General features: G+C 44.9%; 4 protein-coding genes, 1 long non-coding RNA gene and 1 pseudogene across 8 annotated transcripts; 2 read left to right on the plus strand and 4 right to left on the minus strand.

Moving 5' to 3' along the window:
* Positions 1 to 6684: 6684 nt before the first annotated feature.
* Positions 6685 to 8588, minus strand: LOC119159949 (TNF receptor-associated factor 5). The gene has a single exon (XM_037412737.2). It carries the CDS (start codon positions 8301 to 8303, stop codon positions 7026 to 7028), a length of 1278 nt encoding a protein of 425 aa, XP_037268634.1. The 5' UTR covers positions 8304 to 8588; the 3' UTR covers positions 6685 to 7025.
* A 644-nt stretch (positions 8589 to 9232) lies between these two features.
* On the plus strand, positions 9233 to 64023 carry LOC119171479 (tumor protein p63-regulated gene 1-like protein). 4 transcript variants are annotated; one of them, XM_075890284.1, is made up of 7 exons: positions 9233 to 9493; positions 18601 to 18731; positions 30471 to 30562; positions 32095 to 32271; positions 36128 to 36313; positions 43696 to 43759; positions 44130 to 64023. In XM_075890284.1, exons 1-7 carry the CDS (start codon positions 9268 to 9270, stop codon positions 44421 to 44423), a joined length of 1170 nt encoding a protein of 389 aa, XP_075746399.1. In that variant the 5' UTR covers positions 9233 to 9267; the 3' UTR covers positions 44424 to 64023. The 4 variants fall into 4 exon arrangements, with proteins under 4 accessions (XP_075746399.1, XP_037278180.2, XP_075746398.1 ...); XM_075890283.1 differs by lacking the exon at positions 9233 to 9493 and adding an exon at positions 9536 to 10593; XM_037422283.2 differs by lacking the exon at positions 36128 to 36313.
* Positions 13147 to 15734, minus strand: LOC142803940 (uncharacterized). Its single transcript, XR_012894378.1, has 2 exons — positions 15517 to 15734; positions 13147 to 15444 (listed from the first exon to the last, which is right to left on the minus strand). It is a non-coding gene; the product is annotated as an uncharacterized LOC142803940 (long non-coding RNA).
* LOC119171465 (uncharacterized) lies at positions 58784 to 59518 on the minus strand (annotated as a pseudogene).
* Positions 64024 to 66276: 2253 nt separating the features above from the next.
* On the minus strand, positions 66277 to 84692 carry LOC119188170 (endothelin-converting enzyme 2-like). Its single transcript, XM_075888052.1, has 3 exons — positions 84387 to 84692; positions 69702 to 70157; positions 66277 to 67884 (listed from the first exon to the last, which is right to left on the minus strand). The coding sequence occupies exons 1-3, from the start codon at positions 84690 to 84692 to the stop codon at positions 66277 to 66279; spliced, it is 2370 nt and encodes a 789-aa protein (XP_075744167.1).
* A 4135-nt stretch (positions 84693 to 88827) lies between these two features.
* Positions 88828 to 103113, plus strand: LOC119171454 (techylectin-5A). The gene is made up of 6 exons (XM_037422270.2): positions 88828 to 88938; positions 91075 to 91246; positions 93556 to 93698; positions 96904 to 97009; positions 99344 to 99511; positions 101671 to 103113. Exons 2-6 carry the CDS (start codon positions 91096 to 91098, stop codon positions 101964 to 101966), a joined length of 864 nt encoding a protein of 287 aa, XP_037278167.2. The 5' UTR covers positions 88828 to 88938; positions 91075 to 91095; the 3' UTR covers positions 101967 to 103113.
* Positions 103114 to 103836: the final 723 nt, after the last annotated feature.

A 103836-nucleotide genomic window follows, 5' to 3' on the forward strand; every position in this document is an offset into this window, starting at 1 on the left:
AACAGCTCATCGCTAAGATACCAGAAGTAAGACGCTTGTACTCCATGATTGAAGAGGCCTCTGTCTGTGATTGGTGTGTGCTTTTGGGTATGTCAATATCTCACAGCTGTATTTGTTCATAAAGATCTTAGGTATCTGTAACACATAGGAGCGTCCGCAAATGCTCGTATGTGTGGTGGCCTACCTAACCAGCTGGCAGGCTTTGTTTCGGACGTACAAGTCGGGGTCTCAGCAAGAGCTCAAGAGGTCACCCTATTGACAGTGACTGGGGGCCAGCTGGTGAGCTCAGAACCTATCAATGCTTGCGCCAATAACTTGAACTAATATAATGGAACCCACGCACTGTATTAGTCGATGATATGCATATGAAAGGGGAAACAGCAATATGTGTCACAGTGTTCGACGCACGAGCCTAAAAAAAACTCCAAAACCCTGGTGCAAGCTCTGCTTTGGACATGCAAGTCCAGGTAACAGCTAGAGCTCAGGTCGCCCCATTTAACAGCGGCTGAGGACCGACTGGTGGGCTCTCAGAACACATCAGTTCTCGCGCCAATAACACTTCTATTTTGGTGCCCACTTCGGTATCGAGGAGACGTGGTGCACACTTCCACGTAGTTATAAACCATCAGAATAGTTGTTATGCGAGGGATGCAGACAGAAGAAGACTGTGGTGTCATTTCTTTCAGGAGTGAAGCGTAACGAAACGACGCTAAAGAGGTGTGCAACTGTTGTACGCGCAAACATATATGTTCAACAGCCGCATATGTTTTATACAGTTGTTTACAGTCGCGTAACGATGCCAACAGCAACATGGGTATTACCAACACAAAAAGCGGTAATTTAAGCTGATATGTAGCTGTTGTGCATGCGATGATGGTATCCCTGGAGAGTGCTATATATACGTTGACCAACTTCCGTCTATAGGTTGTATTCACGTGACGTCAGCTTGGCGGACGCAGCAGTGAAAAGTGCGCCAGCTGTGCAAGCAAATACGTGACCACCATTTTGAAGGCCACCATACCGGCAGTTGAGTCCGGCAGTTCCAACAGGCATACACAAGGCACTGGGCACGCTGCTCTTGGCTTACTTTATTTGGATTTAGGATGTACGATATTTACCGTTTGTGAAGCTGGTGCAGCCCTGGGCGATGCATGCTCGTCTCCCTTGAACGTGTACGCCGAGAAATACGAAGCCGATGCTACACAGCGATAAACGGCCAAAGTGGCTCTGTGCAGTGTGCGTTGACCCACTCATTCTGACGTGCAAGGAGGGCACATTTGAGACCAGACTTGTTTCGAAGGTCGAACTCTGAGACATAAAGTACTGCTTGGAGAGTATAAAACAAGCTTTGTGACGCACGAACGAGTGAAAGCCAAGAAATCATTGGGTACGTGATTGACTAGTGGGTTTGTCCACGAACCTTCGCTGAAAAGTCGCGTCACTGTGGGCGAAAAGGTAAGATAATATGAAGCTATATTCCATCTGTAAGCGCTAAAGGTGAGTTTACCCATGAATTTCATATTAGTGCCATGTTTTACGAATCTAGTTAAAGCAGCGGGCTTAAGAGTGCTTATGAACTTGCACATAAAAACACGATTGCAAGGGGCAGATTAGATTGTTGTAAAGTGCAGACGAGACTGAAATTTCGACGTGGTTGGCTCACCCAAAGCTTTGGTCAGTTGAATGAAAGTATCAGGAGCAATAAAGTATTCACTAGACCAGAGTTACAAGCGACCTGTGCTTTGATGCAAGTGTACTGAGGCAGGTCACTTTAGCAAGAAATACAAAAACGTGTGATCTCTTGTTTAAGCTCGCCGTGTACCACGCATGTATTAATATGATTAGTCTAACGTTGAGTACTCCGGTGTGTTGGGCTTTTCGCAGACCTCTCTGCCAGAGCATTGAAACTGACTGCATTTGCAGTGTTATTGCGATTTCTTTATTTTTGTGTTTCATTCGCACCTGAATTACTCAAAGCTGCCAGAATCCGAACTCAACTGAGTTTCCATTCGCAGGTAAACCACTCTCAAGCACTTACGTCACAGTATTGTTAAAATCAGCCTGACGAAGACGGCTGAACCATTCGCCATGACGCTTCGCCGCAACCTCCAGTGTACGGCTACGTACATTGACCGCGAATAAAGTTCGGCGAGGAATAAAATTTAACCGTTTTTTTGTTCTCAGGCTCGTCACCTTTCCATTTTGTGCAATGGCTGTGCACAAATACGGCACAATATAACGTGATAATGGATGGTGGGCGCGAAAACCGGCTCAACTTTAGTATGCCCCTGCGTGTGCCCCTGCGTGTGCCCCTGCGTGATACATGACCCTAGTAAGGCGGCCGGAAGTAGCGCCTTTCTCGCATTGCCCGCATGGTGTGCGGATAGCCGAAGCATAGGCTGCAAGTGAAGGAGCACAGGGTTGCTCGGAGGTGAATACCAAGGGACCAACAACTGATTTTTTGCGACCCATTTTTTCCGGCGTGACATGAAGCTTACTCTTCGTAGTGTTCGTAGCTGCAGTGGTCAATCCTAAAAACATGCGGTTAATTGATGAGCATTATTTCTCGATCTGAAAGGATCTGAAAGGTTCTGAACAATGATGAGCCCTTTCATCCAGCAATGCTTAGAAGTGATAGCGATCCCGGTAGCCTTTTTGGAGACGCGTCATTTTTGAGACAAATTGTAGGTAGAAAAAAAGACATCACTTCAAAATCTTAGTGACCCGGAAATGGGATTATTACGTCATGCGAAGGCAGCTCCATTTTAATGTTTACTACTAATGCAAACCTATAGGTACCTTTTTACAGAGTAATATTTTTGCTATAGAAGCAAACAATATTTCGATATAGAAGTAAATAGGAAAATTGTTGACCGCGTACACTAGTTTACGGTCACATGAGAGGGAACATCGAATAATTGAAGTTTCTCCCATCAGGTAGCACCACAGGCTATTTAACAATTTTCAATAAAGAAATAGAAATATAACTCCATTCCTCAAGAGAAAGACAGGGTTGGTTTGAGTCACTATGAGGGACAATCTTTCCATCCGCACAGTCATCTAATTTCATGTTCTGGACAATTGTCGATCTATTTACCTGCATTCTGCAACCACAATTGACGTTTCACCGATAGCATACGCTTGCACACGGCTTTTTCTCGAAATTGTTTCAAGACCTGGCGTGACTCTGGGGTGGAATACTTGACTGCCACGTATAATGATTATTTGGGTTCGATTCCTGCTGGTGCCTTGATATATATATTTTTTTACACTCGTCGGGTCAACGCTGCTGATGCCAGTTTTTTCTTATGCTCTCGAATTTAGGTTACCGATGTCTGTTTTCGCCGTTTCTGAGTACATATGAACACTCAATAAACAGTGACGCACGGCCACATACCACGGCCCATGGTACACGTGTACGTGCCGCACTGGTCGGGAGGATTGGGTTTGGCAATGTACAAGACGGGTTTTTCACGTTTTTCATGTCCTACATTACCCGCCAGGTTCTCTGACGCTCTTACGCTTCAACACTAAATTATGCTCCGATCGAATCCTCTTACGCTCCAATACTAATTTTGGTCAATCTCAAGTTTTAAAAATTTCGGCAGGTCCCCCGTACCAGGAAATTCCACGTTATGCGAAGCAAACGGAGGGAAGGTGACCATGTTGCAATTTTATTTATCGGGTGAAACGTCATGAAATGACGCTAAATATATGTACAAATGTAGCGCCCATAGACATACGTAGAAGAGTTGCAGATGTTTATATAACCAGTTGTTTGCACTTGCGCAACGATATCAACTGGAACATGCCTAGCAACCCCAGAAGCTGGTATGAAGCACTGATGCTCGCGAAAATGCTGGCCCTGGACACTGCTACATAAATTAACTTCAGCGCATGACACCTAATCACGATTGACGTTAACCCGACGTGACGGCTGTATCCAAGGAGCAGATATGCAATGTTTATAAGGTAGGCTTCCCTGCAACCACTATTCACGTTTCACGAATATTAGGGTCTATTTGAAAAGTAGTTGCGAGACCTGGCGTTGCTTTGTGATAAAATGCTTGGCTGCCACGCAGGATGCTTGCGTTGGATTCCTGCTATGACCCTGAAATTTATTATTTGCATTCGTAGGGGGCGGGGGGTGTCAACGCTGACTATGTCAGTTTTTTTTTTACTGACATTTATTCAATGTCTTCGTTGGGTGGACGCTACCGATGTCGGGTATTTCTTACCGCTTACGCGGTAACCAAAATTGCCCATGTGTGTTCACGTCGTTCCTGGGTATAGATACTAAGTGTCAATCACCTGTGGCACATACCCGCACACCAGCGGCACATACCCGCCCGTGGGTATGCGCAACGTTCTGGCGGGAAGGGTTTGACGAGGTACGTGACGGGATTTTGATGTTATTCACGCCTTGAACAGCGCGTCATATTAGTCAAACCATCTCACTCTCCCATGCTAATTTTGGTTCACGCCAAGTTAAGGCGTAAGCATAGATAGATAGATAGATAGATAGATAGATAGATAGATAGATAGATAGATAGATAGATAGATAGATAGATAGATAGATAGATAGACAGACAGACAGACAGACAGACAGACAGACAGACAGACAGACAGACAGACAGACAGACAGATAGATAGATAGATAGACAGATAGACAGACAGACAGATAGATAGATAGATAGATAGATAGATAGATAGATAGATAGATAGATAGATAGATAGATAGATAGATAGATAGATAGATAGATAGATAGATAGATAGATAGATAGATAGATAGATAGACAGACAGATAGATAGATAGATAGATAGATAGATAGATAGATAGATAGATAGATAGATAGATAGATAGATAGATAGATAGATAGATAGATAGATAGATAGATAGATAGATAGATAGATAGATACGTTCAAAGTACCTGCAGTTCATCAATATGGTTGATTGGGTGAGTTGGTGATTCATGACTGTTTTAAAATGAGAGCGCACTACTTAGACACGGACAGAAAGACAGGGACAACGCTTACTGCCAACTGAAAATTTATTCGGAAAACTATGCATTGTATACTTTCAGATGAAACGGCGTCATGGCACATACGATAAGACCAAATCACGGACCAAAATAACAAAACCGATAAAATCTATGTACGTCAGCTCAGCCCTACCAAGGCCTACTGTGCTTTCGAGTGCTTACTTAGCTCCTACGATATCTGCTACTGTCTAAAAATGTTATCTCCTTATCGGACAGAGCTATAGATGGACAGACCGACCTGCAGTTCGCTAAGAAACGCTTGTCATTCAATAAGCGGTGTGGTGTCTTCATATGACATAACACACCAAGTATGTCGAGGCAACAATGACAAAGATAAGTCTAAATATTGAAACGAGAACTAGCCTGTATGAGCCACGTATTGCTGGTCAACCTTTAAGGACCATAACCTCTTAAAAAAAAAAAAACAGCCCTTCGCGAAACGCTCAGCCCAGCCACAGCGAAAGCCGGAAGAGCGGCCTTTGAGAGCCTTTTCTATTCAAAACACAATTTAGGTAACTGCTACAAGCACTCCTGCTGGGTGCTCACTATGCCATAAATAATCATAATTTTTGTGTAATAGCCCGGCATTCACTATGCTATCCTTCGTCATTCTTCGGAGAACCGTGGTATCTGCTACACAATTGGAATGAGTTTTGTGCAATTTTTTATGCAGTGGCTGATGACGAAGAGAGAGAGAGAGAGAGAAACAACTCTATTTATCCCATCTTAAGGGAAAGGAGCTGCGAGAAGGCAAGCGATCCTACTCGCGGTAGGCCTCTTCTGCCACCTCAGCCCACCTCAGGATATCCTCCTGAAGGTCGGGGTTGTAGCTGCGCATGGCAACCTCCCACAGCTCCTGACTACTTATTTGTTTACGAAGGCCCGGGGGAGGGCAGTTATTTCGACATTGCCACATAATGTGGTCAAGGTCCGCTTTCCTTACCGTACAAAACTTACAGGAAGAATTTTGCCTGAAGTGGGTATGCGCCACAGTTGATGTGTGATCAAGAACAAGCTTTTGTAATGGGTTGGGGCATTGGACGACCCACACGTTACGCAATTCGCATTGTATGACGCTTGGTTGCTCCTTTGCTGTTCTGAGACACTTTATTGCTCATACTAAAGCAATTCGTTTCGCGACATCTGCCAGACAGGTTTGCTACGGAGTTTCAGGCACCGGCGTGGCTGTGTGGAAAAGTGCTGGGCTCGCACACGGGGGACGCCGGTCTAATTTCTGCTGTAACAGTTATGTTTTTACTACGAAGTTTCGTGCGATTTTCTTATTTCGTGTGGACTGCGGTGGCAGTGGCGGACAACTGCGGCACCGCACGCAACCCTCGTGATCGCATAGCAGCTTTTTTAGTTGTAGTGATCACTATTACAGTTTTCGCTGTAAAACGGAATGTCATCACTACATTGCACTCAGCAGCTGGACAACTTATATTACGTGGTAGTTTTTGCCACAGAAAACTGCACCACTCACGTAAAAGCCCTTCTCGTAATCTGTTGTCCGTTTAGTTGCTTACGATGTACCTTTATTTTCTTGATCGGTTACCACCTTCCATAAAATCTTACCAATCATCGTTTGGGACACGCAAACATGCTATGCAAATCGTATGCTAGATTTTAACAAACCACGAGACCCTAGTAGAAGACTTTATTTAGACTTGAGAGGCCACATGCAACGACATGCATGTACAAGCCTGGAAAAAAAAAGAAAGCTGTGGTTCAAGAGATTTTTTTCTTTTGTGTTAGAAGTAAAAAAGTCTTGTGTGAAACAGTAGACAGCCAGTCGCGTCGTCCACGGGCATGGTAGCTCCATCACGTGCTCTGGTGGTGTTTTCAAGACTGCTGTCGATGGTTACCGCAAAGCCGCTGTAGTCCAGACGCCCATCAATGTGCCAATGCCCTGCACATTTGTATGGGCATCAGAGGACATACATCGGCAGCAATACAGCTGTCCTTTGGTTCAGAGTGAGGCTTTAAGCTTCGCAGGTGATGAAAGTGATGATGAACGAGTCGTTGACCACGTAGCCGTTTTCCGGGTTCTCAATGTCGTCGAGTGTCATGATGGCCGTGTAGCCGATGCCCTCGTTCTCACCGTCCTTGGGGCGTAGAAAGCAGTGTTCCAGTTCTTTTCCCAGATCCTCGGGCACAATCTCGGCAATCTTGTGGTATGTGTTGTTCTTCTGGTCCACAATTACGAACGTACTGCGCCTCCTGTAAGGCCATTGCAGCGTTGGATCGTAGGGCCCCTTGGTGATGTACACGTACACGCTGAGGCAAATGTTACCCTTTTCGTCCTTCTCTGCAAAGTGTCCACCCAGGTACATCTTGTAGCCCTGAATCCCCACGTAGAAGTCATCGCTGAAGAAGGACTTTGACTTGCCCTCGAGCACCTGCTCCTTGATCTTGGAAAAGTTGTTGACTTGCCAGGCAAACTTGCTGGACCGGAAACGATCCTCTATGCTGTCTATTCGGCCTTTCAGGTAGCTCTGGATCTTCTCTATCTTGGTCACGATCCGCTTGTTCGCAATGGCCGAGTCCTCACGCATCTTCTTCATCTCATTCTTGACAGTGTCCTGAACAGCCCTTACTGTGCTCCGGATCGCCTCGAGCTCAGCAAAGTTCTCCTTGAGCCACTTCACCTCGCGACACACGTCGTCCAGCTTCTCACGCACTTCGCTGATCTGGCAGGCCTCGGCACCCGTGAAGATCAGCGTGCCGTCATCGGCCCGTCCAGCAAAGCCCGCCACGCCGGAGCCCTCGCCGGCCTCTTGCTGCTGCGGAATGGCGCTGGGCTGCTGCTGCAGGCTGCGCGAGCACTCCAGCTTCAGGTGTGCCGCAACATCCTGGTGCTTCATCTCCTTCATGCAGACGGCGCATTGGACGCTTTGGTGACCGCAACCACTCAGATGCTCCTTGAGGCCGTTGAGGGGACCGACGTGGTCACAGCCGTTGGCTTTGTTCGGGCAGGCGACGCGGAAACCTTTCAGAATGTCGGCGGAAGTCGTATCATGGTACACCTGGTCTTGCATGCTACGCTCGTTGTCAAAGGGACAGACGAACGTGTCGTCGTCTTCACGCAGCTTGCCGAAGCACTTTGGGCAGAAGAAGTGCGAGCACTTGGTCAGGTACAACTCCGAGGGCACCGCACCACAGAGCGAGCAGATGCGGTAGATGGGCACCTCCTGCTGGAACTCGATGCTCGTGTATTCCCCCACGAAGGGAAAGCCCGTTAAGAAGCGGCTCGCCGTCATGTTGACGCGTGGTGTACCCGCTGATCTCGAGGTTCGCTCTGAGCGTCGTCAACTGCGCCGGTGGTCCGGAAAGAACGACGAGGTCCGCCTCGCTCTTACCGATGGACACCGAATGCGCCACGTTCCAGCCCCCACGAGCTGGGCGCGCTGCAACGCCGTCTTCATTCTCTTTTCAGAAAACGCTTCGTGATTTCCCTAATCCCGACCGGCACACTTTTTGTGAGTGCCTGTGACAGCGCAGTCACCCGGAACACCAAAAGCTCCAGTTTTACCCCCAAGGGAACGTGAAAATTGCCCTGATCATGGCCAACGCGCCTCGAGCGGGACCAAACACCACATGCGCGACGAAATCATCATCATGAAGTTGTCTATTCATTATGTACGTACGTTCTTTCCTGATGCGTGCAGGCTCAACCATTATTGAAGAGGTTTAATTTGCTAGGAAAACACAATAGAAGTTAACATGATTGAAGCTGGGACCTTGCAGCGTAGAAAACAGAATGGCTTCACTGCAGCAACAAGAAAACAACGCGGCAAAGCACCCTGTTTCGTGCACGACGTACTCTGCCATTTTTCGGAGGCTTATGTGCACTTGCGAATTTCACCATGTATTGATTTTGAAGTAGCGATTTAGCTCAAGAACTTCCTGCAGTTTTCTTTAGAACTACGAGAAAGGACAAAGGCACAATGCTCGTGCTCCCGAAACACAGTCTCCAAAACGAAACCAATGTACTGCGTACTTCACCCTGCCTTGCAGTTCTTAAAACATCAAATGAAAAAAAAACACGTAAACTTTAAAGTTATGAAGAAATTATTCAAGTTGTTTGTCGCAGTGGTTATAGCTGGTGTCAGTAAAAGTTTTGAAAGATTGAAGAAAGGCGCAACTATATTAAAGCAATCCATTGGAAGCCAATCCAATCTGAGATAGGCCAACAACAAGCAATTCAAGGCCCGTCTGCACGCAATGGCTGGACTGGGGTTGCCGAAATTCAGCCGAAATGCAAACACCGTCCTGAGTCCAGGTGATCTGAGCGACGTGGAACGTCTGGAGGACTTCCAGGAAGCGGACTTCAGAGGCATGACGCTCTCGCTGAGTCAAGAAACGACCGACGCCGTATCTCCGATGCAGCCACCGGCAGACCAGCGCGGCGTCGATGTTTCGTGCCTAGGCTCCAGCCGTTGTCGAGCAGGTTAGATTCGATTTATTTGCCCATAGCTCGCAGAATTGAGTGCCAAGCCTAACTCGTAGCGTTCCGCAGCCATTTCGCATATTTCCCATCCTACCACACTTTATTGTGGTTTGGACAGTTAGTGGGATCGCTATGCGCACTAGGCAACTTTCGCTTTCCCTTGTCGCAGTATCTCAGTAGCTTTGAAGCTTGGCTAGGGAAAAGCGCCCGAGTAACGAATCTCTAGAAACTGGCCAGCTAAAACGCGAGCTGCCGTGCAGCGGAGATAGCCGCAGTATCAGTGTTGTGCTTGCCGTTCAAAGCAGCAGCGCGCTTTGGGCTAGAGTTTGGTTGCTACACCACTCAGGCAGATTGCTTGCACTGTCTTCAGTGTTCTTGGTGCGTGGAGATCGTATTAGCACCCGCCGTTGCAGCCTATCGGCACGAGTGTAGCGCCGCTAAACTCAGGGACGTGGGTTCGAGTTCCGTTGTCGGCAGCCGCATGTAGATTGGCGTAAATGCAAAGTGACCACTTTAACGTACAGAGGTACGTTAAAGAACCCCAATGTGTCATGTGAAACCGTAGCCATTTGCAGTTATATATTGTGTTGTTGCCCCGTAAATTCCTGGGATTTAAATTGACAATAATTGATTGCATCGGCTGATCTTTCAGGCACTGCGGCGTGCAACCATTCACATTTGCTTACCGCGCTTGAAGGCCGTCTCGATGAGACTACTCAGTAATGGCGTCCACATTCAGCATACCGTGCCTCGACGTCACGGATAAAGTATCGAGCCAGTGATTGTTTCGCTGATTTAGCGCCGCACCATATCCGCCGCGTCGGCTGCCGGCGCAGCATTTTCCGCAATGCGCACGGCGTCAGCATCTCATGTTTTCCTCGTGCGCTGGACTCCTCTCCATATGCGTGCTTTGAGCAAACGCTGTCAGCGCGCAGGTGGTTTCAAGCAGCCGATTGTCGCTCTGCAAAGAAGCGACCCCCCTCTTCCTTCGCGATGTGTGTCAGCTGCTGTGACCGCTACCTATGTTCTATCAGAGTGTTTGCGGATTCAGTGTCCTACTCAAGTTACAAGAGCTAAATCCAACGAGGAAGCAGTTCAGCGTAAGATATTGAGGCTTGAAGTTATAAAAAACTTACATTAAGGTTTGCATTGAGCATATGGTCCAGTTTGTGCATAGCCCTTAGGGGAAACTGAAGGAGTTCTGAATTCAATCAAACACCATGTTTAGGAAGGATCGAAATTATTGTCCACAATTTCATCATTTTTCCGTAGTTGCAGCAGCAGGAGTTCCAGAACACGTGAAATAAGCGCTCCGAAAGTGTGGGGGTCAAAACATACTTCACCTTCATTTCCTGTGGCCCAGAGCCGCTCATTAGGTGCGTATTGCGTTCGGTTTAGCTGAGTGTCGCTTACACTCAGCCAAGTGCAGATGTAGAGTCTCGAGACAGTTTAGGTACGATAGTACAGGGGACTCCATAGATTTCGTGTTCTTAACAATCGCTTTTTGATGAGACGTGACCAGCTTGGCTGCAAAATGATTCAAATTCTTTATTTCTGCCTTGTAGGGGTACAGACAGTGGAGGCGCAGAAAAAGCTGTCAGAGACAGCTTGACAAAGCCGCGACACCCTTTTGCTTAGCAGCAGCTTCACAGCAATGTTCATTAAACAACAGTATTAACATAGTGTAATGGCAAATAAACAATAATCGACAAATACAAAAGAGACTCTAAAAGATATTATAAAATAGAGTAAAAAAAAAAAAAAAAAAAAAAAACTAAGCTTACATATTAACGTACATGGCACGCAAAGTATTCTTTGACGAACTGAAGAGATCAAAACCACTATGTAAATATGAATTTAGAAGGGAAGGAAGAGTAAATTGCAGGCGTTGTCGACCTAAGTTTATTCTGGGTGTCGGCACAACCCAAGACTCTCCATGCCTTGTCATAAATGTCATTTTTCGTGCATGCAAATCGGCAAGGTATCGTAGATGGTTTATATTTTTTAGAGTTTCGAGTTGAAACCTGACACTCAAACGGAATTTGTACAAGTTCTCGATCTTTATTACATTACTTTGCAAAAAGAGATCTGCACTGGGCGAGTGCCAAGGTACATTATGAACATGACGAAGGAATCTCTTTTGCAGAATGTAGATACGCTGAAGACAGCCAGGAGTAGTCGTGCCCCAGACTAAGTGGCAATAGTTTAAATAAGAGTAAAAAAGGGAATTGTACAATAGTAGTTTTATTGGTTTTGGGAGAACGTATTTGAGCCTGCCTACGATCCCAGTTATTTGAGCCAGTTTCGTTGAAATGTGATCCACATGCTGTTCCCAAGACATGGAGGAGGAAAAAACCACTCCGAGGCACTTAAATTGTTCAACCACATCTATACATCGTGAGTTCAGTTTAATGCCGAAGGAAAAAGGAACTGGTTTATTTTTAGGGCGGAATACGACAGCTTGTGTTTTCTTCTCATTGATACGCATGCACTTGGATTCTGACCATTTTTGTAGCTCACTCATGGTATCATTGCAATCCCGAACAAGGATATCAAGATTATTTCCAGTAAAAAAGATGCTAGTATCATCAGCATAGATGATAAATTTAGCAGTGGTGTTGATATTGCAAATGTCGTTAAGATACATATTAAAAAGCAATGGTCCTAATATACTGCCCTGTGGAACGCCACAGGTAACAGACTTTAGTTCAGATTTTATGTTGTCAATGCAAACAGCCTGTTTTCTATGCGATAGATATGATTTCAGGAGCAACTGCGCCTGTCCACGAATACCATAACATTCTAAGTTTTGCAGGAGTATAGTGTGATTGACAAGATCAAACGCCTTCGAGAAATCTACGAAGATACCAATAACGAAGGCTTTCTTTTCAAACTGTGTTAATATATATTCCTTTTGTTCGAGTAGTGCTAGTTCAGCAGATTTATTTTTACAAAACCCAAATTGATTTGGTGATAGTAGGCTATGTTTATTAATAAAATTATACAACCTAGTATATAACACTTTCTCAAAAACTTTCGAAAATATTGGAAGTATGGATACTGGTCTATAATTACCTAAATCATTGCGATCTCCTTTCTTATATAGAACCGTTACTTTAGCAACTTGCATTTGTTTAGGAAATGTACCGGTATCTAAACATAGGTTAAATATGTCTGCAAGAGTAGGCGCAATGACGGCGGCAACATGTTTCACAGGTCTCACTTGAATGCCATCTATGTCACAGCTATGACTGTTTTTAAGGTTTTGTAACACTGCTATAACTTCTTCTGTTGTAACAGGGCTCAGGAATATTGTATCATTATTAAAAGAATTAATGTATTTATTAGAATCATCGGACGGACTGTTATGGGCGAGAGTTGTAAAAAAGTTGTTGAAAACTTCCGCCAGTTCTACTCCAGATATATCTTTATCATTTAGCTTTAACATACGTAGGGAAGCCTGTGGTTGCTCCCGTCTAAGTAAGAGATTTAATCTTGACCACAGCAAATCATGGCGACCGTTTTTAACTTCAAGTAAGGTAGAGTAGTATTCCGCTCGTGCCTTACGCAATTTTTTTGTTAGCCTATTCCTGTATTTCTTAAATACCTTGAGGTCATCAGCTGAACGCGTATTTAAGAATACTTTGAACAGCTTATCTTTCGTTTTAATTTCTTCGCGTAATTCAATAGTTACCCAAGGTTTGCGCGTTTTGCGTTTTAATCCGCGCACTTTTAGTGGGAAGCAGGAATGATAAAGCTGCTTGAATACGTAGAGAAACTTATCGTAGGCCTCATTTGCATCATTTGAAAGGCCGGTGCCATCCCACTGAACTTGTGTTATTGAGTTGTAAAATAAACTCAGGGTTTGGTTTGTTATACGCTGATATGCAGCTTTTTCTTGCCAGTACTTTACCGCTGGAATCTTATTTATACTTAAGAACACCGGAAGGTGGTCGCTGATTGCGCATGTTATTACACCTGTTGCAGCTATTGGTTGAGATGAGTTCGTAATAAGCAGATCAAGAAGAGACGCACCCTCTGGTGTAACCCTTGTTGGAATTTTTATAAGGTTAACGAATCCGTTCGAAGCCAGAGTTGTGTTAAAATTCATAGCAAAATAATTATCCTTCAACAAATCAATATTAAAATCCCCACCAGCTATTAATGTGTATTTACTGTCCGTTATAAATGAAAGGAAATTATCGTAAAACTGGAAAAACTTGAGCGCATTTCCCTTAGGGGGACGATAGCACACCGAAAACACGAACTGACCAGTACAGACTGATATGATTTCAAAATCATCAGTAATCAGAGAGTACGAGTCCAGCTTATCGCATTCTATATTGTTAGACACCAGCAAAGCAACTCCACCTCCTCGCTGGCTGGAGCGGTTCAGAGAATAAGTTTTATAGTGAGTCATCGTAAAGGTGTCAGAATCATTGGTGCTCCAAGTTTCAGTGAGCATGACCAAAGAAAAAGTAAATGAAAATTCACCGAAAAATTCCTCCAAACACATGGTCTTGTTTTTTACAGAGCGTACATTTAAGTGAATGGCTTTAAACGATGTTGGCTTAGTAGTACATGAAGTAATTTTATTAAGATCACTCGGAAGAAAATAACTCATGTGCTCCATCGTGATTACATTTCAAAAGAAAACAAAGCATTCAACGTGAAGCACTATAGGTGCTCTAAGTCGCTCTTTCCCTTCACATGCACAGCATTCACTCCCTCGCTTTTCCGAACGAGAACTTTTCCGTTGAGATACCAAACAAACTTGTAGCCTTTATCTTTGGCGCATTCTTTCGTTGCTTGGAGCAGTTCTCTATTGCGGCGTGTCAGATTTTCTTGCATGAAAATTGGTGGGTGGCTATCCTTAAGGTTCTTTTTATTCCTGATCCACTGGTCCCTTATCGCTTGCTTTGTAAAGCGGACAATGATGCCTGGCACCTTGCCATGTTTTGCAGGAATTCGATGAACATTCGCAACATCCGATTCCATTAAGTGAGGCACTTGAAGTTTGTCAGCTACGTCATTTAATGTGACCATAAGATTCTCATTTGCTACTTCTCTAATACCATGCAGTTCCAAGTTTAGCTGCCTGCTTCTAAATTCAAGGTCATGCATCTCTTTTTCAAGTTGGGCACAGGTTACTTGATTTAGGTCATCTTTTTTTTCAAGCTCAGACACCTTTTTTTTTATGTCTTTTAAATCGGCTTCTTGATGGCAGAACTTTTGCTCAAATTCATCGAACTTTGTAGATATGAAGGTAAGAGACTCTTCAATGCTTTCAACTTTTTTTGTCAGGGGCATCAGCCGTTCTAACTTCTGGTTAATTGACATGAGGGCAAGCTTAATTTCTGTTTCAGAATCATTACTGTCTTTACTGCACATGTTGCCACCACTAGCACTTCTACACGACGGACACTGCCATGATTTCTTTGCGGCCTCGTTCTTTGCCTTGAACGACTTTTCTGTTAGGCCAGCGCATTTTCCAAAGTGATAACCGTTCTCGCACTTACAACATTCCACAAAGGGCTCGTCAGGAGAGATGAGCAGATTACATGTGTTACAAGAAAGAGACATTGTTTCAAGTGTAGCTATGCAACCACAATACGGTGCCCAGCGGTACACAAGCAAAACCAATAGCAGCAGCAGCGACAGCAGCAGCAGTAGAAATACTATTGCAACTGAATATTATTGAACACAGTAACACTAACCTGCAAAAAGAGCAGTTTTTGAGACGATGTTCACGGCTTGCTGCCGCTGCTGCTAAGTGGTGGGCGGGTCACCGTGCTCCGCTTTTCTTGTGCCGAGCTGGCTAGATGCGCATGTGCAGAGACGACTTGCGGGTGAATCCTCGTCCCAAGGGCAGATCCACGTGAAATTCGCAGAAGCGGTCCGGCGAAACACTTCTTGCACTCCGTTCACTGCGGGTCCGGACGTAGACGACACTGCAAAAAGAGCAGTTTTTGAGACGATGTTCACGGCTTGCTGCCGCTGCTGCTAAGTGGTGGGCGGGTCACCGTGCTCCGCTTTTCTTGTGCCGAGCTGGCTAGATGCGCATGTGCAGAGACGACTTGCGGGTGAATCCTCGTCCCAAGGGCAGATCCACGTGAAATTCGCAGAAGCGGTCCGGCGAAACACTTCTTGCACTCCGTTCACTGCGGGTCCGGACGTAGACGACACTGCAAAAAGAGCAGTTTTTGAGACGATGTTCACGGCTTGCTGCCGCTGCTGCTAAGTAAATGATGGTGAAACAAAGCATATGCTCCTTCACCCTCTGCTCATATTTCCTAAGCAAAGCAAGAAGCGTGTTTCATGTTCCGAGTGCTTCGTGAGCAAGCATTCTTTCTTATCTTCAAACATGGCCTCTGTGATTAATACATGACGTGACGTTTTCGGAACCAATCGAGGAGGCCACGCTTCAGCAGTGCTGCAGTTGCAAATGACGCGGCATACCGAGAATGACGTCATCTCAAGAAGCCCGGTGGCCACAGCCTCTACCTTTTCCTCGGAAAAGGGCTATGTGCATTCCCTTTTGAGAACTCGCATCGCTTCTCGAATTAAGGAGGGATCAAACCCTCTTTACATGCTCCGAAGTAATGTTTTTTAGATAAGTGCTTCAGCTTCCCTTTAACGAATGAACCACTCAACAGGATGAAGGACAAAAGAGAGTTCTCATGTGTGCCCCTTCTGCTTTTTCTCTTTGTCTTTCTGACAGGTTCATTACCTTAGCATGAAAAAAAAAAAAAAATGTCCCATGAAATTGAAGCCAATGTGGAAAGCAATCAGTGATTTTTCGTTGATGTATACCTGTTACTCATGTCGTTCATTTGCCATAGGGGCGTTTGATGGCCATGAATGCACGAATTTCTCTACCAGCCATGGTAGCCTAGTGTCTATGTTCTTGAAAGTGTGAAAATATGGGTGGGATTCCCAGTCATGGCAGTGTCCATATTTCGATGAATTTTAAATGTAACGACATGCCAATTTTTGCAGTTCGTGCAAAAATATGTGTAAAAATTAATCCAGAGCAGTCATGCCTGGAAATCCTATTGTGGTGCTGCTATGTATAATCTCAGATTAACTGATTGATTGCACCCAAATTTGAGTATACGGGCCTACAGCATTTTCACCTCCATTTAAAATACAGCCGCCGCAGCGAGGATTTGATCCTGTGACCTGCGGGTCAGCAGCCAAGCACCTTAGCTACTACGTCCTTGGCGGGGCTGTATATTCTAAGGAATAAATTCTCAAGTGTTCACTTTTTCTGCGTGGGACTTCAAGATGGCCTTCAGACATTTCTCTTACTCTGTCTTTTGTGATTTCCAAGCTCTTAGTTCTTTCTTAGATACACCAAGATAACTAGGTTTTTTGTACTTGTGTTAAATGTCGGGATTTGTTGCACTCATTAAAATTATTTTGTTGTTATGAGTTGACAGAGTCGCGAAGCCATTGAAACTTCAAAGGAAAAATATTAAACAGGCAAACGTTTGGCTTGTTATTGCCCTGCTGACAGAACTGCCATGCCTGCAGCTCCTATAAAATTAGATTTTCTTTTATCTATTTTTTCAAGCCCCACAATGTGCAAAAAGGACGTCCTTACAGCTGTGCCTTTTTAACTCGTATGCGACAGTCGGCTGGTTGCGGCTTTTCATCATCGTGAGCGAATATTTGCAGTTTGATAAACATGTTTCTTTCTTTTTGCTTTAAAACCTGCTTTATTTCTGGTCAGTGCTCCTGTGTTTGCTTCTTTTCGAGGTTTTAGTGTCGATAAGTTTTCAACAAGTTTTAAACTGCAGTTGGATTACTCTGGTTTCTTGTCACAAAAAGCAGGCACTCCTATGTAGTCTGTAAAGGCTGTTGATCAATAGCAAGAAGCCTAGAGCAAGATAGAGGCTTAATTTGATGAAACAAACAGGGAATGCCACTTGAGCCAACATTTACATGACGGGACATATCTTTTCCTTGTCCTTGTCTCAGTAATTTCTCAGTGGTTCATGCGAATGGCTGGCGAAAGCTCTACTCACTTTTGAGCAAGTCGTTCGTCCATCATTCTGATTTTGGGTCTTGATTTGTGGGGTGAGCTGTTCGCATCAAATCTACTTCTCATTGTCACTGTAGTCGGGCATGTCTAGCTTTTTTGTTTTAAAATTGCTCTATGAAATATTTTGTTCTCCAATTGTCCTTGGACATTTGCACTGTTAGTACTTAGTACATTGTGGAAGACCCTTTTGTCGCATCATTAAAACTAAGTCAGTGAATCGTGAAATTGTAATCTCAAGCAGCATTGGGGTCCTTCAGGTAAGTGAATGTCTGTGAGTGCTTAAATACATTGCAGCGGTTTAGCAGTGTACATGTGCAAAATCGAATGCGTCATGATAGTAGAGGAAAACAAGCAATGTAAGTCTCATTAAAAGAAGAGATATTTATTAGGTACTATATACCAGATACAAGAAGTCAATAAGAACATGCATTTCAAAGTGTTGGGCAACATTAATAAAATATGCACTACTGCATGTGTACTGTGCTCACAAATTGAATGCGACATCAAAAACTTTTGTATAAGGACTATTATATCTAATTGATTGTAATAACTGCATCATGTCTCTCATCTGTCATCAAGTCTGGCCGCTAATTGTTTTGTAAGTGTTTCAGCGGTAACAAAACTCATATGAAACTTGCTGAACATGGTGAAAATAAATAAGCATGCAATATTTAGCTCTGGATTGTGTGCTTCCAATCCGTTTGCACTGTACACATTATCTAAATACTTCAGAGCTACGAATGAAATTGATGCAAAGAGTTTGTGTCAACAAAAATCAACTTTCAGTCAAATTAGAGCAAATTTATTGTTCGTTCTGAGATATGCTGGTGTCTTTCCTAGGGCTTTGATGTTCTGTAAGCTTATTTAATGCAAAAACAAAAAGACTGTTAAAAATGTTATGTTGGTACATCTCAAGGCAGGCTACAAATAGTGAAAGTAGGAGTGTGGCAACACAATGCCTTTGTGTTGTGGTGTCTTTCTTTTTGTCCTTGCATCATTATTTAATTGTTTAACCATCTGAGGCACTGTCTGACATGTCTATTCTGATCTCTCTTATCAGACGCAGGCAGCCTGGATGGGAATTCTGGTAGCGCTGCTGAAAATGTATCCACCGCATCGTCGTCGAGCATTGCGCGGCAGTTTTCACGAGAGCTGTCAGAGGAAGAGACCAAGGAATACTTCTCAGTGCGGGTGAGTGCTGCTATAGTATTTGCATCTAAGTACACAGACACGTTAAAGTCTATGGCGAGGATATAATTGTCACAGTTTAGGTTGAAGGCATGCAAAAAGTATTCGTTGTGTGAACGGGTGCAGGTGTGGCAAAGCGAGGCTGTAGTACAGGGTGGGTTGGGGGGGTGTGTTAAATTGCTTCTTTCCAGCAACCTAATTATTTGTGTGTGTGTACACATAAGCACGCATGAGCCTGTACAAAGGGTGATCGAACTCCCCTCCTCCCATCCTGAAAAAACTTCTCTCCTGAACTGTAGGTGTTACAGGCAGGAGAGTCAAGGACAGAGAGAGAGAGAAAAGACTTTATTCGACGCAATGGGCTGGCAATTTGGTCTCAGTGGCTTTAGGTTGCGGCTTGTAGTCTCTGGACACGGACGGCATCCCCGGCCTGCCGGACGGCCCAGAGTTGGTCGTTCAGCTTTGGGCTTTGGAGGGCTGCCTCCCAGCGGCAGTGATGCTGCTGAAGAAGGTCGCCCGCAGCTCCCGTAGCCGGGGCGGCGGCAGGAAGGAGTAAGCTTGAGGCTCCTTGCGATTTGGTATTGACGGCCGCTATAGGCGCATCGCGAGATTGGTAGCGTTTTCACGACTGTCGTCTCCGGCACATTCCCAGAGCATGTGGTTCAGCGTTGCTCTGTGCCCGCACGCTTTACACATATCGGTGTGGTATAGGTTTGGGTGGAGGTGGCGTAGAACGACCGTGCTAGGGTAGGAGTGGGTTTGGAGTAAAGCTTGTTTAATTTCTCGTGCGGTAGCGGGAACCTACGCCTTTCGACACCATAGTGCTGGGTGATGTCACAGAACGTTGTAAGACGATCACCCCATGACCATTCTGAATCTTGTTGCTGCGTGCCTATCAAAGTGTCCTGATCCAGCAGATGCATCACCCCACTCTCGGAGTCAGAGGCGGCGGCCACGTAGTGGGCCGCGGCTCGGCGAGTGAGACCTCGAGCCGGGGTGTGGGCCGCCTCGTTCCCTGCGAGCGGAATAGTGGTGTGTGACGGGGTCCATAGGAAAAAACCGTTGGGGTGTGGGGTTGTGAGCGCGACCTTGAGTCTCCATCTCCGCACATTTGAAGGATGCATGCCGCTTCCCGCGAGATACGGCCGCGCGCGAAACTGCGTACTGCCGCCTGCGAGTTGCTTATCACAATCTCTGCATGCGGCGCTGCGGCGAGGGCTAAGGCTATCGCGGCTTGTTCGGCTGCCTCCGCGTATCCCGTCGTCACCGTGGCACTCGCGAGGCATTTGCCCTGATGGTCAACGAGCTCAGTTGCGAGGGCTCTTCTCTCTTCTCCATATCTCGCGGTGTCTACGTATACCACGTCCGTACTGTTACAAAACTTCTTTTGAAGCTGTCTAGCACGCTCGTTACGTCGTCCGATGCGGTGCGTCGGGTGCATATTCCTAGGAATCGGCGGAACGATAAAGCGGTTGCAGACTGAGGCAGGGACCTCCACCTTTTCTCCTTGCTGAGCGTGATATCTGATGCCCAGCGACTCAAGGATGTGTCGACCCGTCTTTGATTTGGTTAAGCGTTCATATTGTTACGAGTGACTGTATTTATTTACAGATGAGGTGAAAAGGCGTTGTGAAATAGCAGCGTACTTCTGAGACAGGCCAAGAACGCTTCCACCTAACCACACAGTCCAGGCGCCGCTCCACTACTCTTCTTCTTCTTCCGCGCCCCGTAGGCTCGCACATCTTCGTTTCATTTCCCCTGGCGGCAGACGAAGCTCGCTGAGCGAGTTAAATAGGCCTATGATGGTACTGTTTGAGGCGGGCTACGTGAACAACTTGCGTAGTGCGCGAACGCCGGTTATTGGCTGTGACTCGGGCGACAACGTAATTCAAGTCACTGAGACAAGTGACTATCACGAATGGGCCGGAATAGTTTGCTAAAAACTTCCGGTACGATCCTTTTCTACGAACAGGAGTCCACAGCCACACGTGGTCACCAGGAGAAAACTCTACGGGGATATGCTTGGCATCGTAGCGACTCTTGCTGTGTTCTTGCGAAGACAATGTTTGAAGGCGCGCTAGTTGACGTGCTTCTTCAGCGCGACACAACGTCTGAGCGATGGACAGATCTTCCTGATGCGAGAAAGGTAATAGAATGTCCAGGAAACTCTGTAGATTTCGTGCGTAAAGCAGAAAGAAGGGCGAATGTCCAGTCACTTCATGCTTGGCGCTGTTGTAAGCGTAAGTAACAAATGGTAAGACGGCGTCCCAGTTCCTGTGGTCAGCATCACCGTACATCGATAACATATTCGTGAGAGTTTGATTTGTTCTCTCAGTGAGACCGTTAGTTTGCGGATGGTAAGGGGTGGAGTGGCGATAAGAGGAGCCACAGAGGCGCAAAACTTCTTCAACCACATCGGCCATAAATTGTCGTCTACGGTCACTGATGACAACCCGTGGAGCACCGTGACGCAGTATGACCCGTTGTAACAGAAAAGAAGAAACAGCGGCTGCTGTGGCCGATGTCAGTGCGTCCGTTTCTCTATAACGCGTTAAATAATCCACGCACACTATAACATATCGGTGGCCCGATGGGGTCTTAGGAAGGGGTCCGAGCAAGTCAATGCCGACTTTTTCAAAAGGGGATGTCGGTGGAGGGATGGGCTGCAAATAACCTGCCGGGGCAGTGGTGGATGGCTTGTGGCGCTGACATATAGAGCAGCTGGTGACGTACTGTTTTGTGGTCTTCCACATTTTCGGCCAGTAGAACCTCTCACGTTGTCGATGCAGCGTACGTGTGAAACCGAGATGACCGGATGTTATGTCATCGTGCGCAGAACGAAGGACGACCTGGCGCAGGCTTTCCGGCACCACTAGAAGCAACGGGAGGCCATCGGGTGAATAGTTTCTTTTATACAGCAAGCCATTTGAAATATTAAAGTGCTTGTCGACGGAGTTATGTGCAGCTTTGAGCAAAGGTTTCAGAGTAGGGTCGCGCTGCTGTTCACGTTTGAAGCTGCTGGTATCTGGGAAGTCGGACGAGACAGAAACTAAATAGTCATCAATGTCATTGTCGTCAGCATTGGTGTGTACTGAAGGAAGGCGGGATAAGCAGTCGGCATCTGTGTGACATCGTCCGCTCTTATAGGTAACAGAAAAGCTGTACTCTTGGAGACGCAACGCCCAACGAGCCAGCCGGCCAGACGGCTCACGAAGTCCCACAAGCCAGCATAGTGAGTGGTGATCGGTCACTATTGTGAACTCTCGGCCATGTAGATACGATCGGAACTTCTGAATGGCGAAGACGACTGCTAAGCACTCGAGCTCGGTGACGGTGTAGTTCGTCTCTGCTCTGGTCAGTGTCCGACTGGCATATGCTACGACGTGCTGGCGACTGTTGCAGAGTTGGACCAGCACAGAACCAACACCTAGCCCACTAGCATCAGTATGAAGTTCAGTCGAAGCATCAGGATCAAAATGCTTTAGGATGGGTCCTGAAGTCAATAAAAACTTCAGCTGTTGAAATGCAGCCTCACATTTATCATCCCACAAGTACGATGTGTCTTTTATGAAGAAGGGACGTCAGTGGGGAGGCAAGTTGTGTGAAGTTCTTAACAAATTGGCGGAAATATGAGCACAGACCCAGAAAACTTCGCAGGTCCTTCACTGTTTATGGTGGTTGAAAGTTGCGAACCACTGCGGTCTTCTGTGGGTCTGGTCGCACGCCTTCTTTATCCACGAGAAAGCCTAATACGAGGGCTTGACGTTCTCCAAAATGACACTTCTTTGAGTTTAAAACAAGGCCAGCTTCGCGTAAGCATTCAAACACAAGCGACAAGCGGTGGTTATGCTCTTGAAAAGTCTTGCCGTAGATAATCACGTCATCTAAATAGCACATGCAAATTTCCCATTTTAGTCCACGGAGTACTGTATCCATAAATCACTCGAATGTCACTGGAGCATTGCACAAACCAAAGGGCATAACGTTGAACTCAAAGAGACCGTCTGGTGTTACGAAGGCTGTCTTCTCTTTATCTGAGGGATGCATAGGAATTTGCCAATACCCAGAACGCAAGTCAACAGAAGAAAAATAGGAGGCAGAATGCAGGCAGTCCACGGTGTCATCTATACGTGGCAAAGGGTAGACGTCTTTTTTTGTGATGGCATTTAGGCGACGATAGTCTACGCCGAATCTCCATGAATTATTCTTTTTCCTCACTAGAATGACAGGAGCTGCCCATGGACTACACGATTCTTGTATGACGCCCTTCTTTAGCATGTCTTCATCTTGCTCAGCGATGACTTTCCTTTCGGAAGGCGAGACACGATAGGGCTTCTGGCGTATTGGTGGTAATTGGCCTGTATAGATGCAGTGTTCAGTACGTGAAGACGGTGGTGTAACGGTAGAGGTCTCGTCTTGGGCAAAGTCGAAGACTGAGGCGTAGCGTGTGATCACTTCCTGCAGCAGCGACCGTTCAGTTGATGGAAGTGACTTGTTAATCATACGGTCAATGCTGGCAGAATAGTCGCGGTACGAGTTGGCGCGGGGTTTCTTTACATCCACCGACAGTTGGAGTGACCGTATGGTAACAGTACTTTGCTTTTGAAAGCTTGCCAATTTAAGTCCTGCAGGCAGATATATGGGCTGCGCGGAAACGTTCACAGTCCACAAATCGGCACAACCATCGACGATGAGCACGAGGCAACGAGGCACAATAACGTTTTTCTTAAGGGCGTTACTGAAGTTCGGCTCGGCTAAACCATAGTAAGAACCCACACAAGAACGCAAAGAGTTTACACGCACAAACATTGCGGTATGTGGGGCCGAGCAGACGTCTTCATACACGGAAAACACTTCCAAGCAGTCATCAACGGTATCTTTTGTCAATGGAGGCCGCAACACGGGACGAAAAATAATCCCACCACTACCACAATCTAGAGTTGCACCACATTCCCGCAAAAAAACTATACCTAGAATGACGTCATGGGTCGCTCGTGCAAGCACCGTTAGTTCAGCTCGAAACGTTTGATTTCCTATAGAAAGTAAAACAGAACAAACTCCAACCGGGCTCAACGTTTCTCCCCCTACGCCACGGAACGTAGCATTCCGATTCCAAGCAAACATTACTTTCGTCCCTAGGCGATTTTTAAAAGACATGCTCATTATGGAAACGGCAGCACCGGTATCAACTAGTGCAACAGTACTCACATTGTCTACAAAAACACTCACTTTGTTCTCAACCATTACAACACAAGGGGGTCTTGCGGAAGATGATTTTGCGGCCTCGCCCCCATTGGTCGCACCAGTTAGTTTCCCAGTGGTGGTGGTGTCCCCGAGCGGCGACGCGGAGACGGGGATCGCTGTTGGCGTGCGGGTGGTGGGGTAACGCTGCGGTCGGAGCAAGGCGAGTCAGCACGTGCTGCGTGTTGCTGTTGGAGAGAGCCCTGAAATGGTCGAGACTCGCCAGCAGGTACATAGGGCGTGTAAACGTTGAATCGTGGAGCTCGCTGCTGGCGACGGTAGCAGTACCTAGCAATGTGTCCAGGTAGCCTGCAGTTGTAGCAAGCACTGGTGTCGCGCCTAGTCGTCCCCGGCGAAGTAAACCTCGTCGGTTGATAAAAGCCGGGCGATGGTGGTCGAGGAGTAAATAGCTGTGGCGCTGCTTGCCTGCGTTCCTGGTTTCCGAGTGGTCGTTCACTCCTCCCTTCGAACCGATCGGTGTAATTCGGGCGAGGCTCAAAGTAGCTCTGTCGCATCTGAGGTACCAGTGGTTCACGGGGCCATTGGTCGAATGCACACTGATGGCAGACACCAGCAGTGTCCACAGCTTGCAGTTGAGCAAGTTCTTCCTTAACCACTCGTCTTATAAGAGAAGAGATGTCGTCCTGCGGTGGAAGGTTGACACTTGCAATCGTGGGCACATTCTCAAGACATCCAAATTTTGGTAGGACTCTCCTCCTCTTTAGCGCTTCAAACGCTCGGCAGTGTCTCCTTAGGTCGGAAGGTGTGTGTAAGTCTTCCTTAGTGATAAGGAAATTGTACACGTCTTCCGCGATTCCCTTGAGTAGATGACCTACCTTATCTTCGTCACACATGGTCGCACTCACTATTCCTCAAAGCTTCAAGACGGCCTCGATGTAGGTGGTGCATGTTTCGCTAGGTAACTGAGCTCTGTGTGAAAGCGTTTGCTCCGCCTGCTTGACCTTAGCTGTTGAGTCACCAAAACACCTCTTCACCTCGTCCACGAAAATGTCCCATGTGGTCAATGCACTCTCATGGTTGTCTAACCAAAGAGACGCGGTGCCGACAAGAAAAAACACCACGTTCTCGAGCTGCTTAGCAGTGCTCCAGCGGTTGCTGCGACTCACTTTTTGGTAGTGCTTGAGCCAGTCGTCAACGTCGTCATCCGGCCGCCCCGAAAAGGTCCTCGGCTGACGTTCCGGCATGCCGCAGCGATCTTGTCCTGGCGGGTGAGCGTGTTGCTCATCAGCAACGAGGTTGTTATGGCCTGCTCCAGCGTCCTCCATGTCTGGTAGCTGCGGTGGCAAGCCTGCCAAGCGTCTGCTCCATCGCAAAATCGGTAGAGCTGGGTCGTCCAGATCGATGTACCCAGCACCTCCACCAAACTGTTACGAGTGACTGTGTTTATTTACAGATGAGGTGAAAAGGCGTTGTTAAATAGCAGCGTACTTCTGAGACAGACCAAGAACGCTTCCACCCAACCACACAGTCCAGGCGCCGCTCCACTACTCTTCTTCTTCTTCCGCGCCCCGTAGGCTCACGCATCTTCGTTTCAATATTGTGCAATGTCATGGGTCTCAATTGACTTGCCGAGTGAATTGTGAAGTCGTAGCTCTAGAAATCTTTCGGTGCTCGCGTTTATCAGGAGGCCAATAGCTCTCTTAAAAGCCTTTCATATCATGCAGTTGATTTTGTTTTTTTCTGAGCCTATGCACTTGAGGTAAGGGGGCAACGTATGTTATTTGGCTTATCGCGTAGGCCTGCACCAGACGAATCGCGCAGACCGTTACATCTATTCGTGATACGACGCAAGAGTATAATCGCGTCATCTACTGAACGACAGAGTCGGCGCACAGTCTCTCAATTATGGCCTTTTGTCTGTATGTGTAAACCCAGAATTCGAATTCTGTCTACGTGTGGTATGGGAGTGCCGTCTGCCAATAGAACGCGTATTTTGAAGGATTCCCTTTCCTCGCCACGTGTTGTTTTGCGGCCTCTGCTTGTGGGATTGTAGATTAAAAGTTCGGACTTGATTGCTAAGCACCCGAGGCCTGTTCCTTGCAAGTACTCCTGAACTTTGTCTACTCCTGCCTGTAGCGTTCTCTCAACATAACCGTCACAACCTTCTCCGGGAACCTAGAGGATGATGCTGTCCACGTATATACTGTGATACAGTCCAGGTATCTTCATTAATTTTTCTGGTAGCCCCAATAGCAATAAATTAAAAAGAAATGGTGATATTAAAGACAAATGCAAATGGTATTCCTAACGGGGCCCTGCCACAGTTCTTGTGCATGGTCAGGGAACGCTGCCGATCGGTAGTCGAGACTCCCGGGAACATGTGAGCCAAATATTATAGCGCAGAATGCAGCCTAGAATTCACAGTCAGTTCTCAAAAGTCAGCTAAAAATCGCTTTCTCCTCTCTTAAATAATCATGCTAAATACTCGGAGATTACTAGGTCACGTCATCACAGGCCAAGTATCAACCATTGGCTGAATTGAGCAGGGCGCGCTTGGTCATTATTGCGGAAAGCCTCGGCTTGATCACGCGTGCCCGCGCGATCGCGCTGAAAAGTTGCTTATTCAAAGAATAAAAAGTGCTCGAGGATGTGAGGCGCGCATGACCTGCTTTCTTGCCCCGTGCTATTCCTCTCTGCTTAGCTTCCAAGACTTACGTTAGGATACGTTAGGATGAGAGAAGAGATCATGGAATTGCAGTGTGCAACAAATCTTCTTTAACTTTGGTTATACTGGATGGATTCTAAGAAATTTTGCAACCGTGAATTCATGAGGTAATGAGTTCCTTTAGTGAATCCATTCCATGCATACTTGAAGAAGTGTTGCAGGGCCCCTTTAAGGTTTGATGCTACTCTAAAAAAGAGAAAAAAAAAGTTTCTTTACTCTGCAGCCTAGGGCAGTGAAATTTTTGTTGTTTACATAGGTTTTAATGCTGCTTTGAAACATGTGATCAGTTTTATAAAGATATATAGTTTTTGGTTAATGCCATGACAATGTTCAAAATATAGCTTCTTTATAATTACACAGTTTTTTCTGTTTTTTACTTCTGGGATGACTAGCAAAAAATGTATTACAATAAGAAAGCTAAATGTTACATTTATATATTCCTGAATGCTCAATGTATGCAAGAAGCATAATTTCATGTTGCTACACTTATTTTATCCTGAGTTACAAAAGTTAAAACATTAAACGTGAAAGATGAATTCGCTGTCTATTGTTCACCCATATTTTCAAAATTTTTCACAGTGAAGAAACATTGTACCATCGGCTTCTTGCACTCTTTGGAAGCTTAGCTATCAGATAAAAAAAATCCTAATAGAATTGGGGGATTAGAAGGGTTACAACAGCCCCCCCAAAAAAGTGGAGACAGCCCAAAAAAGTGTTCTGAGAAAGATGGAAAAAAAACTAATGACTATGTGAAAAAAGCTTTTTATCTTCTGGATGAGCACAATTACAACTGCCAGTGGCTCAGAAGGCTCCTGGAGAATAATCTGAGTGGGGCTTTCCCCTCTGCCTCCACTTAGCAGCTGCCTGAAAGGCTACTGAAGACCCTCTTTCTCTCTGTATCGACAGTCACGGCATTTCCTGTGAGTGAAGCTAGATAGTTCGGGAAGTAAATATTCTCTCCTGGCAAAACTATACATTCTACAAGCCTGGAATTTTGTGAGACCCTCAGGAAGATGTCCTGAATGCAATACCAACAAAATTGAAAAATCGGTTTTTTCGCTTTCAAGACCCATGTGCCCCCTTAACTGACTTCAGGTTTTAAAGGTGATGATTGCACTCTTCACATGTTAAAGAATATGTCGGAAAAATTTCATCCCGATGTGGCCATGAGAAGTACCAGGCATTCAAGAAGTTGCCAGAAATAGCATTTTGAGAAAAACACATTTTAGAGGTAAAAATGAAAGCCATTCTGTGTATCAAAGCTATGCTTTTTAAAATGGTTTCTTTTATTATAAGAGCTTTAGAAGGATGGTTATTTTGAGTTTGTGGTTCTAGTAAACTTTTGATGTGAAAGGCAACCGCAAGCAGCCAGGCGGTAATATTCAGGGGCTCTAAATGATGAGCGCTTTTTTGGTTTTTAAGTAGCCACTTTGAGATCTTTAAAAGTGATTTTAACCTACTTCGACCTTAACCCCTTAGTTTGGAAGAGCAGAACTTATCCTGCACAAACTGTCACCAAACTGCTTCAGATAAGCAGAACTCATTCTAGCGGAATAGGTACTCCCCTCCAGCACTCAGGCAGACAAGCGTGCAATTACAGCTTACATTGTGTGTCATCCTCTAAAGAGGAGTATTTTCTCGAGGATTTAGTTTTCTCCTGAGGCAGCAGAGTGGTTTTTGTACGGAAAGACAGCGTGCGGTGGCGGTGACCCATGTATAGCTGGCCCATGAACCCAGAAAAAGTGCTATTAATATTCATCATCTTCTTTGAGTGATGATGATTCAAGTACAGATATTTATCTTTTGCCCGGAAGTGAAGACAGCAATGATGGTGAATCGACTAGCTCCCCTAGTGATGATGAAGACTGCTCGGACGCAAACTTTGGGAGAGCTGGCCAGTGAAGCCGCTTTGCGATATTCTGCATTTTGACATTTTTTTCGCAGCCCCGAAGTTTCCTGATTGAAATACCCCAAGGGTGGCCTATGCAAGTGAAGAAAGATGTGGCATCTGTAACTGTTTGGTTTATAAGGTTTTTAAATTTCATTAGCAGCGGATAAATGGTTTCCTATGTATTGTTCAGAAGTAGAGTTTATTTCGTTGATTTGACTAAGTATGTGCTGAAAATATTTTTTCAACATCCAGTAGCTACTTTTTAGACAATTAGATTCGAAATCAGGATTAAAAAAAAAGGAATTTTTCGGTCGGAAATTAGAAAAAAAAGAACAGTGAAGGGGTCACTTACAATCTTGATTGTTTTTGTCATCAAATTAGAGAATCTAAACTCATGAAAGCAAGTAAAAACACAAAGAAATGTTCTTGCAAAACAAAAAAAAATTTTTTTGAGTAGCATCTACCATTAAAGTACTTAAACATTTTACTAATGATAGATCTAAAGAAAGAGAGGTTGACGATTCATAATTTAAAAAAGAATGGCCCGACAGAAAAAGAAAAACAATTTACCACACATGCCAATGTGTTCTTGTGGGAAAGGTCTAGCTTTTTTCTGTTGTGCCATTTTCTTAATGCATCTGTACCAGCTTACCCAACTGTCAGTCCTTCCTACTTATCGTGGACAAGCTAACTTGTGAAATAATTTTTTTTGTTTAACCAATAGTGAATGTGATTTAGAGAAGTATTCTGAGGCTGTTGTAATAAACGGGCCAGGTTTGTGTGCTCCCTTCTTGCCAAGAGCTTCGATAGAACATATATTGCTGATGTACAAGGTTGTGCAAGTCTGCTAAAAGCGCTGAGAGGACTGAAAAACATATAGTACTGTTTGATAGTGACATTGCACGTCATACCCGCACGTCATACAAGTGACAAAAATGAAGAGGCACTCTTTCTTTCGTGTGTGTATGTCGTTTTGGCTGGGCTGTATTTTCTTCACTGCAGCCATCGCGTTTTCCTACAAAACGTTTCCATTTTGCATGTAAAGAAACAAAGTGTGCATCTTTTCTGTTTATCCACTCATTCGGACGGTTTACATGATTAGAGGGGTAGTGCAGTCTTTCCTTCATTTAGCCTTCGCTCATGTCTCTTGTGATGGGCATGTGCTAACCCAATAGTAGAGAGTTTCTGTCGACACCATGTAATGCTTACATATCAGTTCTGCTTTGCCAATCACTCTCACTTCACAAATTGAGCCAGTGTAAGGCACTACTGCTAGTGTTTTAAGGGCAGGGCAAATGGAATGGGTGCTAGTGCAATGCACCACATGTGCTTTTGAATGTAGCAATAATGTGCAGACTGTCCCTGCTTGTCTAAAAATCGCTTGATCTCCTAATGCATGCTGTCACATTTTTGGCCCAGTAAGACAGTTCGGTGCTTTTAAAGTGCTTTTAAAACAACCTTGTGGTGCTATGGCACAAGTAGTAGAACAGCTGATAGAAAAGCATGGATAATCAAAGAAACCTGATGTAAGGTGGAGAACATTGCACTTTGGTGCACCCACATTGAATTTCCTTATTCCTAAAGCTTATCTCGCTAAGTACAAACATTCTTAAATAACTTTGTGAGTATTTTCGCATCCTTTCCAAGTGCCACCTATGCTAGCAAATATTCACCTTGACTGCCATTGTCTACATGACATCATGCACATTGGCTGCGCTACTTCGGGTATAAGATAGAAGGCTCTTTGCATAGCACTTTAAGTTATCAGTATGGAATAGCGCGAACCGGCGCATGCTCTACAGTGATCTGCATGCGCCATGCAGTTCGATTCAACAGACACCTAAGAGGCTATCATATTGCTCTAAAATTTTATGTATTGGAGCACCAATGCGGATTGTGCAAAGCTTTTACAAAATTTATGCAGGAAGGTGCCGTGGAGAAAGCAGCGGAGCAGTGTAGCCCAGTGCTTATGAAACACCTTGACGGCGAGCTCAGGGGTGTCTGGCTGCTAACAGAGTAAGCTGCAACTAAATATAACAAGTTCTTCTGACCAGCTAGTGGATTCTTGCTAACGGGAAAACAGCATTACAAGATAAGGCAAAGCATGTGGCATACATACACATAAGTTAACGTTTTCCAACTTGTTCCTACGTGTTTGGTTCCACATTGTAGTTCTTTTTTTCCCGTGGCCAGTCAACATGTAATTGCCTTTGTTGTCGAAGAAGCATTGCGAGCTTCTCCCAAAGGGCTGTGTCAGTGAAACTTGGCTGTATTGAAATTATCTGAAATCTGGAACTTGCACTTCTGTCTGCAAAAGCTGTAAGTGAGCTCTTCTCATCGAAATGGGGTCTCACTTGCCTCTATGGGAAGTACCCAGAGATGTATCAAACTTAATGACAGGTACACCACTGGACGTATCAATATAAAATCCAGCTAGCGTCAATAGATTTTACAATGGAGCTGTCCAAGCTGTTAAAAACTTGTGCTCAGTTGTGTGTGTAAGTTCCGCAGGCGAGTATGTGGCACAGGAATTGCACAGGCTCGATCACAGAGTACTGCAGATACAAGCGTTAAGCGAAAACTCAGCAAAGTGGAGCGCATGAAACACTTGAGAGAAAGTCGAAATAGGAAGAGAGAAAAGAATGGTTTGAAAGGGGAAAACTGGAAAGAAATAAAGGGAGTAAAAACATAAGACGTTATGAAGACTGAGAAAAGCATAGAAAGAGAGCAAAAGAGATAGAAAGAAAGAGACAATAAAGAGATGCAAAAACAAAGCAAGACTAATATTGGAAGAAAGAAAGGAAAGAAAAAAAAAACATAAGGAAGAAAAAAATAGACAAAAGTGAAAGAAGTAGAAAGAATGAGAGAAAGAGAATTAGAAAGAAATGGATAAAAGGAAAAGAGATACAAGAAGCAGAGAAAAAGAAAAAAAAGGAGAGAAAATAAAATAAATGAATAAAGAGCAACAAGGAAGGCCACCCAGTAGCACTCTTCCACCTGGCTTGGCACCGCTCTGGCAAAGCTGTCATACTTTTTTATTTTCTATTGAAAAGATGCAGTAATTATCAGCTGGGTTATGAGCCAATATGGCTTGTTAATAGCCTATGATTAAATGTCTGGTGCATGCCTACAAGCTAAAAAACACAAGACTCAAGGAGCATACCAGTACCTCTAACATTTACTGAATTATATGCATTTATGCATTTATGACAAAGTACTTACTGAAATGAAAATAATTTACAATTTTTAATTCCTACACTTGCACTGAACAAGAACAAGCTGCAGTTGATAGATCTATGTATACTAAAATTCTCAGCCAGCCCCCCCCCTCCCCCCTGCTCTACGGTGAAGGATTATCCCACAAGATGCGGAGGTTATGTGGCAACCACGTGTGTATTTGTTGGTTGCCTGTAATTAAGCACATTCAGGTCTTTAGAACTCATTGCCTAGCTTATATATTGTCTTCCCAACAAGGAGTTCTGCTGAATTCGTTGCGGCCTGTGGCTGATAAATGGGAGCAGCACTCTGACGGTATGCAAATCATGCAGAATTGATCACTGGGACACAGAGAAGGAGCGGCTGCTCTTCTTGACCGACTACAGCCTGATCGTGCTCAAGTACGACTTCATCACCCTCAAATTGCTTGAGTACCGGCGGCTACACCTCAAGACTTTCGACGTGGTGCAAGTGGGCCTGCTCACGTATCCCAACAAGTCATTGATGCCGTAAGCAGTGCTTTGAACTCTGTTCATGTTTACTTTATGTCGATGTTCAGTGTGCCATTGCAGTCTCGCCACGGTGGTCGAGTGGCTAAGGTACTTGGCTGCTGACCCGCAGGTCGGGGGAGCAAATGCCGGCTGCGGCACCTACATTTCGGATATAGGCGGAAATGTTGTAGGCCCATGTGCTCAGATTTGGGTGCACGTTAAAGAACCCCAGGGGGTTGAAACTTGCGGAGTCATCATCATCATCATCATCATCATTATCATCATCAGTGTGCTACGTCAACTCTACAGTGTGTGGGGCTTGTGTAAAGCAGTTTAATCAGTTGTCAAAATGCCAATGAAATTTATGTAGTCTTCTTTCTCGGCATCGGTTTTCCTCTCTGCTTTTTTCTTCCTTTTCTTCCTACTTCTCCAACTTGCTCAACTTGATGCTGTTCAGGCAGCTGGCTTGGCACTTCCAGAGGGTTGTGGCTGTCGCACTTGACAATGGCTTCCTCAGTCCGTAGTAGGTTGCTGTAAGAACTCTGGCAGCATTTTCTACTGCCATTCCTGACAGGTAACACTAGTGTTCATCCCAGTTGGTGTCACCGAAAATAAATGTTAAAGGCAGGCACATGTTTCAGACTTGAGAGCAGGGACTCGCCTGCGAAGTCTTTTGCTGTGATTTAGTCTTAAAAGTGCTTCTACTGGGACTTGTTGCTATATTATTCTGAAGTGAAACGATATGCTGCATAGATAGAACTGAGACGAATTGCACAAGAACACAAAAGGGACAAACACCTTGCAATAAGACCTTGTTCCTTTTTCGTGTTCTTGTGTCGTTCACCTATGCTCATCCATGCACTGCATTGTTACACTTCAGACTTAGTCTTGTTGTAAGAGGAGTGTGATCATTCACTCCACAAGCACAGTTTGCCCTAGGGGCAAGGTTGGTTATTTGTGAGATAAACGAAAACTGGAGCAGAACTTGCATTTCGCGATGCAACTGCTTTGGACCCAACCATCACTCGGCTGCAATTATGCAATACTTACCCAATTCCAACATACCATTATGGTCAATCAGTCCCACGTAAGCCATTATATCTGCCTTACTGAGTTCCTGAGTCTAATGGGGGGTGCATACTTTTTACCGTTTCCATCTAAAGGTATTGTAGAGTACTCGTGGATTGAAACAGGACAATTTAGGGCTAAGTAACCCTCACTATACCTTCTCTTACACCCTCTTCAGCTTGAGTTCTACTGGCGTAATTTCGACTCGAAAATAGATCAGAGCCAATCGTATCTTTAGAGACCACATTCATCACGACAAGATGTAGCTATCTCAAGTAATTGCACATACCAGTCGGTATGCACCAGAAAACTTGCTGATGAGTTTGAGTCTGTGAGTGCCTTATAGTAATACTGGTTGAAACGATATATCAAATTTTTTAGAATAGCAATTGACATTATGTCGTGATGAATCTGATCTCTGAAGATGTTAACTCTGATCTACAGTTCTGGTTGAAGTGGCATCGACATCATCTGAGCTAAAGCTGATGGAAATGATTGTGCGTTGTTGTTACTAAGCCCCAAATTTTCCGTTTGAAATATTTTGGTACTGTACATTGAAGTGAAACAGATAGCCAATTTTGTAACCAGTCAAAAGTAGCATTAAACTTTGAACGAAACGAATACCAAACTGTATATTAACGTGGAGCATTTCACAGTTCGAGCTGATGTCTCATGTTGTCTTTGTTTACTGATCTGAGTCACTGATGCATTCTAGAGCTTTGTACTGATTACCAAGATACTGTTTTAATTGGTACTTTACATATGAACCATAGGTTGCTTATAAAAGCAACTACAATATGTTAGTTATGGTCTACTCAGTTCATATGCACAGACTAGTGAACAACCTGTCAAACCTTCGAGTCATCATAGCAGTGTATGGTTGCAGGCTCTTGTAGCCAGGTTGTTAGCAGGTTGTTGGCAGGTTTTTGGCAGGCATGATAGCTGTAGCTTTTAGTGCTTTCCAATTATGTCTTTAGTGAGTCTGGTCATTAAGAAGCATTTGTAAAATACCAAGTTCCCCAGCCAGCACTCGTGGCATTTTTCTTTTGCTCGTAGTTGACAAATTGTTCTGTGATGTTGGTTGCATCTATTGCAAATAGCTTATTCTTATGTATTGAAGATATCTTACAGGCCCCAAAAAGAGGGTCTAGGCAAGGGAAACATAAAAAAATATAGTTATACATTGTATATAGCCAGTGGCTCAACCAATGATCTGAAAAAAAATTGCTAGTTATGCAAAAAAAAAAAAACAAGTGTGTGAAAATTCAGCATGCAAACTTGTCATTATACTACAAAAAGGCTGCAGAAATGTAATTATAAGTTATGAGATGACATACATTTATACAAATCATGAAAAAGAAAAGAAAAGCAATTATCAAGGTTACACAGGTAAGGATGAAATGTATGCTGTTGTTAGCATGAGAGCAAATAACTGATTAAAATGTAGCACTGAGAAAATATTCATAACTCAAATGAGGCATGTAAAATTATCATGACAGGAAGCAAATTCAAACTAATAGCTTTAGTTAGATATATCAGGGGTTCTGAAGCTGTCTGGCTTTGGGGAAGCCCAACAACTTTCCAAAGTGCCACTGGGCCCCTTTATGCTTGAAGAAAATTCAAAGCAAAGGAGGAGAGGGGGTCTGGTGATAATTTCTGTCTACTTGTGCTACCACAGTATCAACACTGCCCGCATTTGCCTGTTCTCCTGTCTTCAATATCAAAAGCCATCACTGTTGTTGTGCAGCTCCCTATAATACATGGACTTGCAATTTCTCTCGCTCTGCTCTGCGAGTCGTGTAAATCACCTGTGGACCGACCACAAGATGCATGCTTCAGGCACCACGCAGTGTAAGCACTGTTATCCCACAAACGAAGCACTCGAATTAAGACAGACCTGCTTAATTTCTTGGGAAACAAAAACTGAGGCATGCCAGTTGTGCAGCAACACAGCCGTCAAGTGATACATCATTCATAAAGCTTAAGCCTTAATGCTTGTGCAACCCACAGCTGGCACGAAGCGACGCCTCTTACGCATTACAAAGCGCTTGTTGCATTCTTTAATATTAAAACTAGCATAAAGAATTGTCAAATCGCCTTATATGAAAACCGCCGACGCGTCATGAGAAAAAAAAGAGAAATGAAGGAAGCCAGGTAGGTTAACCAGAGACTCGTCATGAGCTATGAATAGACCACCCAAGGTGCCTGTTATTATCATTGAACTGTTTTAAATGTTCACGAGCATGAATTACTAGCACTCCGCGTCTTCTGTCACCATCAGCCCGTAAATTATGCAAGTTGTATGGTGCTCAAGACGACAACTCTTTGGTGCTGCTACTATATGGGTCTCTCACTACCCATAGACACTGCTGTATGAACATGGTGTGCGATAGCTTTGTTAAATGTAAAACGCCATGCAAATTTGCTTGTCTGAATAAATAAAATAGCTGGTGTGTTGTAAAACAGGAGTAGGTTGCATTTGTTCTGCCCGCTCGTAGAACCTTAAAATGTCCTTCACGAAATTCCTTGGTTCCCCAAAACCTGGTTTATGAACCCATGAGATATATGTTTGCGTTTGCTTCTGGTTGCAACATAGGGTGGCTGCAGAATTTTTTTTCTATTACATTTGTCTACCGCATCACCTGGAAGGTCGTTCTGCAAGTGAATGTCTAAAAGGCCGTATGAGTTAAGGTGTGCCTTTCATATTAAACGTGTCCCTTTACAGCTAAGGTGTCCCTTTACACGTGAAAGAAAGATGATTACGCAATGTCCGTGATGCATACTTATAAACCTGGTCGTCTCATAGGAAGCTCAGTTCCGTGATGGACACGGTTCGTGATCGGCTGGTGTCCCCGAGGCATCGGCTTGCCACTGGCATGGCTGATTCCGCTGCGCCTCCCAGCCAAGATGTGCTTGCAGGCTGCGGCGATTTTGAGGCAGAGGAGGCGACACCGCTCTTTCCTGCTCCTCCTTCTTCTTCTTCATCTAACAGGTCTTCTTCTTCTTTTTCTGTCACTCTTTCTCTCTCAACACTTTGCCTTGCTTGCACACAGTGAAAAGTAGACGCTTGAAAGAGGTTGGACAGACTTTGCAATGTGGCTGCACAGTCGTGTTATGAGGACACAGGATCAGGAAAGCTAAGAACTTTGAAGCAGAATTTATTATACGAAGATTAATTAGAACAGAAAGAAAAAGAAAGAGCCAAGGAGAGTATCAGGGGTCTTATTTGGTCTAATTACGATTTAAGGGTAGAGAAAAAAAGTGGACAAAAATTAGCTCTCCGTGGACAGGGGCCAAACTTGCGGCCTTCGAATAATACGTCTAATGCCCTGCCAACTGAGCTACAGTGGGGGTTATCCACCCATCCACTTTATGGGACATGCATATGCATTTAAACCTGGAAGTGTTTGTCAGCTACACTACTAGCCATGGCTTTCTCATTTTGGGTTGACTTTTTTTGTCTGTCAGTTTGTAATAATAATGTGCCTAACTAAAAAAAAATGAGCTGATAAGAGCCAATAACGTTCCCCTTTTGTTAATTTATTTTACCATTGCTACACCGGCACCTTTGGCCGGGATCAGGGCTGATCCGGATGCTGATAAGGCTAGGCTTGAGCTTTGGAACACCTTCAATGCATAATATTGGTCTGTGTATGTTCAATGTTTGGCATCATTTGCCCTGTTTTATACAATGTTAGTCCACACAAAGCATAGGGTGTTTTAATTTTCACTGCTGATTGAGCAGGTTTTTTTACGACCACCTTTTTGGGGTGTGGGCACTTTGTTGCGCCGGCCGTTCTAGTCGGATGGAGGAGGTGCAATTGCTGAAGGGGCCATGACCGCTCTTTTCGCTGCGGCGTGCACCTGCTTCCCTTGCTCTCTATGCAGGATGGTTTACGGCAGCTTTATGATATCGCTTTATAGAAGCAGCGGGTTAGACGGTTAGTACCTGTCACTATATAATTTTTTGTGTGTGTGCCCGCTCCTGTCATAATGTCTGTACCCAACGTGAGCATATCCATGATCCAGTGTTCAAGAAGAATATTTTGGTGCTCTCAAGTGCAGTATATCAGTAGAAAGTGCGCATGTGAGGAAAGCCACCCAATTTATCGAAAACTGGTTGGTCCCACAAGAACTTTTGTCACTTTTGCGTTCCTTCAGGTTGAATATAGGTTTCATACTATCCAAAAAGCACACCGGAAACAGCAGTTCACTTCAAATGCCATGTCTTGAATGAATCAAAGAGTAAAGTCAGCGCCCAAAAAGTGTAATGAGCACATGACACTACTTGCGGACTAGTCGTTTAGAATGAAATTATTCCTGAATATGGAGTTGCACGACTTATGCCAGATAGCTTCAACTACTGGAAATTCGCTGAAGCTTAGACCAAGCTTTTTGTTGGTGCTCGACTTGCTTGTGTGGCATGCAGCAGTATGGGATGTTTCTGAAAAACTCTGTAAATTACACACTTTGCTTCTTAGTGAATACCTTTTTTTATTGCACCTAGCTCGAATTTTCGCCTACAACCAAAGACATCACTACCAACATTAGAATTTAGGCAGAACGAGCTTTTTATTGCCGTCGCATTAAAAGGACAAGCGGCACCACAAAAGAGAGAGAGGACATTGCGCAACCGATCCCCTAGCTAAATCTCATGCTACAGGCATTGCTCATCACTTCTGTGTTCAAATTCGTTTACATGCAGCCTGCGCTTCAATAACGACTTTGCATTTGCATCACTATCGTATTACGAGATCTTCAGACTGCATACAGACATGCCTGCAACAAAAGATCGCCAATCATCGGCCATGTGAAGCGACTGCACCATTATCACTACCAGAATTTAGTTTTTCAGCTACGTACCTGATGCTGAAGACAGCACTCGATGACAATCAAATGCGTATTTTAAAAAAAGAGAAGAAGTAAGGTTTCCTGTATTGGCACCTGCCGATTCAGGGGGCCATGAGAGGCAGAAGTGTTCAAATAAGAATGAGAAGCATGTACTCAGCACGGTACTATCTGCGTCAAATGAAACCTGAACAGCGCCAAGCCTTCGCAGTAGTACAGTGCGCACCATCTAGTTATCACCATTGACAGGTGCGCACATTTTGTTTGACAGCTCTGCGCATATATGTGTACCTGTCCACGGTGATGAGGTGATGCCGGGCACTGTACCATCGCGAAGGCTCGTTAATGTTTGGGTTTCATTTGACAGTATATGTGTCACAGCATATGAACACAGTACACAATAGGAGCTGCATAAGCAGGGTGCTTAGCTTTATCTCGATCTTGATGCGCTACAGAAAACAATACTGACTGAGTAAAGCTCGATTAAGAATACACAACAACTTACCTTGATTCCAGTCACCATGTGCACAATTTCCAATGTACATTTTTCCAAGCACGTATACCAGAGAACTACTACCACTGTATATACCACGTATGGCATGATGTCATCCGAAGAGAGTGGAGGAAGAGCATCGCATTGCTGTGTAACTTCGTCAGTTACATTTTTCAAGGAGGCGCACATTAAATAGTATGGCTGGAGCAACGCCATCACCTGCGCATGCCAATAATCTAGGCCACTGTGCTTTTTTTCACTTGGAAACAGAGCAATTGTGTGACCTAAAGTCTCTTTCATTTGCAAGCATAAGTAATTGCCTTTCATTACTTGGTAATGTGCCGAAATATGTGAAGACATAAGAATTAAGCTATTGAGCTGACAACTGACCTCAAAGGAAAAGCCACTCTGCGCACAAAGTGATTATACGTAGTGCGCATACGGCATGTGTAGCTACTACTCTCAAGTCTATTAATACCGAAGCTGCATCTTGCATGAAAATGAGTTCACTATAACTGAAATTTTGTTACACAGCTATATTATTAACACCATACTTATTACAAGACTATTTTTAATTTCTTCATTATAATCAATATTTTGTTATATCTGGGTGCGTTATATCGAGGTTTGTGTGTACGTGGTTCCAAGCTAACCAGACCTGATGCACACTCCACCTCTTCATAGTGAACAGTCAGGAAGTATGGTTGACGCATTGTCTACTGCAAAGCATAGAGCATGCATACAACAGCACTAAAGAGCCGCACTGCTGAACAAATAGCTGAAGAGACTTATTGTCATAATGCTGGGGATGATCAGACATAGTGCTGCATTTGTTAACGGCCGCCATTGCACTTTTTTACTTTTTCCAGCACTTATCAGCTCAAGCATAAGCTCGCTCACCAAAGTTAGAATTGGTCAACTAGTATCCGCCCATTCCGAAAAGTCAAGACACTTTGTGTGGTGCATTGCGGCATCGGCCGCACCAAATATTAAGAAGTGCAGTGAACTGTTGTGTGACAGAAAGTGTTCAAAGTGTCTGCTACTCATTACGAATAGCGTGAGTCACTGTGGCTAAGTGGCCAATGAATATATTAAGCTCCAGATCCTCAGAAGTGAAGCAGTGGTTATGGTGCTCTGCTGCTGATGCGAGTTAGATCTTGGCTGTTGCGGCACTCGCTTTTCGATAGAAGCGAAATGGAAAAGATTTATGTACTGCTGAACGTGCATCATGTCACTGCACATTAAAAAACAAGAGGTGGTCAAAATTTTCTGAGCCCTCTACTACAGCATGCCTCATAATCATGTTATGGTTTGGCATGTAAAACCTCATATATTATTATTACATTATGTTCCGCAGAGGCTCGGTTGGGAATTCAATAATGTGTACTACTGCATATAATATAATGCATATAATATTGTTGACATTTTGTGGGACGATGCGCATGTGTGCCTGACGAAGAGGACAAAGGGTGGTCTCCGCTTGTCAAGTCAGCTTGTCGGAAAAACTTCTTTCCCCCTTCACAGGTTCATATAGAGTCCTTCGTAAAATCACTCCTGTGCCATACGAAATTGCCCCTGCTGCCCCATCGCCTTCAACTGCCTTACAGACCACCGATATCGTACATGTGGCACGCTTGAAGCCTTACCACTCTCCCGCTGACGTTGGCATCTAGATGCGCTGAGACGGCGCTTCTGCCGCCGGGGATTATGCTACTATAATGTTGATATTTCGTGGGACGATGCACGTGTGTTCTTGTTGAAGAGGACGAAGGGTGGTCTCCGCTCGTTTCCTGGTGAACTGGTCACGCCATTACTACTGGCTTTAAGTACATCTTATCCACAGCCTCGCCGATACGGCGTGGTGTCTTATCCGTAACAATACTTACTACTATTCGTGTCGAATGAAACTCGAAACAGCGGCAAACTTTCGCGATGGTATAGTGCGCGCCGTCCACTTATCACCAAGGACAGGCGCGTGTATCCTGTTTGGCAGCTCTGCGCATATATGCATGCCTGTTCATTTGATGCGGATTATACATGGTTTGGTGCAACTAAAGTGTTCCAGGCAACACTTTGCACGGGAAAGGAAAAGAGTGATTTTTTCTCAGCCACTCCTCCTTTTTCAGCTTTTCTGAGAGTCCAACTTATGTCACAGACAAGGGTGTGCTCAAGTCAGGAGTTCCTAATCTGCCTCGTCAATATATAGGAAAGTCTCAAATTTTGGATGTTAGAAAATCTTTCACGTGGATGGCTTGGTGGTATAGTTGGTAATTTTTCAGGCTTCCTGCACAAGTTTTAGGTCCAAAATAGCATTAATTAGGCACCCACTTCTGTCACATCTGCCATCTTCATGCCAGAACCGGCGTTTTTCTTAAGTGATTACGTCTGTGGTCATAGCACAGCCTCAAAGGCAGCTTTGCTGCAGTATAAAATGGTGATGGGGTGAAGCATACTGAAAGTCTGAAGCGGTCACTGTCAATTAGATGCTGGCTGTATTTGTCTTTAAAAACTTCAAATAACGAAAATGTAGTGCGAATTGATTGAAATAGCAAACACTGTTGGAAAAATATTCGAAATTTGTGTATTGGCCTACGTCAATGAAAAAATGACCGCAGTTTCTCGAGTGGGAACGAACACTGGTTAGCATGCGGAATATATATGTTGAACTGCGATAAATGTGGTTTGTAATTTGCGACATGCGTGTGTGTTATGAGTGAACACGAGTGAACACGCATGCACATATGCTGCAAAAGAAGATATTTATTGATGAGACGCTTTGGGTATTTTGAGCAAGATGGCTTATTGTCCGTAAAGTGATGGGTGAGTTGGTCTGGTTGCAGCAGTCGAAGGTCAAAATTTGCAAAGATGTGTTCGATGCAGATCCTGCAAACCCTGGTCGGATGATGTTTGCCGTCGTGCGTTGGTCGTTTCAGCGAGTGCCGCGACTCTATGTAGGCGACCACCCAATCGTCCTTGATGATGTCGACGTTGAAGTCGCCAACTATTATGAAGGGTCGTCGTTGTGGTCGTTGTTTCAGGTATTCTTCCACGGCTTCGTCGACGTACTTCTCCACGGCGGCACGCGATAGGTTGGGCGCGAGGTACATCGTCATGACGTTGACTCCGCAGACGCTAGCGACGCAGTGCTCGCCGTCGCCGCGTTGTTGAGCAACGGGCCACAGTTGGAGGTCTTCAACGGAGTTAACGTCGTCACGCTTGACATAAATTCCCACGCCGCTCACAGGTCGTTAGAATCCGTGCGTGCACGCGGCCGGAGCGTATCCCGCAATGTTGACGTCATCGGTGGTGTTCCACGTCTACATGTAATGTAGAGGTGGAATCTCCGCAGGAATCTCCGAGAATACCACGTGTAATCACGTACCACGTGAATCTCCGACATCAGATGTGGAGCAACCGCACAAACCAACTGACGAAGGGCGGTGCGCCCCGACACTCGGTTATTTATAGCGAGTGCGGCCCCGGCTAGCGCATGCGCGCGTTAGCATACAGCTGGCGCACGTAAAACTAAAGGTCGCGCGGCGCACGGAGGGGAGAAGCGAGCGCAGCGCGCGCTGTGTTGAGAGGAGGAAGGGATGCACAGATGGCTTGCGGAGGAGGAAGGGAGGCTGCGGACGGCAACTGTGCATGACTAGCTCCTAGTATAACATACTCCGCATGTAAAAGTGAAATATTTGCTCTTTTAGTGTTGGATTGACAGTTGTGTGCTTAATGTTACATTTACTTATGTAGTGGGGTGGCACTGAATGTACTATATGCGTGCTATTTCACACACTACTTGTCCGAGTTGGGTCACTTGCCTTTTAGTGAGTCTCTTATGCCTTTCTATTTAGATGCACTGGCAGATATGGCTTTGTATTGAGCATTAATGTAATCGCTCTTTAAAGTGCACAGTCTGTATGCGGTTGGTATTCATCGGTCAAAATGATGCAGGTAAACATTGGACCACAGAAAGTTGTAACATAGCATGTGCTAAATATGCGCATTATGCTAGAGGTTGCCCAGTAAGAAAATTCTCAGACTGAGGAGTGAGTAGCAGCACATACCTTTTGCCCTCCGCTGTGCTGCTACTGCTCCTCGCCCTGCCAGGGTTATGAAAATTTTTTATTTTCTTGTGCATGCATCGCACGATGCTCGATGATTTAAGTTGGTAAGTCATTCCTAATTGCAGATTATGTGGTCAAACTTTCTTCAATCCTTTGCTCTCCAAAACATTTTCCCACCGTCCGTTCATTCTGATCCAAAGCTGAATGACTCACAGCTCAAGCAAAAGAGGCTACTTGCTCTTTTAAAGGTGAGGCATAATGTAGTGACAAAGCACGCATGTAAATCAACTGCGATAGATTTTGTCTAGTCGTGCTCGACCACTGGTCGCTGCAGCCATGTTTCATTGTCGGGTATTGCCCGGCACTGGACTGCAAAGAGTTAATGTAGCTTTCTAATAAATTGTTATCACTAATATTGCTTCGTATTTCGGATGAAGCTACAGTACTATATATTTTGAATTTTTGCCATAATCTCTTTTTATTTCGACTGTTCATGGCTGTCATAATTGTTCAAAAAAACATTTGGTGCCTCAAGGTGGGTAACTGAAACAACTATAGAGCTGTTGGTGTAAGCACCCTACAAGCCTTAGTTATGGTATCACTACATGTGGATTACAAATCCTCTGATTCAAAAAATAAATTCAGGGGAAAATAAAGACCTGAAGTGATGACGAAACTGTACGAAATATGAATGTCACTGTAGCCAGCATTTTAACTAGAGGGCTTGCCTCTGTGAAGTTAGCAACTCCTGTCGAAATGTTGCTGTTGAAATGCTCATGTCGAGAGGTGGGCCTCCTGTGGCGTTCTTTGTCCAAGAGCTTTTAACTGCTGGAAGCTGACTGGTTCCGGTTTATGACGGTAAACTATCTCTTCCGCATTCTTTGTATCTCGACCTAATGGTAATAATGTCAATGAGTGTGTAGCTGGACTGATGTGCGAATTAAATTTGTGCCCTTGCTTGCCTTATAGCCCTCGCAACCAGGAAGGTGTTCGTTGCATCTGGGACCAAGGCAGCCAACTGCCTGTCCTCAAGGTGTGTGAGTACCTGCCAACTTTCTGTCACTTTCGTGTAGCAAAGGTTGACAATAATCTAAAAGGCTTCAACGAACAATATTTATGGCACCGGCTTTGTTAAGGGCATTGGAAAGGTCACCATAAAATAACAGCATTCAGTCCTGCTACAGGCAGTCAGTAAATAATTACTCCTTTACCATTTCACGCCTTGTGTACTGGTGCAGGCTGTGCACAAGAGCAAAAAGTGTTGTCTCTGTTTACTAAAGGTTGTGTTTGTGTTCTGTGGTCCAGACAGGTGTCATGACTCTCTGCTTAGAAATGCACTCTCCACACTGTACTTTTGCCTGCGACTGTATGTGTGGCATATTGTATTCCTCTTCGTGGTGCAGGAATGGAACCCGTGGTGTCGCGAGATTCCCTGGGTGACGTTCACGTCGCACCACCTGCGAACCACCTCGATGGGCAGCTCCCACCACGATGTGGGCCTCTTCTCGCGCGCCCTGGCCGAGGCAGTGACGCAGCTGGATGTCCCACAGGCTCCTCCTGCGTCACTGGTGCGCTGCACCCCATGCCGCGTCCTGTATGAGCCCATCGTCGTGTGCAGCTACCTGGGCGTGGCCGCGGCCTTCCACAACACCACCCAGCTGGGCTTTTTCAAGGCGCGCGGAAAGGTCAGCTTCTAAGCTCGGCCCATTTTATCTGCTCGGCCGTTCTCTGCTTTGCCTGCGTGGCCGGCGGAGCAGTGCCATCACATTCGACGGCATGAACGAAGGTGTGGATAATGGCTGCTGAGTGTGTGAATGGAACTTTGTGTGTCAAGCCATCACACCGCATAGGAATCTGAGCATCTGAGTTTGGCCTCCAGTTGAGGGCAGTTTGCCAAACAGCTGTGCAGTGAAAGTGAACTCTGATCACATTCAAGCTGTTGATGGTGAAACAAACTCCATGCTGAGGTTTTCAGAAGGCAAGGAACTCTACAGAAGACAAGGAACAGTTGGTACTACATTAGCAACAGTGTTCTTAAAGAACAAACAATGACAGGACAGCAGAACAGGGGCTGATCGACGCTTTGACCATCAGAGTTTCTTGATTCATTACTGCAAATTGAGAAGTTTACAAGAAGTTATCACTACTGGGATATCAAACAACCCACATTAGGATTGTCAAGATTGTAGGAGCAGGTAGACAAAAATTTAGTAGTGATCTCCAGCGATTCTCTCTGACTTGGTGTCTTGACAACTCGAGGATTTCAAGTGCCCTTCGCAAAAGGAATGGGATCAACCAGTGGGGACCATCGGCAAGAGTTTTATGTGTGTGCTGGACTGTGAAAGGGATGATAGTCGTCTTGCAGTCCCTTTGAATTACCCGTCTACATGGGAAGATGTGGAGATTAGGCTTGTGCGAATAGTGAATTTTAGGTTCAAAGCGAAGTCGAAATGAATAGCGATTTCGGTCGAATAATTTCGAATTGGATTCGTATAGTAAATGCCACATGTTATAAAAGAAAATGGGCATACTTGTAACGACGTAACTTGCACACTATATAAATTTTTAAAACTGAAATGAGGCCTGTGCAAATGGCCTTTTTTTTTTGTTCAAAGAAAGGGTAAATAACTTTAAGTAGTAGCTGGATTTCACTTTTGGTAGAATGCAAGTGATAACCTGTAAAATGTGGATCTTTTTAATATTCACTATACTTGGAGCATATAAGCCGATATAACTAGCTCTTAAATGTAAGGGTGATATATTAATTTAATCTTGAATTAAGGACTTTGCAGCAGTGTGCATTTCCAATTAATAGGTGCTTTCATGGCTTGGCACTTTTTTATTGCAGTGAAACCATCTTTACAAGAAGTTACTTGCAGATTAATATACATTCAAATACATGCTTTCACAGTTCAGCACCCCCTCCCCCCCCCCCACTTCAGTGAAACCACTTTTACTGAGGTTACACATGGAAGATACACCTGTTCGTTTACTTACCATAATACTTTTAAGTTTTTAATAAATTAAATTTAATTTGAAGCAAGTTTGAACACTGAGCTTTATTCGAATATTTCAAGCATTTAAATATTCACACAAGGCTAGTTTGAATACATCCATGTTAAAATCTAAACAGACTGAAGCATATAGATATGTGGAACTTGCTGTGGAATCTGTACGTATCAAGCGTGGTCTAATTGAGGCTAAAGTGGTAGCAATGATTCGATGATGGAAGTTTAGGTGAAAATTTTGTGTGATGGAAATGACTAAAACTGCTCTGCCCACGTCGGCCCGAGTGATTACCTTCAGGTTGTGTTTCTTTTTATTATTGAAAAAGCGGGAACTGCCGTGTACCGTGCACGTGTTATCATTTGCGAAGCCACTTCTCATTTCTCTGATTTCTGAGTTCTCTGATTGACGGTTGAGTGAACCTAATTCGGCTAATGAAAAGTAGCTTGTGTCGTTACAGGCAGGGTTGTGTGAATTGATGCTATGCCAGAGGACTGTGGTACTGTATTTTTGCGCGTATAACCCGCCCCTGCATAAAATTTGCACCGTCACTTTCAGCTCACTGAGAAAGAAAAAAAAAATCCTCGCGTATTGCCCGCACATTTGATATACAGGAAAGGCTGTACAAAAGCTACTGCTCAAGCAAGATAGCACATATGTGGACAGAAAAAGCTTTATTTAGCAAGCAGAATACGCTGTCTGCAAGGCCAGTCACAATTCACTCACCGTCGCTGCTCTCGCTAGAGCTATCACTTGAGCCGCAGTCCTCACTATTATGCACAAGGCCATCTTCAGTTCCATCCATGTTGTTTGTGATGCAGCATTTCTTGAAACGTTTTCACACCATCTCACCTAGAATGGCCTTCCATGCCTCGACAATCCACTTGCAGAATAGGGCAATATCAGGCCTTCGGACTCGTCCTGTCGGCGTCAAGTCGTAGCAGCCTTCGGCCAGCCACTCGGCGTAATAGCGCTTGACATGCGCTTTTAGAGGCGGCAACAGCGACACATTTAGAGGCGGCAACATCGACGTCATTCCACCGGGTATAACAACTAAGTCGGTGCTGTTGCGTGAAAGGCGGTCCTTCACTTCCTCAGTTGTGTGGCCGCGGAACGAGTCAAGAACGAGCATGGACCTCTTTGCGAGCATCGCACCGGGCCTCTTCTCCCATACCGTCTTGATCCAGTCTACGAACAAGTCACTGTTCATCCACGCGTTCTCGTGTGCGCGCGCCATCACACTGGAAGGCAAATGAACCTTTGGTAGAGTTTTCCTTTTCAAGATGACGTACGGTCGCAGTTGCGTGCCGTCGGTGAGGGCACAAAGCAAGACTGTGATGCGCAGTTTTGTGTTACCGCCGGTCAGCACGCTCATCGAACTGCTGCCCATCTTCTTAATCGTTGTGTCCAACGGCATTTCAAAATAAACAGGAATTTCATCAGCATTGCCGATTTGCGAGAAAATGTAATTGTGCTGCTTTCGCAGGCCAATTACATATCTCTGGTACTTGAGCAGCTTCTCCTTATTAGAAGGCAGCAAGCGTTGACATATTGTAGTCCGCCGTCTGATTGAGAGCCCTTGCCGCTTCATAAAGCGGTGCAGCCATCCGCGGCTCGCACGGAACTCGTCAGGTAGGCCTAGGTCCCTCGAAAGTCGCCGCGCTTCCACTTGGGCTGTCTCGGTCGATATGGCGTGACCCCTGCTTCTCACATCTTCGATGAACATTACTAGCTCCGCCTCCAGCTCAGGGTGGGCACCGGTCTTGGGGCCACGAAATGACCTACGGTCGCAGTGCACGGCTTGTAGGCTCTCTTTCTCCTTTCTCCACAGTCGCACGCAGGACTCGTCCACATCGTGCCGTCTTCCCGCTTCGCGATTTCCGAATTCCTCGGCGACGGCGATGATCTTAAGCTTTTACTGTGTCGTGAAGGCCTGCCACCGTACGCTACTCATGGTAACAGAACAGATCGACTTAGGCTTGGCGAACGGGTCGGGATGTGGAGAACTAGCAGTATCAGCGAGGTAAAGAGCGCTCACACTCGGCGACAACTTGACAGCACTACGCCTTCTAGTACACTGAAACAGCACCCTGGAAACAACAGAACAGAAATGCATGCCTGCAACCGCGTCAAAAAGTAGTACATTAATTTACTGATAATATTTCTATAGGCACTATAATATCTCACTTGCCTTGCTGAAATAAATACTGCTTTATTTATTATGGAACTTACTTTATTTATTGTGGAACTTTCTTAGACAGCACCACCTTTTCGGCAAGCCCTTTCCAAAAGTAAACATGGCGTCCGTGACGTAGGGACATGTGGAGGGTCATTGAGCGGCCGTGAACGTCCAAAAAATATACTCGTGGTGTGACAGTGAGATTTCACACTGAACAATTGAATTGTCTCTCCCCAAATGTTTTTCTAAACGCTTCAATGATGCAAGCAAGCGAAACCAAAATTGGCCGCAAGCTGCCGTGCTACTTGCGGAGCAACACGAATTTGCGGAAACCGCCTCTATAGCTTTCGCTACACTGTTAAAGGGCTTCCCAGCATAACACGCATTGCTGTGAAGCGGCACTATAGAAAAAACCCAGCGTATTATCCGCACCTCCAGTTTGCCACTGAAATTTTTGTGTTTTTGTTGCGGGTTATACGTGCGAAAATGCGGTAATTGAAAAAAAACGTATTTCATTATTTGGCATTTTCATTATGGCATTTTCATTATTTGCCATTTCACATTTCTTTTCAAATGGTTGTAGCCTAGATGGAAATAAAAAGTCAATAGAGTGATGTGTGGTACAATCAAGAATCACTCTAGCATCTTTTTATTGCTATCAATGTCAGATCACGATGGAAACAGGGTGCCGCATTGTTCGCGCTTCTTTCAATCCTATTTGTACATTTCACAGGGCATTGCTCGTTCTGGAGAGGACAAAGGCATTCTTAATTGTCCCTTTCAAGTTTCCTATAGTATGCACACTACTAATTGCTGCTCTTTATTGTTTGCTATCAGTAATGTTCCATGTGCAGGCATCATTATACCTCAATTATTTCATATGAGAAGGCTTGGGAAAGAAAACTGACACAAAGAGATTATGGTATTTTTGTTGTGATAAGTAGCTAATGATTAAATTATCTCGGCTGGCAACCTCGTTTGCTCCAGCATGCAATGGTCAGTTACACGAATCAGTGTTCATAGTGCCCAGTAGCAGGTTTGGCTTCAACAGCACCCAGAAAGGCATGTCCAGAACGGCTTAAAAATGAAGAAAGGTGGCCACATGATCGCACAAAGCAAACGTCCAGTGCGAGCGCATGGGCATCTGTTTAGCACTTTTTGTTATGTGTTTCAACGTTTCAATGTTCTCGCCATAATCATCGTATTTTCGTTCAGGGATGATGTAGACTAGGCTGTGAGTGCAGAGTTTCAGAGAGACTAAATGCAGGTGGCTGGCGTTAGTTTAGTATTACTTTCCAGCAAATTGATGGCGATGTTGTCAAGAAATATATTTTACGTACGGTTGCGTAGTTCACTTTTGAAACTTGATGCTCTTCAGTATATTTATGATACATATTTTCTTGACAATGTGCGCGTCCAGGCAAATTGATCACGCAAGTTATGTGGGCTTCAAAATTTTTCATCAGTTCTCCCTTAGGTCACTGACTTATCATGATAGTGGACAGGCACTTCTGCTATGTGTTGCAATGTTGAAAAAGTTTCATGCTCTGAGGCAGTGTAAAGAGCGTCTGCCACATTCTGCCGTGCAGTGGAGCAATGTTGCCGATGACCAATGTTTAATGAGAAGACTGCTGATAGCGTGGTTGGTGTCATTGCCCACTGTCTTGGGTATGTCATGTATGTATAGAAATAGTGTTTCTGTGGGCTTGGTGATTTCCCTCAAAATACATTCAGGATGATGGTGTAGTCACCATAACGTTGTTAATGTGCTTTTCAGCCACTGTCAGCCTAATGACGAGGCTAGCTGCATTTAAGTGTCAGTACACGAGAATAATCTCTCTGCGAGAAGCCATCAATGTTGTGGCAATCTTACTATGTATAGTAGTACTCTAGTCAAAATTTATTTTGTTTCATGCCTGGTAAAACGTTCTTGTGAGCATCTTTCAAAGCAATTTTTTCAAATGTATGTGTACAATGGAAGTCATGATACACTTATCTTTTTTTTTTTTTCCAGCCTCATTGTGGAACCTAATATTTTAGAGACATGTTGTGGTTGAGCATGCCTTGTGTTAAAGTTTTCTTTTCCATTTATGGACAAATGCCTTTAGTGTTAGAAGCGTTTACTTGTTCACAGTTACCATAGCCTGCAAGATCTTGTCATTGTATTCATAGTGCACTTACCTATTTGTAGTTGTCACTCATTATCTAGTCATCTTCCTAAAGCTGTTTGCCTGTGAAACTCGCGTCACAGAAAAAGTATGGCATTTTCACAGTTCACACTATGTTACTGGGCTCGTTTTGTCGTTGCCCTGCTTCCCATATTCAGATTAAGGAGGTTGAGAGATTCTATCCGAGCTAAGCGTGTACGACTTATGGGAGTGCATGGCTCATCAAGTGAAGATCAATTTGTCCCCTATGAATGTGTCTCGTGTCACCTGTGCATTTGCTGTGATTATTGCCGGAAGGTCTGGATGGTGCATGCCTGCCTCAACTATGTCGATGAAAGAACCTTGCATTGCCTTCCAATGGGACTGTTGGTTTTGGTACTGCCGTCGTCTCGAGGCATGCGGCTTGCGTTTTGCTTATGCCGCCGGTATTGAAATGATGTATTGTCGATGCTTTCCTGTGTTTGAGGGTTTGATGTTTCCTATCTTGCAAACTGTAATCGTTCTTTAAATGTTCGTGATACAGTTTACTCTTGACATTCATGCTGTGGTAATGCTCGACCTTCCGCGCAGTATTATGATGCATTTTAGGTGGGTCAGAAATGAGCACTCTTATAAAATATGAGTGCCATATTTAGGCCACAGGCGGGAAGTCTCACTGTTCACTGCAGTAGAATCTTTTTAAATAGGACTTCTTGGAGAGCAAGAGTATACGTGACCGGAGTTCTGTTCACTAAGGAAGGTTTGTAAAGGTTCCTCGCATGCAATCTGCCATGCAGTGATAAAAATTGCTTTATGTGTTAAAGGGACACTAAAGACAACTATTAAGTTGACATTGATTGGTAAAATAGCGGTCCAGAATCCTCGCAGTGTTACTTTTGTGCCAAGGAAAGGCCTATTTTGAAATAAAATCATGTTTTATTGGTCCGCATCGAGTTGGCCCACTTCAAATTACCAGTCTCAAGAAGCGGACTGGCCGGACCTACTCATGTCACTGTTGCCGTGCACAACGTTGCCCGGCTTTACTGCATTAGTTGTAGCAGACGAAAAGCAGCGGGAGCCAGAGCAGCAATATTGGCCATTGATCGATTTCTCGTCATTAACTTCAAGATTGCAGACATTCTTTAGTTCAAGTACGCCCCGCTAGATGGCATCACCGGTCCTGTGCCATCACGCGAAAATTGATTTTTTGAACCACTCGCACAATTTCCCGGAGTAAAGTCCGGCGTTTTTTTTACATGAATCTAAAATAAACGAACAAGCACCATTTTATTAAATCAATTGTTGCGCGTAAGGTTTTTTATTTAATGCAACTGTATCAATTACTAATGATTAATTGTAGGCGTCTGATGTCATCGGAATAATTTTGAAAATGTCCTACTGTGGCGCATGTGTTCTTTTGCATTTATCTTAATTTCTCGGTAAATAGGGCACTGTTGGTGATAATATTGTCGTTTTAGATGTTGTCATACATTGAGATTTCACACTGACGTAAATTGTTATTTGACTTTAGTGTCCCTTTAAACATAAAAAATGGAAATGTATCGGCTAGTTCATCCCATGGTATGGGAATAGTCGGTGGTTATCACAAAGACCGGGCATTTCTAGTTTTTGTTTTTAGGTAAATGCCAATGACAGAAAACAAGTGTTTCTGCTCCAGCCAGTGTCCTAATGATATGCAGTTTGGCAGGGAGTGCCTTGTCTTCATTTGTAGAGGGAGTCATGAGCCATCTTGCCAAGTAATTATGGAATGACCTCCGTATTAGAGTTTAGTATGGCCTGATCAGTTGATTAAGGCAAAATATTTTCAGATATGTCAGAAACCTGCAAAGTTGCAGGGGTTTGTCATGCACTTCAAATGCTTTCTTTTTTATCTTGCCTCGACGAGCATGTTGGATGGGAAGCAGGAAAGAATGTCAGCCAGGGTGGATCAGTGGTTGCAGTGCTAGGCTGCTGACCTGAAGGTTACAGGTTTGATCCTGTCCACAGTGGTCACATTTTGATGGAAACAAAATGGTAGAGGCCCATGCACTGTGTGATGTCAGTGCATGTTAAATCACAGCCGATTGCTTAAATTTTCCAGTGCCCTGCACTATGCCATTCCTCATCATTGTATTGGAGTTCTGGGCCCCAGAAACTATTATATGAGACACTTAAAAAAAAAAACATAGTTTTTTTCGTATTAATAAAGTCCAAAGTCCCGAAAACACCACTCTTACCACAAGTCGACGGTTAATGGAGACGCCACCTTGATTTTCCCGCAAAACGTTGTGACATCATAAATTTTCATAAAGTCTGCTTTGTCTTATGTAGTTCCTGATTGGTGAAAAGGAGATACATAGCCATCTGTGGGGGCCATAGACCTAACATATGAATTTTCAGAAAATCTCATCGAGACAATGTCGCGAGATTACGAAAAACACATTTCGAAATCGGAGACATTATGGGCAGAGAGTTCGGCGCAAAATTTAAAAGTGATACTTCAACCTCAACTCTCTTCTCTAATAATGATTTTATGTTGGAGAAACTTACGACACTAGTGTTCGCTGAATACAGTTTATCAATCTAAACGATGTGATCGTTTAGCTTCAGTATCTCTTTAGGCGAGATGGGATGGCATACAGCAAACAAGTGTTGTCATTGTGTATCATGACTTTGAGCATGTGTGGTAAAACGCAGTCGCTCTCCCCTGTTGTGATTCCTGTTTGCGCTTGCGAGGCTATCGTTTAATATGAGCAGAGCGAAGAGAGCGGTGTTGGCATGTGGCAACTCCCAGTGGGAAAAAGTGCATTGGATCCAAGCGCCACGCTTGATTTATGTCGGCGGCTAGTTCGCAGCACCTTACCAGCTGTTCGATATCAAGCAGCGGGCGCCGGCAGCTAAGAAGTGAGTAAGGACGGGCCTCTGCGTGACGAGTGGGCATCTAAGAAAATGGCAACTTCGTGTTTCGCTAGCAAGCTCTTTTTGCTGGGTACACTCAAACCTCGATATAACAAAGTTGAATATTACATGAAAATAAGCTTGTTATATCCGAAAATTTGTTATAAAGGTATATTCCTTATAAAGGTACTATATCTATTGAGAGACTATTTTTCATTTGCTTTACTATAACGAATATTTCATTATATCTAGGTTCGTTATAATGAGGTTTGAGTGTACGACTGCAAGGTTTGGCCGAGTTGTTTATAGCAATGTCTGCTATTCACAAGATGTGTTTGGTCACCAAGCCCGAGGGATGGTTCATGGCCCTTTGAAATATTGCATCTAGATAAAAGAGAGGTGTCGCAAGACTGGACTTAACTGGTCCCTCTTTTGGGGAAAAGCATGTTAGAGCTTGCCTCTGTTGTTCAATTTACAAAGACTCGTAAAAAGGTTGTGGTGCAGGAAGGAATGGCAAGACAGCGATGTGTGAATTAAAGAAAGCAGAAGCAATTTTCGGATGTTGTTAACACTTAATCATAAATTTCCTGCTGTGTGCAACCCACTGATTTCGTCTGACACGCTCAGATAAATTTTTAACTACAAATTGGCAGAATTTTCCAAGTTCAAAAAGTGCTGCAGAGAGCTTTGAATGTTTAGGCGGGTGTTGTGGTAGACATTTATTGGGCATCCATTTATAATGTTGTACATAGAAGTCTGGGCCGTATAAAATTTCCCTGCCGTTCATGTCACTGTGGCTTTTAATTAGTGGGAATGAGAGGACTTGAGCTAGTAGCACTAAGCTGGCTGTCATTCCAGTGGATGGGGGACATAGCACATGGTTTGATTGTGCACTGTGACGACTTGGGTGGATGCGTGCTGAAGGTTTTCGTTGCAGTGTTCAACAAGTATGTTTCAAGAGCATCGGTCATCACATGCTTTCTGTATTAGCTCCGTTTTGGAGCTGTAATGAGGGTTGTGTAAAATTTCAGGCCTTTTATATCAGGCTCTTAATTATTGCTGGGTAGCATTTTAGTGGCTGTCGTGTATCGTCGTTATTGGAAGGTTGTGGCATAAGCAGCCTGTGTGATTGTCGCTGTGATACCGCAAATGACCAGTACTTGTGAACTTGGCTGGTTGTTGAAGGTTCATTGTTAAAGCACCCAGCAAAGCATTGACATTTAACGAAGTAGACATCAGATAAGCAGACATGGATAAATGCTAATTTAATTGCAGCTGTCAACTTCATTATTTAATGCACAATGTTTATTGCAGAGCTATTCAAAAGCAACAGGAAAAGTGAAAATATAAACAGTACAATATTGCAGTCTTCACAGATATGAACTGAAATACAAGAAACATAAGGCTTAGCTCTAAGCTTATTTATTTTATCATTGGCTGGCTCATCAGAAGGAATGAGAAATGAAACACTGGCACTGATTTTTTTATATAGGTGGACATACAGTGAAAAAACTAACGACATTACAGGGATTAAGGGACACTACACCATCTAAACTGACATACTGTTTCACTTCAGTGTCTCTTCAAGAGCTCCATATATTGGAAGCTGTGGATTGTGTGAGCAAGAATGTTTCTTGGCTGTGGTTTTATAGCTGTTTCCAATCAGCCATCTGTTCTCTGCGGCTTTGATTACTTTGCAGCATGTGGCAATGTTCGGGCATTCATTCTTTAAAGAGTGGGTTATATATATCAGCCTTCAGCAAACCGCCAATTTTTTCTCTCTCTCAGGCTAACCCCAGCATTTCTGTGGCATCGTGCAGTGTATACAAATTCTTGCACTCTTAACTTTGCATAGCCCTGCTGATTTTATTTTCAATAACTTCTTTTGCAATGTATTCTGGGGCTGCATTTGCAAAGGGCGAAATTATTACCTTTCGAGAGTTGGTGCTGTTGTTGTCCTTGACGTTTGTAAAAGGCTGCTCCTAGAAACTGAGAACTTGATGGTTTCATTGATGCTGCACATGCACATTGTCATGTTCGAATAATGGATGCAGCTGGCCCATAGTAATGAAGATGTTCCTTTCTCGACACCAGATGTCAGGTCACTCCTTTCATCAAAGAACACCAAATATCTTGGTTTAAAAGAGTCTATGAGAATTAATGGTACAATGAGTTACTAGACTAGGCTGATCGGTGTTGTTTAACCTTATTGTAAAGCAGGTTACTTCAAAAAACATGGAGATAAAAAGGTGGAATAGAGTCATTGTAACCTTTTTATTGCTTGTGCTTGCTAGTACATACTTATAAGGGGAAAAGCACGCAAACACAGAGGGCAAGAAGGGAGACAAGCAATGAATGCAACTGACAAATGGACTTAGAAATCATTGTGAATGGAACACTAACGCATATTCGAGGAAAAACGGTGCACTGCTGTATATGACCTAGGGTTCATGAGAAAACTTGGAAACAACTGCGATTTAATCTTACCTGGACTGTTGTCTTTGTTATGGCTTATTAACTCTGCATCAGCCAACCCTGCATATGAAAAGCTGGAAAAGGAGGCACTGTTTCCTGCAATAGCACCGGCTTCACTTATTTCAAACACACAAACATCTTCATAATGCTTGTGGACCACGCAAATATCTTTGTGAGACTTTGGTCCCCATTCCTTGTATTGTGTTTTGCCCCGTAACTGTACCACTCATTGCTGCCACAAGGTTTGTGCGTGTGCTCAGATATGGGTGCTTGTTAAAGAACCCCAGGTGGTCGAAACTTTCGGATCCCTCCACTTTGGCGTCTCTCATAATCATATGGTGGTTTTGGGACATTAAACCACACATATCATCATCATCAACAAAGTTTGTGCATGTAAACTCTAAAATGCAGGTCTTTTGCAGCACAGTTAAGATGTGCAGCTACCACCAAAAGGGGGTGCACTGACTGCAGCCAGCTTTTCTTATTAAAGTAGGCTCTGTGAAATAAATCATTTTCCATATCAGCATCGTATATCAGCACCATAATATGCTCTGCAACATTACTTCAATTGTGTTGATTGCTGACAAGCATAGTTTTCATGATATTGTGAGAGCTTAAACCAGCAGAGCTTCATTTCACCCTTGAATGTCCGTCACAAGGTCATATTACTCCTGAGGCGTAACTACGTGTGAGAGGTTGGGCATATCATTTAAAAATCACCGCGTGCAAATGTACCATGAGGGAACTGCAGAAGCTACGACAAATGTGGCTGTTCATCTGTTGTGAGATGATGTACATCTTATTTGCTTACCCTAAAATTTGGAGCAAGCCCCCCTACCGTAACAAGTGCCCCCCCCCCCGTCTCATCTTCGGGAGATGCAAAATATGTGACTGCTCCTCTCCACCCATCACTTTAACTGTTTTTATTCGCCTAACAAGAGCAAACTGAAACAGTGAATCCATGTATATTTAATGAAGCAGTTAATTACAAGCACGGGTGGGCATTCTATTTATTAGGTCTTCCACTGTGATGTTGAATTTTAATGCTCGACTGAGCAGGGCTCTGTCTAAATCAAATCTTAACGAATTATCCTTCACCATGGGGGCAGCGCTTGCTGGAGAAGTTATGGTGTTAATGTTTCCTTTTTTTTTGCAAACACCTATGAGGTATTAAAAATTGAGGACATAGGAAACTATAAATACTGTCATAAATTTGTTCAAATTGCTGTAATTTTTTGTCGTTATTGCTACTTGCCTTATGTGTTTTTAGAAGAATATTATTCTTCAAAGTATAGAATGAAAAGCAAATTAAGCGACATCACAAGAATTTCGGAAACCACGAGCTTATATATTCAACATATCACTTTACTATGCTGTCTATTGCTTTGGTGGTTAATTGAATAAAGTGCCAGATTATAACTGTTATATTCAAGTATGAGCGGCTACATGGTTTTTTCCCCAGCTAAATAGCATGCATAATTGCTGGTGTAATGTTGATCAAGATTCATATGTCAGCTGAAACAGTACATTGCTCCGTTGTATTGTAGCACACATTTCCATTGACATTCCACTATTTCATCAGGACTGGTTAATGTGAAAAAAGATTGCAATATTCCCACTGTCTATGGCACACCAAAGTAATTTAGTTCCTATGTTTGTTCTGATTATGAGCCAAGCTTTATGTATGCTATGCCTATTTTGTTCTTACTAAAGATGCATAGTAATAGAAATGCTGTTGTGTTTTTTCAATTAAACTGTGTGAAGGGTTTTTTTACATTCAACTGTAATTTTGGCAGTGGAATCAATTCAAAGCCATGTTTTTTGTGTTTGAAGATTTGCATGTGGAAGCTATGCAGTCTGACATAATGAACTGTCTTACTTGACTAGTTGCTTACAAAGCTGTAAAAACAATTTGCCTCTAAACCATTTTTGTCAAGCTGCTGTTTGGTCATCTGGCATGCAGAATCTATGAAGTGCCCTTGGTGCAAGGCCAGCAATACACAGCACTACATTATACTTTGTGTGTAATTGTCAATGTGTGCTGCATGTGTCACTTTTGTTTGTTTAATATTCTCAATACACTCAAACCTGGATATAATGGAGTGGACTATAATGAATTATGGGTTATAACGAAATAAGTCACCAATAGCCTTGCCATAGATACAGTGCTACAGATAATTGTTTATAATGGATTGTCTAATGTAACAAAGTATTTTTGTGGCAGATGTATGTTTCTTTCAATCAGGTTTGAGTGTAGTTGCTGAAGTGTTCTTCAAGGAAGTCTGGCCTAATCAAATTTGTGTAGATGTTTCTGCCAAAGTATGTCTGTAGCGGCACATCTGACAGCTTTGTAATAGATCTTTGTAAGGTCGTTTTTTACCTGTTCATTAGTTGATTTCATAGGGGTCTGGTCTTCAGCTTGTTGGTGCAATTTAATTACTGGGTACAGCATGAAAAAAATATGATACGAAAAGAGACATGACAACCATAAAATACCGATGAAGTGCCCCCCCCCTCAACGCAGGGATAATATAGTAATGTTAAGGAGGGGGCTCTTGCTGGGAGCTGCCCTGAAATCAAAGATGGTAGCCGAACGCCCCCTTCTGCAGAAAGTAAATGCAACGCATTGAAACCAAAAAGCTTTATCAGCGGCAATCGTTCTCATTAAATCACTCTCAAAACCATCAAATGATTCTTTGGATTTAGAGCCGAAAACCAAGTCTAGGCATTCGTATTGCTAGTCATCAGGATGCTCGGGTGCCACGGCGCCGATGTCGGGCAGGCAGTCATGCAGCTCGTCATCCCCGAAGCTGTTGAGTGTGTTGTAAATTCCGCACCCCTTAAACGAGCGCACGACTATCTCTGCAGCCACAGCGGCTCAAGCCTCAGACACAAAGTTAAGGGCGTCCTGTCGTGGTGGCTTCCACAGATTGCCTTTCGGTGTTCTCTCATCTTTCCTCGTGAACATCTCCCAAGAACGCTGAAGGTTCGCCTTGAATGGCCTGTTCCAAAAGACGTCAGCTGGCTGCAGTAGGCTTGTGCAGCTCGCAGGCAGATACACAACGTCTCGGTCACGTTCCGCTATTGCGTTTTTCGCTGCCTGAGTCTTGTGGATAGGTGTCTGATTCCGCACAAGTAGCTGCCGCACATCATCGCTGTTAGGCCCCCACACTCTTGCCAGCCACTTCTGCAGTTTGTTTGACGCCGTCCAATTATTTTTCGATGCCGTGACGCGAACAATGGCTAAAAAAAAAAGTCCTGTCAACTAAGGTCGCTGTAGTTGAACACATTTTCCTAATTGTTAATTTCTCTTGTGAAAATGAAAAGAAAAATTCCCAATCCACAAACTTTGTCACTCACCTGGTATACGAAGGCTCATGAACACTTGGGTTGGTATCTTTCCACTTGGTTCCTTAAGAACGATAAAAGCTAGTAGTTTGTGGCCGCTTGTGCATGCTGCCAATGCAACCGCGAAGCCCCTGCGGACGCAGCCAGTATTGCCAATGTGCACGGTGCTCACCCCAACCAGGTTGTTTGTCCTGCTCGCCAGTGAGTCCATTTGGACCATCGTCTGTCTATATTACAAATGTTGGATGGTGTGTAGTCGTGGCGTGCTCGCAGGCTATTAACAGCAGAGCGAAATGCCTTTGCTGCCTCCGAGAAATTTTCCGGCATCTTCTGGCTCTCGTTTGTGGATGGCGCATTGTTGTGCCAAACCGCTGCTTCCCTCTCTAAATATATTGTCTTGACGCAGCAAAATTTTCTAGCTGCAAGCTGTGGGATATTCTGACAGCCTCTTCTGAGAGAAGTCTATTACTAACAGAACGTGCAGTGCTCCTTTTCCGCCCGAGGAACTCGAAAAGAGTGTCGTTTACTTCCTCACTGAACACTGGGCGCTCCGTTGCTCAACTTGCGCCGAAGCTTGGCCATTCTAAAGTTATGTTGCAGTAAGCTCTCAAACTTCTTGTCCCTCTTGCGGACTCTCTTTCTGTCAATACTGAATTGGCGAGCTGTTGCGTGTACATTTCTTCTGGCCTGGCAATGCCATTGAACGACTTCATTTTTTTTTAACTGTGTAAGAATGCATGTCCGAAGTCGCCGGTGTCACGTTCAGAACCTGCAAACGGTAATAATAAAATGGCAAGCGTCGCGCCAATACCAGTGACTGTGGTCAATGTGGTCAGATGACCAATTTTAGGATTGGATTTCGGATTAGGCAAGAGTGTAGTCATTGGCGCGGTTTCGGTTTCAGCAGTTCGCGGTTAGTCGGCAGAGAGTGCCGGGCTGATGTGAGGGGGGGGGGCTTGCTCAATAGAGATCGAAAATAGGAAATCTTAATGGGATATAAGGGGGGCGCTTACACGAGTGGGGGCATTTGATTGGTATTTTACGGTAAGTGCTGATGAATTTGTGGGGTGGGGGGCACTTGCATATCTAGCTCATGGTGTTCATATATCCTTCACAGAAAGCATTTGGCTCTGCACGTCGTCGTATCTGAGTTCTAGTTACTTGACTACGTTATTTTTGTATTTAATGTGAAACTTATCTGATGTACATATGTTCAGTCAAACATTAAAATGAAGCCATATCTGACATGGACAACACATGGTTATGACCAAAAATCTGTTTTAAATGTATATTTGCAACACTGAATTGTTGCCAAGACTCTTCTTCAATAACTTTGGTATAGTTGATAATGCATTTTATGTGAATTTCTTATGTAGAGGTTTCAATGTATCGTATGAATGTAATTCTGTGTCATTGCACCTTTAGATCCTAACATTTCTTTTGTGACTTTAAATCCTTGATGCTTTTCTGGTGTGTGTAGTCTGGTTTCTTGTGTAGCCTGGCCCTTGCTGCCAGTCAGATGAACCAAGCGTTCACAGTCTCAAATTCCACTCAGAAAAATCAAGCAAGAGTCGTCTCAGATCACGGCATCTTTCTGCTATTACAGCCTATCATGTCCATTCCAAATGAGCTTGAGCTAATCATCATTTGAAATCTGTACAGATAGTGCCATTTTGTAATCTCATCTCAAAGCACCCGTAATTTTATCCGTCATCTAAAAGAAAACAAATACTGATAATATATAGCAGGATTTGTTCATTGCAGGATTTGATCAGTTGATTAGATGTGAGCAGGGCAGTCATAGGATTGTTTCTCTTAGGTCGATTTCTGTCAAATGAAAATTTAGTTGGGACATAAAATTAATTCATTCTTTTAAAGTTCTTTTGTTATGTACTCATCTCCTATGCAAACTTGTTTTCTATTGATTATTAGGACGAGTATTAAAACAAAATGCAGCAGTGTAGTTGCATCTGTAATACTAAGTCTGTGACAAAACTTCAGGAGTCAATAATTTTATGTTGAGCACCATGTTTTAATTGTACATCACTTTCAGCTGTCCCACGATATTGCTAATAGCTGAAGGTTAGTTGGATATTTGTTTTATAGAGTCATATTTTGTATTCACTGAGCTCTCAGCAAGCTTCACAGGTGACATAAAGTGCTATTACTGTGATCTATATATATATATATATATATATTGCATCTTCAGAGAAATTTACGCATTTCCAGCATTATATTATGTTCTGTTATATTTTTTAAGGCACACTAACTGAAAGCCACATAGCCGAGATTCTTAATAGCACTCTTGTGAGAGTGATCTTGTCATCACAATATGCAATTTTGAATTTCGTATATGTTGGTGCTGTTGCCTCTTTATGTCGCATGCGTTTGTGCCATCGGCTATTGATGTGAACTTTTAGCTTGTACGAATGCTTTTTAACATTACCCTGTTACCGGAATGCTGAACTGCGTTTACTGGAAACTGGAACATGTGTTGTTCAAAACTTTAGCTCTTCATACATAAAAGTTTGCGTATGTACATAAAGGAATCGTGATGATAACTGCATTTAAACTGTATTTAACATACAGAAGACTGAATCGCTACTGCGGCAAAATCAAAGGAGTTTTTTTGATTGCACACATTATCTTCGTATGCAGGAAAAAAGGGTGATGAAATACAAGGGTACAGCGATGATGGTGACAGCATCTTTGGACACTTTCTGCACATGCAGTCATGAACAACTTTATTAATGCCTAATGTTTTTGAGGTGAAAATGATTTAAAAGGTGACTCATTTGTAATGATGTCGCTACAAGGTTTTCACACCAGATGTAGAATGCACGATGCTTCTGCAAAAACAGTTTTGTGATTGTCTGGTTAATTTTGGCCCTGGTAGATGGCGCTGCCTATCCATCCTGTCGGGGGCTCACACGTTCATCCTTCGATGTTCTAGGCCCCTCTAGCTTTGGTAATCCAGCTGGAACAACGTTATCGTTATAAGCACTCGCACTTCCGCTTACTTTGACTCAGCGGCTCGACTCTCTGCAATGCGGGTAAGCTAGCATGAGTTCCTACGAACGAAAGTGGATTGGTAAGATAGGGCCACAAACGTAGAGCCTACCTGGCGGCTAGTTTATGTTACATAATGGTTTACGTTTCGTAAAGACCCTCGCATGCGCAGTTTCTATTCGTTGTCCGATAACATGGTTACGAAAAGAAGTGTACGTACAAGCTAAAAGGCCCTAAGTGTACGTACAAGCTAAAAAGCCCTAATAACCGTGTCATGGTGCATTCAGACAGTGGGCTCATTATTAATCATTGTGCATCGCAAATGTTTTGTTTCAGATAATTAAGTTTTCAGTAGAAATTTGGGCCATTTCAAATGCTGACCATATCAGTGTATACTTGCATTTTGCTTTGCAGTTTAACATGTGGCACTTGTTTGGAACGGTGGACCGATTTCACAAAAGTGAATGAAGTATAAACTTTTTAAACTACTATTTTTATATGTTGCATTGGCATTGGTCTCCAAAAGATACTCGAACGTGTTTACAATGTCGGATTCAGAATTTTTCCATGTGTCCCACTTTTGTGCTGTTTTTAAAGGTGGCATCTGCTGGTGCTTTATCCAATATCTTGGCCTATGTTGTGTATTTTTGCCTACACACATGGGTTCTTGTCATATCAGTTACTGTTTTTCTTATATTTTATCACTTTAAATTGATGGTACTCTTATGAAGGGCAAGATATTGATGACCATACACTTTTTGAAAGGTATGCTATTCTATTCACAATCATGCGAGACAGGAGCTTCTAGTCATAGAAGGTGCCACAGGGACCACTTGACACTGAATTGCTGAGTAGAGCAATACTTGTCAGGTAATAGTGGCTTTACATATTGTTGGAGGGCTGTTGAGAGGAATAAGTGGATAAGGTGCATTACGTTGGTATGTGACTTGTATAAACCTAGCACCTTTTATGAACCTGTCCCTGAGCAGCACTGTCCTCTGATTCATACATAGCAGGCAATACTATGAAAGCTAAAGTGCATTGGTTACCAAAAATATGTGTATCAAGTGTAACACATGGTACTCAGTTTATGTGACTTAGTTTAACAGTGACTTTACATGCTATTATTATGTAAAGAAATTTGTACTGCTCAGATATTCCTCACTTGATTGTATTATGGAATGATTCATACAGCCAACTAATACATGACCAAATGTCTTGCACGACTTGCATTGTATGCTGGACACGTTCCAGCAATACATGCACTGCATACTGGTATCCCAAAGATGATGAATGACTTGGCATTTGACATTGTATATCAGTTAAGTTTATTCAGATATCTGTGTGACGTGGTACTGTTGGTGTGAAGAGAAAGTTGTGCTTGTCTGTAGGGATTCATATTGAAAGAAGGTAGGGCATGCAGACACATGCAGGAAAAAGAGAGGCGGATTTGGTGCAGTTTTCGTTTTGTCTGTGAATGCATACTTTACGTTCATTTATGGTGATATCCGTAAGAAATGTCATAGATCTGAAAGGCCATGCACTATGTATGGAAAACGTCAATACCTATGAATGGCCGTAGTTGTGGAGCAACTGTAGTGTTCTTTGCTATGTATTTAATAGAGCTCATTTATTGCTGAATGAGTGGGCCTTGGTACTGGTCAGTGGATATATGGTAACTGCCTGAAGGAGCTTCTCTGCAGCAACACTGTGCTCTTGATGTATTTAATGGCCTCATGCCAGAAGTCTGTAGGAGGTGTGGTATCAACACTTTCGCGGTTAATCGCTTTTCCTTCTTTGATTGTTTCTCTTGAACGCACCTGTCAATGTTGTAGTGTAGAGATGAATTTGTTTGCTGTTGTATGTTTGTCTTCCTGCCTTCCATAGTTTCCTCATGCATTCACAGATTACTTGGCTTGCTACGAGAACTCGCTCGTGTTTTAGTGGGGTTTTCTTTTGTGTGCTGTGTTTCTGGCATATGCAGATTCAGGTCAATACCAATGCCTTAATCGCAGTGCCGCGATGGCTGTTCAACTGTGCAACCTTTTATTCCAGTGCCTGCATGGATGAACGCATTTCCCCCGAGTTCCCTGAACAGAGAGCATATCTAATATTATTATCCAAATGATGTTATTTATACCATTGTTTTTTTTTGAAGTGTGGTTACATAAATCTCTAGTTCTTGCCATTATCTATTGTTTTTATTCTGAGAGAAATAAACTTATTTTGAGCGGACCATGTGCTTTCGCTTCATAGTGTACCATTTTTGTGATCGGGCACCCAACTGTACATCTCCTACAAGAAGGTTAGCTGGAGATGCGATGTATAGAACCTTTTTTCCTGTGCTGCTCAGAGGACCAAAGCTTGTGCTCAAGCGCAAGACAGGAAGAAGTCCAGCGTTGGGCTTGCCTGCTTATTTTGATCACACAGAGATACTGCCATTCCCTCAGATTTTCAAGCCGAGGGCTTGTCATTTCTGCAGGTTTCCTTGCTCAGTTTGTTTAGGTGCTTCTAGAAACTACCACAAGTTATCAAATGCGAAGCATTCTTTGGCGAACTACATGTTCTTTCAGCATTTCTGTCTGTCTGTCTGTCCGTCTGTCTGTCTTTCGAGGCGCTTACGTTTGGGTGCTCTCGTGATCACCTTCTTGGCATGAACCAAAATTACCATATGGGATGGCAAGATAGTTTGACGAATACGACACGCTGGTCAAGACATGAGTAATGTCACAACTCTTCGCGTGTTGTCAAACACTTCCGGCTAAGCAGTGGCACACACACAAGGGCGGGTATGTGCTGCTGGTATGTGTCACAGGTGATTGACACTTAGTAGCACCTGAAGAACAATGAGAGCACGCATGGTAATAACGCGTGAGCGTTAAATACCCGACATCGAATCAAAGCATTCTGCGTGGCAATGAAGCTTTCTACCACAGAGCTATGCCAGGTCTCAGAACTACTTTTCAAGTAGACACTAATCTTCGTGAAACGTTAATAGTGGTTGAATTGCTGCCTACCACTTTTATAAACATTACATATGTACACCTTTGATAGAGCCGACACGTTGGGTTGACGTAAATTGTGGTTAGGTGTCATGCGCTGAAGTTGATTTATGTAGCAGTGTCCAGGGTCAGCATCCTCGCAAGCATAAGCACTTCATATCAGCTTCTGTTGTTGCTAATACACATGTTCCAGTTGGAATCGGCGTGCAAGTGCGAACAACTGGTTATATAACACCAGCAACACATATTTAGCGTTATTTCATGTGTTGCTCCATAAAACAAATTGCAACATGGTTACCTTCTCTTCACATGCTTCGCATAACATCAATTCCCAGGTATGTGGGAACTGCACATTTTTTTAGTCTCATAAACATTGCATACGTATTCCTGTGCTTCCTTAAGCTATATTCAAAATGGTTGCTCGGCACTGGAGGAATACGCAAAGGAAAGCTACGTGCTCACGTTACGCGAGAGTTACCCTTGAACGCCAGTATGGTCCACGTTCGGAATGATGTGGAGTGGATACAACTACTGCACGTAACACACGGTCGGTCGGTCTTGTTACGCTTGGCTCAAAGCACAGACGTCAACCTGTGGTAAGATGTATGATTGCCGTACAAAATATCTGGATTTTAATTCTAGCTCGAGCCATGCTTTTAGTTCCTCGCTTCTACCGCGATTTTTCATCCCTCGACAACGCCGCCGCCTACAACAACACATTTTCCGTGACTGGGCCCGTTCGCGCTCTCGTGTTAAGCTTCGATTTCTGAAGTTTGGGCTTATGGAGGCGAAAATGTTGTAGGCCCGTGTGCTCAGATTTGGGTGCACGTTAAAGAACCCCAGGTGGTCGAAATTTCCGGAGCCCTCCACTACGGCGTCTCTTATAATCATATGGTGGTTTTGGGACGTTAAACCCCACATATCGAAGTCTGGGCTTGATTATACGAACAGTGAATCACTTGTAGTGCATGCACTCGTATACATGCAATATGCGCCACGTGTGACGGGCGGAAAGTTTCATGACGTATGCGACATGTAAATCGCGTTACTCATGACACGACCTGCGAATGGTATTTCTTGTACGCTCATGTTTATATGCGTTTTTTTTTATCTACCAAGTCAAGGAGTTTACTACTGGAGCGCCAAGACGTATACAGGCGAATGCAAAGGAGTAGCCAAGTGCCTTAGGATCGCTAAAATATGCTTTGCAGATTGAAAATAATAACAATGCGCTCGACCTTATATCAAAGCAAAATGACTCCGTAAACGCAGCTGCTAGGATGCTTTCGGAGAAAAAAGTGCATCAGAAGTTACGTTTATCGTATACTACTATGATATATGCAACAACGCAATGAACAAACTTGCGAATTAACATCTCATGAATTATCAGTGACTTCCGAATCACGGTTCATTGTTTGCAGCAGTTGGTGACGTTAAAATGCACCCACGTATTGAAAAAATTACGAATAGCGTCCCGCCTGCGTCATTATACCACGAGACACTCTGGTTCAACTTTACTGTATCTGGCCCACGCAGAATGGCATCCAAAGGCACGGGTATAACCGTCCTCGTGCATGGCGAGGTTGCACCAATTTTCGCCATCGACGCGATAGCAGAACCGGCTGCAGTAGCTGACGTAGAAGGTCTGCCTACCCGTCAGCATCTCCAAGGACTGCAGTTGCAAGAACGCCTTGTCACTGCCGACTCCGTTTTCCAGTGCTTTGACGGTGAGCTTGAGGGCGAACAGTTCCTCAATGAAACGCTTCTCGTGCACCGAGCTCGATTCGTCCCAACGACAACTTTTGAGGGGCGACCACCAGAAGCTCTCGGAGAGGTTCTCGTCAATGCCTCGGCCGTGGCCTACGATAGCTTTGACGATGCTGCTGGCCATTTGAAAACCCAGTCCGCTGTACGACATGGAGGGCGAGCCGTGAATGTAGAACGACGGTGGGTAGAAGGCGAACATCCTGACCTGCTGAAAATTGATGGTGTGGAGATAGTGAATGTTTCGGGTTCGCCAAGCGAAACGCGCTGTCATCACTGGGTGAGTACTGCCCGACTTGAGCAGCGTTGCGAGCGCCTTTCGGGTGCGGAGCCAAGCGTCGAAGAAGCTCGCAGAACTGTTGGGGAAGCTCGTGTACAGCCAGTCCAGAAGTCGCCTGTTGGACACCCTCACGGCGCACCGTTCTTTGCACGCGCTCGAAATTTTCGCCACCGCTATCGCCTTAGTCGTTTCGGTGATGACGTCTGATTTCTGGACCAGCCGCACGAACGTGTCGATGGTGTTCTGCATCAATTTTGAGGTCACCTGGATGTCGCCGTGTTCGAAGCGCTTGTCGAAGTTGTGTAGTATCTGCAGCAGGCCGAATGATTCGTGGACGGCGAGAAAACAGAGCGTCTCGTTGAACAAGTAGTTGGATTCGTTGTTTTTGTTTGGCTGAAGGTGATCGAAGGCGGGGTTTACCACCCAAGCGTAAGTGTAGGCAAACATCCACCCAATCACGTTGAGACTCCTTGCCGGGGGAAGTAAGGTGAGAGCTTCCGATAATGCGTTCAAGCGCTGCTCGTCGTAGACGAGCACCTTCGTTTCCAAAGTCAACGACTCGTCGTTCAGGTGACGTTTGAGGAGCGTCAACCAGGACGGTGTGTTCACGCTGGGAGCCATCTCGTCGATGTACTTCACTGTGACGAGCACGTCGTTGTCTCGTTCGTCGCTGCACGCGGCCAGGTGCGACGTCAGCGTCATTTCGTCGCGACGCAGGGCGTCGATCTTCTCTTTGGACATGTCCGCTTCGCTGCTGCCGAGGAATTTCGCAGTCGTTTTGATGAGATGCTCGGTGTCTTCCTCGATCTCCAATACGGAAGCAACCTGCTGCCTTCGCAATTTGATCAAGGGTCCGGGTTCCTGCAACACGAGGCTGGCTGTGTGGAACTTCCTCGTGCTTCTCCTCAAGTCGAAGAGCAGGGCAACCCTCCAGTTGAGCACCAGATCTAGAAGAACGTCCAGCAGGTCGACGTTCTCCGGCGGGTCGTTCGGCCACGGTATCCGTCGGGCCTCCATAAACTCCGCGAAACGAATCGCTTGTGCCTCGATCTGCATAGTTTGAGAACATTTCAACGGGTATTGATCAACGCTTTTAAATCACCTTTTTTTGCTGATTGTCATCTTGCAAATGAGATACTGCGATGAGTGGGCTTTCGACGACTTCAGAAGCGTTTGTTAGAAAATCCTTAATGAGCACGCTTCGCTGTCACTCTTGTCTTAGATTACTTGGCATTATCTGATACACGCACAACTTTCTTAGCACACATCCAGCGAGAATTTAACCGGGATGACCACAACAATATGTACCCAGCTGGTACGTGCCGCGTGTCCATGTATCTCAGTAAATCCTGAATACGTGCAGCGACAAACATTGAGCTTGTTTGAATATCAATGTTACTGGTCTGGTGAATTTCAGTCTAGGAGAAAAAAAGACGAGCAGTGTTCGACCGATAAATCCTACAGCAAAAAGCTTTCTATGGCGCATGTATTGGAGGCAGTGGGTCAGTACAAACATCAAGACAAAAATAAATCGGATGCCGAATGAGCAGACATGTATATGTAAATGGTCAACGAACAGCAAGACTCGAAGTTCCGTCCCTGAAACTTATTCACCTAAACAAACATACTCGTTCTGATTGGCCAGCGTTGGCGCCCCTAATTAAAAGTGCATTTAGTAAATCAATATTGGTCAAGCTGAAAAATTGGCCCATATTGCTTTAGTTCTTACAGTTGGTGCCAAATTTGAAAACAGTATGAACTTTGCTACAGGCAGTTTGACAACTACGTCATCGTTGGCGTCACAACTTTTGGAGATACACAGCTCTGGTATAGCGATACGTATTTACTGTTTCTCTCTTAACAAAAGCAACAATTGCACACTATCACCAACTCGGTAAACACTGGCCGACTGCAACGTCTGTAGCTCACGATATGCGGTTCACAAAATTGCTATGTGGCGCCGGACCTGGCTGGTGCTTGATTCCAAACGTGGCGTTTGGCGTGGTTACTTCTCCTTGAAAGGGCCTCGCTGCGACCAGGAAGGACAACCACAAAGGGAAGAGGGTGCACGATAGAGAGAACACTGAGACAAGATCAAAGGCCGCTTATTTCGAAATGAACGGCAGTGCGGCTGCAGGAGACGCTTGCGGCGTTGAACAAGCCTGTGGGCTTTGACAAGGGCGGTGGAGCTTCCCGGGACCTGCCCCTAATATCCTGCCTCTCGGTTTTGTTATCACAGCCCGACTCCGTGCACGAGGCCTTCGCCTATCGTAGCTGCGCCTGCGCGTGCAACATTCCATCTGCAACAATGCCGTGTTCCTCGATAGTTTGTCGTGATGATTGGTAGTGTCTCGCGTGTGTCAGCCGTCTAGAATGAGAGGCTGAACGTGAAGCTTTCTAATGATGATGCGCGGAGAACAGAATACTTTTTGGCCTCCCGAAACACGTCTCATCGAGTTGTTCGTCACTGAACACGTAACTTTTGTCTTGTTGTTTCGTGCATGTCGACGTAAATAAGTAATTATTGTAGAATTGCCTTGAAACCCAAGTATCTTTATTTCGCCAACTTCCGCACTTCAATTTTACTCAAGTCAAAGTCTCAGACGCGCAATGAAATGGAGTCCAGTTTCAGCGTAACCGCGGTGCCGCAACAGCACAAAGTGGCACATGGCTGCTCCAGTATTATTTAATAAAGGTGGTGGAACATCGCTGCACGCTAATTCCCTAGAACGCAGGTCATTCTGCACGATTCGAGAGTACCCAATACGAATAAGTACACATGGCGCGCACGACCTAAGCGTTTTTTGCTGTCGACGGATGTGACTATAATGAATAGTCACTATGGAATAGTGGCACGGCACGTGTACCTCGGAAGACTGGGAAGTTCTCTGCAGGCACGTCGTGTACGCAGACAGGGCCTTCGTGTTGGCGTGCGACTCCTGGTGGTTGCAGTTGCCGGCCGTGCGGTACTTCTGCGAGTCGTAGGCCATGATCTCGCTGTAGATACGCGCTGACCACCTCTCCTCGTCCAGCCGCGTTGCCCTGGGGCCGCCGCCGCAGACGAAGGCGTGCAGGCTGTGGCACGGATCGGCCGCGGTGTTCATGTGGGCGCGCAGCTCGCTGGCGTGCATCATGCAGTCGTCGGTGCCGCACACGTCGACGGCGCGTCGCGCCACGATGGCGGCCTTGATGTCGCGCAAGAAGAACAACACCACGAAGCTGGTGAGCACCACCAGCGAGAGCAGCACGGCGCCGTAGAAGAAGACGCATGAGGAGTGCTTGCGGCTGTGGTAGATCAGGGAGGAGATACGGTGAGAATGATCCTGCGGGTGAAAAACGGGAAACACATGGTGGGAACGTACGTGAGGTGCCATGAATTCCATAAGTGCACTCTGTGGACTACATAGCCCAACAGGGAGACGGGGTCAGGAGTGGAGGTCTCCCTTCTGTCTCGAGCTATATAAGGACGTACGCCACGCAGGGAAGACGAACACATGACAAGTGGTGAACTGTAGAACAGCCGAGTCAGTAGTGCAGCTCAGTACTGCGGGTGGGTGAGTTTTTGCGGGCATATAGGTCACTGTTCAAGGGACAGTGGGATTGGGCGTGTTGGTATAACATCATAAAGGGTGCTTACCAGCGCAAACGACAGGGCACGAGGGGACAGGAGAAGAGACGCTCTGTTGTTATTGTCAGCGCTCTGTCTCGTCTCTTCTCCTGTTCCCTCAAGTATTCTCAAGTCCCGCCCTCAAGTCCCGTCAATCCCCTCAAGTCCCGCCAAGTATTCTACCACTGAGCGACGCCGGTTCTTGAGCCTCGTTGGCAAGTTCACCTTAGGCAGGCTTGAGGTCGGGAAAGAAATCGCGTTAATGCGTCTTAGAAAGTGTTTTAAAACAGCGAAAGAACAACCGGTTGTCTCACAATGCGAATAGTATAACGAATGGGTCGTCCATTGCTCCAACCCATTACAAAAGCTTGTTCTTGTTCACCTAACAACAGTGGCGCATACCCACGTACTTCAGGCATAATTCCTAATCGTCGTCAGCTACTGCGTGAACAATTGACACAAAAGTATTTGCAAGTGTTTAGCGGATACCATGCTTCTCAGAAGAATGACGAAAAATAGCGCAGCGAATGCCTGCCTACAAGACACAAGTTTAATAAATAATGCCGCAATGGGTATCAAGAAACTGTGCTTGCAGCAGGTCGCCAATGAGTGTTGAGAGAAGGCTCTGAAAGGCTGTTCTAGCTTCCGCTGTGACTGTGCTGCGCCTTCCACACAGGCCTCACATTTTGTTTATGGAAAATTTTCTTGTCAGTAATGCATATGGTGTCTAGTTGCTCCTGCGTTGATATTGAAGCGCTGGGTATTTTTAGTACTAATAATCAGTTGAGTAGAACTTTGCATAGGAGAGTTCAATGCCATCATAGAATTAAAGTATCGTTCACGCATAGTAGCCGAGTTGACATGATCATCACCCGAAATGCCAAAGGTATGGCCTGGTTTCTTATAAAATTTCATAATGCATTTGATAGAACATGTAATGCAATTGCGCAAAGAAATTGAATTAAAGTTTATTATCGAGTTTTAGTCATGATATAACCACTAATATTTCTGACTTTAAACATAGTACGCCGGGAAGCTGGCAAACCTTACAAACACGTTACGCGGATTATAATGAAATAATCAGAAGCAACGCCTCCTAGAAAAATTATGCCTGGAACGTGAGCCGCGAACGTGCCGCCCTACCATCGGATTTTACCCTTCCCCTCCGGTACGAAGGCGAACGACTTCGGCGGTCGCCCCCTTCGAACACAGCAATGCTCTCACAGTTGCCTCCAAGCAGCTGTGATGTCACGTGACAGAGCGGTACGGTAATGTCACCTGACAGAGTGGTACTAAGGCGAGTGATCCCACGCGTCGGATGGTCACAACACGCAGCAGGAGGCATGGTCTCCGATACTTTGTGATCGCAGGAAGCTCTCAATTGAAAAGAAAGCCACGTTCCAGGCATAGTTTTTCTTGAAGGCGTTGTCAGAAGATACATCCTCGCAGAAACGTTTGCATAGCGTTGTACCGAGAAAGCAGTGAAAATGGAATCGGAGGCTGCTAATTGAGCACCTTATCCCACCGGCTCACCCACCTTAATTTCTTTTTGACCTTCTACATCAGTTCAGAACAACAAATAACACCACTTCCTCTTGTCTCGAATGTGTCATCTCGAAGCATTACATGGCTGTGCAACAAAAATGGCCAGGTGATAGTGCTTTTTCGTTCCTGCCTTTCTTAAGACACAAGTGCAGATTTAGTCGCATATTTGTAACGGTCATCCAATCGGTGACCGTTCCTTGTATACTGCTTATTATGCAGAGATGAATCTTGATGAGCATAGGATGAGTATAGAGTATATGAGTGATATGCTCTAAATAATAATGCCAAACATGACTTGAGGTGAACGTGGGGGCGGGCACCTCCGTCAGGCTCTAAGCCTTTAGTCCTCGCAGCCCTCTGGACCCGTCAAGAAAATGAAGAGACCGAATGGAGAGGAATGAATTAAGTGCATTTCATGTCCAACGAATTTGCTTACGATGGACCTCCTGGACCTGGAGAGCCGTGAAAACCTGAAGGCGCTGTCCACGTGGGCCGAGGGTTGGCTCTCGGGGCGCTTCGGTAGTTCGAACGGAGGAGTTGAGTCGAGCGCAGTCCACAGCGTCTCGTCGCCTTCGGACACGGATGGGTCCACTCTGGCCGTCCGTTGTTGGTCGTAGTTCGCCAGGGTCCTTTAAAAGGTACAGCTGCGAGGTCTGCAGGATGGCGGCTGACGCGTTTCTTCTTCTGCTTCTTGCTCGCGAGCGCACGCGCTAATCTTCATCTTCTACTCGTCAGGTGGCACGCGCGCCTGCTCCAGCTCGGCGTTGTGGATTGAAGAAAGCGCTAATTATTCAAAAAAATTAGGACATTCTAAATGTTCTTTTTTAGGAGTTGAACGATACACTTCTTTGCGAACGATTCCGTTCATACTTGGAAATACAACTTGCTGCACGAGCTGAAGGAAAATGAGAAGGAAGACAGTATACATAACGCCTGGTCGGAGATGACTCCGCGTTCCAGGCGTTACGTATCCTGCGTAGAGCGTACCCGAGTGCCCTGAAGCACCACGCTGTCATCTGGTTCCCCGCCCATCTCGGCCAGGTGCCGGGTGCCCTATCCAACCTCAACGAGATCGCCCATGATGCAGCGCGTGCTCTTACCGACCTCACCGCCACAGGGCGACCCCATCTTGTGGAGCTAGAGACCAACGGGGATGCACCCATTACGTACAATGAGATAACTAAGCATTTTTACCTTGAACGCCGCATTTTTTCACCCCACATCCGAAACTTAACCGACCGCAGGCATTAACCCTACGCCTATTACAGATACACACGTACCCAAACCTTGCCACGCTTCACATTTATTATCCTTATATGCATACCCCAGCGGCACATGCCCATAATGTGGACACACGGCGACACTCGCACACATGCTCTGCCTCTGGGATTGTAGAAAAACTTCTCCCGACTCTACCTCAAGCAAGTAGGAGAGGTCCCCCTGGAGCTCACTTCTCGCCGACCAGCAATGGGCCGTCCAGCAGGCCCACGAAGCGACCGCCAGGTACTCCCTGTCGCTCCCTACGTGGGAGACACCCGCTATGCGCTAAGCGTGTCGTGCAGGACTCAGTCAGTCAAGAACTTTAATATATGGTCCTGAGGAGTTTAAGCCACCAGGGTGCCCACGTGGGACATCCTAGCAGCCGCTACCGTAGGCGACGCCCGAGTCGGGGCGGGAACGTGGTGGCGTTCCGCCAGTTCTTGGGCCCTCTGGACTGCCTTAAGTTGGTTTCGGAGATTGGGGCTCCTGAGTGCCTCCTCCCAGTCGGACTCACTGGTGAGAGGTCCCTGAGGTAACGCGGGACATTGCCAGAGCATGTGCGCGAGTGAACAGTACACTTCTGTGCAATCTGGGCACTGTGAATTTATGTCTGAGTTATAATGGCTGAGTCGGCCCCGTGATGGGTACGATCTCGTTTGTAACATTCTAAAGGCTACTTCTTGCGCGCGTTCTAGTTTTGAATGGGGTAAAGGGTATCGGCTTCTGTTGTGTCGGTAGTGGGAGGTAATTTCATGGAAGGTGAGTAGTGGGTCATTAAACTGCACGTCTGGGCCCAGCTCTTCGGTGGCTGATTGATCGTCACGGCGGGTCAGTTCTCGTGCTCGATCATGAGCCATTTCGTTGAGGTTGGGTTGTTGTGGGTGAACGTCTTTGCCCATGTGGGCAGGGAACCAAGAGAGGTAGTGCGAGCCCGTATATTTCCGTGTTTGTAAAATGCGGGCTGCTTCTGGAGCGATGTTGCCGGTTTCGTAAGCCCGAATGGCGGCGCGAGAGTCTGTGAAGACATTAGTGAGTGAGGGGTCGGTCATCGCTAAAGCTATAGCAACTTGTTCGGCTATGGCGCTTGTTGATAGCCTAACCGAGGCGGCTGAGCGTAGGGCTCCGTCGCCATCTACTACCGCGAGTGCGAAAGAGGAGGAGTTACCGTATTGCGCTGCGTCGACGAATGCGGTAGAGTTGCGATTCGCGGCGGTACGGTTTAGGATCGCGCGAGCGCGGGCCAGCCGTCTGCCTTTGTTGTGTTGTGGGTGGACATTTCGCGGAAATGGGGTTACCATGTAAGTAGCTCGGACAACTCTGGGGAGGGTTACTGCGCGTTCAAGGCAGGGGTGTGGGGACATGCCGGCCTCGCTTAGAAGTCGGCGGCCTGCCTTGGAGGAGGAGAGGCGGATCACTTGGGCCGTGGTCTGGGCCTCGATCACTTCATCGATGCCGTTGTGCATGCCTAGTTGGTCGAGACGGGAAGTGCTCGTGTTTTGAGGCAAACCAAGGACTTGTTTAATGCTTTTGCGCATGAGTGTGTTTAGTTTCGTCTTTTCTACCTTCGTCCAGTTGTGGGCAGAGGCGACGTAATTGATGTGACTCATTAGGAACGCGTGGTATATGCGCAGAAGGTTGGCCTCTCCAAGGCCTCGTCTACGACCCGAGACTCGCTGAATGAGTCGGAGCATGTTCTCTGTTTTTGCTGTGATATGTTTAATTGTTCTTGCATGACAGCCAGTGGCCTCGACGAGGAGGCCGAGAATGCGTATGGAGTCCACTCGGGGTATTCGCTGCCCATCTTTGGCGTGTAGCGCTATGGGTAGATCACCTAAGGGTGTTAAGTTACGAACGCCTTGGCGAGATTGCCGGTACAGTAGCAACTCTGATTTTGTGGGCGACAAACGAAGTCCAGTGTTTTTTAAGTAGGCTTCTGTGGTGTCGAGAGCAGTTTGAAGGGCTTGCTCCAACTCCGCCAATGAGCCTCCTGGGCACCAGATGGTGATGTCATCTGCGTATATAGCATGGTTTATGTTTGGGATGTCGCGGAGTTTGTCAGATAGTCCCTTCATTACTATGTTAAAAAGGAGTGGAGAAATGACTGCCCCTTGTGGTGTCCCGTTGGAACCTAATGTGTAAGTATCGGATGTAAGTTGCGATAAATGCAGCTGAGCTGTTCGATTTTGCAGAAAAGAACGAATGTACGCCTGGAATCTTTTACCGAGACCAAGGCTAGCAATGGATTCCAGTATAAAGCGGTGTGAGACGCTGTCGAATGCTTTAGTGAGGTCTAGGGCGAGAATGCCACGAACATCTCTCGTTTTTGAGTCGAAGATCTGTTTCTTTAGTAATAGCATGACGTCTTGTGTTGAAAGGTGCGGACGGAACCCGACCATGTTGAACGGAAAGAGTTCGTGATCCTCTATGTAGCGCGATACACGATTTAGGATGACATGTTCAGCTGCTTTTCCTATGCATGAGGTTAGGGAAATCGGGCGTAGATTGTCGAAGTTGAGTGGTTTACCTGGCTTTGAGAGAAGGATTACCGTGGCCGTGCGCCATTGTTCAGGTACCTGGCCAGTTTCCCACATGTAATTAATGTCTTTTGTGAGTAGTGTGATGGCTTGGTCGTCTAAATTTCGCAACGACGAGATTTTGCACGACGAGAATGCGCCGGTTCTCGTCGTGCAGGACTGAAATAAAGTTTTTTCATTCCATTCCATTTAATTCCATTCCAAGGAAGGCTGCAAAGAGCTCTTTCCGGTCTTCCTTCTCATTTTCCTTCAGCTTGCGTAGGAAGTCGCGTTTTCGAGTTGAACGCGATAGCAACAGCCTGTTCCCAGTGCGTATTTCAAACACTGAGTGCATGAAACCTTTTCGAATGGCGCAGTAGCGTGTGTGCCGTTTATAGTTGGGTACCGGCTTTCAACCACGGAATAATTATGATAATCACATATTCTGACGCCTGCTGGCGATGGACACTTGTACGACGCATTATTACTGCAATCATTCATGTTGTATTGTGAAGCATGTATACAGGACGCGTGTGTTCCTGAAGCACGAAAGCTACTTTCACTGCATCCCAAAGCAGAGGAAGTTCGTTACACGGTTTTCACAAGCAGAGGCGTGGCAGTGTGGTAAAACAGCCACTTGCCACGCAAACGACCCGGGCTCGATCCCTGCTCGGACCCCAAAGAGCCTGCTACAGTCCCCACTCGTCTTCAGCTAGGGGTTTTGATAATCTATTAGGTTATTTGCATCTTTGTCGATGTTTTGGTCACGCATAAGATAATGACTTTTCGCTCACAACCAACGACCGCGACGAGCTGTTTAGCGTTATCGCGTTAACGAAATAGCTCCGCTAGCGTACTTCGACGGAACAGTAAAGCTGGTGGCATTCCTTTCGTCAGGCTGACGCATTTCTGTGTTTTCCGCGGGTCTAAGATATGTTGCATCTCTGCTCTTCATTCAACACTTTGTTAAGCTTTGAGGAGGCAATATAGCTTATCGCATTCTGACCGTGTCGCTCTTACACACAGGTTTACCAGGAAGCCTTGGCTTAAGATGCTTTGATATGTAGTACCACTGCTGTTTATTACACTCTTTGATAAGCTTTGAGGTATAGTATGACCACCGCTGTGGTATGACCAAGTATAGTATGACCAAATGTCACGTGGCAGTGGTGCATGGTAACGCGCGAGCCATTTGTTGAGGTAACATTTGCTTTCTTCCCTTCAGCGTAAGGTATGTGGGTAGACTTGACACAATTTATGTGGTACATGTGTTTATGATGATGATCGTCTTCTTATAGGCTGCACAGATTTTCGTGGCGCATACCTATTTTATGGGCTAACTGTTGCCAATGTCTGTGGCGTGCACCCGCTTATGAATATGACCACGAATCACGGACATGAACGCCGCTATTAAGAACAAAGTCGCGTTTAGAACTCGGAATGACCGAGAGACAGAGACGATAAATGATTGATATAATGAGCAGGTGATATAGCAAATCAGAGCGAGCGAGAAAAAAAAAAGAAAGGCGTAGAGTCGATAGAGCCTCAGCTTGCTATCCGGCAAGAAAGAAAGCGGTTGCAGGGTTAAAAGAAGACTTGAAGCATGTTTGAGCTTCGGCTTCAAGCGCAGAACGTGACAGCGTAATCGGGCTCCGCGCGTATTGCCTTCAACCGTACCGCAAAGAAAAGAAAGTTTGTGTGCCAAACAGAGAACGTCTCAAACTATTCTAGAATGCCTGCAGAACGTGGAGTTGCGCAGTGCCCACTACACCACAAACCTTCCTTTTGAGAGAGAGAAAACTTTATTAAAAAGTCAGTCAATTGTTCAGGCATGGCCCGTCGCCCCTAGCTGTCGGCCGCAATCCCTTGGGACGCGGCAGCAGCAAGGGCTTGACTGATGATGTCGCGCTGGACGTAGGGATCTGGGCTGCAGAGCAGGGCCTCCCAGGATTCTACAGTGTGAGAACCATCGTTTCGACTTCGACATGTCCACACCATGTGGACCAAATTCGCTACCTCATCACAAAATTTACCCTGGGACTGGAAAACTGCGGGGTGCCACTTGCTGTAAAGTGCGGGATTTGGAAAAACACCCGTCTGTAGCTTTCGCCACAAAACCTCGTTTTTCGTACTTAGTGAGTTGTCCGCCCTTGGGTGTATACTTGCCGATTCAGCCTGTAGTGTGCGACGATTTCATGGTATGTGCGCATATACTCGCTTCTTTGTTCGGTAACTTGGGAGGTTCCAGGGGTCGGCCGGTAGGTGAGACCTCGGGCGACCGAATGAGCCTCCTTTTGAAAAATCATGAAATGCCCACTACGAGTTCGCTCAGTGCCTCGTGCACATCTGCCCGCTTTTCAATGGTGAGAAGCTTCAAACCTCCCTCTCATCGCGCACTTCCTATCTTCTGACGCCTGGGGCGACTGTGCGAATCTGCCGCGCAATTTTACTCGCGTTGAGGAAACGTCTCCCAGTACATGGTATTTTTATAGTGTCGCGGGATGGAATCCCGGCTGCGGCGGCTGCATTTCCGATGGAGGCGGAAATGTTGTAGGCCCGTGTGCTCAGATTCGGGTGCACGTAAAAGAACCCCAGGTGGTAGAAATTTCCGGAGCCCTCTTCTGCGGCGTGTCTCATAATTATATGGTGGTTTTGGGACGTTAAACCCCACATATCAATCAATCAATCAATCAATCAATCAATCAATCAATCAATCAATCAATCAATCAATCAATCAATCAATCAATCATGTTTATAGTGTTTTTTTACAAAACAGTCTTAATCACTGGCTTGGCTTCACTAAAAAACGTTGGCTTGTGACCATCGGCGCCAACACCGAAATTTGTGCGAAACTAACTCGTAAACGATGTCGTGATAAAAAGATAAATAAAGAAACAAAAAAATTTAATGAATTGATTGGTTGAACAAATCAAGTTGTTTGTGAAGACATGCACCATTTCTCGTGTCTTCATAAGCTCCTTTCCAAGTAATCTGACAATGTATTAAGTAGTGCTGATTTTCATGCATTAATCATGTTAGGGTGATCTGCAGTTCAGTGACATCGTTACAAAAAGGCACTGACTGTCATGCTTTGTTATATTTTACTTGTAAACAGGAGATATGGTAACCATGGCAGTAACTTGAGTAATGCAGAATAATTGGCAAAGAGAGAGTGAGAATTCATTAGAAGGCACAAAGGTTGGTCTGAGCTAGAGCGCTCTAGCCTGCTACTCTACATAGGGGACAAGAAAAGGGGGATAGGCGTACCAGTTGGTTCAGTTTATTAAGTGCGCTTGTACAGCCCTGCAAAGAGAAGACAAAAAAAAGACAAGGATGATGATGATGATTTTTTAAAACTGCTGGCACGAACTCTATTGCCTGTACCACGAACTAGGCAGTATAAAAAAAAGCCGTAATAACGAGAGAAATGAAATTTAAAAATAAATATGTAGAGATGAATAAAAACGTAGCTGTAAGAAATTGATGAAGAATCGTTGAAGCATGGGTGAGTCTGGAGTCACCGCTTGCCTTCCGACTCATTAGAAAAGGGACAGCCATATTTCTTCGTCGTCATTAGCCACAGCATCAACAATGAGCACACGATGCCTTGCTGGTGGGTCGCAGGTACCACACTTGACTTAGAATGACGAGTAATGGCATATTGTATGCTTCTCTAATTCACAAGAAATATTACACTTTATCACAAGTGGGCTTGTTTTAGTTGCCAAGAAAGCCCATAAGGCCCCCTTTATCCGCTTCCTCAGGACCTGAATAAAGTTCTTTCTTGTTGTGACTCTCGGATGTTGACGACGTGCTGTCGATGAGGAGCATAGCGGGGGTGCATTCCAACGCCTCGAAACCCCTGTGCCTTTCTCTGAAATGAGCGTCCAGCAGCGGCAAGCGCCACGAAGGGATAAGAATGTGGTAACTTCTACGTACTGTGAGCCAACGCCCACGTGGACGTTTCCTCCAAAATGGCTGGTTTGGGCAGGTTGCGCGGACGACCGACCTCGTAAGTCGTAACAAAAGTGACTAAGTCGCTAATCCACTGCTGCCCTTCTCGTGAGAAATGGCAGTAAGCTACCCCGTTATGGATCACCCCTCTCTTGAGTGAATCTGACCGGCAAAACATTGCGTCAATGAGTGCAATGACTAGTGGGAGACCGTGTGTCATTGGCTGGTGGGTAGTGTCGTGTGTGTAATTGGTTTTCAATGAAAAAGGAACAGCTCGACCCAGAGCTTAAAATGACGCTGCAAAGTGCAAGAAGTTGCTCTGAACTTTGGTTTATCATTTTATCTATCTTACTCGTGGATGTTGTAAAAAATTGTAAAATTTTACAATTTGTAATTGTAAAACACTTGTAAACGTTTTACATTTTGTAATTTTAAAACCTTCTTATGGTGTAAATAATTGTACATAGTGCCAGTAAATCTGTTCGTTTTCGTTTTGCCCCACTCTTCACCATCGTTACCTCCACCCGGAGTAGCTCCACGCTACCACAGGATTCTCGGTCTGGCGCAACCCTGATTTCTCGGCAATTCACGTCAGCGGGGACGCATCGGTGGATCCGGGTCCGCAACACTCTTTCTTGCTGATGCATACAAAGTAGCATGGCAGGAGAGTAAGTGAACGACTACACGCCACATAATGCAAATCACGTGACTAGTGGGCTTAATTGATTGAAGCTTTCAACCCATGACAAATGGCTCAGCCACAACTGTTCCTTATCATCCGCCACAGAATCAACAAAGTGTACATAATAATTTGCAGATGTATAGAGGGTACCAGGCATCACTGCAGAATCGCAAACACATTTCATCGCGTTATGGATACGTTGCAGGTATACTTCTATTATTGGCCGCAAAAGTGTTTACAAGTGCTCTAGAAATGCCGCTCATACACTTTCCGTGCAGGTCTGGTGCTTTTCACATGGCTACTGTTCAACTGTTTTCATGGTGACTGGAAATTGCAATGACTGAAAAAGAAGAGCTATTTCACAAGGATCGGCAACGCCTTTTTAATTCTTTTATTTCTTCTCAAGAAATCCGCAATACATGACGAGAGAACGCTGCCGATCGATTGTAGAGGCTCCCGAGAACACCCGAGCCAAATATTATAGCGCAGCACGTCGGCCTGATATAGACAATAAGTTCTCAAAGTCAGCTAAAAATTGCTTTCTCTTCTCCCACCAAATTACGGAAGACGCCCAGAAATCACTGGTCACAGCAATTTGATCAGCCATTAGTTGGTTTGAGTATGGCACGCTCGGTCGTGCTGTCTTCTCGTGCATCTTTTAAGCACACGAGACCTCGTATTAAAAAAAATTGGCAGATACCATGTACAGTGGGAATCGATAATATGCGAAGCACGATTTAGAAATGTTGATTTGCCACTTTAAAATCAGCACATCGTTACGAGATGGAGGTAAATGATGCCGTACACGATTTCCGTGTCGGGATTGTCATGTTTGGATGTGTCGCTTACCTTCGTCATCTATTCACGTCACGTAATACCAAATTTAGTATATGTTCAGCTAGCGAAGCGGTGGTGAGCACGCTATGAGCGTGGTATGTTGTCATGTTCTTACATGACACGCGTGTCATGATTATCATGTTTGCACCAGTCATATATCTCGTCATCCATTGGCGTCACGTAACACCAAATTTCGTATATGTGGGGCTAGCGAAATTCCCGCAAGCGCATCATGAAGGCGTCAATATACTCTAATGTAGCGTTGACGAGCGCGCACGCTGGGCACAGCGACGCTACGTTAGCGAAACGTGAGTATGTCGCCAGGTGCGACCAGCGTCCGTCGGCGCGGCCCGACGGCAACCGGCGCGAAATGCGACATGCCGTATTTCGCGCCGATGCGTTACCCAGGCACCACTGCGTCTCCCTCTTTTCGTGACGGAGGGACGCCAAACGCGGTGAAACGCGCATGCGTCAAAGCAACGCAGCGCAGCGCGCGCCTTCGAGTATATGGCATTGATTGATTGATTGATATGTGAGGTTTAACGTCCCAAAACCACCATATGATTATGAGAGACGCCGTAGTGGAGGGCTCCGGAAGTTTCGACTACACGGGGTTCTTTAACGTTAAATCTGAGCACACGGGCCTACAACATTTCCGCCTCCATCGGAAATGCAGCCGCCGCAACTGGGATTCAAACCCGGGACCTGCGGGTCAGCAGTCGAATACCTTAGCCACTAGACCACCGCGGCGGGGCTGAGTATATGGCAGGACTGGCGCCTGGCGTGGCAACGCCAGCGTGAAGCGATAAAATGAATACCGGCAGCACGAGCACTGCGTCACGTCAAAATGTATTGGCGCCTTGACTGTGGCATGTAATCATGTTCTCACATGACACGCAACTAATGATTACGATGTTTGCACCAGTCACATACCTTCGTCATACATTGGCGTTATGTAATACCAAACTTGGCATATGTGAAGCTAGCGAAACGGTCGCGAGCGCATCATCAGTGTGGCACGTAGTGATGTTGTTACATGACACGCATGTCGTGATTATCATATTTGGATGTGTCGTTTACCTATGTTGTCCGTTCGTGTCGTGTAATACTAAGTTTTGTACATTCGAAGCTAGCGAAACGCCGCGAGCGCATCATGAGCGTGGCATGTAGTCATGTTGTTACATGACACGCATGTCACGATTTTTATGTTAGGGTTTTTCGATTGTGTTCGCCATGCAGTCATGCCATACCATAGCAGTTTTGCAGCATGCCATGGGAACGAAGCCACCGCAAGAGTGGCAGGACCATGAACTGTAAATCATGACATTCATGGCATACATGTAATTATTTTCGTGTTATGACTAGCCAAATATGTTCTTCATACAGTAATGTTGTGCATACCAAGTTTGGTATCGATACCATTATCGAAACGGCCAGGAGAGCTAGAAGTAGTATGCGGCTAGATAGATAGATACGCCCAAAGTCGCCGAAGTTTGCTAAGAAATGCTTCGCATTTAAAATAATTTACTCTCACATAACACAGCACATGCCACACAGGCTTACTCGAATGCCACACAGGTGACTCTCAAGCGCCTCACAGGCTACGAAACGCCACACAGGCTAAACTGCACGAGTGTCTCTCTTTCAACGTCGTTGTTTTAGGGGCGAAGCTCCTTATAGCGGCACCCGTTCGTCCCCCGTAGTATGTAACAGGTATAAAATTTTGACCTCCAAGGTGGTGCCGGCCTTATAGCGGCACCCGTTCATCCCCCGTAGTATGTAACAAGTATAACATTTTGACCTTCAAGGTGGCGCCGGTGAGAGACTTCTTCTGTGCGTTGTTGAACAATAAAAAATAGTGCTCAATGTACATGTCAATGGCTGCTAATGGGGAATGAGAGACAGGAGCATTCGGCTTTTAGTTAACGCGCAGGCTGCGATCACCATTAGCAGCCATTGGCATGTACATTGAGCACTACCTGACAAGAAAGGGTTGCTACGTCATACTCGCTGGGTGTAACCTCCTTAGCTTTAGAAAGGTTTAGTGAGCGTTCGGCCGCAGTGCCATCAATACAGTGAACTAGTATTTACCATGAACTCGAGGTGGTTAAAGGTGGGAAGTGGACCCGAAGCGCAAGCCGTAAGAAAGTGTGCGTGTGCCACCTCTCGTTTAGTCCTTGGAATGTCCGCTGGATGGCGGTGCTTCTATAAGGGGAATATATGATGAAAAGATGCGAGATGGTGGTACTTGGAGTGTTGAATAGATGGATGAACGAACACACAGACAGGTGCATGGATGTACGCATGAACGGACGCAGGGGCGGATGCATGGACGAACGCAGCGACGGACGCATGAACAGACGCACGCACGGATGGGCTGATGGACGCATGGATGGTCACACTGACGGACGCATGAACGAACGGAAGCAAGAACGAATGGACGGACGAATTCTTCGCCCCACTCTCCTTCATTCACTCCGTGGATATGCTGCCATTTTTTGTCTTCACTGTCCACAGAAGGGCACGCGCCTTTTAACATTCGGTCATCCTGCAACGTTCAACGTCCTCGTTAGGTGAGACCCGAAAATGTTCTTGGACGACTTTACACACAAACGATCGGCCATCGTCCTATATGAAATACCTAATAAATGGACGACTTTACACACAAACGATCGGCCATCGTCCTATATGAAATACCTAATAAATGACATACGAAGTAGACGAAGAAAACTCAGAAACAACACAAAAGCAGCTATACCTATACCCTGGCACGTTAAGGTTTTCATGGCACGCAGATTTTCGCCCATTCACTGCCTGAGACTTTCAAGGCAACGTCTTAGCTTCCGGGCATCTTGACTGGCTTGACACTGAGGAAAGCCACACCGCGCACGATGCCAGTGTCTTCTTGTTTAAACTGCGGTTTCTACGCTTGATCAGGCTCGGGCTTCGACTTTCGTTGACCTGCCTGCGGCGGTTTTTTCTTCGGATTTACTCCTGAACCTCCAATGTTCTTGGTGTCGTCTGGTTCCGTTGGCTTCGGCTGCTATGGCTCACTATCTTCGTTTGAGTTGGTCCGGGGCTGTTCGTTCTTCTTCCTTTACGCCTGCTCTCCGGCAATTTTTTCCAAATTTTCAGATTCCTTGTTTTCTGTTACATTGCTTGGCTGGTCTCCTGGAGCTCTGTCTTCTGCAACCTCGCCCTTCTCCTGCTTATCCTCAAGAGCCGCCTTTTTTCCCAGAGCTGTCTCTTTGTCGTCTTTGTTTTTCTTTTCCTTGTCGCCGTCTTTTTCTGATGTTTCTTTCGCCCTTCCGGATTTTTCATTCACTCTCTGCACCTCTTTTCTCGCTGCACTGGGTTTGGAGTTAATCTGCTTTTCCCTGCTTTCAGTTTCGGCTGTGTGCTTGTCTTCTGACTTTAGCTCCTGGCAGACGTCTTGGGCTTTGTTTTTTTTGCGTTCCATCGTTTTCGGTGCTTTCGCCGTTTTCTTCACTCTCTCCGCCACGCTATCTTTTCTCGCAGAACCATGTTTGGAGTTCGTCTGCATTTCTTTGTCACGATCTTTGGCTTCTTCCTTGTTTTTGGTTCTTCTTCGCCCTCAGCTTCAGCTTCGCCCTTGTCCTATGGCTTTCCTATTGCTCTGGCAGGCACCTTATGCTTCAGATCTTTGCCCTCTTTTGCTGTCAGTGCTTGACATTCAACGGAGTTCTCGGCATGCGACAGGTCTTGTTTGAAAAGTGGGTCTACGTGTCTTTTGCGGGCCAACTGGCGCGACTTCTGGTTCCTGTAGACGCTGGGTGTCCCCTGCTTCTGCCGTGGCGCTTCCGGTTGAGAGTAGATGATGGCCTGTCACGTAAACTCTGGAGCCATGCTGGACAAATGTACGACGGAAACGTACCTCGAAATCCTCCCACGGTGCGATTTGGGAGCCTCTTGAGTGGTACCATTTATTGACAGATCCAACCTCTCAGTTCTTGGTAGTTTCCAGCGTGTATGCAGCTGACCACGCATGAAATTTTGAGCACTGTTAGTGTACGAGATGGTGATATAGGAACTACCTATTGCAAACTGCGCCGTTATCGGACGTACCCGTCACGGTAATGCGTCAGTAAAGTTACGATTATAAAAAAGTTTTGTTCACTTCAATGACCCGGGAGTTGCACCTATGAACTCTCATTCTACGACAATACTTTCCGGACGCTCTACTTACTGCGCCACCAACGCTCATGCATAAGGCTTCACAAACTTGTTTATATATCTCACACCTTCTATCCTACACATTGACCTTGATTTGAGGTGGGCGGAGTAATATGGCCGTCTCAGATCAGTACAGTGCTGCATGATGAACGTGACCTCCGAGATTAGCTCCGATTGTGCGTTGCCAGGGCTAGTTTCGGAGATAACCTCATGACGTTAACGAACTCCTGGATTGAGCGCTTGGGTTGTTGCAGCTTTTCGTGCTACGGGAAGCAGAACAGCTTCTCACGTTAACGGCTAAAGCTAAGAGTTCTTCCTCTTGCGTTACAGAAGCGCTGTGCAGTATGCATGAGCAGAGGCGTAGGTTGCCCTGTTCATAAGCAACGCACACCTTAGCCTTTCGCTTCTCAAATCATGATGATTTGAATGGGCGCATTTCGAGTACCAGTACCAGTGTTATGTGCTTGTTCGTTGTACGGAATTCAGCATATGCTGTTCTGTGGTACAATAACTATTTAAGCTACCGCAAGGGTTATGGAGAGCAATTATACTTCGGTAAAGACATGGTTCGCTTTTGTGTCATACTGATTCCAAAAGAATCAACCATGCTGTTTTTAACTTTCCTCGTCTCGGGTGCATGTAAAATTTCTTCTTTTACAGTGCTGCCAGCTTTCAACTGTCTAAATTAGTAAAGTATGGTGGGCTCTAGGTGAGTGTTTATTACGAATACAATTTTTCGCTAGAAATTACTGTTAGCTCCTCGCACATGATAGCACCGAGCTGCAATAAAATATCATCATAATCAACCTGACTATACGCCCACTGCACGGCAAAAGCTTCTCCCACGATCCCGCAAACCCGGTATGTGCTTTATGCTGTCATGTTATACCTGCGAACTTTTTAATCTCATCGACCCACCTAGCTTTCTGTCTCCTCTTCGGGCGTTTGCCTTCTCTTGGAATCTAGTCAGTTACCCTCAATGACCAGCGGTTATCCTGCCTACGTGCTACGTGCCAGGCCCATGTCCATTTCTTCTTCTTGTTTGATATCCTTCACCTCGGTTTGTTCCCAGACTCACCCTGCTCTCTTCTTGTCTCTTAAGGTTACACCTTTCACTTTTCTTTCCATCGCTCGCTGAACCATCCTCACTTTAAACTGAACATTTTTGTTCAGTTTCTGATCCGTTGGTAAGTACTGGCTAGGTGCATCTCTTACGTACCTTCCCCTTGAGGGTTGGTGGTAGGTTACCATTCATGATTTGAGAATTGTTGCCGGATGTGATCCACCGCATCATTATTCTTCTAGTTATTTCACTGTCATGGTTCGGCTGCGCGGTTAGTACCTGACCTAGGTAGACATATTCCTTTACAACTTCCAGCGTCTCTCCACCTATCGCAAAGTGCCATTTTCTGCCGAGGTGGTTGCGCATCACATTTAGTTTTCTGCTTACTAATTTTGAAACCTACTCTGCTGCTTTCCGTGTCTAGTTAAGTAATCATGGGCTGTAATTCGTCCCCTGAGCTTTTTATCAAGGCAATGTGATCAGCGAATCGCAGGTTACTAACACACTCATCATTAACTCTTATCTCAAACTCCTCCCGATATAGGACCCTGAAAACCTCCTGTAAGCACACGGTGCATAGCATTGAAGAGACCATGTCTCCCTGCCTTACACCCATCTTTGTAGGGGTTCTGTCACTTTCTTTATGGAGAACTGTGGTGGCTGTGGATCCACTGTAAATTTCTAGAATGTGAGTTATATTGAACACATGGTGTTTTGCCGGAAGAAAATAGCGACGCATGCATTGAGTGGCGCATGGCTGGGTCAAAGCTGAGATGGTCGACATTTATCTGGGCCTGGTTTGGCTAAGCTGATAATTATTTAGCATCTAGAACACACTGCTAACTTCGACCATAATTGCTCTACTGTAAAATTGTGATACAGCTCGTTTGCCGCAGAAATTAAGCAGATCCCACTACCGTTAAATCCTAAGCAAATACCCCCTCCCCTCAAACAAGCGCCCCTTCCCTTTTTGGGACATATCAAATATGAGTAAATGACTCAACAATTACTTCATGCCCTACCCTCGTTCTCGCTGTTTTTATTCGCCCAACGAGGGCCAATAACGGCAGTGAATGCGTGTCTATTCAATAAAGCGTTTCATTAAAAGGATGCGTCACTCTTGTGCTGCCATCTTAAATATTTTTTCTGCGACTGAGCAATGCCTCCCCCCTCCCCTTGAAGTCTTGTCAGATTATCCTTCACCTGAGGGGGTAGGAGGAGCGCTTCCTTGAGATTTTACGGAATTCATGACACGGGTTCAAAAATAAAAATAAAAAAGTTATCACACAGGTGACATTCACCGGTCCAGATTTCTATACAGACGTAACCAATAGCTCAGGAAGATTCAAAGGAACCATCTGGACTTAGCTTCTCTTGGTAACTGTCTGCACAGAGTGTTGGAATGCGAGCTGATTCATGCATATGCTACATTTACTTCCACGACATGTGGCCAAGCTGTCATAACAGCTCGGCTTTTAGAAGCATATCAGGTGGGGATCATTTAAGCCATTTTATTTTTCCTGTTGCTGAGAGCGTTGCCATTGTTATACACAGACTACACTACTTGCTAAAGTCCAATAAAAATTATCATGGTCCTGCAGCCGTTTCAGAGTTCTACTTGAAGACTGTCTGTCACAACAATACTGCCTTTTATCACAGGTGAGTCCCATCTCAATGCCCGATATATAATATTTAAACCGTTTTATCCTAGCAGCGCAGAGTGTGTCACGCTTTACCGCTTCCGTTTGCAATACAACGTTATCGACAACCTCTTTCCTGTTATGTCAATGCCCGAAAGAGAACGCAAGCTTTCCGTCTTCGTCCGGCGTCTGCCATAGTTTCGTAATTCTTTCTCATTCGGTTCCTCTTTGAGCCGTTTTGCTCCTTCGTTTAGCAAATGTTTGTCGGGAGAGACGGATTCCGTCATGCAGTTTGACTCTTTTTGTTTTTAAATTTTGCATACGAAGCGCGTTGTCATTACTGCAATGAAGGCTGTTAGTTTATTGTGCCTGAAAGCTTGAGCCTTGACACTTTTAGAAAGAAAAATAAACGCTCTAGAAATGCAAAAATAGCACCAATATTGTTTCCTGGCGTTGTTTTGTCTTATCCCACAATTGCGCCATTCATGCGAAACGTGACCGTCAATGCACACTTTCGAATCATCTTGACAACGGCTGTTTTGAGAGGAAGATCCGCTTGCTCGCTCAGTAGGTTCCGCATTTTGTATCGGCGATCAGTGAGATTGTGGGATGAGTTGCCGGACCTTTTAACCAATCACGCGATTGCACACGGGGGGGGGGGGGGGGGCCCGCGCATGCAATAAAAGGGTTCTGTCGAGTTCCGCGACGCGTGTACAATCTTGAGCTTCCACAGGCGTTGGACGTTGAGTTGTGTACTTGAAGTGATCTTTACAATTTTGCGTAGGTCAAGTCATCCTGGTCCTGAACCGGCAAGTGTCTTTGCTACTTGAGTCTCTTCGATTGTATAATACAAGGGCTTGATTTTTCTAGAAATGTATACTTTACTGAAACTTGCTTTGTTACGTTGCGACAAAGGGGACATATGTAGACACACAGTCGCTTGCCTTTGATGAAAAACACCAGTAATAACGCCAATCCCGCATGGGTCAATAACCTGCGAGCAAATCAAGGAATTGGTGATATCAGCTGTTAGAAACCATGACAATAGCAGCCGAGGTAAACACGTGCACATAGGAGTGAAAGGCAATAAATAATCAGATTTTGCGGCAGATTCTTTTTTGCCTTTCACTCTTGTGTGCACGTGACGGTTTTTGTTCTTGTTTTCAGCTATATATTTCCAGGTGTAAAAAATTTTGTAGACACAGTTCTTCTTCAGCGCTTGTGTCGTGTGTTCAATATTTCTCCGTCCCGTTTTTTGCGCTGTTCCCTTCAGTACAATAATAATACTGTGACGTTATTGAAACCAGAAGCGAATAAATGCAATAGTTTTTCAATATATTTAACACGAGAGTCTTATTCTCTCACGTGAAAAATTAAATGACCCGTTTCACTTATTCATATGGCAGAAACATATGCTAGCACCCCGTCTAACAGTGTCACAGTGAAGAGCAGGAATTACGGAATGCTCACAATGCGCAATCCGCTTGACTTTTCGGCAAACTTCTTATTGCAACTTTTTATTATTACCTGCAAATTGTGCATATGAAGTTAATAATATTATTCATTTATTTATTTGATTTATACCGTGGAAAAAAGCTTATGCGGTGTAGGCAGAACACACACACAACAAAAAAAACTGGAGGACCCTTAAGCTCCGCCTTTAAGAGTTGAACGCGATAGCGAAATTCCGCCCCTAGTGCGCCCTTCAACCGCTAAGTGCATACTTATTATTATGTTTTATTACACACACACGCGCGCGCATGCACACAGTCGATTGTACAAGCGCGCGTGTGCGAATAGTACATACAGGTCTTTGATCTAAAGCTAGAGTCGCATGTCCTCCAAACTACACGACACGCACTTGCATTTCGGAGGCCATAAAGAGTCTTACAATACCTCACAGAATGCAGCACATTATCTAGCGTTTGCTGTTTGCCTGATCAATGCCTCTAGAAAGGCATGATATGTTTTCCGCTAGACGGACATAGTTGTACATTTTTAGAGCTGTTTGAAAGTTTCTCCATGTTTTTAGCGGCGATGGCTGCACTACTCCGGCCTTTTTCGACATAGTTTGATGCCTCCTAAATGCGCCTGCAAATCGCCGAACGGGCTCGTTTTCGTCGTGACACCTGTCGAACAAAATGCGTTAAAGGGGCGCTGAAACACTTTTTAAGCAATCATGGAATTAATTCGCTAGAAGAGCTTATATTGCCTCACGAATTCAACGCCGCTAAAATTATAAAGATTTATCCATTGCGAGCGGAGTCAAAAAGGTTTGTCGCATGCTGCAATTGCATTTTTTCTTCTCTCGTTCCGATGAAAGCGCTGGAAGTTAAGCAGGGAGGGGTGGAAGGGGCAAAGAAACTACATCACCTACACCTTGGGACCTGGAGCACTTTTTTCTTCTTTTTTTTTCTTCGAATGCGCGGCTTTGTCAGTGTGATAGCGCGCACACGCGTGGGCAAGTAGCGGCCCCGCGGCGATGTCTGTAATGAGCTTTTTCGGTCACGAAATATTTTTCGCTCACAACCAACTGGGCCAACGCCGACGGCGGAATTTCTGCCACATGAGCTCTCTAACGTTGTCGCGTTAAAAACTAAATCTTGTCATTTGAACCATACAGTCCGGAGCATACAACTTTTATTTTCTGTGAAGAGGAGACCAAAAGGCAATGCTTGGTGTTCTTTGTGTTGTCTACTTGCCTTTGCTTGCGTTGCAGCTTGGACGTTTCACTTTCTATTATAGTGAATCCCTAGAGGAAACCTTTCTCTCATATTAGCACTTATGCCAGTTTCAGCTGGCAATGTTTTTTTTTTGTTTTTCTGAAGCTGCAGGGAAGAGAGAGTGAATTAGACACTCCTTTCGTAAGGCATACATCATTTGATATGTGCCTATTATGACGGTGACCCATGTTATTCTCCTTCTGCTGCACATAATCTTCGTAGGTCTATAAGGATCGGAACAAAATGAACTGGGTCGTAGCCTCATTCAGCCTTGTGATCGTCTGCTTGGCTTCAAGTAGTAGCGGTGCGCAGATCACCGTTGTGGCTCCTCCTGGCTTAGTCCAAGCCGAAGAACGCGTCAAGGAGCTCGTGGTACTCTTCTCTGACACAAAAAGTGAGCAAACACGAATGTCTTGGTCGTGTATTATATGATTCTGTGGAACCTATGTCGTCTCTGCAATAAATGAATATATTAAGTACTAATGATTAAATTGCCTTATAATCAAGCGAATGATTGTTTAAGAAATAAACGCCCAGAAAGAAAAAAATGGATGAGCTGAAGATAAGGTCGTCCCCCTTTTTTGTTCGCAATAATAACTCCATAATCTCACACTGAAACGTAAATAATATGTGATTGTGCTAGTTAGCTAAAAGAGAAAAAAAAGAGAAATTTGAGCATATACGGTATGCCTCGTGACACCGGACGCTGTGAATGGTACACAGCAACATGCGGTAATGTTGAACTCTGAATAAACTTTAGCGAGGAGCTCGCTTCCTGTACAAGAAGACACTGTTGGCTCTCTTGGGATGCCCATGATTGCTAGCGCTGACGTCCACACGTTTCATCAAGTCATGAAATGTTGCTCGAGTATTAACAAGGTTGCGAGTCCGATTTTGCAGGGGAGGTTTCTTCGAAAGTTCATCATTTTGTGTGGGATCAAAACTGAGCTCTCATGACAACGAGGGACAGCGTTGTTGAGAAAAAGAATAGATTACTACTTGCAAATACAAAAAAGTGGTGCTGATTTTTAAAAAACAAAGCGTTGAAATTGACATGTATATAAGGAAATATATACGTTTCGAAAATGTGCAATGCTTTTGAAGCAAACAATTATTTAAAAAAACTACTGGTGAACTGTATCCACGAACAAAAGGCGCTGTCTTCCGGCTTACAGATTAACTCTACTGTTGCAATCATCACTATAACAGACCCACAATCGTCACAGCTTCAGTGGCTTCCACCTCCACAGTAGTAAAAAAGGCGGTCTTTTTTTGGGGGGGGGGGGGCTAGGTTGGGGGGCGCATAAATATGGCTGGAGGGCTACAACAATAGGCATCAACGCAGGACCACTAAAACAATCAATTTGGAATGTTGTTGAAGGCAGCGGTGCTGTAATCACTCGCAACGTCACTGCTCTAGAAGTTCGTACCACTAGGAGCGGAAATGCATGGATATATAAATCTTCGAAAGATAGTTTCTGTTTTATATATACGCTATGCTATCAAGAATGCAGTTTTAGTGCCATCTGCGTTTAGTCAGGTGTACGCTATTCCATACTACGAGCAAACAATACTGCGCCATTTTACGTTGAAAGTATCAGTAAACATTTTTGCAGTAGTTGTGCTGATCAGTAACGCAGGTTTCTGGGCAAATCGGCACATTATGTTGGAAAGAGGAAACCCGCGATTATAAAACGAAGACAGCGATGAAAAACCAGCAGACAGGAAAAGCGCTGAGCAAGCGTTTCCCAGTTGCCAGTCCAGCACATCTCTTGACTGGTTGTCATTCAGCCTCATCGTTGCATTGCGGATTACCTCTTTCAAAAATTGTGACGACGTTTATACGGCAGGTGTGTTATGCTCGAGGTGTGCCATGTGTCGTAGATGTAGGATTACCACAATCAAGAACCTAAACGAGCTCAGTGACCGTCCAGGTGTTCTGTCCGACAGGGAAAGTTTTGTTTGGAAGTTTTCTGCAGTAATTTGCAGCTTTGCTTCTGGTAATGCGGAAATCATATCGTAAATTCTCTAAAGAATTGTATAATTAATGCTAGTGGCAATAATTCAGAACAATTTTGCGTCACTTTGAAACGCCCGCTTAAATACCATAACAAACTAGGGCCCCACAGCGGAGCAGCGTCTGAAACTACGTGCGCTCAAGCTTCGGTGGCGCCGAAACACGCTGTTTTCTAATGGGAGCGCCCGCGGGTGGTGAAGAATGAAACGGTGTGGGAGCTTTGGGCATGTGGCCCTCAGGATAAAGCAAAAGATTCCTTGCCCAAGGAGACTAAACCACATCGAGAGCAGTCCTACAACAGAGCGAGAGGGGTGACGAACATTACTTCGCCGGGTGCCAGTATAGGGGTATTGTGCACGTCCCGCAAATGTTATTGACCTCTACAACGGCACAAGGGGATTTACTACCTACATGAAACCACAGAAAATGTCGATTGTACCTGAATACTCAGAGGAGCGCGTACGCTTACTTTAAAACCAAATTAAAATATCTTCGAGGCAATACTCGCCACTAATAATCGGTGAGAAATGGCCCCGCATGCAAGACTATCAAACATTACAAGCATCTCGAGTTCTCAAATGACGTGCCAAGGGTCCTTTAGCAAGAGAAGCTGAGATTTGTCCACCAGCTCTGCTGTGACCCAGCCTTGGGCCATTTAGTAAAATCTGGGCTAATTTCATTCGCAGGCAGCATGCGGCCTCGCCATTGCGCCGACCATCTGCAGGTGGGTCAAACGACAAGTGGCCTCTACAACATATTTGTCGGGAGAGAAGACGGCCAAGGAAAAGTCGTGTACTGCGACATGGTCACAGACGGAGGAGGCTGGACGGTGCGTCATGTCGTTTCTTGCGCTTCGGGAAGTGTGGCCCACTTACATATTCGGGTCTACTACGTTAACGGAGGAATAGTGTTACTTTCTTAGCGTGTATCCACATGACGGACATATCCGCGCAAATCTCTTTGGGGGTGTGCGCGAATATCCGCGCACCCCCCCCCCCCGCCCCCGTTCGGCCATGAAGTACATCCAGACGACGGACAAAGCGAACAGACGGACGCGCTGTAGAAAAAAAAAACATGGCGGCACTGTTTGAAGCGAGAGCTGCCCTCTTCGAATCTTTAAGCTCTTCGTCGAGCATTGGGTGGGCTGTTATGCCCAAACTGATGGTTGTGTCGTTTTCAGGTATGTGTCCTCAAGCTTCGGCGGCAATGTATACAAGACAACTTGGTGCTGTTTTCGAGTGTTGTACTGGTTTTCTGCGAGCTGTAGGCTTAGCGAGTGCCGCTATTGGCAGAACATGAGCTCGGTGATTTGCGACAGCGCGCGTGCTACCAAATCTCTGAGTTCATAATATTGTGCGAATGCTTCCTTATTCCTCTTTTCTCTAGATGGTGCCACCAGCCACTTCGTCAGCTAAATTTACGAAACCAATCGAGAAAAACGAAATTGGTGCTTGTTGCCAGACTTGTAATGGCACTCTCAGCTAAATTTGTCAAGTTATTCTGCGCGAGTCCGATTGGGAAAAATAGCTTGGCATTTTCCGTCCGCGACGTCCACGGACCCGGCACGGATGGCAGAAATCCGCGATGTGGGGTCACGTGATGTGCCATTCACCGCAAAAAAGACGGATTAAGTCCGTCGTGTGGATACACGCTTACCGTCCTATAGCGTTGCTGATTTCAACCGCCACGGCTGCATGCTTGTTTACATGAACTTCGGTAAGCGTATTGTAGCAGCCACTGCAGATCGCGATTGTCACCTGACAACATTGCAAGACATCGGCGGTCTGCTTCGGTCTTAATTGTTGTTTACGGAAAGCGTAAAAAAATTGTGAAATCTGCGATTAGTTAAGCTCAACTTGCGACAAGCACGAGATACAAGCGCTTTTTTTTTTGTCGTAATGGACCTTTTCACTCAAGGCTTTCTGGGCGTCGCCATAGTCCTCTCTGGGCTGTTGGTATTGCGCGTGGACCCCCAAAAATTGCACTGCCGAGGCTATGACGTCGGCTTTTGTGCTCTCGTGCAAGAGCCCAGAAAGAGGATAATCCTCTTATCTGATAAAAAATGGCAGCTGATTGATTGATTGATTGATTTGTGGGGTTTAACGTCCAAAAACCACCATATGATTATGAGAGACGCCGTAGGGGAGGGCTCCGGAAATTTCGACCACCTGGGGTTCTTTAACGTGCACCCAAATCTGAGCACACGGGCCTACAACATTTTCGCCTCCATCGGAAATGCAGCCGCCGCAGTCGGGATTCGATCCCGTGACCTGCGGGTGAGCAGCCAAGTACCTTAGTCACTAGACCACCGCGGCGGGGCGAAAAAAAAATGGCAGCATATTCACGGAGTGAATGATAGAGAGTGGGGTGAAGCATCCGTCCTTCCATTCGTTCTTACTTCCCTCCGTCCACGCGTTCGTCTGTGTGACCGTCCGTGCGTCTATTCGCCCATTCGTGCGTGCGTCTGTTCGTGCGTCCGTCCCTGCGTTCGTCCATGCATCCGCCCCTGCGTCCGTTCATGCGTCCATCCATGCTTTTTTCTGTGTGTCCGTTCGTCCTTCTATTTAACACTCCAAGTACCACCATCTCGCATCTTTTCATCATATATTCCCCATATAGAAGCACCACCATCCAGCGGACATTCCAAGAACTAAACGAGAGGTGGCACACGCACACTTTCTTACGGCTTGCGCTTCGGGTCTACTTCCCACGTTTAACCACCTCGAGTTCATGGTATATACTAGTTCACTGTATTCATGGCACTGTGGCCCAACGCTCGCTAAACCTTTCTAAAACCAAGGAGGTTTTGCCCAGCGAGTATAACGTAGACACCCTTTCTCGTCAAATAGTGCTCAATGTACATGCCAATGGCTGCTAAGGGGCTATGAGAGACAGGAGAATTTGGCTTTCAGTTAACGCGCACGCTGCGAATTTTTTATTGTTTAACAGCGCAGAGAAGAAATCTCTCACCGGCACCACCTTGGCGGTCAAAATTTAAGACTGGTTACACACTACGACTACTACTACGACTACGAGGGACGAACGGGTTCCGCTATAGGGAGCTTCGCCCCTAAAAAAGTGTAAAGCTGCGACTAGTTTAGTCGTCACTATGCCGATATATTGTTATACGGTAGGAACAAGAATGCACCAGAAAGGAGATGGAGACGCCGATTGTAGCGCTCATATTGCTGTTCTGCTGTCTTGGCTGTAGCCGTGTTTAACTCTCCCTGTATATTTTGTAAATATATTTCATTATTTCATACTCTCACCCCGATGACATCTGGTGGATGTGCTGGGTAGCACATTCGGCAGGAACGGTGTTTTTTTCCACTGTAGTAAAGTGATTTAGATTGCTGGATAATGGAGCATGGTACATCACTGCTGAGGGCTGTATCTTTAATGTTATGTTGTACTACACTTAAACGAGAGCTTTAGAAAAAAATGAAACTTTTGGCCTTTGTGCCTATGCGATTATGGAGTTGGTGAAACTTCCTAAATGGACACAAATGTAGCGTAAACCGACGTAATCGATCAGCCTAAAGCAACAACTTACGTTAGGAATGCTCTGCAAGGCGCCCAAAATCAGCGGTGCACCGCTGACAGCTGAGGTTCTAAATATTACCTACGCGACTCACATATAGAAGGCAGTTTGCGCTAAATTGAACGTGATCACTGATTCGTGCAATCAGCTGCTACGTCGAAACTTCGACCGTAAAACCGAACAATCGTTCCAACATATATTTCTACGACAATTACATGAATAGACCAGGGTTTCGCCTACTTGTGTTACAGGAGTGCAGCGCATGCCGAATTATTTTTTTTAATCCCGCTAAATCTTGCTTTGTTGTCTTGAAGGCAAATATAGATATAGAATCGCTGTTCTGTATTACTTAAAAAAAATGCTTAGAGCACGACAAAAACAAAAAATCAAGCGGACAAAAAAAAAACGCGACAAAGCGCTGACTTTCAACTGCACTATACGGGATCATTTCCCCACAAGGAGTGCCTATACATTCTGCCTTTACGACATGCAGGTAATCCAGAGACGAGGACAGTTTGGTAACAGCGTGTACTACTTTTACCGAAACTGGACCGAGTACGCCAACGGATTTGGAGACCCTGCTAAAGAATATTGGTTCGGTATGAAAACTCTTGGTATATGATTTCGTGCACCGCCCTTGCCGAGACTCTGTGATTCGGTCAAATATCTCGATGACCCAATAGTCATATCATGTAACGCATATGGTGATGCCCCGATGAAGGGAGGCTAATAGGTGTACCGAAAGTGGTGCGACAGTGAATGGGATGCACTAACGTTTTACTCACTTGTAAAAAAAAATTGTCCGACAAAAACCGCTACAAAATAATGCTATAGTGAAGTATAAACACGAGAATTGCGAATATACGCGGTCAGAAATAGCTCGGGCGATGTGGGACTTATTATGCCCCTTGAAATGTTGGCCTGTGTGAACTCTGCAACTATTGTTTTCTTTGGTGAAAAATTGCTTCGCGAAAGCAATCATGGACTAGGTAGTGAGTGTGTAATTTTTGCTTGCCTCGTATAGTCATTCAAGGATTAGACGCTTTTATATTGCCGCGATTGTAAAATGAGCTATTGTTAACCTAATTTGCAGTTTCTCAAATATTTCTGCAAAGGTTGTTTTACCCCTTCTTTTTCTATTCTAGCAATATTGCCCTTGCGCAACTTAAGTATTATTTTTTGCGTTTATGTATATGCAACTAGCTTTATGAAGTGGGACCTATATGATCTTGTTTTGTACTTGGACCTCTTGATTAGCAGGCACTGTATGCACAGGTAACTATAGATGCTACACTTCTACACGCAAACAATTCAGCGTTCAATTAGTAATAAATATGTTTCTGCATTGAGTAGTTGCCAGTGGGTTTAATGTGTCCGTTTGAGGTGGTGTCTGACTTGTGTTTTTAGGAGCTTGAATACAACTTGACTATGAAAATAGCGTGCGCTTGTCGTACTGTATTCATGGATTCCTGTCTGCCACAATGAGACGCGTTTGGAAACACACTGGACATGGTAGCTACTTCACTGCCATAAAAATCAGCATCAGTTCCTGTTTCTTCAGAAAAGTTCATGACCCATATTTAACGTCATTCCAGACAAGTAACTGTGAAGAGAAGCTTTGAAACGCGAATTATTCTGGGTAATATAACTCTGCCATTACTTATATTCTAATGGAAAATGTGCTGTTTCTCACGACTGGGTCCTACATCAAGACCTCCGGTCATTTCACTACCGGAACAAATATCCTGCGTGATGTTCATGCAGGTTGGCGAAAGACGCTGATTTCTAAGGCCACTACAATTGCGTGCTGTGCTTTAAACATTAGACTCAAAGGCTCCGCGTAAGGACAGGGGCTTCAACAGGAGGCACTGCGCACTTAAACGAAATCATTTGTTTTGTGAAGTAAATAGAGTGAAAAATGTCACAGTTTGGCCGCAATGTATGCGATAAGAAAAAGTTAAAATTTTATGTGAAGGAAAACTTACAGATAAATAATAATAAGCTTACAGATAAACCACACCCGTTGAAGCAAGAAATCCTGGCTGTTTATTAGTGTATTGCAAACTGAGTGGTGAGACCACCGCTCGGACCGCTAAATTTCATGATCTTGTCCAAGTTGGTTTGGCGCGTGGTACTACGTTGATTATTAAACGTAGTGATTCACTTTGAGACTAAGAGAGATACAGCACACTTTCACGTAGTCAGGCTCAGCGCTGGTTCGCGAGAAATTGCCCGCTCTGTCATCGAAACTGCACGCATGCTGTTGAGAAAGCAACAGTCACCAAAATTCCAAATGCCTCTGCAAGTGCGAGATGCTCTTATTTAAGATCATTCATGACTATAGAGTGACCATCGTGGCTCCTACGACGACTCCATTTTTGCAGTTGAGTCAGAAAGGCGCCGCAGTCTTCAAATTACACGCCTTTGCACTGATTTAGAATACGCCCCTAAGGAAGTGGCCTCAATTGCCAGTTGTAGTCGTTACGTGCAAGTATACATTCACCCTCTTTTTTAGTCACCATTTCCTCACTCACAGTGTAAGAGTAGTGAACATAGCCTTCGTCTGATCGACCTCCCTGACCTCCCATTCTTTGCTGTCGTATAAGAGAGACGCTAAACAGCACACTTAATCTCGATAAAGCAATGGTGACTGCAGCTTTGGAAAGTATCTTTCATAATATTCTGTCTATATTGTGGCGAGGAGTACTCTTACATTGCTATTTTTCCCCGCGCATTATTCTGACACTTCCTTATTAGGCTTTGTTGCAAATACTGGACTAACCCCGACGTGACGATTCTGCATACACTCACCTCCCTAACTTATCGTAGAAACCTTTTTTTCTTTCCCTTCCCCATTTCTTGATGTAGAGTGATATGTCGCTCGGGCCGACCTGACTGTCTTCCTATATAATGAAATTATCTCTTGTCAACAGGCAACAGAGCGCTGCACGCCTTGACGTCAAATGGAGAAATCATGGAGCTGCGAGTTATTCTGACAAACCACACAGGGGAAAGCGTTTCTATTGACTACGAGAACTTCAAAGTCGCCTCGGAGAAAAACCGTTTCAAGTTGCGCTTAGGCGCGTACCTGGGACCTCGTGGTAAGAAATAAGCAACTACAAGTTTTGCATTTCTTTGAAGTGACGCTGTCGTACAAGAGCCCCTTTAGTGCTTATGACGGACTCTTACTGACTAGGTGCTTGTGCATGTGCTATGTGATGTGTTATTTTTCTGACTCTCTCCTTTCTATGCTCTCTATCTTTGAATCTCTCCCACGCCGTTACCACGTATAGGGCAGCGAACCTGTTATTCTGGACTGGCTGATCTTCGAACCTTTCCTTGTCTACCATTTATTTTATAACCAAGTACCTAAAGACAGCGCTAACACGTTGTGCAAGGGCCATAAATAGCGGGAGTTCTGTTACACCACTAGATACTGAAAAGATATACACTATTAAAAAATTCACAGCATATCCATAGAGTGAATGATGATAAGAAGAGTTAAGCGTCCGTCCGTCCGTCCGTCTGTCCGTCCGTGCGTGCGTCCGTCCATACGTTCATCCGTCCGTCCATCCGCTCCTATCACACTAAAGTACGCATCGCACAGACGGATGGACGCTTCGCTCTGCTCATGATGATTCATACAGTGATATAATGAGGATTTCTTATTATAATGGCGCTATCTATCCTCCTTAATCGTGAATATACGAACACCACTAACGTCATCTGGTGAGATTATTTCCAAGGACTCATACACACAACAATATCTTGTGAGAAATTATAGAGTTGGCTTCATACACTACATACTTCATACAAACGGGTGAGGGAACGACCAACTCGCTAAGCAGCTTCACCCCTAAAGGTATACGATTGCAGCAAAGGAAAATACTTAAAGGAGCAAGACTGGCAAGTCACAGCCGGTAATATTCAACAGTCGATCCACAAATAGAATTAAGCTCAATGCTGCATTCCGCACAGTTCATACTACTACACCGCTGACCTGTATTGACTCTCAGGTAGGCTTCCGCGATTAGCTCGGGCAGCGCGTTGTTGGTGCGCGGCCAATGTTAATCACGCGGGCCATGCACAACATGTGCAATTTAAAAAAAAGAAAAAAAGTGACGTACGGAACGAATCACACTTGGCTCGAGCAGTGGAGCGCGTGTCTGTTGACATTGTGTCGGCGGTAACTCCATCATGTTAGCTACAATCTTCCGTTCATGCTTGGATTATAGTGCAAAAGCGTTGTATGCGGTGTGACCATGTTTGGTATCATAACGGCATCAGTCTTTGCGTATTTCTGTACAAAACGGCAGCTGCAGTGGTTGGCTGGGCGCTTCAGACAGGTGTGATTCTGTCTGTGCGATATACGAATGAAGCGTACTTGAAAACTGGGGACACTCTAGCTTCTCCTTGAAGAGCAGAATGCGATGGTGGCGCCCCTTCGCATTGACTTTTCGTTCACTAGGCGTGCCACGAGGAAAATAATAAGCTTGCACGTATCATTAGCCATTGCAAGGAAGCAGGATGGAAGGAAGAAGCGGAAAGACTGAGAGGTTGGTCAGTTCTTGGACTGGCTAGCAACCCTGTGCCGAAGGAAGCGTAAGGGGGTTACATTGTCATAGAAGAAAAATAATACAAAAATAGAACAAAAGAGGAAAGAAATAGAAAAAAAGGAGAATACGACCTTGCCTAAAGTTTGTCTCTAAGACCAGACGTTCACTAGAAACTCAACAACGCTTTCAAAGCCGCACAAGTCTAGTGGCGAACGTTCACTACGCAATAATCCTTTCTTGTAAAATTGTTCACCTGCAATTGCTGTACTGCCTAATGCGAATTCTAAGCGCACCACGTTTTAGGTTTTGGCTTTCCGCAAAGTATCTATATACAACTTTTTGAATCTTAATCTTTGTGAGCTAGGATGATGATAACTTTATTGTTCCGCCAAATAAGGAGCCCTTCGTTGTAGCATGAACAACAATGTTTTTAGTACATTTCTTTAATTGCGGACGCTCTGAAGATCACAACGAAAAGCATTTCGGTCTGATACTTTTTTTTTCGCACACATTCATAAAGACTTGAAAATTTCAGCAGTAACCAGATGAATACATTCACATGTTGAGGCAACCGTTAAATATTTCAAGTTCGTAATTTTTCTGCTTTTGCTTTCAAGGACAGAAAGCCAAAAAATACTGTTTTGGAAAGGCTTTTTCATTAGTGCATTTTCGGGAGCGAGAGGTTAAACAGCTAGAACACGCAGGCTGGGACTCTCTCTACAACTGCAACGGCAGCGAGTTTTCCACTTTTGACCAGGACCACGACAGCGCTGAAGTCAACTGCGCGAAGACGTACCGCGGTGGCTGGTGGTACAACAACTGCCACTCGGCAAACCTGAACGGCCTGAACCTGAACGGTCCGCACGACAGCTACGCCGACGGCATCGACTGGAGCATCCGGAATGGCACTGGTTTCCTGTACCACTACTCGTATCCCAGTGTGACGATCATGGCGAGACCCGCGACACTGAATGCAAATCGTGAAAGTGGCTACCTTTGAGGGAATTCAGTTGCGTGAAAAAAAAAATCATTACCGAAAGAAAATTAATATGCTGGGGCGTAAGTGTCACCTTTTTTTTGGATGCTTGCAATGACTATTTAGAGCAGTCAGAATTTTGTGAGCTTATTAAGGCCGGTTAAAAAGATGTGAATGATGTTATATATAGCACGATGCAGTCGTGATTAAAATAGCCCACCTTCACTGCACTGTAAGCATTCATCCCAAATGAGGCCGTGCGCTAAGCTCGAACACAGACCAAGGATGCTTTTTGTACGACGTTTTTCACCGGTAACTGGCAAAGTTTGACGTATACGAGGGTTGCAGAATGTGCAAATACGAAAAATATTTGTCCAAGTCTATTTGCTATATAAGCATTCATAATTCACTGATTATTGAAAGAACACTTTATATTCGATCAAGACAACCTCTATGTAGAGGCTCCAAAATAGAAAAGCACGGCATTCTCTCGAGATCAAATCACAGAGGTGAAATGTGATCTTCCTAGTCCCGGAAGCCCTCTTGACTGAGTTTGGTGTCACATCCAGATAAAAGGTTCACCTTTTACTTTCTTGATACCGTGATACAGTTGTGGAACTTCGATAAACAAAGGCCTGCTGGGCTTGGGAGTCTCTGCATATGCAACAGTTGGGGCGCGAAATAGTGTGCTTTATTTTTATCCGCATAAAAATAGCAGATCATTCAATTGTTCACGGTTTGACGCACGTTTGATGGAACTGTGTCTAATAAACTAGATTTTGACTGCTAGTGTATTGTGAAGCTTCTATACTCATGAAAACAGCATATACTAACTTAACCACAGTCCTGTTAAGATTGTGTATATTGTGTTGATGTAAAAATGATGTTTCGTTTCTATCCTCTTTGTGTGTCGCGTACCAGTTTTTATGCAATTGTTGACGAGTGCTCCGTAACGATGCACGTAACATACAGTTGGACTGCTTGACGATATAAATAATAGCAAATATACTTTATAGCCATGGAGCACCCAAAACGCTTGGTTCATATTCTGGGTCACTTGGAAGTTCGGCTGAATAAGCTTGATGGAAGACTGATTGCACTTTTTGGCATGTCACTGACAAATAAAATATGCTGAGCATTGTAACTTTATTCGCAATGCTGTTCAAGAAAAGAGCCAGCTTTCTCAACAACCGTTCGTCTCAACTGTTGAATGTGGTGATCGCCCTACCCCACCGCTGTCAGTCTAAACGCCGCGCTCAACAGCCAGGTCACACCAGGAAAGTGTTTCGCATCTGCACTCACTGCCTTGCATAAGTAACCACGCAGAGGGTAATTAAAATTTACAGCCGAATATTTCGGACAAGGGCCCTGTCAGAATTTTTTCTGCCAAGCGTAGTGCTGTGTAGAAAGGACTAGCTCGCACTTTTCAGTCGGCTCATTGCAGTCCCTTTTATGTTCACTATTCCAGTTCAGTTAATTAGACATCTGGCAGCGATATTCATCATGTGGCTTTCGGTCTCCTTCGTCTCTTAATATATTCAAACACGTGGTCTTCACCAAGCTGCCAACCTAAATTCAAGAAACCCAGTCAGCCTAATCTTCACCATTTCATTGAGTGATGCATAACAGCTCTACAGAACTCAAGACGACGTCGGGCGAGGCCGAAGTAAGATAAAGGGTGCATCAGTGTTTCCTTTTTTTTCTTTCTGGAACGCCTACAACGTGTTTTTTTTTGCTTAAAAAGAAACTGTTCTAAACGGGCTATTAGGAAAATGTTTAGTCCTTATAACAGAGAAACAAAGAAAGGTAAATAAAAGAAATACGAAGTTACGAGTGAATGATTAGCTAAATAAATAAGTTGAGTAAGCATCCATGCAATAATGTCTTTTAGCTT

The sequence above is a fragment of the Rhipicephalus microplus genome, chromosome 3 (assembly GCF_043290135.1).
Source record: "Rhipicephalus microplus isolate Deutch F79 chromosome 3, USDA_Rmic, whole genome shotgun sequence".
In the NCBI taxonomy this organism is placed as follows: Eukaryota; Metazoa; Arthropoda; class Arachnida; order Ixodida; family Ixodidae; genus Rhipicephalus; species Rhipicephalus microplus.

Bases quoted from the DNA above. Each gene is read 5' to 3' on its own strand.
- LOC119188170 (XM_075888052.1), bottom strand. From the start codon at position 84,692: ATGGAACGCAAAAAAAACAAAGCCCAAGACGTCTGCCAGGAGCTAAAG. The intron at 70,158-84,386 runs GTAACAGAAAAC...TTTCACCCGCAG, and splicing joins CAGGAGACCAGCCAAGCAAT to GATCATTCTCACCGTATCTC. The intron at 67,885-69,701 runs GTACACGTGCCG...CAAACTATGCAG, and splicing joins GAACTTCCCAGTCTTCCGAG to ATCGAGGCACAAGCGATTCG.
- LOC119159949 (XM_037412737.2), bottom strand. From the start codon at position 8,303: ATGACGGCGAGCCGCTTCTTAACGGGCTTTCCCTTCGTGGGGGAATAC.
- LOC119171479 (XM_075890283.1), top strand. From the start codon at position 10,341: ATGCGCACGGCGTCAGCATCTCATGTTTTCCTCGTGCGCTGGACTCCT. The intron at 30,563-32,094 runs GTAAGCTGCAAC...CAAATCATGCAG, and splicing joins GGTGTCTGGCTGCTAACAGA to AATTGATCACTGGGACACAG. The intron at 43,760-44,129 runs GTGTGTGAGTAC...TTCGTGGTGCAG, and splicing joins GCCAACTGCCTGTCCTCAAG to GAATGGAACCCGTGGTGTCG.
- LOC119171454 (XM_037422270.2), top strand. From the start codon at position 91,096: ATGAACTGGGTCGTAGCCTCATTCAGCCTTGTGATCGTCTGCTTGGCT. The intron at 91,247-93,555 runs GTGAGCAAACAC...TTTCATTCGCAG, and splicing joins ACTCTTCTCTGACACAAAAA to GCAGCATGCGGCCTCGCCAT. The intron at 99,512-101,670 runs GTAAGAAATAAG...TAGAACACGCAG, and splicing joins CGCGTACCTGGGACCTCGTG to GCTGGGACTCTCTCTACAAC.